Consider the following 116,710-nt stretch of genomic DNA (forward strand, 5'->3'; position numbering starts at 1 on the left):
CTACTTGGAAGGTGGTTTATGTAATTTTTTATTTTTTTGGTTATATTGATTTTCTAAAAAATTAGTTTAACTTGAGTGACTTTATAAAATGAAATTCAAAAGTTGAGTGACTTTATTGATACAAAACTAAGTTGAGTAACTTTTTCAAATAATTTACTTTAAACCAAAAAGTTCTCTCTGTTTTTCTCTTTCATAAACATACTTGAACATAAACTCAGTATAAATTAGTGGAAGAACTTTCAAAAGGAACCACAGATGAGATGAGAGAATTTTTTATTGGATCACTCTTAACCGCTCGAGATGTAGGGACCGTAAGGACGGAAAGTTCTCTGTCAACCAGAGTATACTCTTGAACCCACAAACTACGTAGCCATAAAATCACGATCAGATGATTATTGGGAATCATACCTTTCATTTGAAGAAGGTGGTGGCTTGGGCATGGGTGTTTTCAACTTAGCTGATGGCACCATCCTCCCGTTCCCACACTACACTACAAGGGTGTCTCTTTAAGTCCTGTTTGTCCTCCAACTTGGGTCACGCCAACTCTATATTGATTCTTTTCATTTAATTTTCTACTAGTATTATTTGTTATTGTTGTTTTCCTTTCAATCTTACATAATTAGAATTATGTTGCGAATTGCTTTTAAATTTATATATTTGGAGAATTAATGTTTCACAATCGTTTTTCTGCACTATATCCCTTTTCTCTCTGAGCTCTGTCTACTTGAATTTACAGAAAGTATTGATTTAGATTCGATCTCTAAGAGTGTTTTACTCCACCACCTTTTCCGTGTTGATTTAGATTTGATCTGTCGTGATTTGAGTTCTCTAATATCAGAATTGGAAAATCTGGAAAGGTGAGTCCAACTGACCTGACTGATAACAAGAACAATTGTCCAAACATTATATATGTTTCAGATAGTGTAGGCAAGCTCATCTACAAAGTCTACTTTAAGGTGCAACGTCTTCTTCTTGAGTTGGATTGTACAACCATCAGTTTATTGGGACTTAACGCTGTAAGTTCGCATAACAGAAAGGAATATAAAACAATATCATTATACATAAGTGTTTTCCCAAAATGCAGGAGGTGGAATCAGTTTTAACCTGGCATGCACTTCAAAGGAGCCGTAGTGATGCAGGAGTATTTTCACAAATATCATGATTCCCGTAGTTGGTATACCTGCAGAAACAAGAATGTCACTAGTTGTAGTTTTCATATCAGTACTTTCACAAAGACTTACTGTTTTCCCTTTCTAGATGTAGTTTTCATATCCCCACATTTGTGTGCCATAAGAATCTCATATCCATTTGGATCCCCAGATATATAGTATGTCTTGAACTTATCATAGCTAGACTCCCAGAATTTCTGAGGGAAGCTAAGAGTGCAAGTAGCGACAGACTGTGTTGGCCATAACCCAGTATTAAGGAGCTGCACTGTGAGACTATCTGCAATCTCAGCAACATGAAACCCATAATTGTGTCTTGTGAGGTAATCATGCCTGGTTTTGAGGTGAGTTCCTCAGTTTGTCATCCACAAACAAAGAAATGAACTCACTCAAATGGGGAAATCATGCCATTATGGAATATTTTGTCATTATAAGACATACTAGATATAAACACGATCAATTTGTATAAATGAATTTATAGAAAACTGAACAATTTGTATAAAATTGAAAGTTTCTAGCGAATGATACAAATCAAAAGCTCCATAGCAAACATAAAATTTGCTATGGAGCGCAATTATGCAAAGTATAGCTATAACATATAAATATAATTTTTATGTTTGCTATATGTGAAAGTTGTTCTAGAAAAAACTTTAATACATAACTTGTGTGATACATAACCAACTAATACTAAAAAATTAAATCTCTTGATTAATTTTAATTTTTAAAATAATAAAATTCATTAATTGTACAATCAAAACATGTGTATCTTAATCATGTAATTTTTTTGATTAATTTCAGCTTATTACTCTTTTAAAATAATAAATTCACTAATTTAATATATCTACACTTAGAAACATATGTGCATAGCTGCACATATATACATTTATATCATTATATGTATCATGAGCACTTATATCTTAGATACATAAAAGATTTTGATCAGATGGACACAAACATATTTATACGTTCCATGAACACATACTAACATCTTATATATAGGGGGGGGAGAGAAATTGAACTATGAAACATGCGCAGACAGCTACATTGGTGTGTATAAAAAAAGATGTATGGAGTCTTTGGGATGGTTTATTAAGAGGAGGGTGAAATCAATCCCTTTTCAGGTGTTGAGATCGAATTGCCCCATCAAAATACAACTAACACGGAACTGGTAGAAAATGGATCTTTATTCATAAGGCTGTACGTTTTATCAGCTAGGCCTTCTGATTACGTTCTCATGGTCATAGAAGGGAATATCAATTTCGTCGAGGCCAGGAGACTTGAGATGGACCAGAATTGAATCATCTCCCTCTGTACATCACAGATGATTACTGTAGATTGGACATGGGTGTTTTCAACTTAGGAGATGGCACCATCCAACCTCACTATGACCGTGTTTCTCTTAGTCCACCAACACTTTATTGATTTAGATTCTTCATTTTATTATTCCTCTTCTAATTCATTATCATAGTTTAAACATGATTGCTTTGTTTTAAGATTATGCATCAGTAGAATCTTCATGAAACATTGTCCCTAATATCGCAGACCCTTACCAGAAGTGTAAAAAGGAAAGACATCTACTACTGTTCATGTCCATTTAATGTTGCTTGAAGCTGATGCTATTTCGTAATGTTCAATATAGTATGTCAAATGGGCGGATTTGAGAATGCCAAGATTGAATGATCCAGGAAGTATCCAAGGTGATTATCAATCATGAAATTTCAAGTTCAATTTTTTTTCTCATCTATTCAAGTAGAGGCCCAAACACCACAGATATTCAAAAAGATTGAAAATAAATGGTGTCCACGTTGGTATACCATTTAAGTTCAATCAATGGAATATGATAGTAATAGAAAATGTACCACATGAAGAAGATATCCTGACCCAACCAGGATTCTGGATAACAACATCACATGAGTAGACAGACATTAATGGTCCTACCACTCGCTTATTGTCAGTACAAACAATGAATGAGGAACAAGCCCAATCCACATTCATTAACCAACACAAAACATTGATGGATTCTGCTTTTTAATGGAAAACCACAACATTGTTACACATTCAATAAGTAATGGACACCACTATACTCTGTCCATTGATATTTTACTCAACTAGCAACAAGGAAGAAGCAGAAAGTCCATTGATAATTTTTATCTCCAACTACAATACAAATAAACAAGACACTAACATAATATTTGTAAAGGCAGGCATAAAACAGGTACAGTAAGCCACATATTTCTGGTCTGTACAAAACAAAAGGACCATACATATTACTACTCCACTAATAATACAACTCCCATTTGCCTTTTCTATGCTTTAGCTACTACTGTTATTTTAATTTAATAATAGAGATTCTGGTATGTCACGCCACACTGATGATGCTCTCTCCATTATTAAAACTAGACATCACTTGGAATCCTGAGTGCCTAGTAGAAGATGATGATGGTGATGACAAGGACAATGTCAACGATAACGAAGATGTCTCCATTGCTGAGCTTTGATTCAAGTTAAAGTCTGCTATTCTTGATGAATTAGAGATTGGAACAACAACAGGAGCCGGCCGGAGGAATATCGATGATGATCCATTATAATAACTTTCACTTCCTTGCCTAAGGATTGGCTTCTCAATTTGTGCTGGCCCAAAATTTACTGGCATAGATGTCACCTGAAATGCATTGATTTTGGATGATTCTACACGAGGCAATGATGGAATGGAGTGTTGTTGCCGGTTTTGAGTTTCTTCTGTCGGTAGTACAGATACCTGTTTGTCATTTAGAAGAAAATTTTAGTAACTAAAAGGCGAGCAGATTAATCAAGATGAAATTTAGGATTGAGTGAAATACCGAGTCGGTAGTAATATCGAAGAGGCTAGAACGGCGGCGCCGGCGATTGAGGTTAGTTCGCCGGAGGAAGTATTTCTGAGCATGACTTGCAACCTGTGTCGGTGTGCGAGTTTTGACGAAGTTTCTAGAGATTCCTCTCCAGTCTCCTTTTCCCACTTTCTGCAATCCCAAAAGGAATAGCTTGTGCTCTTCCTCCGTCCATGGAACTCCTAAAATTCAGAACGCAAAAATCATTACTAATTGAAATCCAGAGACTAAAGAAAACAAAATGAGATGATAGATGATCGATTAACACGTTGACTTGTAAAACAATGAAAAGACAGTAGAAATTCGAATACAATTAACAAGCAGAGATGACCGGAAAACAAGAGCAAACTTTCAATGATTCAGGGCAAAGACAAAAAAAAAAAAAAAAAAACAGAGATCTAACCTCGCTTACGCTCACGGCCACTGCCGGAGTGGTGAGGAGCAGCGTCGTCGGCAGAGGCATAACCCTCGTCGGCGGCAACTTTAGAAGAGTCATTGTTATTTCCGCTGTTGCTATTATTATTATCATTAGAATTAGGCTGCTCATACTGAGACAGATTATTCAAACTCACGCTCTTCCTAATAGGGTCTACCTTCATCCTCACGCCAAACAGCATGATCTCTCCTCCTCCTACGTCGCCGCCGACAGATACGGCGGCCGGCGCTGACTCGCCGGCGCACGTGAAAGAGTTGTGGCCGTCGTTTCCCGACTGTGAACAGCAACTCGACAACATCATCATTCTCGCAGAATCAGGAATTTATTCGAGCTAAATATAGAGATAATATATGTATATATATAGAAGACAAGATGGCTTAGGGAGGGGAGCTAAGAGAGGCGTGTGGTGAATGGAGATCAGAAAATATATAGAGAGTGGGAGACAGGTGTGATGGGTAAATAAAGGAAAATGCATGTGCTTAACTGTAACTTTATCATCTCAGATAACAACGTGGACACCATATGACGGACGGTTTATCCGATTCTTCTATTGTTTTTGTACGGTTCGGTTCTATGTTTGTATTTATCTCGAAATTAAATTAATTTATATTTATGCTATAGCAAGTTTATTCATAATAATACATCTAATAAAGATTTTTCATACACTAAAACATGATCGACTTATTCAAAATTTCAAAGATATTTTTATATTTAAAATTTAAAATTAAAATGGCTGATAAAAAATAGTCTCATCTCATCTTTTTATATTTTTTTGTCTGTTTTTATTGCAAATCTCACGTATCTCAGGTTTCGAGCGAGGGCGGCTCAACCTTAGAGCCACTAAAGCGGTGACTTTAGCCCCCCAAAAAAACAAAACCTTCCAAATTCAGTTAGCTCAAATACGAAAACATAACAAAGATGCACAAAAAAAACAAATTCGACCAGGAGGCAAGATTAAGCGAAGAACCAAAAGCACTGAGCATACAAAAGGAGGAGGAGATTACATACATACATACATATAAAAATACATTATTAATTGTGAGAAGTACGTATTAACAAAAAAAATACCCTTTACACCTTGTTTGGATGTTGCTATCGTTGTATTGTATTGTTAGAACTTGTTTGGCATTGCTGTTGTAAGGTCAAAATCACTTATTTTGAAGAAAAAAAATATTTATTTTATACAAAAAAAAAATGTTTGACTAATCACTAAAATGCTTTTAAATAGAAGCGGAAACAATTTTTCTCTTGTTGGGAGAAAACTAAAAGTTCTGATATATTAGAAAAAAAAGAAGACGTAGAAGCAGAAGGAGAAAATTATTTATTTCAAGACAAAAGTATCCCTGTCATACATACATATTTATCAATATATTCCTTATATTTATATATTACTATAATGAGTTATGCAGTAATTTAATTTGTGAAATGGTTTTTATATTTATTTTACTTGATATTTTTAATTATATAATCATCACGTTAATGTTTAATCAATATTTAATTAATCTTTTTAATCGTCTATGTATAATATTGATTGAAAATTTGAATATGTATATTTTAGTTTAATAAAATAAAAATTTAATTATAAATTTTATAATATATATTTTAAATAATTTTTAATATTAGAAGTGCATTAAAAGTATTACATAATATTATATAAGGAAAAAAAATGATACTTTAATTGGAGTATCCAATGAAGTGAAGTCTAAACACTTTTATAACAATTATGATAGTTTATTTAACAATTGATTGTATTGAAAACTATTGAAAAAAATTTCAAAAACAAGAAATTTAAACATTTGTGTTGTTATATAACATAAAATAATTTATATATGTTTATTCTTTTTTTACAAAATATTACAAAAAATGTTATACTATAAATTGAATTTTTTTTTTATTAAATTATAATCAATTACAATATTTTTTTAAAATTTTACGAGAGTAAAATATATATATAAAAAATTAAATAAATGTACTCTCTTTTATAAATTTTGGTTTTATGTCATCCATTCTATTGAGCTGCCTATAAATATAAGACAGTTTGTTGATTAATAGTTGTGGATAAAGTGCGTTCAATTTTATACTCTTGCAAGAAAGTTTTTCGGAAATAGAAAAAAATTCTTAGTCTTCTGTGCTAATTTTGGCTTTAGGCCACCCATTCTATTGAGCCGCCTCTGATTATGGGTTCAACTATATGGATTCGAGTTTTATGACTCATCCTTTTCGATATATTTTTGTTCCACGTTGTTTTAAATTTTGGAAACCTACCACTTTGTACCCTCGACATTTCGTGAATTTCAAACTTGATTGTTTTGAAATATGATTTAGTCTTTAATTTATAAAAATATTTTTTTGACCCCTTTTAAGTGAAAAATGTTTCTTATTTAGAATTATATTACTCTCAAATACATTATACACAGTAACCATAAGAATTTAACATAATACATATATAATTATATTATGTAAAAGTGTAACGACCTGATCCCGTTGTTATAGAAAAGTCAATTGGGGAAGAATTGGGGCCAGAAAACTTTTGAGTAGTAACTTTGGATTTCCTAGCCTAATCCAGATTTGGACGAAATCGAAGTCAGTGAGGTCTAGGGAAATCCGGTAACAAATGAGAGATTTAATTATGATTTTGATCACATGACTAGATAGCTAAGACATTAAGGAATCCGTGCGACTTTACGAAATTGAATTCGGGTGAGTAGAACTCCCGAAACTGATCTTGGCATGAATGAGTAGTTTCTAAGTGTCGTTGGTTGAAGGCGTGTTTGTGAAATGGGGGTATTGGAATTCTTAATATTGCTCATTGTTTCCGTGCAAGCCGCTATTGCGGGATTTCTGCCCTAGGGCGGGGACGCTGTAGTAGAGGGGAGACTGTAGTGGTGGGACAGACGCGACTTAAAGTCGGAAATAAACCCCAAACATGTTTTATTATGCAATTTTTGAACTTTAGAGCTAAGGAACAACCCCAGAGGTTTTCTTGACAGTTTTCCACCATTCTTGAGGCTAAAGGTAAGGTTTTCACTCCCCGAATCTATTTTTCGATCCGTAGAACTTGGTTTCTTGGGTGATTATTGTTAGGGAAGGGTTTTGGAACTGTTTGAATGGTAGGAAAAAACATAATCTGGGTATGGGGATCAAAAGTTTGGTCTAGGGTTGATAATGTTGATTATAATCCTGGTAATTAGGCCTCGTCTATTGATCCTTGCATTAATTGTATGTTTTTAGACCACGAACAAGCGAGAAGAATCCAGAAAGGGAAGATTCAAGTGCCTTCGGGGATTCAAGCTTGGTTTCGAGGTAGGTGATAGTTGTGATTTCATGTTGGTGTGATATATGTTTGTAATTGCTCATTATAATGCATGTATGTATGCGAATGATTGCATTATTGATCACCCTAATCATAAATGAGGATAATTGAATAATTGTATGCCATGAATCACCTCTTGTTGTATGATTGTGAGAATATACGTTGTGATTGATATTGTGGTTTGTTTAATGGATCGGGTGTTACGTTCCGACACACTAACTTGGATTGATTACCACGTTTCGACATAAATATGAAATCGGTTGCCACATTCCGGCATAAATATAGGATCGATTGCCACGTTCCGACATAAATATTGGATCGGGTACCACGAACCAGTACACTAACAATTTGGGTTTGGGTTCCATGAGAGGACCATTGAATTGTATTGTGTATCTACTTGTGTTGATTACGTTTATATCTAACCGTGATTGAGGTTGAAAGACTGTTTGTTGCTCTAAAATGGTAACCAATGGGTACTATTGAGAACGTGGAATTCTACATTGATCCTGAAAAGACTAATAATGTATATGTTTGGTATATGCCTGTTTTATAATGTTGTGGTTACTTGCATGTGTTTTACTTATTGGGATAGCCGTGCGATCCTACCAGTACACTATGGTTGTGTACTAATACTGCACTTGCTTGTTCTTTGTTGAGTACATGGCATCTTCAGGCGGCTATTGATAAACCTCAGCTAGGTGACTATTAACGTGATCAGATTCAAGGGCTGTCATGGATCTTTCTTGTTTAAGTCCACTCTTTTCAGACTCAGACTAATTGTTTAGTTTCGGGGTTATATCCCTTATTCTTAGACTTGTCGTTAGTAGAGTTTCGGTACATTGACTTTCAAATTCTAGGGGTTGTTCTTCCGCATTAGTTTGGCTAGTTTGTTTAAACCTTTGGAGTTTATGGGAACTTCGTATTTCTTTTGGTCATTTAAACTTGTTTCCGTATCTTTAAATGCATAGTTTTTGGTTAAGTTGTTTAGTCTGGGTTGTAGTAATGGTTCTCCCACCGGAGGGTTAGTGTGGGTGCCAATCACGACGGTCTGGGTCGTGACAAAAAGTTAATAATTCAATAACTTTTTAAATTTCATAAACAAAGATATAAAATTGTACATTCTAGTTAATGGAAGATTAAATATATTAAATTAAAAATTTCAAAGGCCAAAAATTAGAATTTATTGATAATTGAGGAATGAATGAGGCAAATTTCCCTTTATTTTTTAAATACGGATAGTATTACTAGAATTTGTGAAATTGGACAGTTTCTCTTCGATTGAAATATGTTAAATTATTTTCACATTTTTGCTTTTAACTTTTTTGTAATACTTTTTGGAGAGCCAATACATAACTATAATATTGGCCAGAATTTGGCTAGAAGATTAAAAAAACTATGATATTTTTTTAATTTTAAAATAAACTAATCTTTTTTTCCATTTTTTAATTAAAAGATATTAAAGTTAAAAGGATAAAAATGTTTTAAAAGGTAAATAACATAAATAAAAAATCATTCGCCAAATTCTGGCCAAATTTTTGGCCAAAAAGATTTTTCCATTCTTAAATATGTTTGTTATTACTATTGGTGTAATTTCTAGATACTTTAGGTTTATTTTTAAAAAAAAATAAAAAATGAAGATTTTGATAACTAAATGCATCATTATCATTATCAGTGCGATGACCATTAAACATCAGGAAGGAACTGGTTTGACTATTACCAAGCAAGGTAAAGTGTCCCTTTTTTCTAGGCTTTTTAGTTGAAATATCTATTATCTTTTCTTACGTTATGTTAAAACTAGGTAATGTTGTCCGTGCTATGCACGGGTACGGGCTCAATAATATAAATGGTATGTTTTGGGGCTAATAACGGAGATTTTGAAGCGATTGTTTGCGTGGATAAAGGAATAAGTTTTTTTATCACAAACTTGTACTTTATTTGATGCTATTCAAGGCACAATAAGACTATCCACATACAACATTTTTGAAATATTTTATGTTGTCAATTATCATGATTTATAGTATTTTTACGATAGATTCACTTAAAGAATGAGTGGAATTTTTGGTATTTTTTTTCAAAACATATTTTATGTTGTCAATTATCATGATTTATAATATTTTTACGCATTTTTTAAATATAAAAAACCCAAAAAAAATAAGACAAATAAATTAAAATGGACCCAATATATGTTATTTTTGTTGTCTCAATTTATGTCACACAATAAAATTTGGAGAGTCATCCAAATTTTAATTTTTTTTTTAAAAATGTTTTAAGTTATTAATTATTGTGATTTATAATATTTTGATGTAACTTTCAAATAACAACATTACTGGTCACTTTGTCCTAATTTATGTGATATGGATAAAAATACAAAATTAACCCTTTTAAAATGTCTTTCAGATATTTTAAGTTGTTAATTATTATTATTTATAATACTTTTTTGGTAATTTTAAAATGATATGTTTTATTTTTTCTGTCCTAATATATGTGAGCCTGAAAGAATTCTGAGAGTGAACCTATTTTATTATATAGCTTTTAAATATTTTAAATTGGTAATTATTCTAATTTTTAATGTTTAAATGATATATGTTGCTTCCTTTGTCCCATTTTATATAGTATAAATAAAATTCCCCAAACCAACTAAATTTTTAATATATTTTTAAAAATATTTTAAATTATTAATTATTGCGATTTATAATATTAAAAAAAAAGTACAAAACTTGTATCAGCCTAAAAAATGACCACGATAATTCGAAGCCTACAGAAAGCAATATGGTTGTACGTAATTTTTAAATACTTAATATATATTACTCCACTTGTCTCAATGTATGTAGCATTGATAAAATTTCAAGATTCAATCAAATGTTGTTAATTGTTAACATTTATAATACATTTTACGTAATTTTCAATAATTTCACATTAAACAATACATATTACTACTTTTGTCTCATTTTATGTGACATTGATAGATTAATTTTAAGAATCAGTCAATTTATTTTTTCTGTTTTTTTAATAAATATTTTAAGTGGTCAAAATCACGATTTATTGTATTTTATACATAATTTTTAACGATAGATTAATTTCAAGAATTAATCAAATTTTTTAAATGTATTTATTTTTGAAATATTTTATGTTGTCAATTATCATGATTTATAGTATTTTTACGCAATTTTTAAATATAAAAAAAAATTAAGACAAATAAATTAAAATGGGCGCAATATATGTTATTTTTGTTGTCTCAATTTATGTGACACAAATGAAATTTGAAGAGTCATCCAAATTTGCATTTAAAAAAAAATGTTCTAAGTTATTAATTATTGTGATTTATAATATTTTTATGTAACTTTCAAATAACTTACATTGCTGGTCACTTTGTCCTAATTTATGTGATATGGATAAACTTACAAAATTAACCCTTTTAAAATGTCTTTCAGATATTTTAAGTTGTTAATTATTATTATTGATAATACTTTTTTGGTAATTTTGAAATGATATATGTTATTTTTTCTGTCCCAATATATGTGACCCGGATAGAATTTTGAGAGTCAACCTATTTTATTATATATCTTTTAAATATTAAATATTTTAAGTCATTTGTAAATGATTTATTATATTATATTATTATATATTATATTATATTTATTTCTACTATATAATAAAAGGGGTTTTATTATGATATTATATAATAGTAGAATATATATTATATAAACTCCTTTTATTATATAGTAGAAATTACAATTACAAAATTAACCCTTTTAAAATGTCTTTAAGATATTTTAAGTTGTTAATTATTATTATTTATAATACTTTTTTGGTAATTTTAAAATGATATATGTTATTTTTTCTGTCCCAATATATGTGACCCGGATAGAATTTTGAGAGTGAACCTATTTTATTATATATCCTTTAAATATGAAATATTTTAAGTCATTTGTAAATGATTTATTATATTATATTATTATATATTATATAAACTCCCTTATAGTAGAAAAATAAATATATAGGAGTATTATATAGTAGAAAAAATGATTTATTATATTATATATTATATATTATATAGGGAGTTTATGATTGGACATCACAATGTCCCATCATAAACTCCCTCTTATATAATAAGAGAATTAAGGGAAATACTTATCGTTCCTATATTATTATCTAATCTCGATTTTAATTCTTGTAATATTCGCTAAAGTATTTCTAATTTTCAATTAAACAAAATGAGTGATGAATGATTACGTATAACTGTCTTAATACAATGACAGCCGTCAAATTTGTTGGTAAATTTAACTTTGATATTTAAGTTATGATTTATATTTTAACTGAGCATCTGAATATATAATAAAGTGTTTTTATTTGACTTTTTTCATTCAAATTTTGTAAAAAAATAAATTTGTGTTTGTTCTTAAGTGTCAATTACGTGGATATATTGATCATATAAAATATGATATTTTCTTTAATTATACACATTATCCTCAATTGAAACAAGTATGAGGGTCTATGACTTATTGTGACTAATACATATAAACTATAATTAAAGAATGTGACATATTTCAATTGATTAACTTATATGTATAATATATTTGAAAACACACTCAAAATTTAAATAAAAAATACTCCATCTAATAGAATAGAAATATTTTATTATGTCGAGTGCTTAAATATAACAAACAATAGTTTAAATATATAAATGAAATTTATCGACAAGTTTGTGAGACTGTCAATATATTAAACATATGTCTCTTTATTTTTCCTCATCCAATGTTCAATATTCGCACTAAAGCATAATTGATTCAAACTCATGCCACATTAGCTATAAAGTTAACACAACTCTAGAAGAACATATATGTTCATACTACAGTCTAGTAATATTAATAAAAGTTTGTTGCACAAATAAAAATAAATTGTTTTTTTTTTCACAAGTATTTTTTTCTTTTTGGTAATGGTTTATGATTAGTCATGAATGATTTTGTTTTTAAAATGTCAAAGATTCAATTAAACAGGTCCACCTACCAAATTATAACATTATCTTTATTTTTGTAATAAAAAAAGGTCGTTCCAACTTAAGATAATATGTAGTGTACTAAACGTAGATCAATAATTCAATATTAACATGATTAAGTTTCCTTCACAACATTCAAAATTGTACGGTTAACTTATAATTATCAAAATTATAGGCACAAGTTGATGGGAAAAACAATAAAGGATCACGTGAAAAAGAAATGGTTAGCCTATTGATTAACTGACAAACTTGTCTACTAATCATATTTAATTAAGTACGATATTAGTAAGATGCCTTATTATTGTAAATAACAGATCTCGAAATTAGCTTTAGTACTAGAATACAACTAATGGATGGGTATGTCCTTTAATTTCACAATTATTTGAATTAAAAAAATAAATAATTATTCAAGATAATGTACTTGATTTTAAGATAACTATTTTTATCTGAAAGTGCCATTAATCTTTATTAGCAACCACAATATACCCCCTACCTAATTATCATCTTACCCCATTTGAGATTTATTTACTCATTATCAATCAACTAATTCTTTAACAAAAGACCATTTTGTTTCTACTATTTGACGTACAATGATTTGGAGCAACAATAAAATTATCTCTATATGATTTATATCACATGTTCGAGCCGTGAAAATAACCACCAATACACTTGGATAAATTGTGTTCATCACACTCCTTGAGGTGTAAGTTGTAACTACGAGCATTCCCTGAACTTTACTAACATGAAATATTTTGTGCATCAAATTGTCCTATTTTATATACGAGTAACTCCCTCGATTTTTTATTTGATATATATGACAATAATATTTCCTAGCATGACATGGTTTACGTCGCCATTATAATATCATCTAACAAATTCATTAAACTTTATTCATAGATATATTGAATATAAAAATTGACATGTGTAAAAATAGAAGTTTCCTTTTTTTAATTTTTTTATTAAATCATGAGGGGACTGGGATTAAAGATTGATGCAGACCACAAAATGATGAAAGATTAATAAGTACAATGGCCTACCAACAAGATAATCCACTTAATTACCCTTAATTATATGAGTTTTTGTAGTGACAGATGATTTCTCAAACAAAAGAAATGGACAATAGCATAGCACAATTTACAAACGTTTATTTTCACGTGAACATATACTACTGTATGTGTTTTTATATGCATACAACTAAGCACTATATAGGTACAATATGATAATTTTATCAAAATCACCCTTATTTAATATAAGTTGTCTAAATATTAAAAAATGAATACTATTTAATAGCAAGGGTAAAATAGGTACAATAAATTATTCATTAATTTTATAAACTGAATAAATATTGTTGGACATCTCAAAATAGTATAGTAGACAAGTAAAAATTGATAGAAAAAGTAATATGTTATGATTTTATCAATTAATATGATTTAGTGTAAACATAGAACGTGAGTAAAAAAATTTAATCGCAGTTGAATGTCATGGGTTTAATAATTAATGGCTCCACAACTTTAACAACTTCCAAACCTAACTCTACATTTAACTACAAAGATTTTTTTGTCGTTGTAATCTCTTCCTTATCTTTATTTTTAAACCTTTAACTTACACAATGTAATTTACAAAACTTCATTTTTATTTGATATGACAATGTGAAAGTGATTATTAACTATTTGATAGTGAGACATAATTATTTTCCTATCTAATACAATAAATAATATGATCCTTCAACCATTATAATATTGAGCAACCTTTTGTTCAACCAAGAAGAAAATACAAAACCAAAAATCAAATTGAAGAATTTTATATATCTTCTTTTTAGTAACATATTTTCGTGAAATTATATTTAAGCTGTCGGTTTTATTAGAAATATATCTTAGAGTGATTGTATATTATTTATTTTCCTTATTTACAGATTTAGTTTCCATAGTCTTAGCTTATTCATAACAGTAAAGATCCTCACTTATATCTTAGATTGATTGTATTGATTTCCTTCCTGATCCTTATGGATCCACCCTCATGTATAAATACAGTAAATTACTTTATGGTATTAGAGCTATTCCGCTTAACAACCAAAACATTTTTTGGGCATTAATTTTTTTTTCAACAGTCATGGCTCCTTCGAACAACACCTCTGATTCCCTTCCAAACCCAACAAATGAAACCACTTCAAATGTTTTGGCACCCTCCAACAACATCATCTCTTTGAACAATAATGACCAACTTATCTCCATCAACGCCGCTGCCCAAGCCCCATTGAAACTCACCACCACCAACTACCAATCTTGGCAATATCAATGGAAAACACTACTTGCTGCCTATGATTTTCTTCAGTTCATAAATGAACCACCATCCACCACAGCTATCTCGATTTATAGACGACAAGGCCATCTCATTAGAAGTGCCATGGTTACATCCCTTTCACCAGAAATTATACCATTTGTTACTGATGACAAAACTTCCTATGCACTTTGGCAAAACCTTGCCACGACTTATGCGAAGCCGTCACGTTTTCGCATAATGAGTTTGAGAGAAGACTTGAATACTATTCAAAAGGGAAATCTCTCTATTACTGTGTATTTGCAGAAAATCAAAGAGATTTGCACCAAGCTTGCTTCAGTTGGTGTTCACATCTCTGCTGATGAAGTTTTTCTTCATGTCGTACATGGCCTTCCTTCCGAGTATGATAACATTGTCTCTGCACTTTGTGCTCGTGAAACAGTCATAACCTTTTAAGAGCTTCATGACAAGTTGACTGACTTCGAAGCTCATTTGACTCGTCGGTTATCCCAAACTGTGGCGCCAATCATGGTGAACTTTGCTGCTAAACCTCCCGCTTCTACCAACTGAAATTTCAATCGAGGTACCAATAACTCACGCTCCAATCAAAGGAATTTCCCTCATTCCAATCGGAATGGAAATGGAGGTTATCAAGGAGGTCATTCTGGCGGTCAAAATAATCGACCCAAGGTCACTTGTCAACTGTGCGACAAACCTGGCCATCATGTGAAGCAATGCAGTAAATTACTCTCCATTTTATCCGTAGTCACAAGTATTAGACCCAATGGTTCTTCAAGCAACTTCAACCGATCCAACGATTAGCAGCCCAAAGCTAACTTTGCTGCACAATCCACCAATGCAGATCCAAATTGGCTTGTCGATTCCGGTGCCTTTCACCATGTTACCCAAGACTTACAAAACCTTTCTTTTCACTCTGAATATGATGGCAGTGAAGATGTCATGCTTGGTGACGGTAAATCTCACAAGATTATCCATACATGATCTACTTTTCTACCTTCTTCCTCTACCCCTCTTAATTTAAGTAATGTTTTATGTGTGCCTCATATGAAAAAGAATCTTATCTTTGTTTATAAATTGTGTAGCGATAATCATGTTTTGATTGACTTCTCACCTTACTTGTTTGTTGTGAAGGATTATTGTACGGGGGTACCACTGGTAGCAGGGAAGCCTAAGGGCGGTGTGTATCCATGGCTTTCCAATTCCACTCTCCAAGCTATATCTAATGCTCAAGTCAACACCACTTCCACCACCACCGCTCCCAACTAACATTGACGTCTCGGCCATCCCTCCACTCCATTTCTTCGACATATTTTAAAGCTTTTGAATATTTCTTCATCTTTAGAGAAGAATTTTTTTTGCAATTCTTGTAAATGCAATAAAATGCACAAGACTCCATTTTATAACTCCTCAATACAAAGTTTTGCTCCTTTAGAATATATTTATTCAGATGTTTGGGGTGCTGCACCAGAAATATCTATTGATGGTTTTCAATATTATTTAATATTTGTGGATCACTATACGAAATATATCTGGTTATTTCCTCTAAAGAGAAAATCTGATGTTTCAATTGTGTTTCCAAAATTCAAACGAATTGTGGAGAAATTATTTCAAAAGCCCATCATATGTTTTTATTCTGACAATGGCGGAGAGTTCCTTCATCTCCGTTCATTCTTTGAAGAACACGGGATATCCCATTTTCTCACTCCTCCCTACACACATGAACACAATTCTACTGTCGAGCGTTGTCATCACCATGTTGTGGAGACAGGTATCACATTATTACACAATGTCAATCTTCCTCTAAAGTTTTGGTCTTATGCCTTTGTGATTGTTGCCTACTTAATTAATAGGTTGCCTACCCAAACTTTAGATGGAGATTCACCTTATTTCAGATTATATGGTACTCTAGCAAACTACAACAAACTTTGTTGTCTTTGGTTTTTTATGTTATCCATGGTTGCGTCCTTACAATCAGAATAGATTACAGCCTCGCTCTACTCCTTGCATATTCCTAGGCTATTCACAAAATCAGAGTGCTTATAAGTGTTATGATCCTGTAAATTCTCGTCTTTATTTATCTCGTCATGTTGATTTTGTGGAACACTTTCTCCCTTATATGTCTCTTGAACCAACAGAAAGCAGACCCCAAAATGACACTGTTGACTCTTGGGTTCCCAACCACTTTGTTATTCCTCTTACTCGTGACTAACCTTCATCTATCACCTCTCATATGGCCTCTACTACACCGCATCTTGGTCCCACATCTTCCAGCGGAGCACCTGACAATGCTTCTTCATCAAACGGAAATGGGAATTCATCCAGTCAATACTTAGGTATGTTTCTTTCTCATTCATCATCGTCTATGAGTTCTACCTTTTTTGAACCCTCCTTACTTGATAACATAAACGAGTCAATCAAAATTCAACCATTCAACCCTCTCATCCCATGACTACACGGTCAAAGAATAACATCCGTTCAGAAGTTATGTCTAAGTGATACTGTTCATAATTCTGCCAATCTCACTATATCACATGTCTCACTATTAACCAAACCATCTCAATTATCTCCAACAACCAAAACCTCCACCAAGCCAAAACAACATTCTTCCCTACCCAAGCCAATAGAACCTCGCATTGTTTGTCAAGCTTTAAAAGATCCAAATTTGGCGTGTTGCTATGAATGCAGAGATTCCAACATTGCAAAGTCAAGGCACTTGGTCTCTTGTGCCATCTGTCCCTCATGCCAAATAGGTATTTCGTGTTAAATATAATTCAGATGGTAGCATTGGACATTATAAAGCTCGGTTGGTTGCTAAAGGTTAACTTCAATGACTTGGTGTGGATTATTTTGAGACCTACTCACCTGTTGCTAAACATACTACAGTGAGAGTTGTTTTTTCTCTCGCGGTCTCTAAAGATTGGTCGCTTAGGCAATTAGACATTTCTACATGGGCATTTATCAGAAGAATTTACATGTCTCAGCCACCTGGATTTGTCAATGAGAAGTTTCCTAATCATAATTGTCAATTACACAAGGCTATCTATGGCTTGAAGCAGGCTCCACGCGCCTGGTATGATGAACTAAAAGCCTATATTCTGTCTCTTGGTTTTCAACACTCTCAATGTGATCATTGTCTTTTCATTTATGCAAAATCTGGTGTTATCATCTATCTAGTTGTTATGTTGACGATCTCATAATTACTGGAAATCAGTCTCACTATGTTGAAGAATTTATCAAACAACTTGGCACTCGGTTCTCCATAAAAGATTTTGGTGATCTGAATTTCTTTTTGGGAGTTGAAGTCATTCGTTCACCTCTTGGTCTATTTCTTAGCCAACAGAAATATCTATGTGATATACTTGACAGAACCAGCATGGCAGATGCAAAACCAGTGAGGACACCTATCGTTTGTGGTTCATGTCCAGGTTCCAATGCAGTACAGAAATGTAGTTGGAAGCTTGCAGTATTTAATGTTTACTCGTCCAAATGTTATTTTTATAGTCAACAAGTTGTCTCGGTTTACAAGTTGTCCCACGACAACCCACTGGACCATGGCAAAACGTGTTTTGCGCTATCTAGCTGGGACATCAGACCGTGGTCTATTTCTTCGAAAAGAATCTCCTCTTTTACTTCATGCCTACTCTGACTCTGATTAGGCTGGTGATCACGATGATCGCTCTTCTACTATAGCCTATGTTATGTTTTTTGGCTGTCATCCAATCTCATGGAGTTCTAAGAAACAACGAGTTGTGGCTCGTTCCTTGACGGAGGCAGAATATAGGGTAATCGCCTCTACCACTGTTGAACTTTGTTGGGTGCGTAATCTTCTCAATGAGTTGTCTGTTACTCTCGCTAAGCCACCGGTCATCTACTGCGATAATCTTGGTGCTATATACGTTTGTGCTAACCCTGTATTCCACTCTCGCATGAAGCACATTGAACTTGATTATCATTTTGTCCGCAAATTAGTCTAGCAAGGTATTCTTCAGGTTTCTCATGTTTCCTCAAAGGACCAACTAGCTGATATGCTCACAAAACCTCTTTCAAGTGGATCTTTCGAGGTGTTACGTTCCAAAATTGGCATCTCTGATCAACCTACCATCTTGCGGGGCATATTAGAGATATATCTTAGAGTGATTGTATATTATTTATATTTCTTATTTACAGATTTAGTTTTCATAATCTTAGCTTATTCATAACAGTAAAGATCCTCACTTATATCTTAGATTGATTGTATTGATTTCCTTTCTGATCCTTATGGATTCACCCTCATGTATAAATACCCTATTCATTATTAATAAATCAGCTTTTACCTCTTCAGTAAACTACTTTAGGTTTAAGCATATTCACATAAAAATATTGGGAGGCAGCTATGGAGATTCTATATTTTCTTTTTCATTTTTTGGGGTCAAATCATAAGATGTGTCCGTACACATAAAAATAAGGAGCAATTAAAAGTGGGATCTTTTTTGAAAATAAAATGTAAGGGTAAGGGTAAGTGGTGGGTGTCCAAATTCACTTTATGACTTTAACACTCTACCATTTGAAAAAACCTATCTATATAATTAGGAGCAGAATCAAAATTTAATTTAATTTGAAAAAACATATCAATATAATTAGGAGCGGAATTAAAATTTTAATTTTATGAGTTTTAAATTTTATAAGAAAATTTCAAGTGCTAGTAATTGAATTCCAAACTTAATATATTTATACATATTAAGTAACTTAAATTTCTGATTACAAATATATTGTCTATGCAAAAGTTATTGAATTAGATTGAATTTATATCTGGACTTTTAGTTCTGCCCGTTCATATAATAAGAAGGTTTTTTCAATGTCGTAGGATTTTATTTTCCTATCAATTATTATAAGACTCTTTAGTCTTTTATGACACGCTATCTAAGTGATTACATGAATTTTTATTTTTATTTTTTAAAATGATCACATCAATTTCTTCTTTTTTAAAAAAAATAAAATAAAAATAATACTCGTATGTGAATTTTGTTTTGGATATGATTCACTTTTCCTAACATAAAACTTACTTTTATGACAAGAACATATTACTATATATTAGAAGAGTCTAGGATTTACTACCATTGTTCCAATTAAATCATTACAAATGTCCAATACTTACTATATAAAATCTATAAGTGGGCCCCACCTCCTTCCACTTAAATAATATTTTTCAACCTTATCATGGTAAAAGTTGAATTTATTATCCTTTCATTTAATTTTATATGATATTATTTTTTCTATAAAATCATTATATATGTTTTGATAATTTAAATTTCAAAAACATTATAATTTAACTTTAAACATTTTATTTTACTATATATTAGAAGAGTCTAGGATTTACTACCATTGTTCCAATTAAATCATTACAAATGTCCAATACTTACTATATAAAATCTATAAGTGGGCCCCACCTCCTTCCACTTAAATAATATTTTTCAACCTTATCATGGTAAAAGTTGAATTTATTATCCTTTCATTTAATTTTATATGATATTATTTTTTCTATAAAATCATTATCTATGTTTTGATAATTTAAATTTCAAAAACATTATAATTTAACTTTAAACATTTTATTTTATCAAAATCTTGTACATTGAAATATATAGTTATGAATTTAAAATATTTTTAAAATCATATAAAAATTTCAATAACTTCTCAAATTCCATAATATAACACTTAAATACTACATATTATATATTAATTACTATACTATAAATGACTTAAATACTCCATATTATCTATTACAATAATTAACAATTATTTGACACTTTAAATTCTATCAATGCCATATAAATTAGGATAAAAAACCTAACATATAATATTTAAATATATTTAAAAATAATATAAGTAATACTATACATTACAATAATTAACAGCTTAATTATTTAAAACTTATATAAAAAATTTAATTGACTCTCTAAATTCTATTGGTACCACATAAAATAGATTATATAATAAACATATATTGTTTAAAATTGACGGAAAAAATAAATAAATTACAATAATTAATAAAAAAAATAGTCCACTCCAAAAAATCTATCAATTAACAACATATATTGTTTGAAATTGACGAAAAAGAAACTATAAATTACAATAATTAACAAAATAAATCTCTCGACTCCAACAAATCTATCAATTAATGCCACATAAATTGGGACATGGCAAATAACATATAGTATTAAAAAAATAGGTTCAAAATGTACTAAAAAATACAATAATTAACAACTTAATATATTAAAGAGACATAAAAAAGGGTTAATATTTAAAATTCTGCATGTGCCACATAAATTAGAACAAATAGAGTAATAAATATTACTTTCAAAATTATGTTAAAAAAAGTACTACAATTCACAATAGCTAACAATTTAAAATATTTTTAAAATCATATAAAAATTTCAATAACTTCTCAAATTCCATAATATGACATAAATTTTAAAAAAAGTGTTATAAATCATAATAAATAGTACAATATTTAAACTACTTTAAAAGCATTATAAATTGTAATAAATAATACAACAACTTAAATTACTTAAAATTTAACGACTTAAAAATATATTTTTAAATGTATTAAAATTTTGGTTAATTGTCAAAACTTTACATGTGCCACATAAATTGGGACATGGACAGTCACACATATTTTTTTTTTAAAAAATTACATTAAAAGTATTCTATCAATTAACAACATATATTGTTTGGAATTGACGAAAAAGAAACTATAAATTACAATAATTAACAAAATAAATCTCTCGACTCCAACAAATCTATCAATTAATGCCACATAAATTGGGACATGGCAAATAACAGATATTATTAAAAAATTAGGTTCAAAATGTACTATAAAATACAATGATTAACAACTTAATATATTAAAGAGACATATAAAAATGGTTAATATTTGAAATTCTGCATGTGACACATAAATTAGAACAAATAGAGTAATAAATATTATTTTCAAAATTATGTAAAAAAAAAGTACTACAAATCACAATAGCTAACAATTTAAAATATTTTTAAAATCATATAAAAATTTCAATAACTTCTCAAATTCCATAATATAACACTTAAATACTACATATTATATATTAATTACTATACTATAAATGACTTAAATACTCCATATTATCTATTACAATAATTAACAATTATTTGACACTTTAAATTCTATCAGTGCCATATAAATTAGGATAAAAAACCTAACATATAATATTTAAATATATTTAAAAATACTATAAGTAATACTATACATTACAATAATTAACAGCTTAATTATTTAAAACTTATATACAAAATTTAATTGACTCTCTAAATTCTATTGGTACCACAAAAAATGGATTATATGATAAACATATATTGTTTGAAATTGACGAAAAAGAAACAATAAATTACAATAATTAATAAAAAAAATAGTCGATGAAATTGACGAAAAACAAATTATAAATTACAATAATTAACAAAATAAATCTCTCGACTCCAAGAAATCTATCAATTAATGCCACATAAATTGGGACATGGCAAATAACAGATATTATTTAAAAATTAGGTTCAAAATGTACTATACAATACAATAATTAACAACTTAATATATTAAAGAGACATATAAAAAAGGGTTAATATTTGAAATTCTGCATGTGCCACATAAATTAGAACAAATAGATTAATAAATATTATTTTCAAAATTATGTTAAAAAAAGTACTACAAATCACAATAGCTAACAATTTAAAATATTTTTAAAATCATATAAAAATTTCAATAACTTCTCAAATTCCATAATATGACATAATTTTTTTAAAAAAAGTGTTATACATCATAATAAATAGTACAATATCTTAACTACTTTAAAAGTATTATAAATTGTAATAAATAATACAACAATTTAAATTACTTATTACTTAAAATTTAACGACTTAAAAATATTTTTTAAAATGTATTAAAATTTTGGTTAATTGTCAAAACTTTACATGTGCCATATAAATTGGGACATGGAGAGTCACACATATTTTTTTTTAAAAATTACATTAAAACTATTCTATCAATTAACAACATATATTGTTTGAAATTGACGGAAAAAAAAACTATAAATTACAATAATTAACAAAATAAATCTCTCGACTCCAACAAATCTATCAATTAATGCCACATAAATTGGGACATGGCAAATAACATATATTATTAAAAAATTAGGTTCAAAATGTACAATAAAATACAATAATTAACAACTTAATATATTAAAGAGACATATAAAAAATGCTTAATATTTGAAATTCTGTGTGTGCCACATAAATTAGAACAAACAGAGTAATAAATATTTTTTTCAAAATTATGTTAAAAAAAAGTACTACAAATCACAATAGCTAAAAATTTAAAATATTTTTAAAATCATATAAAAATTTCAATAACTTCTCAAATTCCATAATATGACATAAATTAAAATAAAAATATATATATATATTGGGCCCCGTGCTGACACGGGGTCCTATATCTAGTATATACTATAGGTCTTTACAGAAATCTCACTAGGTTAGGAGCTAAATTTAATATGGATTAAAGATTTAAGTATCATTTTTTACTTTTAGCAGAAAATAACTTTGTTAATTGTGCAATGATCATTCGAGTTGAAGTTCTTGGTTTTCAATCTCGAAAACACTGAACATATTCCAATTAAACAATTAGTACTGTGTTATTTGATCTTTTGGAAGCTATTAAGGTCATTAATCTTAGTTTATCCCACAAAATTAGGCTCTATAAGTGAAGCAACTATAATTAATTAACGAGAATCAAGATTAAAGAATACGAGGTTTGATTTCCTCTTCGTAGGTTTGATTAATTAAGGAGGTAAGTAAATCCTTAAATATAACCAAGTTGTCAATTATAAACTCATTGATCCGCTCATTATGTTTTTTGTCTTCCTTAAACAGACACTAGTTTCAGCGTATAATCTTAATTAGTGATAACTATTAATCACTTTAATAAGTCTATAATTTGTACTTTGACCTATCGGGGTTATCGATGGTCATCCTAATCTTCTTGTATGAATGGGTATTTTTTTTGAAAAAAAAAATCCATGTGTATAACATTAGAGGAGACCTCATAGGCTAAGTTTGAATTTTCAATTTTATGAATTCTAAAATTTAGAACGATAATTTTAAATGTTAATAGTTGCGTTCGATCTTCAAATATATAGGTAATAATTATTTTTTTATATAAATATAAAATTTGAACAAAAACTATTAAGTTCAGCTGAATATGTAAGAAGACAACGGCGCGTGATTTGCTGGATTATTTTCGCGTATTTTTGTGAATGGGATTATCCTATTATAATTAATTTAAGACAAAGTTTTCATGTGAACTGTGTGGTCAAAGTAACTTTTTTGTCGCTTTGCTTTTGGGAGTTGATATTATCATTGAAGCTACTAATTACTATTACTATATACTTTTCTTCTCCCTCTTTGACCTAATTTCCTTCTTTTATACTAATTTATAATAATGCATTTTAGACTAATCATTCTAGACTTCCCACTAACTTTTCAAAACAAGATTGATGGATTTATGTAAAACTTTTGCAAAACGAGATGCACTATAGTCTATACAACAATATTTTAATATTAATCAGAGTGACTGAGAATAGTTATTTTTATATTAATTTTAATTTCATGATTTTTTTTATAACGAGGTTAGCTGAAAACTGTTATTTCTTGCATTCAGAGGTGGATTCAAATTATACTTTTTTTAGTTTATGAAATTTGAATTATAAATATTAGTAATAATTTTTTGACAACATTGGTTTGAGGAGTATTTCAGATTAAATATTCATAATTTTTTTCCTATAAGTTCATTGGTTTTAATTAAAATGACAAGAATTAGTCTTAGTAACTTTTGTAGAAACTCGTATTAAGTTGGATGATTTTATCGAGTTTCGCGGGAAAACTTGTAAGTTGAATAATTTTTAAAGTGACAAAAATTTGTACAATAGCTTTTGTAGAAAAATGGTATTTCTTTCGTTTCTTTTTAGTTGTCATGTTGCGTTTTTTAAAAGTCAATTTGACTAAGATTTCAAAACTAAATTACATTACATTCATTCGATATTTTAAAATAAAATTTTAGATACTCAAAAACTATACAAAAAATATTATAAATTGCAACTTATTTCATATCAATATGATAGAATAATGTATCTTAAAATGTTAGTCAAAATCCATATATTTAACTCTAAAAAAAAAACTATAACAATCTACTAAAAAGGAACGGTGGGAGTAATTAATTGGATTACCTACCATTTGAAAATTAACGCTTATCGTTTTTTGAGGATTGATGTTGACTATGATAGTTTTTCCATATTTTAAAAGATAGATCAATAATTCAATGTAAACATGATTTGATTCCATCACAACCACCCATATTTGTTTCGTGTATAATAATCATAATCCCTATAAATTAATTCGATGTGAAATAAATAAGCAAAACCTCGATTTTTAATAGTGAACATATAAAGAGAGAATGAGAAATTACTAATAATTAAAATAAAAAAATAACTGAACTCATAATTTCAAAAATTACAAGTCATAAGAAACATAAAAGTTCAATCTTTAAAATTTAAATTCTAAATCCTTGAATAATGTGAGTGGCACACTTGTCAAGTAAACATGGCTATTTAGGTCACTATCTTAGAATATGATAATAAAACAAAGCTTTACAACAAGTAATGGTATGGATATGTCTCCTCTCAATTATTTGATTCAAGATAATGTTCACTTATTTTCTAGCTACCTATTCAATCTAGAAAGTACCTTCAATCTTTATCAAAATACCTTTTATCCCCTAACAAAATATTACATGTTGACAATTTGGCATGTTAATAATTTGTCAATATTTTATTCTTTTCGTTTTGGCGTGTACCTTTATTTATTTAGCTTAATAATAAAATGGAACAGAAGTGGCTTCTTCAGTTATAGGTCTCCAATTTGACATGTATAAAGTAGAAGTTTAATTTATCCTTCTCTCTATCAATAATATAATAATTAAAGATCGTCTTTTAATAAAGATGGGATAGTGAAATCACTTAATTATGATAAGAGATTTATAATTGAAATCAAGGCCCTGCCAACACAAAATAATTAATAAGACGATCCCCGACATATATATCTTTTGCATTTCTGTCGCTACTAAAAATTATTTGAGTAGCTATAGATATTTTGATTAAATTAGTGAAAAAGATAAAAAAAAATAATACTGCTTCTGAAATCTGATTTATGTTGAGTGAATTATAAAGATTTTTTTTTGTAGTTTAAAATAAGTAAATTGCAAAACTCAAAAAGAAAATTATTGGAACCTTTTTTCCCCATATTTATCCTTATTTTTAATGAGGTTCTTAGCTACTTAAAATTTTCTTGAATAATAGTTTTAGGAATAATCAAAAGGATAATAGTGGAAAGTAATCTTTGATTTTTGTCCTTAAATGTTATTTTTTTAAAGTATTGTGTCGTACCCAACAATTCACTTAATATAAACTAGAGAAGGTAGCATTTTTACACGAAAAAACATAAAGTTTTTCAGTGAAAATTTGATCCCCACCATACGTTTTTCATGTGAGCTTGTTTAGTGAAAAATGTGAGGAAAAATCATGCTTTATAACATACATTTTTCATTATTTTTGCGATTAAAAAATCTAAATTTCTAGTAATGTATTCACAAAAGAAAGGGATATTTAACAATTTTTTTCTTTGATGATTTAAAAACTTCACTCTATAATATTGAGATGATTAAACTATTGAAGTTGGACTATTTAACTTTTGATTTAAATTAGAGCAAGCTCCAAGTAGCTTGGCCACTAATTAATAATTTCCAACCAAACTCCAAATTAAATAACTTCGATTTGGTTATCCCATTAATCTCTTTTTAGTCCAAAGCTACACGAAGATTTCCTCCTAATCTTTGTTTTTGTCGTTGATCTGGTTTTGACACAACGACATTTTCCAAATAGAAACATTAAAATTTAAGTAAAATATACCAGTAGTGTAAGAAAATATTTATCGGTTGACAATAATAAAATAAAACAAGTGGACTCAATAGATACTAAACTTTTCTTAAATTGACGATCCATATAATTTAAATTTAAAATATTTAATCTTTACGGCCAATTATATTATTTTCCCCTTGTTTTATTTTCCTGGACCACCATATATAATGAATATTTATCATTAAGAAAATCTGATTTTTTTTTGTTTAACGTGCGAAGAGCTCCTCGAATTGATTTTCACAGTCGACATAAAAGTAACATGTTATTTTTTATTTAATTCAATGAAAGGGACCAGATAAATCTTTAAAGGTCACAAAGTTAAATGATCATCAAACAGAAAATATATATAGGTTCTTCAATCAAGCAAACAAGAATCAATAATACGAGGTTTAAATTATCAGTAACGAGGTAACTGCTTAGTTATAATCAAGTTGTCATATTTTTGTTCTTGTCTAAATTGTTTTAAAATATTTGTCGTGATTTTTAAAAAATAATTATTTCAAATATTTATATTTTAAAAATTCAAAATAAAATTAATCAACTTTTTTTTTTTTCATTTACCCTTAGTAAGTAGCTTATAAAGAACATATAAAAGAGAAGATAAACAATTAATATGAAAGGAAGAAAGTATAAGATAATTAAATATTTAAAAAACACAACATATAATTTGAGACCGAACAACTATAAACTCTGGATCCGCCCATGGTGCTTGTGTGACTTTGTCTTCGTTAGGCAAATTCTAAGAGTAGCTTCAGCCAAATAATCTTAAAAAAGATACGCACTACAATTATGGACCACTTTAATAACTAAAAGTAATTAATTATCATCCACTAATTATTTCATCTTAAAATCCGTACTTTAGACTTTTGGGATCTCGATGTTAACTGCTAAATCCTATTATTAATTACTCCCTTTTGAAGTGACACACTTATTAAGAAAACAATTATTGATACGGTGAGTTTATCAATTTACCCCTATTAATTATGAAGTAGATGAATTAAAAATTTAAAATTTTCAAAAAGTTCTACCTTTTTCCAAAGTAATTAATTGAGGGTATAATAGGTAAAAATATTTTATTCTTCCTAATTTGTCAAAATTGACAAGTAATTAGGAATAACTAAAAAGGAAAAATTGACAAGTAATTAGGAATAGAGGGAGTACGTGTCAACAACATTGGACTAAGAGAATAGGGGTACTGCCTTATTAATTCCTTTTATAAGATCGTGAATTAACATTTTATTAATATATATATATATATTTAATTTTTTCATGTTTAATTCGTCGAAATTTTTGGAAAAATATTTTTATAAGTACACAAGTTCCTTAAAAATAATAATAAAAATATTTTCCTAATAGAAATAATTTTTTTAAAAAAAATCCACAAACAAGGTTCCACATAATTATCATCATTCCATCGAAAATTTTGCTTTCTATAAAAATTCTTATGAAATATTTTCGAAGAGGTAAATTTGAGGACTTTTGATCGTTTAATAGTATTTCAGTTCTCTCATTTATAATTTTCTCAAAAGAAAATAAAAAAGTAGAAGCACGGAGTATATATACTTCCACCGTTTTATATTACTTGACTCTTTATTTAAAATAATTATTTTAATTTATTTATCTAATTTACAAAATTAAGAAAAATTAATTATATTTTTTCTTTTCTACCCTAAGTATTAATAAAATAGTAATAATAGTTAAATTTAAAGTTCTAAGATGTTAATTAATACAATTAATACTAAAAAACACCTTTAATTATAATTTTCTTAAAGATTGTATTGAATCAACCGGAGCAAGTAATATAAAAGAGTGTATTTTAGTCAATGGGACTATTCTCTAAACCGAATGATAAACTTTAGAATTTCAATTTTCAAAGGCTTATTCTATAAGTTGAAAAAAGTAATACACTCTCTACGAAAATTCACGATTTTTTTATGGCATAATGCATAAATATCCACTTTAATTAGACTTTAGCTAACATTCATGCCCTCTAACGTTAGATGGTATAAATATGCACTTAAATTTGTAATAAATTGAATAAGTAGACACACACGTCCTATGTGGCATAATACATGTAGGATACCACATAGGACACAAAATTGACATATAAGACACCATGTGGGACAACTGTATTTATTTGTTCAAATATAAGTGCTTAATTGTGCATACTTAAAGTTGAAGGGTGTTAATATCAGCTGAAGCTAAGTTAAAGAGTATACTTATGTATTACGTCTTTTCTTTTCTTTACCTAAAGTCCTCCTTTTTCAATGTATATGATACATTTTAGGCGTGTGATTTTAGAATTCCAACTAACTATTTCATAATAATAAAATGAAATAAGATAAAATCAGTTTTTAGAAAATTCTGGGTTATTTTCGACTATTGAACAATAGAATTTTTCTTCATAGTGAAGAAACCAGCTAAGCCATCACAAAGTATAAAATGAGGAGGAACTTTCCAACTGTTTTCTCTTTTAAATGCGTACGTGTGTAATTTCACACAATATATATTTTAGTACAGTATATTTACGATGATAAATAAACTTTTTGGGTCAGATTTTCATGTAAAATAAATATTTACTCGCATCTAGTGTTCACACCAAATCAAGTTATTTAACTATTATAAAATTAAAGTGCCAAACTGCCAATACATATTATCTAACCATAGTTAATGATAAATGTTCATTAATATGATGTAAAATCAGAGAAATAATCTATTTCAAGGCTGCAGATGGGCATTACTATTTATCGTGTCAAGACGGAATTTCAATTTGTTTTTGAAAGTGATCAAAAAGATTCAACGAAAACCGTATATACATTCGAAAAAGAAGAATTAGTTCGTGTATACAAATATCTTTTTTGCACTCTTAAAACATAAGCAACCTCAAACTAATCAATAACAACTCTAGTACAGAACCAATGAATATGAATCAATCCAACATGAATGTTACACAATTTTCGTTTCCTCTATTTTTTGGTTATTGTTAAATGATAGTATTGTACAGTTACACCTCTTTATAACAATAACTATAATAGTAAGACTTTTTTTTAACCTAGTCTTCGTTTGATGTTATCTGATATGCTTTTTGTAATAATATTTCACTAAAAAAACATGAAAACAAACAATGTCATTATAAAAAGGTTTTGACCGTAGTTCGTACGTAATAGTGATTAAAGATGCAAATGTGGAAGGACGTGCATGATCTTTATTGTACCAATAAATATGATAAGTGTTCTTTTGCGGAACTCACTATATGAAAGCAAGCAAAAGAGATCAGAGAGTTGTCACTCTTCCATATTAGGCATCAAAAAGTGCTGTCTAGTGGAACCTCCAATGCCTTTTTTCATCCTCTCTAAATTAGGTCAAACAAATGAGAGTTAGTGAAGTCATAATTTCTTTTCTTTTGCTTTTATAGCAAGTTTGGCTTGATGCAACAAGTGGTACAAAGTGACTTTTGTTTCACCCTCCAACACCAATCTCTGTTGATTTCGGTCCCACCTTGCCTGATGCCTCGGCAAATACAACTCTTCCCTCCCTCCCTCCCTCAATGGAGGATAAATCTTTTTGAGTGATCTGATAGTGTAAAAATTCTTTATATATATCTTTGGTGTACATAAGTTAGACTACTCAAACAAAAAGGGCTGCATTCCACTAAGTGGCTTTTCCTATGTACGTTTATTTATGAGCACCATACTATTCTATATGGAATTGGACCATTTTGGTGGATATGACACTATTGAACAAACCTACATATTACAAATCTTATTAAGTCACGCAACTTGTGCAAAACATGTCAAAAGGAGAGCCTTCTTTGATAGAAACTCAGTTTAATCAAATGGTTGAGAACTCAAAAGTAGTAACTTTAGTGCTTTGCTATAATCAACTTTTAGCTTTCTTTTCATTTCTTTTTGTGTAAATTAATGAACTTGGCTTTTAACCAAGTTGAAGAACAAAGCCAACCTAATCTCAACCTCTTTGTAAATTGGATGAAAAGTTAACCTTTTCAAAAGTCAATAGCCCAAAAGTGAAAAGTCCGCCATTCCATACTATGGGTAGGAAAAGCTAGAGTCCAGAACCTAAAGTGGGCAAAGCTCATATCCTAAAGCAATAATCGTATCTGAATAAGATACTATTCAACTTCGAGATAACAACCTCTCTATTTCTACGAGATAATGATAAGGTCTGCGTACACTCTACCTTCCCTAAACCCTACTTTGTGGGATTTCACTGGATATGTTGTTGTAAAATTGGAAAGAAGTATGCTAATGACTATATTGATATTGTTCCATCGTGTCAATACAGCAAATTTAAAGGACACAAAAATGCCATATCTACTACTATTAGCAGCATGAAGTAGATCCAACCTATAATTCTCAGAAGAATCATTTTGATTTTAGCATTGGAATACACTCAATATACATGTGTACATAAGCCACCTGTGTAAGCTAATGCTTTCCATCTCTTCCATTCCCCGTTTCCCGTCCCCCTAGATGAGTGCCAGAATATCGAAAACAACATGAATTTTTAGCACTCACTCTGCTGCTTCTTAAGGGGATTGCATCTGTTTTGACATTTTTCTGCAGTTGAGATCAAAGGAGGTGATGCCAAACCATAGATAGATCAAAATTAGAGTATGGGCCAGGTAACTTTGTGTTCTCGTTCAGTAGGTCAAAACCCAATGCAAACTCGTCAAGCAGAACACGTTAAAATATCTCATTTATCTGTTCAAACACTGCTCGCCATGAGTTCTGGATCTGGTCTGGTGCTTCTCTCGCTGTCAGCGTTCGCACTTTCTGATCTTTTTGCATCACTCATAGATGTTTGTGTTCCCAAAAGAGAAATGGGAGAGTTACTTAAAGGAATTAGTCTGTCACCTTTTGAAGCTTCTGCGGATGGTTCGGCACTAGAAAAAGTACGTTTGAGCTGAGTCCTTTGACAGACTATCCGCCCCTTATTCCACCCAGGAAAACTAAATGATGATGAAACAGTGTCCTTTAAAAAAGAATATGCAGCCTTAGCAACTGGCAAATCCCTAGTTACTGAACTCTTCTCCGTCTGACCTCGTCTGATTCACAAAAGGCAATCATGTAAATTTTATTGAAGGGAAGGAGGGAAATAAAAAGACAACCAAATACATTAAAAATACAGTTAATTACTACCTCCATTAAGTATTTGCTTAGCTATGTAGACACCACTACTAGGTGAGAAACAGGTTAGACAAGAAGACTCAAACACTCAGAAAATAATAGCTACATGAGATATTAGGAGATTTTTATTTTTACTCCTTCCATTCCACTGGAACTAAGACTTGTGGGATTACACTAGGTAAGTCGTTGTTGTACTCCCTCCATTCCAAAAAGAATGACTGAATCGGTATTACACGGATCTTGCACAAATCCAAAACTACTAAATTATCTCTAAAAAAAATTTAAAAAATCCTAAACTACTAACTGGGTCAAATTTCCTTCCCTTACCCGTGGTGAAACTAAAATTACATAAATGGACAGTGGAAATATTTCCTAGATTATCAATATGACATTTGACGCTTCTAAATGTTGGAACATATGAAAACAGATGAACAATAATGGACTTGTTTAGCAATAAGCATGTGTTTGCTCTGCTAGGTGATAGCTATTGCTCTTCTTTCCCAAAATTTTCAGAAAGACGCAAATAACTGGCATGGGACTAAAAGGACCTATCTTAATCCACGCCCAAAAAGAAGGTTCCAGCATTTACGTTGCTTGATCAATCTACCCCCACTCCCTCCAGACACACAGAAAGTAAATAGGTAGATGGCATCACAAAAAAGAGATGATCACTGAAAAAGCAATGAGGCAAAAACACTTACACGACTACAATAGAAGCCAGTTGGGGAAGCTCCTCGCCTTTATGAAACAACTCTTCCATATCGTTGAGCCAAACAGATATTGCAGTGCATGCACCACCAGGCCACATCCTAAAACAACAGAGAATGATTAGAAAATACCAGATAACTATTGTAATATACACCCATTTTAAATATCTCCTGCCAGGAAATAGTTATGCCATTATTTGGTACTATAGGCAGTTGGGCAGGTTGTGTGTATAGTTGGGGAGTTTTGTGGGGGGGGGGGGGACAGTCAATTGTAGGATTACCTATGAACATCCACAGACCACACAAGTTTGTTTCTTCGAAACAGTTCAGGGAATAGCCCCCTTTTTGTTGCTTCATTCAGCACTCTTGCAGCCCTTTCTTTCTGGCCTAACCACCAAAGTGCTTCTATAAGAGTGTTGTAGAACCTCATGCTCAAACCACATCCTTCTGACTTGAGTTTGTCAAAGACATATTCAACCATCTGCCAATTATTTTCATCATCAAAATCTCCATGAATCATTCGGCCAATAATTTGGTGCATATCGGAAGTCTTGTTTGTCATCACGTCATTCAATAATTCACGGGCCATATCCCACCTAATAGAAGAATTTTAAGACAGCATACAGCATATAAGAACATTGGAAGAAAAAGGAAAGAAAGAAAGATCTTCTTTGTTACACCAGTCATGCACAAATTCACAAGAATGCATCCACCAACTTTAAGAGCATCCAAACATCAACTACCAAATTAGACTAGAACCTGCTCAATTACATGGCATAATGTATGGTAGAAGCCAACAAATAAAGTTTCTCCAAATATTGAGCAATGCAAGGAAGTATAAAATGCACAAATCCTGAGGCAGTATAAAAAAACAGTTAAAAGAAGAAACACTATGAAATTTATGGAAAAGAAGTTGGATTCCTCAATCAGGTGATAGACTAGTTCGGTCAGTGCACACAACTAATAAATCAGTTCAACTCCTGTGCATTTGCAAATTGTAGAAATTGAGTATTTCCACCTAATACCTTAAGAAGTACAGTCATACAAGAGGCTATAGCACATGTTACCATTCTCAAAAAAAAAAAAAAAGAGGCTATATCCCAGAAAATTGAAAGACAGCATAAAAATGAGTTTTTCCAATTATCTACACCATTTCTAGGCACCAATGTGATTAATAGAATAATATCAAGTTTTAAAATGTGAAGAATCAGCTGATAGGAAATTAAAGTCCAACCTCTCACTTTTTGCGTAAATTGCCAGCATCATACAGCAGCAAATGATGCTAGGCTGAATGCCCAGTGATTTAATTTCCTGAAACTGCTCCTCACTTTCGTCAACTAGGCCTGCAAAGCAATAAACACTCAAAACTGCCTCAAGCGTTCGCTCATCTGGATCACATCTTGCCTTTTCCATCTCAACATAAGCTTTTATAGCCTCTTCGAACTGACCTCCCTGTCTATAACCTTCAATCAAACCATTAAAAGAGTCCCTATTCCGGGGAACTCCAACCTCACCCATTCTAAACCATATTGCTTCAGATTCTTTGTAAAGTCCCCCTTTAGCAAATGTATGGATCAGAGAATTGAAAGTCTCCACCATTGGCCTGCTTCCTACCTCATTCATCGTATTAAAGGCGACAACTGCTTCCTCATACAGCGCCGCCTGTCCATAAGCTTCAATTACAGCAGTATACACTTTAGAGCTAGGCACCAGGCCTTGTCCATTCATATGTAGCAGAATCCTCTTTGCATCTTCGTGAAGCCCTCCCTTTCCACAGGCATATATCAACCCTTCATAAGTCTCCATATTTGGTTCTACCTTCTCTTCAACCATATCATGGAACAATGTTACCACCTCCTTAAAGTAACCACCTTCACCAAAGACCTGAATGAGAATATTGTATGTATCCGCATCTGGCTCTGTATTACTCGTTTTCATCTCAAGGAAAAGCTCCCTAACCTGATCATATCTCCCATTTTTCCCATATAAATTCAACAGAATACTATAAGTCTCTGCATTAGCCACACATCCAGCTGCCTGCATTTGCCTAAATACATCCATAGCCTCTTTCATAGACCCCAAATGTGCATAAGCCTCCAATAAGACATTATACGAGGTAACCTCGGGCGATGTACCTCCAGCCTCCATTTCCATGAGCAATTCTGAGACCTTTTCCAATTTCCCCAGTTTCCCAAAAGTCTCCACCAAATAACTGTATGTAGTTACATCAGGCAAAACCCCAGCCTCGTTCATCGTCCTAAAAACCATCTCTGCCTCATCTTCTAATTCTCTACTTGAACAAGCACTAAGCAAAGTATTGTACGTAACTAAATCCGGTTGAATACCCTCATGTCGCATTTCAGCAAATAGACCTAATAAACCCTCCCATTCATACCCACCTCGAGCACAAGAGTTAATAACTGTATTATAAGTCAAAATACTAGGAACTATATTTTCTTGTTTCATTTTTTCAAGGAGTTGAAGAGAAGTTTCGTATTGCCCATTGCGGCCATAAGCATTAATAATAGCAGTGTAAGAGAATACCGTTCGTGCCACACTATGAGTAGACATTTCATCGAATATCTCAAAGGCTTTATCAAGAAGGCCTTCACGGCCTAAAATTCCAATCATTAGTGTGTAAATATGCTCATTAGGCTTACACCATATCTGGCGCTGCATATACTTGAAGAGGCGAAGGGAACGCTGCCAGTCCCCACGGGCAGCAAATTCCTTGAACACTAGGGAGAAGTCAGAGAGAGAAAGCTTGTTTTTGAAAGTATCCAAGCACCGGGCAATACTACCACGTGGCGGAAGGCTTGAAAGCTTGTTGATTAGGGTTTCAACGTCATAGCTGTACTTTCCTTTCTCAACTGTAACCGTTGGGTTACCTAAGATAAGATCTTTCGGCTTGGCTCTAACGGCAACCGTTAGCAGAAGGCGTCGGTGAAATCCGGGGAGCTTGTAGTAGTTTGGGATTTTGGCCGGAAATAGGAAACGATGAGAGGGAGGTACTGGGGTAAGGACTTGGGAAAAAGTATTGTATGAAAGGGACATATTTGGTCAATCTCACATGTGTCGCCCCTATATCACTGAACAAATAAACCGGCGCCGGAATGGAGAGCGGTGAAGTGGCGGAGCACGGTGGAGCTCAGAGAAATGGCAGAAAAAGGAGCTCAGGTTTAAGCTTTAAGCTGGGGTTATACAAGGAGAAGAAGAAGAAGTTGGAGAAGGACACGTGGATAATGGACGCTATGGATAATAATGAAAAAAAATACGTAAAATAAAATTACTGTAATATTTATTATTTTCCTTTTTTTCTTCTTTTTAATTTAACTCGCATTTTGGGTGGGCTAAATATTTTACCCGGGAAAAACAAGAAGAAAAAAAAGGTTCTAAAATTTAGTTTCTTCATAATAAATTGAAATCTCTAATAAATTATTCAAATATTTCTTCATAAAAATCACATAGTTTCTTTAAACACTTGTACAATTATATATCTATTTTCTTATAATCATGTGTCGAATGTCTTTCTTTTGAGCCGAGAGTCTATCAACGAAAATAACTTCTACATTAACCCGAGGGATTAGACTGGACGTGTTGTTGTGTGTGTGTTTGCAACTCCCCCCATAAGTACTCTACTTTCTCCTCTCTTTTTTTTCTTTTGCTGTGAATGAAAAAACTGGAAAATGTAACTTGACTTTGACAACATGAGTTCCCCATAAGAATATAATTTGATAATATTAAAAACAACTTGTCTAACTCGCTACAATTGGTTTTTGTTAGACCTGATGATTCTATTACTGCACAACATATTGATGCTAGGAATTCCAAGTCCAAAAATATTGTGATCGCCACTAAACGTAGATTAGTCGTTAAGCTTTCCTGCATTTGCTACCATTGTAACTGTGCTATAGAGTTATATAACTGAGCAGCTTCACCAAAATCACCTTGCAGCTAATGACTTACCACAGCATTCCATATTCATGGTTATGAGTGTGTCGAGGCCCTCGACATCCTAGAGCCATAACCATTTTTTGAGGTTCAGGTTACATGGTAGGCAGGCTCCAGGAGATGGGAGTTCAGTTGTGATGAAATTGACCAGCCCACAAGTCATGTAAACAACTCAGGAAATGACCACATTACGAACTTCGCAAAAGTGTCAGACTCCAAGAACTCGATATGAGCAGCCCTTCCAATGATCGTATTCAAGTTCCTTCCTTGCAATGTTGTGTCAAAGTTGACATCACACCTCATGAATACTCGATGCTCGGATGACTGAGCACGTATCTGGTCCAAGCAGTCATTCAGCATCTCCAGAAATACTTTGCCCTTTTTTGAGCTGTCCCTGAAGATGCTTGACACATCTCAATTCTTGCAGAATGATATGGAACATAACCATCCTGAAAAGACAGAATCAGCCATCATGCAATGAGATTGGGAAAAAAAAAAAGGGCAGGGATGATAAGAAACACAATAATCTCAAAGAACTGCATTCCCATTTGAGACAGTTCGTTCAAGCAGTGCAATGGTAACACCAGTTCTATTGACCAAACAGATACACCTTAGAATCACTAAATATGCTTCATTTACAATGTTTTTCTCGATTAGTTTTTCACGAGCAAAGTACACTTAACGGTGGCATGGACGACAACTACACATTAAAATATTCACTTTTCAGGACGAATGAGAAGGTACAAGTCTCAGTGAAAAGAGACTATGCAACATAACCTAATTAAAACAAGGTGTACAGTTGAGACTAGCAACATGCAAAACATGCTCCGAATAATGTACCACATAAGAAGCTCAGGGAGATGGTAACAAAAATGTGGAATTACAAGATTGGTGATTAAAATTGCAACTAGAAAAGTGGTTAGCATTAACGAGTTAACGACTTATGGCATAGAAATGCGCTTCTCTTTCTTTTTCAGTTAAAAGGTTTAACCAGACTGGAAGACATTAACACTAATACCCTGCATGCAAGATATTCCTTCCTATAGAACTAAGGGTTCTCAATACCAATGAGGGTTGTGAACTAAAATATTCAATGAACTATCTTATACTGCACATAAGGGGTCATGATACCACATTTTATGGTAAATACAGCGCATAAGATGACCTCACCAATAATACAAGAAATAGAACATAATGCCAAGCATTCATACAGCAGTGAGTTCACACAAAAATTATCTTTAGGGAAGTTACAAACTCTTCTCGGAATGAGAGGCAGTGAAGCCATATCGACGTATTGGGTGTTTCAAAGATTTCATTTTCATGTCTTGGTCCACCTAGAACCATATGAAGAAATGAAATAAAAGATAAAGCAATTCTGGAAGTTATTCAAGTACGTACAAATCCAGGTCTTTAATAGTTTTATGCCATTCCAGGTCTCTTTTGTGTTCCAATCAATAGATCTTGTGATGTGTGTTTAAAGTTGCAGGTTTCCCTATATTATAGAAAGAATGAATGCACTTCATGACATTTCAGAAATCTATTCTCTGCACAAGATCTGCCATAAGAGCACCATACTCTTGGTTCAAGTCTAGAATGCCATACGAATGTAAGGGCCATGGATCATTTGAGCTTTCTATCTTAGTAACCAATAGATAATATTTTTCACAGAAAATTATGTTTCACTTAGAAATTCCTAGTGCAATCCGAACACTATGTATGTTGCTTAAAAGACTCAACAAATGACTTTTACCGATCACAGCTGAAAAGAAACTCAACTTCTCTTCCCCTTTTAAAAAAAATCTTTCTTTTGAGCCTGAAAATTATTGTTCAACATTACCCGACTAAAAAATTTCTTAGCACAATTCCTTTCCTTTTGCGGATGCCTAATACATTTACATTTTTCAAAATTAACCAAGAAATTTTCGAGCCTAATGGTGCACGTTTCAAAACTCGGTAGATAGCCTAATCACATCACGCGTTGCAGTCGTACCACTAAGCCAAATAGATTGAATATAATGCAAATTCCATACATTATAATTCTTTGATTGAAGAACATCAATTCCCATACAGAGATCACTTCTCAAACCAAATTGTCTCGTGATAATACACTCAATTTCAGTTCTATTATATTCTGGACGACACGTATAAATTACTGAAGAGAAAAAAGATCCAATGAGTTTGTATTCTATAATCAGAAGGAACCATCGCGAGAAAGTAAAAAAAAAAAAAAAAGGAAGCCAGCAAAAGAATATGAATAATACCTGAGGTGAAGATAACAAAATAATATTCTTGAAATTCTCCAAGGACCTTTGCTGGAAAAGACGCAATTAGGAGTGTTAGTACTCTTGCTAATAATCACAGCTCCTGTTACATTATTTTTTTTAGTTTGATAAGAGCCTAGTACTGAATATTTGAAATATCTTTTCAAGCTACCAAATTTAAAAGAACCGATAACAAAAATAATTTTGGGATGGAGGTGTAGTTTTTTTTTGCTTTTGATAGAGGCATAGTTAATTGATTGAATAAGAAGATAACCACAAGCACGTCATAATAACGGAAAGTAGATATTCCATCTGGAATTCATGACTAAGACTGATCAATCTTCTTCCCACCCTTAACTAGCCATGAATTCCAACAAAAAAAAATTTGAAAAGAAATGAATTGGTGAAGCAGCATTTAGGCCGCAGCACCAATACCTCCACAAAAATTAATACTACTATACCATGTAGTACCTTGCAAAGTTTGTACAAGAATGTGTTCCGGAGATCGGGGTCATCTGTAAATGTAAGCTGATGTATGCATGGTGTGCCCTTGAGCTTCTTCAAGAGCCACAACCCAGAATTGAACAAAGAATTTGAACTGTACAGGTAACCTAGATGTGGACCAGATACAGAAACATACGTGTGAAGGAATCTGAGATATGGTTCCATGATGCTCTCTGCAAAGGAAGCACAAAGTCTAAGAAACTTTGAAAAGTTATTTGAAGAAAACAGATGAGATTACAGAGTACAAACCTGTTAAAGCTGTTCTTAATATGATGTTCCCAATGGAATGTCCAACAAAGCTTAGCTTAATAGTCTTCAAATTTCCAGATCTCGAGGCTTTGTCCATCTTCTTTTTTATGAAAGAAGTTACTTCTTGTGCCAGCCTTAAGCCCATTTCTCTAAAGTCTCCCGCTGTTTTTTCTTCATTAACTTCTGACATAAGAAACTCCATCTTGGGATCTATTAAAAGCCACTGGTTTCGAACAAGGCGCAAGTCTAAATGATGTCCCTGCAATAAATGCTCTCATCTTAGAGTTAGAAAGGATTATAAGCAAAATAATCAATAAAAATAGTTCATCACACCACAGGTGCAGTACAAACATAATGAAGTGCATTCTGTGATCCTAGCAAACCCTGAAGTCCATCATCCGTGTATCATGATAAAGACTGCATAGTAAAGATTTAGTATCAGAATGCCCTGTATATCTGGCACAGTTTATTCAGCATGTCAACCCTTCCTCTTGCATTGCCATTCATGAGGGCAGAGTCTAGTTACAAGAAGACTTCAAGAACAACAAGCGTCATGCTCAAATACAGGCATTTGGTTCGAGCATAAACATCCAGAAGATAACTTAGCAGGGTATGTTGTTGTTGTTGTACTTTGATCAAATTGTAACATAGAGTTGAATGAAAAAAACAATATTGAATAGACAAGTATGTTGGGTTTTAAGATGAGGAACTAGAGGTGCTTTCTGACAGAGGAAGACAATTACAAGGACGTATGCAGGAAACAAATAACAGGATTATTAATCTATTTGATGCTGAGGAATGAGGATGATAAACTTGCCTGGAATCCATGGACAAAAACCACAATCTTCAAAACACGGCCATTTTGACAAGGGGTTGTGCCATGAATCTTTTTTGTGCCTTTAGAATGTGTCTCAACTAGCAGGCTATTTGCATCTTTTGGCTCCCGGTGGTTGAAGTATGAATTTCCACTTGTTGACCGCAAAGGTGCATTAACAACACGCTCTACAATTACAATTGGGATGCGTGATGGATCTCCAAATATATGCATGTCTTGGATAGATCGACTGTTGATCTGCAATGCACCAATTTTAATTCATCAATCCATCACAGTAAAGATAACTACACCGAGAATAATATGTTAGATTGTACTAACCCTCATTTGCGCAATACTTCTTCTGTGAAGATCAGCTCTCATAGCTGCAGTCTGTGCAGGCTGCACAGAGAAGAATGACAACTCAAGTTCAATACTACACTAAAATATATAGAATGATTCTCATCTTTAACAACTCAGACTTTGTCACACTACAGAGATAAAGTTCAAAAAGAAACAACAATGATTATAGCAAATCAGAAGTGTAGATATGCTTACATCCTCCGATATCTTCCGCAGGACAGGTGCTCTCCCACGGGAACCATGGTAAGAAGAGCTATCAATGTCACTACTTATGTATTGGTGAGGCATTTCAACTTTAGAATGAACCATCCATATTGACCATTCAGCTCTTCGATCAATAGCCCATTGCTCACGCAGAAAATCCATAATTGATGTCTTATGAGTCCTAAAGGAAAATCAAGAACCAGTTTAAGATCCCAAGAAACAGCAGTACAGCACTAACCATAGATGACGAACCCTAGATACAAATTATATTTATGCGTGATCTTGTGCATGGATAGACTAATTGAGGTGCATAATGCATTGACTGGTACCTAAAGCATAAAATGAGGTAGTCGTCTTTCTTTTTCGGTGTACTAAATACATGTTATTTACTCAGATGATGTACTAATCAGTAAAGTCTGAGGGGCAAAATAACATAAGCTCACTGACTACAAATAGTGCAAATGTAAAGGTAAACAAACCTGTGAAACCTCATAAACATACTCCATAAGTAAAAGACTTGGTCACCAAGGGAATGATACAACTGGAGTAATTCATCCTTGGATTGAGACTGGAGAACTCCATCTTCTAGTTTCTGATTAAGAATATAAAGAGTGAGAATTAATAAGGTATAGAAGGTGGTCCTTTGTCAGTCCCAACTCCAAAGTTAATATCTAACTTATTACATAGGAACATCCAAAAAGGATGGCACTTTGTGAAAAGGGAAGTTATAAATACAAACATACAACTAAATTTGAAGCAACGCACAGTCAAAGTGGGATATACAACTAAATTCGAAGCAACGCACAGTCAAAGTGGGATATTAAGTCTTACTTTTAGACAGCAAAGTTGGATATTAAATTTTAAGATGCACCAAGATCAATATTAATGTAATGAAGATCAGAAAAAGTTTCTGCAGTAAAAGAGGAAATACAAAAATACAACTGAATTCATAGCGCACAGTCAAAGTGGAATATTGAATCTATTTTTTTGGAAAGCAAACTTGGATATTAGATTTTGAGAGGCACCAAGATCAACATTAATGTAAAGAAAATCAGAAAAAGTTTCAGCAGTATGAGGATAAGACCTTGGTGTCATTCAGTATCTTGCTTGGCACTTCTCTTGCAACCTTATCATTCATCAAGTCTGTGGCTGCACTTGCAGAAAATTGGGACGCTTGTTTATCACCAAACTTGGAAGTAAAATTAGTAAAATCGATAGACTGATTTATAGCCTTGCTAATTTTTTCTAGCTCCTCGAGAAGTATGTCCCGTGCACTTGAAAGGGCTTTAATAAGCATTTCCTGATACAAGATATGATATGAAAATACTGGAGAAACACATAATAAGAATGACAAGGCAAATGAATCTAAGATGTCACACATGCTTGAGAAAAGATATTCCCTCCATTTATGTGGCAAGGTTTGCATTGGTACAGAGTTTAAGAAAGAAAGGAAGACTTTTGAAACATGTGGTTATAACATGCTATAACTTTTTTTTACTTGATAAAAAAAAACATGTCATAACATTTGTGTAGCCAGAAAACTTTTAAACTTGTGATCTTAACATTCCATAATAATTGTGTGAAAGATGGAAAATTCAAGTTCGATTGTTTCCATAATATATAGAAAGTTGTCATTCTTTTTAGAAAGGATTAAAATGGAAATGTTGTCACATAAACTGGAACGGAGAGAGTGCATGATTCTATCACGAATTTTTCCTCTTTGTATTAGGAAAACAAGCATATCAAACCATTTTATCTTTTAAAACAAATCGTTCTTTTTCATAATCAAAGAAATCCTATAAATCCCCGAGGGCCGGTGGCCACAGTTCAAAACTCAATGGGTAATGGGTCCACTAAAGAATCTTAGTGTTGTTATTGAGTTCTTTAGTGATGCACCGCTGAAACATAAAGTCATTTAACTTTCAGTCCTTCAAATTTGATATGATACTAGACTTAATTCATATGTGAAAATCCTAGACTGATTTCTTTTCCTACAAACTTGTACTGCATCACCACATTTCTATACTTCTTCTTCTTTTTTTTTACAGTGGTGGCCGGGTCAGTTTACGTGCACCACGACATCGGGTATCTTCTACCTCCCTACCTCCTATCAGCATAGGTACCGCAGGTACCAAATAACTCTTTCCATCAAGACTTAAATAGATGGAAGCAAATCACCTAGTATTTTATTTTTTTGCATCGTCAAGATCTGAACATGAGACCTCATGGTTCTAACTTTCTTCATTGACCACTAGGACACACCCTAGGGTGCCCTTTATTTCTATTTTATCTTGAAATTATACCCATTGCCAGATGTGCCATCACTACTGTTGTGTATACTTGCTGAAATTCATTGAAAAGCAAGAAGCATAAACAGCAGAATATTCAAGGAACCCATGAATATTTTCTGTTTGGATACCATGATTTCTTAATACAGTTCAAATGGAAAGCAGAATAATTGAAGAGTAAGCAAGAGACGGTCATACACTTGGAGAAAACTAATAAATCATGATCCTTGACTCTTAAAATGATCCATGATCACAAAATCAATGAAGCAAATTACAAGATGATCCTCCTTACATTTCACCAACACACTGGTTTATCTACCTTACTTAAAAAGTTAAACCGAATAAATTGTGAAAGACAGGTGAAGGAGTCAGAAATCTAAAATCAGGAAGAGCACATACTTGTTTTCCCTGATTGTAATCTTCATTATCATTATCTTCATCCACACGAGGGTCACTGAAAAGCTCCATTGTAAATGTAGTTATTATCATCTTATAATAATAAAATTAAGCAGCAGCCACATGAAACAGATACAACTCTGGTATGATCTCAATATATACTCAATTTAACAGTAAAGGATTGGAATCTTTGACAAACCTTGGTACCTTCTTTGAGGAAGTGTAGACACCACTTTTCAAAAGGCTGATGTGCACACTCACATCGACCAGTACTGCATGAAAAACATCAAAATGTACAGGACAATAAGAGTGCAACCCTAGAAGAGCTTTGGATGGAAGACGAAATTCATGGACTGCAGCAGGAGAAGCATCCAAGGAATCCTGTAGACTAGTCCTGCATTATACAGTTATTTATCAGGAATGCAAAGTATATTTGCATTTTTATGTTTATTAGAAATAACATTATTGTTTTGTGAATTATTTCTTGATGCAACTGCAGAAAAGCACAGTTCAAAAAATCAACTAACCCATTCTCCAATATAGGTGCATAGAAAAGCTCAAATTTCAGAATGACACCAGATGTCGATGGGCCCTGATAATTTTTACATATTAGTAGGTGAGATTAAGATATGGAAAGATATAACGGTTCCAGATAACCTATATGCCTGAAATGTTTGAACAATGTGGACTTATACTTCAATTGAACCAACCGACCTTGTTGCTTCATTGTTATAACAAGAACAAAGCCCACATAGATACACCTTTGATGGGTGAATGTGGGGGGAGAAGGTGGGAGGGAAGAAATTTACAGATGGGGGCTAAGTTCAAGAGAGATCACCTCATGTTCGTTCAGAGATAAGTTGAAGGAGACCATCATGGAGAGAAGAATATCCTGCCTTGCATATTTGATTCGGAAAGGCTGTGTGGAGAAACTATGATCTGTATCATCAATTCTCCATACACCATATACATCTTCGGAACCCAAATCAGGAGCTGCAACCCAAACAAAGGTATTACTCACCAGACAACAGTTCTCCCATGACTGCAAAAGCTATATCATATTATCAATGGTATGCTTTCTATGTGTGTGTTCATGAAAGGGCATATGCAAACATGTATTTCTGTTGCTTTTCTCTCTTCATCTAAGAATTAAGTAATTAACTATAATTGAGGACAAAAGGCCCTACCCATTCAAAACACAGGTCGTTTACCCATCAAAAAAAAGGAGAAAGAACGAAATGGATAAAATAACCTGGTTTATTCTAACTCATTTTCCTCCCTTCTCAAATTAAGATCTCTTTTCAGAGAGCTCATCTGATCATTTCTCTTCTTCTTAAGAGAGTTGAAGACAAGATTACGACCATTAAGTGTTTACTTTACAAATGTCTAGTGAAAACAGCAAGAAGAAACAGATTAAAAAGATAAGTGCAAAAAATGTTAGTTAAGTTTTTCAAAACAGCAATCAATCATGAGTATATACATGAAATGCCAAAAAAAGTCACATTTAGTCCACTAACCTGATCAAATCTAAGAAATCTGTACTTATCCAGACAGCTCACAATAGGAACTCATTTAGCAGCACAGTGATTGACTTAAGGTTGGGCATATTCTAGGATGCTTAAATGCAGAATTATTTTGAAAATAATAATGACCATCAACTTTCAGAAAGAATGTCAATGTCACGAGAACGAAGAAACATATATAAGAGTCCAAGTATGAGAACAAGATCTAGGAGTGTCATCGAACAGGTTCATTAATTAGTGTCTCTAGAACCTTGTAAAGGACTATAGAGGTTAGACTAACAATTAAACGAACTTTCTTGACGGTAGAGAAAGTTAATTATTCATGCCTTTGCTACCTTAGGTACATGCTTAAAAAGGATGTATCAATTTTTGTGAAGTTAAAAAGGATAGATAAATCATAACCATGACAGCCATCAATTATATTCATTACTGAAAGCGAACAGAGAGTTCTGATTTCTCCAAAAGGAGAATGGGCTTGCGCGTATTATCTTGGTGGATTGAAATATTCATTTTTTGAGAATCATATTCAATTATGATAGACTAGTGCACTATACAACCTATGACCTCTATCTTCCTTTTAATTAGTTTTTGCAGTATTTTTTTTTGTTTGATTAGGTAAGTGGTATTAATAACAGCGTCAAGAAGATGCAAGAATTACAAGATATGGCATTTGAGCTTACAAAAAAAATCCCTGGCAAACTATACAAACTATCTAAGCCAGAACTAGTGAGTCAGTAAAATCCTGAAGTTGTTCTGCATTAACAGCATACAAGTTGGACCAACTAAACAAATTTGCAATGCACCTAGCCTTCAAAATGCCTAAAGCAGTTGACTCTCCATCAAAACATCTCTTGTTCCTCTACGATTATATCCTCTGAAACAATGTGCAATGACCAAAACTGCTTTCTACGATTGTAAAATTTGTTCTCAGCAATGAAGCAATAAAATAAAAATCAAATGCACATAACATCAGAAAGATATCATAGCGCATAAAACTACCACATCAGTTTCTCATCTTGCATAGCTTATTCATAGTAATGGGACTTTAAGAATTTCAGAATATTGACTCGTCCACTTTTTCCTCAAAGATGATATTTTTCTCACTTCTACATCCCACTATACTTGACTGCAATATTCGAAGGTACCCTTCTTTTAGAAGCCAGCTGTATTCTTTGACCGTTTCGCCATATTCTAGAAATTTACCTTCATATTGGATGACTCTGGATGGAGTTCCTAATACCCCATTATCACCATTTTCCCATCTCATTGTAATCTTAATCTGGTACCATCTACATATTTGGCAAAAATTGTAAGGAAACAGAAGTACAATAGTCAAATTACCAAAGGAGTAAGATAAAGAACTATGAAACATGATGCCCACATACCCTTGCTGGAACAAATCAAGATTGTGAAACCGGTGAATGTAGATGGAAATCTCATGCACAGCCTCCAACATTGGTTGTTTAGGCTTTCTATGCTCAGACTTTGACTCGTAATAGGACTTGAGTAGTTGCAATTGTTGCTGCTTTGACAGTGGCGAAAGAGGCACAGGCCGCACATCAGCACTGTGCAGCCTCTTAGGGGTTACTGGTGTTCCTTTATTTAGACCAGCTATCATCCATCGAAGGCGGCGTAATATAACAGACATCTATTGAAATATCTAAAAATGTGCATCCCTCTAACTCCCTTCACCCAAGCATTAGCCCACTATATTTCCAATCAGAAACAAGATTATAACAAATGAAGATCTCAAAAAGCGACTCGTAAATTTGCTTGTGGAAAAGCTAACCTTGCTCCAGTATTGTCTAGCAACAAATATCTTCACAGCGGATCCCTGTGTATAGAAACATTATTTGTAAAAACTTAAAAACTCCTTCATCAAACCTAAAAACCTCCTGGGTGAAAGTTTTGATAAGCAAACAGCAGGCTTTGATAAGAAAAATTAGCAGCAAGTTCGTACTATCCGACATCAGCGAATATAGAGTTTGCCATCTTAAAAACTTCAAAGTATTATAGGTCAGAGATCACAAAAGGTTAAAGCAAAGACATTTATTATGAGGCACATAGAAAAGTTAAAAAGCTATCCACATCTACATCCCCAAGATAATAAAAGCAAATTGAAGTGTACAACTACCATACATCAAATATTTACTGACAGGCACAGGCGCACAGCTGTTATGCTGAAAAAAAAAATACAAAAATTGGACCTTGAACCTCACTAATGCAGAATACAAAATTTCTGAAAACCCCACTAAAACCCCTTGAAACTCATCTTATTCTGATGCAAAGTCCCTATCTTTGTACAAGAAACAAGAATGAGATTAGAAAGTAAGATAACAAGTTAACTAAAATCACTTTGATCAATCACCCAAGAAAAAAAAACAAGATTTCAACAACATAAGCCAAATCCAAAATACCCCTCCATTCAACTCAAAAAAAAAAAACTACAACTTCACAGGTTTTATTAGCAAAATCGAAAATACCGCAAAAAATCATTCGATGCAGAAGTTCGAATTAACTTAACAATGCGAATACAAAAAACAATAAAGAAGAAAAACCCACCTACAAGCACTGATCCAATTAACGTTTTGATAAACAAAGAAGAAACACCTAAAATGTAGTTTCTTGTTTCTTGTTTTCCTCTTTTTCTTTTCAGCAAACAAACGTGGAATAACTAAGTCAACGGTGCTCGAGCTGTAAAAAAGCTTGCAGCTTGTAATAAAACTAGTGACGGTGGGGCGCGGAGGTGGTTGTTTACGGCGGCGATGGGTGTCCCCGGAGTCAGAAAGCGTGGAAAAAAGGAACAACAGATGTGAAGGAGAAACGTGTTTGGGGGACAAGAACTTCGTTTTTTCCTAAATATTGAACCTGAAAAACAGCTAATTCCCAATGACACCTGTAGATTTTATGAAATGACAGTTTTACCTCTATTAAATGAGCTTAATTAGAGGTTATTTTGTTCCCGAATGAGTAATTTCACATATTTTTTCAATAATGCGTTTTAAGCAAAAGTTAAATATCTTAGCGGCGGAAAATCTGAACCCTCGAAATAGGAGCATTAAAGATTCACCATTAAACCACTTCATTAAAAACAGTAATTTTGTTTCTCGTGTTTTGTCTAGAGAATAACTTCATTAATGCTTATTAAATTTCAACACAAAATATATTCCTATAATGATGATATTGTAATGAATATATACCTCGCTCATATAAATTGTATATATATATTAATATGTTTAGAAACATGTATAAATAAATAAATTCATTTTTAGTGTTTAAAATGAATTAGAAGTGTAATCTTAATGCACAAGGGAAAAAAAAATCATGATTATCATATTATATAAAAATGGAATTAGGCTACTTCAATTTTTATTAATTTTATTGTTTATAAATATGATGACTTTAAAATGTGGTTAGTAAAGATTCAGAATTGCATAAAACTTGTTTAAGTTAATAGCTTTAAAGCTTGTGTAAATTAATAGAGTAACTAAAATGAGCATTTATCACTAAAGTTTTATATGTACACTTTTTATATATTCCTCTTCTTCGCACTTGTCTATCAACTTTAAGTTTTAGAGTTGAATGATTCTAGTGAAAAGAAAAGAAGTTGAATCATTCTATTTAAAAAAAGAAAAGGAATTGAATCACGAGTGTATATATATATTATGATTTTTTTGATAATTTTAATTATAAGTTGCTCTGATTATTCTTTATATATAATATAGTAACAATGATTTTTCATTTCAAATCAACTTGGACATATAACAAAATTATTTAGCTTTTCAGAATTTGCAAGTGAAAGTGATCAAATATTACTTTTAGCAAAGCATTTTCGAAGTATTTCAAATCTGTAGGTTTTTGGACAAGTTCTTGAAAGGTCAAAAGGTATTTTTTTTTCTTTTCAAAAAATATTATTTTAAAAAAAAGTGAGATATTTAATTAAATTTTTGAGAACAAATAATTTCGGAGTTGCAAAAGCTATTTTCACAAGCTAAAAGAAAGTAATTTCAAAAACATTTTAAAAAACATTTTAGAGAACATATATTTAGAAACACTTTTTGAATGTTTGATCAAATATTAATCGATATTCAAAAGTTTTTTTTCCAATTCATTAGTTAAACACAAAATACTTCTCACAAAAAGTACTTATTTAAGAAAACAATAATGACATAATCAGTGAAATCATAAAAAGACTTTATTGGCACTTTTTAAAGAAAATACTCCTCACGATAAATGATAAACTAAACTCTTAATCTTTATGTTTTATTTTTTTCATATAATTTCTAATAAAAAGATGGTTATGATAGGTGGGTCAGGGAAAGAAAATGTTATTGTAAGAACTATGAGGGGTTGCTTGGTACAAAAATAAATAATGTACGGATTAGTAACGCACGTATTAGTAGTGCAACGTATTTTTATCAAGTGTTTGGTTCATTACTTTCCACCTCATCTTGTGTTTGGATTAAATTTACAAAAAAAAAATAATTAATTATACCCTTGAATTATTATAAGATTTGTTTATTTCATATAATCGGGTTAAGGTAGATAACTTTCGAATACTATGATTTTTTTATGGTCTTCTAACTAGTTGGGAGAAGAACAATTTTGTTGTCATGTTTGCTATTTTCTCACTTTAATTACTTGAGAGTAAATAGTGATCATCTTAATTAATTAATCACTCGCAAAACGTCAATTTTCAAATTAAAAAAGATAGACCAATTACTTTTAAAACCCAAAAGATGGTAAACAATAATCAAATCAATAAATCATCTATATTTACACATAAAAATTGTAAGTTGTAGTTTTAATATGTATGCAAATTTATAAATTGTTCAAAATACAAATAATTAGAAACCACATATATATATCAACAAATAAGACGAGAGGGAGTTGTTCGGATGATAAGCACCCCTCACTTCCAACCTTAAGGTTGCGAGTTCGATTCACCAAGGGAGCAAAAGGGGTAGGAGCTCCTAGGGAGGATTAAAAATATATATATATCAACAAATAATACATTCAATTAAGATCACGTGGCAACGTGTTTGCCATTTCAATTAGTAAATGTTAAACAACTCACATTTCAGTACTGTATTGATTTGTATTGCATTTATTTAGCAACAAACAACTCTCTCTAAATAATAATATTTGTAAGCTAATTTATTTAAATAAATCTAATAGTACAAATATAAAACATAAAACATAAAATCAAGGAAATAAACAAATAATTTGAGAGATATTTTTGTCTTTACATAGATTAATTCCATAGTATTAAATCTTATCTACTAGTTACTAATACCACCGGATGGAATGTATTAGTAATACATCCTACAATACCATATAAAGTGTATAACTAATCAATAATCCATTGATTAGTTATAGATAGACTCAAAATTTCTATCAAACATAATACGTACTAAAAATTCCTCTGTCTCTAATTACTTGTCCACTTTTCATTTTTTAGTTGCCTCTAATTACTCGTCCATTTTGACAAATCAAGAAAGGACAATGTTTTTTTCTTATTATACCCTCTTTTTAAAATCTTAAGTTTTTAATTCATCAAATTCATAATTAATAAGGTAAAATGGTAAACTCACTATGTCAATCATTGTTTTCTTAATAGGTGTGTCAATTCAAAAGTGGACAGGTAATTAGGGACAAAGGGAATAATACCATACATAGACTATTTCACGTAATACTTCCTACGACCAGGGGCGGAGCTACATGGAGCGAAGGAGGTTCATTTGAACCCCTTCTTTGGAAAATTACATTGTATATATATGATCGATTTACCGATTTATGTGTATATATTTAAGGGGAAAAGGACAAATATACCCCCGAACTATCGTAAATGGTATGCAAATACCCTCTGTCATACTTTTGAGATATTGGTGTCATGTCGTCAAAAAACTAGAGCATATATACCCTTTATACTAACGGACATACACATGTCATAATCTTATCCACCAATTCGATATTTATTTACGGATAAGATTGCGCCACGTGTCATAATCTTATCACCCGATCCGATATTTATTGACGGATAAGATTGCACCACGTGTCCCTATTTAGTCTTCCGTTAGAGTAAAGGGCATATATGCTCTAGTTTTTGGACGGCAGAGGCACCAATATCCCAAAAATATGACGGAGGATATTTGCATACCATATGATAGTTCGGGGGTATATGTATCCTTTTTCCCTATATTTAATAATGAACCCCATCAGCATAAGCTAAAGACTTGGTTTAGTGATAAAGTAGGTTCAAGATTCAACCAACTCTTCTTGGCTTCGCTAGTTCGAGTTCAGATAGCCTCCTTTTTTATCATATTTTAGCTTACTCCGTGCTTACTTATTTTTGAACCCCTCAATGAAAAATTCTACATCCGGCACTATCTACGACCCCTCAATGGATATGTGTGTGTTCGTGGACGATTGTGTGGAAACCATATCGTCTCTTGCACTATATATGAGTTAGTGTCAATTTTATTTAGTATTTAAACTTACATTCATTAATAGTGCAATAAAAGATTTACATTAAAAATCTTATTTAGGATGTTATTGAAGGTAATTTTTCATATTCTCATATATGATAACTGAAAATAGAAAAAAAAAATCCTATAAAATAATTTTTTTAATCACTTCTAAACATTTAATAAATAAATAAAAAATATTATCCAAACATAATTTTAGGAGACATTATTGAGTGTGGGGGTGGTGGTGGTAGAGGAGATTGGGGCTGTAGGGTGGCCTGAGCTTTAAAATTTGTTTTTTTTTTAAAAAAAATTTAGTTGTATTTATATATATGCTTCATTTATTATTTATTTGATTGACTTTTGTATTTGACAGGCGTTTTTAACAAAATTGAAAGGCTATCAAATTTTATTTTATTTATCCTACATAAGTTAAAAATAAAACTTATATATATCGCAGTCTCTTTAAATTCAATTTGGGAGTCCACATACTGATATGTTATTGTTGTTGTTATTATTTGATTGATTTAAATTTCAAACTCTTTCCTCATTTTTCAACCAAAGACTCTTGTCTTCTTGAAGTTTGACGAGAAATATAAAAAAGTTTCGATAAGTTTATAATCTTTTCGTTTTTCTTTACTAGTTTTTCATATATATTTTTAACTTACTTGTCCATTTTATCAAACTCTTTTTTTTAATATTATCCTAATCACTGAACAATTATATAAAATATTAATAGTCAAATTATAAAATATCATTTAATAAATTTCCTATTATAAATTCTTAATAAATAATTTTTAAGAAAAGTACCAAAGTGAATAGAGGATAAAAGAAAAAGAAAAAGAAAAAATAAATGGAGTAGCAAGTCAATTACTTTTATCCAAGTCATGTTATTAATGATCGAACCAACCAATCATCAATATATATTGCTTTTTTGTTTCAATTTATTTGTTTATATTTTTTTAGTCAATGTCTCTTTCCTTCTTTATTTTTTTAACAATTTTTTAATTATAAACGTCTACATAATATGTTCAATACTATAAGATTAAAAATATTTTAATACATTTCACTTATTTTTAATTTAAAATCATAAGATTTATTTATTTAAAGTCAACATCAAATTGAAATTAAATAAACAAATTAAAGTACAAAGGTCAACTAATTGTTGATAGGACCTAAACACTCCATCTGGAAACAAGTCACACTGCTGCATAGTAAATCCGTAACTAACTTTCGCAAGTGAAAACAATATTCAGTGTGTGTTTGAACTTTGAAGTGTTTGAGAACAGTTTTTTGAAGGATAAAATAATACAAATTTTACTAGTTTAGAGTTTGATTATATATATTTTTCGTGAGTTTTTAAAAATTTTATTTGTGTCAAATTTTGATCTCTAAATACATATCAGACGCATTTAGATACATATATTTCAGATTGATGGGGGTAAAAAACAAATGTAATTTATTCCATATACAACGTATATAAGTGAATTTACATGTATCTGACTCTCTTGCTCGTCTCTTTCTTCTCTCTCGCCTCTCTCCTATGTATTTATACTTCAGAATGTATATCATATCACAAATACATGTATATATTGTGATTCACATGTATTTGAGATACACAAACTTTCTCGTTCGCTCGCCTCTCTCCGCTCTCACTCGCATCTCTCCCTATGTATTTATATTTCAGAATGTATTAAGAATACATGTATCTATGCGTATCTAACTTGAAATTTTATATAAATTTATTAATTAATGAGATAATATATAATTATTTCAAACTATAAGAATAATTCTTAAATATGATATAAATATTTGTGTAATTGGATAATTTTTTCCTTTTTTTTTAAAGTATGACATAAGATGGAGCATTTAACTTACCACGGGATATGAGATATAAGTCTTGAGGCATAAGTCCCACGAATATTACCAACAAAGGTTGTGACTTGTGGTGAAGCGATATGTACTCTATAATCATTGTATAGAGACTCGGGCTCAAGTCCTCTCGAATACAAAGTCGCCTTTGTTAGAAAATATTTTATCCCTCGGGTAGAGTTTTCCGGACACCGAATGAATATTCGTTTTAATATTTTAAAAATTAATAAAACTAACGTATAAAAAAACTAAAAATACAAATTAAGGAATGAAAGTGGGGCCATTTTGAGATCTACTTTCCCTCCAAACTTCAACCTCGTGTCTCTAAGCCACCACAGATGAACAACCCAATACTGCCACGTCATCCAAAACCATCGGACAGTGGGACCCATCCTTTTCCGACGCGCGCACATAGGCAACCAAATTCTACAAGCCGAAAAGACAAAAGCTGCCCCCAGTCACATAACGGTGGCGGTCTCGTAGTTCGACCCGTTTCTCAGGGGTATAAACGTACATTCACAGAACCACACAACAGAACATTCAGTTCATAACAGACAGCTGCTGAGAAAAAAAAGAAAGAAAAAAAACCACCTTCCCCTCTTTCTCTTTTATAATACTTCGGTCTGAAAAACCTTAAAACCGCAACCCCGTCGATGCTTTAACGGAAAACCGAAATGGACACCGATGAGGTAAGCCCGGCGCCGACATTCCGACAATCTGGTCGGATTCTCACGGCAGCGCTACCAACTCAACCACTACTTACAACTTTCTAACTACCTGTTTTTTTTTTTAAAAAAAACTATTTTTAAATTTGAGTACTTTTGTGATAATGGAAATCGATATTGATCGTATTTTAAGTTTTGTTTGATGGTTGTAACGGTTAATTTAGTTTCATTGATGTTTTTTTTTGGGTGGGTTTGATTTTTTTTTTGAATTTTGATTTATTGGGTTGCAGAGACTGACGGCTTTGAAAAGGGCTTATGCGGATATAATTTTGAATACGGCGAAGGAAGCGGCGGCGAGGATTATGTCGTCCGAACAGAAGGCTGTTCGTTATAAGCATGAACTTCAAGTGGCGAAAGAGGAGGGGCTTGGGATGCTTTTGCGTCTCAAACAGATGATGGATTCAAAGGTGATTTTTTTTTGTGTTTCTTGACTAGTGTGTTGTTTTGAAGTATTGAGTTTTCTTGATTGTTGTGCTCTTCAATGTGTGTTCATTTGGGTTTTTTGGGTTGGTTGATTGAACTTGATTTTTGTGGTAAAATTGATTCTTTGACTTGTCTAGTAGTGATGTAAATGTTCTTTTTTCCCCTTGTCATTGATTGATAGCTAGATAACTTGTTAATGAGTTGATTGATTGATAGGTAGATAACTTGTTAATGAGTTGATTGATGTTGTGCTGAGTACTTTGTTGATGAGTTGGTCAGTCTGCTCAAGGGATTGTTCTAGTTTTAGTAATGTGTAAAGAATTTTGAGTAAAAGAAAGTATGATCATCTCTCTTGCTGATTTTCTTTCGCCCTTTTCAGGCTCCCTTGGCGGAGACAGGAAATTTCAAAAATTATGTGCTGTGACCTAGTAACTCAATTAGGTTTTTGTGTAGCTCTTGTACTCTTAGTAATGTTTATTTTTCTGATGCTAACACTAATGTTGTTACCCCTGTTTTCTGCTCCTAAGATTTCAATTTGTTTTAAAGGCGATTCAGACTAGAGAAAATGCTGTGTCTTGTTCAGTAAGGCGATGTTGTTTCGTTGTGGTTGAAATATTTGCTTATACTCTGCTTCTTTGAGTATGTGTCTTGTTCATAAAAGTTGAGTCTGTGCTATATGTCATGTACCGCGGCAGATGGAATTTTGACTTATTCAATTTCAAAACGAACTTTTTTGTTTCAGAAGGTATGTAATTTTTACTAGATGTCCGCTTGCAATAGGTCTGGTTATTCTCATCTTTTTCTTTGAAACCTGAATATGTTTGCAAATGCTGAAAGTGTTTAGGTACTCAAAGGGTAGACATTTAAGACTTCCAAAATTCTCTATTCGAGATACTATACATTTTGAAGTTTCACCACATATTTTCAAAAGGCAAGTATCAATTTGATCAAGGAGTATTACTGAGTAGGACCTCTCGTCGATTGTTCCGTGTTGTTCAAACATCTGTCTTTCTTCCTTCCCATTCCTTTTCTTGTTTTCTGGCCTGGAGTGGTGGTTAGGATGGAAACATTAGCTTTACATTTATTGGCTGAGAGTGAAATAAATTGCTTGAGGTAATGGTACTTCAGTATTCTATCGTCTCAAATGTCTAACTATTGTCATACCACATATTCAGGTCTGGTAACAATCTTTAATGCTTTTTCTCCCAGATTATGTGGCAATGTTCTTCTTGATTCTGTTCTTCCCTTCCTCTCACTCTCTCTCTCTCTGGGATTGGTTTTGGTAGAAGTGGGGAAGGAGGTGATGTTATAGGCTCCAACGCTATTGTAATAAACTTTATTAGGATAACTGGTCTATTTTGTTTTAAATTAGAATCAACGAAATGTAGAAAAATATTGTACCTTTGTTTTGTCAATCAAATTCATAACTTGTTCAGTAATGGATTAAGTCATTTCTATCTTTTTCAATTGTGATCATGCTTCATGGTCTTTCATGTTGATATTCAGTTGAGAGTGTCAATGGCTTTCGGAATGTTATTTCTTCTTCCCCCCTCTATCTGAGCAATAACATTTTAATTTTTCAAAAATGATTTCTCTTGGGATTACACCGGGTATGTTGTTGTTGTTCATTTCTCCTTTTGTGATTCCATATTTTTGAACTTTAGTTTTCTCTTTCATTCCAAATCGTCTGTCACTAGGGCAGGGCATCACCATCTAAACGTTTTATTCACTTTTTTCTTCCTGTTTCATGACAGAGAAAAAAGGTTTATCATTTAAGTGAAAAGGTCAAAGTAATTGTCTTATTTTGTCTTTTGTGTTCTTGTAAGGTTTTGTACATGTATTTTCCAATAAGTCAAAAGAACTTGAGCCAGATATTTTCCGAGATCAACAGGTACATACTTCCAAAAAAATAAGAGAGGGTGATGATAGGGTATCACAAGCAAAGGCATCACTGGAGTTTTCAATTTATGTTCTTGATGATGGGGCTAGGAAAATAAATTTCTACGATGAATTTAGAGCTTAAGATCTATTTGATTCATGAAGGTAGTCAAAGGCTACAACTTGGTTTTGCACCCAAGTGTGCGGCTTAAGGGGAGAACCATGAGGCTTTAAGTTCAAATCCTAGTAGAGGCAAAAAAACTAAGTGATTTCTTTCCATTCACTCAACCCTTGGTGCAAAGTTACTTGGTACCTGTGCCGGTGGGAGGTAGCAGGTACCTGGTGGAATTGTCGAGGTCCGTGCAAGCTGTCCCAAAGACCACCTTGAGAAAACGGCTACAGCTTGGTTTCCAGCTGGTATAGCTTGTCTGCCTACTTGTTTATGTGTGCCTTTTCTCCTCATGGGCAGTCTTGCGCTTTCTAAAGGAATGCCATCTGTGATGGGTTCTAGAAATTACAATGCCACAAACTGAACTTGGAAGAGGATTTCCAAACATCTCACTCAACAATGTTCACATATTTATCAGTTGGTTATGAAATATGTGCAAGTTGATGAAACTTTGAGTCAAGTTTTACATGTTAGTAAATAGAGTTACACCTGTCCTACTAAACATGATATTTCTTTTCTATTATAAGTTACCATTAGACTTAATAAACTCATACTAACCTCAATTTTATAGATGTTTGGACAGTTTACTTTTGAGGAGAATAATGCTATTTGTGAACAATTCACTTGTGTTAATTGGCATTGTTTTCACCTGTTCTTTATGTATCTAATAAGATTCCAAGGAGAAATTTAACATGCTCTACCGATTTAATTTTAGTTGAAGAGGTCAAAAGTAAAGGTCAGTAGGTAACAAGGGAGGCTCTGGATCCCGGACCTAAATTTATCTGAGCATTTGATCATCATTTAATTCTGTTTTCCATCAGATTTGAGGGTGGGTTAAATTGTTATCTCTACTCAATGAGTGGAGAGGGACTGAGGAGAATTCTCTTCCTTGATACAAATTTCTGTTTCTTCCTAAAAATATAACATGGTGGATAATTGACTTCTCAATGGGGTTGAATTGTTCTCTCTACTCAAATGGGTGGTGGGGTACTGAGGGAAATCCTCTTCCTTGATATAAAGTCCTGTCTCTTCCTAAAAATATAACAAGGTGGATAATTGACTTATCAAAAGAATGACAATAAAAGAAAGACGATGAATTGCTGATTGTGAACTTTGAGCTATATTGGGTTGTAATAAGATGCACAATGGGAATCAAGTACGGGCAAGATTTATTCACCTGCACACCCTTTTTCCTTTCAAGGGTTGAGTTATCAAAATGTTGGTTGTCAACTGTTGGTTACACAGAGTGTCAGGACTCTTCCTGTTATGCAGCTTCTTTGTATTTAGGATGATGACATGCAGGTAATTAGTGTCTTAATGGTAAAACGGTTGAACATTGAGACAAATTACGGTTTTTGTGTGGCACCTGCCATGGACGCCCAGAGGAAATAGATCCCTTGCTGGATGTAGTGGAATGTGAGGTTGTTGGACCTAGGATAAAAAGGTCCACTGACTAAGTGCTTGAGAACTTGTTTGACCCTAATGTTTTGGGCTTTATATTGGAATGACTCTGTGTAATTCATTAACTTGGGAAAATTTCCTTTCGTTTCGAATGTGTTGCGATATTTGTAGGATATGTTTGGCTCTTTTTTAAATCTTTTGGGACCTCTTACCTCCTCTGCCAGAGTTCATCTTAAACGAAGTGTTGTCTTTCTTTTCAGTTCCTTTTGTTTACCCAGTAATTTTGTATATCAGCATTGTCGTTTGGTTGTAACCTAGGCTTCTAAGCTTCTATGATATCCATTGAGAGGCATCGGCACTTAGGAGTCCAAACTTCACAAATGCACATAGAGGTGACGTGCTTCCTCCTTGTGTGCTCACGGTCTTACCCTTTTGGCTGTTTGGCTTGCTTTTAGATAGAAGTTCATAGTCACTTAAAATTATAGGATAGAAGCTAGTGTCAGTCCACTGGATTAGTTTCTTAAGGTTATAATCTTGTTACTAGTGCTATCTATACAATTCTCTTTGTTTTCTTGTTTGATATGATCATTTTGATATGCACCTCAAAAATCCTTGTGACATGTGCTTTCCTTCTTCAAGAAATTTTTTCTTGACTGGTAGCTAGGGTAGCATAATCACTGGTCATGCCAATGGATTTATTAATCTCGTTTTATATGTATGTTTGCATGGACACAGTCTTGGGCAACTTTGACTTGGCACCAGATAAACTTGTTAGCCTGGTAATTTGATTCCATTTGCTACTGGGGTTCCAAACCTTCATTGAGCTCTAGAATTGACAGATGCATTTTAAAGAAATGATTAAAATGAATTTGGAACTTTCTGGAGTGAAGAGAGACATTTAGGCTCGGAGGATATGTGTTGATCAGTGATGTTGAACTATCTGTCTCAGTGTCAGTATACTCCTCACTTGGACCGTCTGTGTGTAGGTTTTAGCTTACTTTTTGTTTGTCTACGAACTGAGTTCAGTTTTAAAAGCCTTCTAAGGTAATTGACCACATAACAAGCAGAACTATTTCTGTCTTGTTATTTGGCTTCCAAAAATTGTCTTGTCAATCTGAAATAAGGTGTTTGGGTTAAATTATTGAGACCATAAAGTTTCAGTTATCAAGTATGATGCTTTCAGTAATCATCAGAAAGCTGTTCAACAGCATCTACATGTTTGGCATATATAAGTTTGACACAAAACTGAAAACCACCTTTTGCATTGCTATAAAGGAACAAGAGAGGTTCAGAGTAGTAGAAAATTCCTTTGTACAAATTAGATTAACATTTCGTTTTTTGGTGCATTTTTAGAGATAGCACCAGTAATTGGATACTCTTTGTAACTCTTGCTTAATACTTTTCCCCCCCTTTTTCCCCATGAGTTAACATGCTCTTTACTGGTGCTTCGCGTATTCATAAGTTTTTACTTATTCTTTTGCAACAGATTAGTGAAGCAGAGTTGACGTCCTTGAGTCAACAGAGAAAGATTGAAGAACTTGAAGCTCAACTTCAGGAAGCGGAAGATATTGTGAGTGATCTCAGAGTAGAGCTGAGGGAAGTTCAGGCTAATCTTGAGAGGGTGACAAGCTGCAAAGAGAGAGGAGTACGTAACTTAGAGGATATTGACACTGCTCCTCCTGGAGAACTACACGAAGAGAACAGAGTTGTGTTGCCTCATGAGTCACAGGGGGAGTCTATGACAATTTCTAACGTAGAAGTTACGAATATGAAGCAGAAAAATTGGGGCCATCAGTCATGTAGCAAAATGGTTCAACTTGGAAAACCTAGCATTTCAGGTCCAGATTTACCCTCTATAATTTTGAGAAGTAAAGTGCCAGAGCTATACAGAAATGGGTGTACACAGAGAATTCGTGCTTGTGAAGGAAACCTTTTAGATGGAGATTTATCTGTTTCTAAAGGAGTTGAAAAAACTAAAAATGAAAATGGTAATGCAGTAGATGAAGGTGAAGGGATCTATTCAGCACCTATTAATAAGATCGATGATGTGGTTAATCCACAGGAAAATATTCAACAAGCAGATGACTTGCTTAGCAGCTGGCACCTGCTAACATCTTTTCGCCGAAAAAGAAGAAGAGCTATGAGAAATAGAAAAGCTGGTTATCCTTCACCAGGAAGCAGTCCTGACCATTTCCTGAATATTGATAAAACGTCGAACACTGGTAGCTTGACTGCTCACTCCAGCCCTGCTAGCGATGGTGCTCCTGATCAAGATCCTTCTCATATGGGCTATGGTTTGTCAATAGGAAAAGATGAACCAGATATGAAGCTGGGATTCACTGAAATGCACGGAAATGAATCACAGATTTCAAAATCTTTTCGCCGAAAAAGAAGAAGAGCTGTGAGAAATAGGAAAGCCGATTATCCTTCTCCAAGAAGCAGTCCTGATCATTTCCTTAATATTGATAAAACATCAAATGCTGGTGTCTTGATAGCTCACTCCAGCCCTGATAGAGATTGTGCTCCTGGTGAAGATCCTTCTCAGATGAGCGACACCTTGCTGATAGAAAAAACTGAACCAGGCATGAAGCTGGGGTTCACTGAAATTTCCGCAAATGAACTGCAGTCTGCTGAAACTTCTAGTGTTCTAAATTCAACAGTCAGTGATGAGTTAGTGATGGCAAAAATGGACTCCCCCAGACAAGAAAGTAGATCCTTGGAGAACTTAGTGGTTCATATCGACAGACCTGATTTTGTAACTGTTAGCAGTCAGCCAGGGAACTCATTGTCAAAGATAGCTGATGTATATGGTGAAGTTCCTAGCCAAACTCCGAAAGATAGAGTCATCAAATACACTTTTCAAAGAAAGAGGAAGAGAGAGCAGTTGAGTGTATCAGAAGAGAATGCTCCAATTGAGAAGAGCTCTCCAAAGGAATTAAATGGAGAAAAACTAAATGGTCATGTAGAGCCAAAAATGTCAAATTCGGCGACAGAATCATCACGGGACAGTCGCCGAATGGCACAGGTTGCACGACAGGTTGGTTATTCTTCTATTTATTTATTCTCGTAGATGTTTCTGCTGCATGTCCATGTTTGTATATGCATAGAAGTTTACATTTATTTTCATATATAAGGTTAATAACGTGGAATGTGACAACTCAGGTATCTGTTGTCATTTACTTCCCACCCATCCAAAAGAAACAAATAAGTGTCAACTTTTGATGTAATTTTAACTGCTTAAATATTTATGACAGAAAAGAGAACTTAAATGTCTGTGCAGTTTGGAGTCAGATGTGGAGTGTTCTTCTGAATGGATTTCACATGGGAATTATACTGACACTCGTATAAATAAGCTGCAAATGGAGGAATAATTTTGGACCTGCTAATTCTACTTCTTCACAAAAATTATCAGTTTCTAGGATTCTAAAATACCATGCCGTGGAGGCCTAGCTCAAGTGACAAAGGAATAAAAAAAGTCACATGTTTACCCCGTGTCATTTCCTACTTTTTTTACCAGTAGTATTAGCAATATTCTCGTAATTTCTTGTTCTTCAAATTCAGTTATCACCTGTGTTTGTTTGTGCTTTGGTTATCACATTAGTTTGCTGTTGTTAGTGTTCTTTCTTTTGTATGTTGTGTACTGTTTTCCATTTCGCATTATTTCGTTGTTACTGCTTTCCCTTCTGTATTCCCCTTTTTAAACTGCTTTGAATTTTTTTTCTTTTTTAAATCCGAGGGTCCATCCAAAACAGCCTCTCAATCTCTACGAAGTAGGGGTAAGGTTTGCGTAACTTTACCCTCTCCAAACCACACTTGTGGGATTACATTGGGTATGTTGGTGTTGTTTACCTCCTGTCATTGTTGTGGGGTTTTTCACTGTAGAGCACGTAATTTGTTCTATTAGCTTTCAGTTTGTATGAATATGTCCCCATTCATGTTTCTCTATTGGAAGATAAAGAACTGACGGCATCATTGATGAGTAATTTCTTGTTCTCGACTCTCGGTTTGAACCCCTGATCACTTGGTTTGCTCATCTTCTCTATTTATATTTTGGCAGCTAATTTCTTTGTCTGAGAAGAAGTGGTGGAAGTGAATAAAGAGTTCACGCCAACACGAGTACTGGCAGCAGAAATCCATGATGTTCTTTCCACCCTTGGAGATCATTTCCAGAAGGTCGTGAAGGATAAGGACTGAGAGTTGATTGAATTGATAAAATATTTAATAGGTTGACGATGTTCTTTTTGTTTCAATACTGTCCTGCTATGATATATATAATATATGAACTTGGCATTGTTTACAGTTAATGTTTTAATTATTTTCAATATATAAGAATCTCAATTGTCTGATTTAAACATGTGTTGATTTCTAAGATGACTATTATGGCGGAGTTTTGGCCTCTCCATTGCTCATTTAAACTGTTTGGCTTACAACTCCTCAAACAAATGGACAATGCAGCCTTATATTTCACTAATCTATCTACTCTTAACAAACAAGAATCCTCCCTCCCTTTTTTGAAAACCTTATAAAACCGAAGATAGCTTATACTAGTCAACAAGAATAACAAAATACGTCTTGAGGACGATAAAGCATATTTTTCACTTATTTGAATTTATGAAATAAAGTTGTGTTTGATTACACGGAAGAAATTCGAAAAATGATAAACCCAATGGGTTGACGCTACAAATTCCACCCAAAAATCATATTTTGACTGAGCTTCCACCATATCAACTGCTTTATTTGAAATTTATCAAGATGAAGTTGGAAAACAAATGTAAAACACTTTCTCAAATTTATAATCCAACTTCGATTTTAATTTAAAATTTTATCTATGGCACTTAGATATGATTATAATTTCAATTTATTTATCTTATTTTTTCTTTTACTTTACTTTAATTTTTTTTTATCACTTTTTATATTTATTTTACACTCAGCCTTTTTATTTTCTTAAAAAGAGTGTGAGTGAAAAATAAGAAAAACGAGGTGAAGAGTTTGTGTGCTATGGGAGTGGTGAGTAAAGCAGGAGATTGGGCATTTAAAGCCTTCTCGGCGGGGCTGGGTGTTGCCACCATTTTCTTCGCCGCCACTTTCTCCGCCAACGTCTACCGTGGTCTCTCTTGGCATAACCGACAATCGGTAATCCCAATAATCCTCATCTCTCTGTGATTTCTTAGTTCGATAAACCCTAAAACCTCTTTTCCTCATTAAATTTAAACGAATACCAAAAGATTATTCTTTTTCTTCATTTTTTATTAAAGGAAGATCGCCCTTTTTATACCAATTGTGTTCTTGTACTCTGATTGACATAAGAGTTTGTGATTATATGACCTGAATAGTATGTTTATCTGTCTTTTATTTGTGTGATGGTTGATAGGATATGTAGTATAAGTATATAACATCAACATGTAAAACGAATAAATGTTTGCCTTTTATTTGTCATTGAACTGTTGGGTGTAAACTGGAAGAGTTTCTACAAACCATTAGCTTTCCGTATGAACTGGAAAAGGATGCGATAAATGGATAATAACTCAAAACAGCTATTAAAAGAGATTGGTTAAACTCATTATCAATATATATATTCTGAAGCTCATATAAGTTTCTAGGTTATGGTTGTTCACAGCTCAGTCTTTCCGTGGAATGTAATTAAGGATAGTTTCTGATGCCAGATTACCAATTATTGGAGCACGAAAGCAGTGGCTCGTATGGTGCCTTGGGGTTGTACTTCTTGCTTCAATAGTATGTTGGGTTTGGGTGCCACTGCACTGTGTGATTTCAAACATGAACTACTTACCTGCACTCCGTTTAGCCTAAATAAATGTCGTAAATCTATCCCATAATTGTTCTATTCTAGTATAGTTGGATAGTTGCTTGTTCTGTTCTTTTCCTATCTACTACAACTACTGATGTCTGACAAGTGACCAAAATTCTGTGTAAAAATTGAACTATGAATAGAAGTTCTACAAGAGTTCTTTTCCTATCTACTTTAAGTACTAATTTCTGATAGGTGACCAAAATTCTGTGTAAATATTGAACGATAAATCAAAGTTCTAGAAGATTTGTTGATGTATGATGTCATTTCCTTTCATTTATGGTGATAAGTGTGGTTGCTTCAAAGGTGAATCTGCTCAAGTAAACTGGACCATCTTACTACCGTGTTGTCAATGGTTCTAATGAAAGTTGAATTATAATCCCTCCGGCTTATGGCTATAAGTCCCTGTGCTCTTTGCTTTTCTGTTCTGCATTCTGCTTGCTGACTCTTTTTTATGTCTTTGGTATTCCGTACTGATGTGCTAATTTTGACGTCTGACTATTAATTAAGCATTGTTCCAGCGTTACACGTCATTTATTGAACTTTTAGCTCAACTAGTCAGCTAGCTGATATGTGAGCATTTCCTTCATGTAGAGGGTTGAGAAGGATGGATCTAAAGTCCTGCAGCAGCAAGAATGATGGTTTGAGAAGTCCTGCACTTCCACATCGCGTTGCTAGCTGAGGTCATGCTATAAGTTCTGAATCTTTTTAAAGTGATGCAATAACTTCTACACGAGTATGGTTTACATTTCGTCTTTTCTGTTCCCGGCCACATAATTGTGGAGATATAATTCTGAGATACCTATTTAGTTATAGCAACTGATGACCGTTTTAAAAATGTAGTTGGAATGATGTTTGAAATTCTTATGTGTGAATTGAAATTATAGAATACACAGTATTACTTTTCCTGGAAACTAAAGAAAGCAAGAGAAATGAAGTAAACCTCTAAATTTTCCCCTTCTATTGATTGGTTTGAGTAAAATATGTGGAAAGAAAATAAAGGAGGGAATCAATTTTCCTCTTGGACCCAAAATTATTAATTCTTGCAAGAAACGTCAAATGTTATTCCTTTCTTTTCTTGTTTTCTACCCAAATTACAAGACAAGAAATGTATCTCCATTTAAGTTCTTGTTTCCATAATTTGCCGTCATCTTCTTTATTTTCTTTTTACGGCATCATTGTGCACCACCAAGTCTTCAATAACTCTATGAACTGCCTGATGTTTATGAGACGCATAAATAAAATTGCATAACATTTGACCAGTACACAACTAGAACTTATAGCATTATAAGAAAAAAGGTATACAAGCATGGCTAGCCAATTGATTGGCCGCGTGGTCAGTTGAATTATGACTGTCCTCACCAATTAAGACTAATTATAATTGGTACTTACGATTATTAAGCTGTCTGGGTAGTTGGGTTGCAGTTGTGGTTAATTAGGTGGGAAAGGTCATCTCTCTCAGGCCCTCACCAAAGTCTTGAAGGCCCACGGGACTCCAAAAAACATTTTTGTTTTCGTAAATACAAAAACAATTGAATTTATTTGACGTAAGGTACTGTACTTAAACAAATTATTCATATCGCAGGTTGAAATTTTTTGAATTCCCTTCTCACAATTCATGGTTCCACCATGGGGCATCGTCAATATAGACACACTGGCAACAATCATTTACATATTCTGATATCATTTCAAACCCTATTCAATGCATCAAAAAGAAAGAAAACTAGTTCTTAGCAAATTATGAAATAAACGAAATATTCTTCTATACAAGGCCAATGTTCATACCAAACCCGCCATACAGTGGTCTGGCTTTCCTTTTCGTACTTTGAAATATCAAAAAGTAGAACATCAAAAGGCAACACTAATTCTGAAGAAAGTTTGCTTGAATGATGTGGGATGGTTTATAGTGCACTTGGCAAAGCTTACTGAGTGAATAACCAAGGCCGAATATGCACAAAATAGTAGTTGTTCTAGTAAGAAACTGCTTCCTGCTTCATTCTTGACAATCCTCTACTACAATGCTCAAGAGTCCATGCAGTCTCCAAACCTGGAAACAAAAGCAACGGTGGAAAACTGTTTCAGTGTACGTTCCTCCACTCAAAAAAATATATTTGTGAAGCACACAAGATCCAGGGCCAAGGTGCCAAGTAATAAACTTCCTAATGAAAATGTGTTAGCTATAAAATTTTAACAACTGCACATTTTCTTTGGGGTTATCAACTTATCCCCAGTGTGCACTGATTACTAACAACAATTATTGCAATCCTCCCAACAACCCCCTCACATGAAAAATCATGGGAATGGATTAAAGGAGGACTCTACAGTTGGTTGTTACAAAAGTAATGACGAATAAGAAGTGTCCTGTGTGGTCATTCACTTCCTGAAAGCACGTCATGCTCGGGAGAGGGTAGCCCCAATATAGGCAACAGAAACTGCTTATGCACCCAAATCACAATTACAGACTTTTATCAATATATGTGACCATTGTATTCCAAGCACAAAAATCCATGTTCTCTACTATACATATAAATTAATGGAAAAATATGAAATATTACTGAAGTACCTGACATAAACTATCATACACCATTTCGCAAACTTTTTGAAACTCCACCAACTGAAGGTTCAGAAATTCTCTGTGGATCACCATGAATTTCAGCTAATGGGTTCACAATAAACCCACGACTACTATGGAGTCGGTATGTCCTATTCTCCAACTTAAGTCTTTCACCATTTCCATTCTGACCAGCTACGTTGCTTATTAAACCTGCTGATGATGAGGTTCCACCAGAAGCAGAGAAGTGTGAAGTTGCACCACGACCTTCTGTTTTCTTCCAAAGTTTTGAAGTCAAGAATTCTGCACCTGGTAGCTTGCAACACATGGATGCAGAGTTGGTATTTGACATCCTTCCGGTTGACATAGCCAAGTCAAATGAAATTTCATCTAATGCCAGTTCCAGACCATGTACACGTGTCTCCAGAGAATGCATGCCACTTTGTGAGCTCCCCATAAATTTCTATATATACAAAGAGAAGAAGTTTGAGAAAAATACTCAAGGAAGCATCTATGGACTAATCAGGAGAACTAAGATTTATGAAATAATGACTAAGAGCATTTCTATGCTCAATATATTATAAAAAAATCCAATGCACACTGAGCTGAAATTGATAATTAGGCTGGAATATCTTACAAAGTAAACACGAGAGCTGCATATAGCAGCATTTTGATCCAATGGGAACTGATATATGTTTTTTAATCAAGATCCAAAGGAACTAGCATAAGACCAGAGAAAGTTAAAATTTTGGGCTCTTTGCAGGATTCAATCATTGAAGTAAAAGCATATGTCGCAGCATAAAAAATTGGTACTATACAAGGACTAATTTCCTTCTATATTTCCTGTTTTCAGTGTATATCTTGGGAAGCAAGGAAAAGAACTTTGGTATTAAACATGAAACAAGTGCAGGCAAGTTAATGCATCTTACTCATATTTGTTGTACTTCTTTTTCTCCGATTGATACTTTCATTCACACACCACTTCCCTTATGAATAGGAATCATAGAAGCAGAATTTCGTCAAATATTAGAAAATTACCTGGAGAAGATCTAACAAATTGGACTGCTGAGATTCAATTTGAGCAAGTTGTTTCCGGATCAGCGAGAGATCTTCACAATCTTTTGGGTTCCTACAGAGATCTTCAGTTTCATTGCTCACAACTACAGTAGATTCTGATATCTCATCTTGATATGGAACCACACGACATCCAGCCTTCACCACACTATTCCTGGTTTCATTAGTGATCTTACTAAAAAGAGTACGTTTGACTCCAGGTTGTGTATGTGTTTCCAACTCCTCATCTTTGCGCAACTGTATCCCATCTTTGTTTTGGTGATAATCCGCAGAAGAACCGTGAGGAGCAGAAACTTCAACTTTCCATGGCTTCTTGCGATCAAGTTTGCGAAAGATTGCTGGACCTTTGTGGGCAGCAGGAGCAGTGGAATTATCTGCTACAGATGACTTGTTAGATGGCCTTTTTACACTAGGAGCACTAGAGCTCACAGCCCTGGAAGTCTTCAGACCAGGAGGATAACGTCCATCACTTGCATTTTCTATTTCAAGGACACAACATGGAAAACATACAAATTGATTCAAATTCACAAGCAATGAATATTAAAAGATGAAAAGTTTTTAAGAAGAAATTAAACTACCCCAAGGAAAAAACTAAAAAAAGAAGCAACTAAACTAAACTAAACTAGACAAAACAACATCAGCATACTAAAATATAGAAAGCAGTAGCAAAAGATCTTATGAACAAAAAGGAACTGATGAAATGTGGAACAAAGTAACTAACAGCCAACCACTTGCATAGATGATCCGTAATTTAGCACAAGAGTGACCAAATCAGAAAATTCAGTGATTAACATCCTCCCAGAACAAAAAAAAATAAAAACTACGAAAAAAAGTAAATAAAAAACATATACAACAATATTCTTGCCTGACGGATGATTAAGAAAAGAGTAAAAAACCAACAAGTTTATCAAAAGGACACAAAATAAGGAACTAGGACGCATACAAAGTACATCAACTACAGTCTAACCTGGGGGAAAGTATGATCTTGAACTTGACAAAAATGCATCAAAGGTAATTAATGTGAAATAATACACTAAACCTAACTACATTAGAGCGAAGATAGGGTGAAAATACCTTTGGAAGAGGAATTTGACAAAGGAAGAGGGGAACCATCATCAGACAAATCAGGGATTCCCTTCCAGGCTTCCAACATTTGATTCATTGTTTCTCTCACTGCCTTTACCTGTACAATTTAATCAATCATCTTTAAGTATCTGGCGAAATATAGTACCAAATAGATAACAATCAATGGTAAATCGAACTGGATTCGGATCAGCCAACAATGAAAAGAGAAGAGATAAATTGAATGTAATTTACAAACCTTATCAAATCGTTTCGCCTCGAATGTCTTCAAACACGGTGCTTTAAACTCAGATAAAGCGTCTCCCTCAACTGCCGCGAGCCTCAGCAAAGCCTCTGCACTGGCTTTCCGAGCCGCCCAATCATCACTACTCACGAATTCCACCAAATACGGCACCAAATTCCTCACAATTTGCTGACTAGAAGCTCCTCCAACTGCGATCACACTGCCAATCATTGTAAGCAATGCTGCCTTCGCTTTGAAGCTATCACTCTTAAGCAACTTCTCAAATCTCGGCAACGACTTCCTCAAGCAGGCAATATCCGGATCTGGCGACGCCTCGATAGCTGCCGATAAACACAAAGCAGCACCGATCTGCGAGTTCATCTCCTGTTCCGTGAAAAGCGCTTCCAGGAACGGCTTGATAATTGAGGAGAATGGAGGTTTAGTCAGATGTGACGAAATGGACGCACAAGCAGTGACGCAAGCAGTGCGTACGGCGGAATCCGCGTCGCGGAGTCGGCGGACGACGGCGGTTAGAAGTTTAGAAAGATGAGGAGAGAGAGAATCTCCATGATGCTCGGAAAGAAGGGAGATCAGTCGGAGACATTGTTTACGGACTGGTGACTTATCCGAAGAATCAGTGACGGAAATGGAGGAAACAAAAGGAGGAATTGCTTCAGGGGAAAGAGTTTTAGCAATAGACTCGAGTTCAGAAGCCGCCGCCGAATGTGTATCCCGGTCGGAAAGCTTGTGTAGGCATGTGAGTACCCGGTGCTTCATATCACGTGTTTGGTTCTGGTTTTGCTTACTGTGGACCGACATTTTCACCGACAATTCACCGGGAAACTGATTTCTAGAATGGAGTTAGAAATTGGCGTGAGAAAATCTAACAGAGTTACTGTAAAGGTGGTGGTGGTGGTGCTGGAGGTGTCTCCGGCTGCATCACAGCGGTGCCGGCGGTGGGCGGTATCTTTTGTGTTGCAATGCTTTATGGATTTGGTTTCTCTCTCTTTCAGCCTTTTATAGAGGTGGGGAAAACTGTAGCGAGGAAGTTACACTTAAAGAAAATCCGTTAATTGAGTTTTGACTGTTTATTAGCCTAACAAAACGACATCGTGGTGCTAATGACGTTAAGCGTCGCGCCATTTCGCTACTTCCCTCCTTTTATTTGTTTGATAATTATTGTCATATTGTATTTTACTTGATTAAATGAAATAGCAAAACAATACTTTCTCGTTCATTTTTATATGTTATTTTAAACTTCACATAATAAACAAATAAAAATAAAGAGCAAAGTAATTTGTTTGTCTAATGGGTATGGGTTGGACATTCTCAGTGGAGGTTCGGTTTCCATTAGTGATTAAAAAAAAATCAACTGCACAAAAACAATGACCAAAAACCGATGAACAAGGATTTTTTTCGATGAAATCATGTTCAACCATGTGCATTTTGTTGCGTGATAATCTTTTAGCACAAGTTTGGTTTACCTACCATTCACAAAACCCAAGAATTTGTCCGCCTTTACGGTAAAAACGAACTTATATTATGTATCGCTATAATGAATAACATTGTTATTATAGGTAAAATATAAAATGAAAAATCAGGCCCTTATAATAAAAATGTTATTATAGCCAATGGATATTATAACTAAGTTTGATTGTATTTGTTATTATTAAATGTGTTAAAAGTTAAACTTTTACACCAATTTAATTCGATCAGTTCATTCAAAATTAACACCATTTATATCTTTTGCAACTTTAATAAATTTCAAACTCCTACTTGAATAATCATGTTCAAACAAATTCAATACCTAGAATATTTTACCAGATACAAAATTGTAATTTATATTTGTGCTTCAAAAAAGATATAATAATTGATAAATTACCCAAAAAGTAGTTGAGACTAGAGAGTATGTCAAGAAATTATAACCAGTACTAGGTTCTTAATTAAGTTGCACGCACCTATGTATCTATAGGTTTAATGCAATAATAATTGCAAATTAAATGCCATAATCCACTCAACCGATTCTCATTGTGGTCGTTAATACGGTCAGCATTACTCTAGGAAAGGTAAACCGTGACTTTTGAGTAAATTATAAAAGATAATTGAGTGTTTTTTGGACTATAAATCAAAGTTGAGTAATTATCTAAATAAATTATCATAATTGAGTGACTATTTGAGATATTAGCTCCAACATTAATAGGTAGAATGATCAAATTTTCAAAATCTGCTTATCCAAAAAGGTGTTTTTAGTTGGAACTTCAAAGTGATTTTGAAAAATTATTTGATGGAATTAATGGAGAGTGATTAATTAATATAGTTTTTTTAATCGATATTAGAGCAACAATTTATGATTGATCAAGGATCTCAAAATACTTCTATATTTTTTTTTTCTTTTTTTTCGTCTATGCTACGGATAAAAAATAATTAAGTACAGGTATTTTCTATCTTAAAAACTTGATCAAATATATCGACTCTAAAAGTTAAATATTATATTTCCAAAAAGAAAAAGATTCTATTAGCTTCCGATCAGAAGCTTGGCCAAACGAATTATACATTCGTTTAAAAACTTAATAGTAATAAATTACTCTAATTATAAGTTGCTAAAAGCTATAAATATAACAAAGTAATGATGTGAGCATGTAAAAAAAAAAGAGTAGTATGATACAAGTTAGTGTTCTCACATCATTACCTCTTCATGATTAAGTCTTGTTCTCTAATCAGTGGACAAACCTTCCAATTTCTTCTCTTCATTTTCTGTGCTTTCTTGATTTGATTAAATATCACTGTTAATTTTTGTTTAAATGTCATTAAAAAAAATCAGTCTTTTTCCTTAATCAAGTTTTTAATCAAAAAGCATAAAAAGTAGGGAACCAAACCACCTACTCAAATAGGAAAGGCCAAGCAACCCGGCCCCAAAATTGTTTACTATTTTTATACTCACTCTCAATTCTCATTCTAACCTTGAAAAAGAAAGATTCTTATCAATCAAATTTAACATTTTCAGTAATTAATTTCCTAAGGAATAGTAATAGTGGGGCTTACTATTTCTTAAGGAATAATCGAGACATGAGTGGTTAGGTATTTGCCTGACTTTCTTATCTTATTAGAATTATCTTGTATCTAGAATGAAGGGCGATAACACAATTATTTTTTGAATAAAATGGTTTTACACTGAATTATTCATATGTATATCAATTGATCAAATTATGTTAAATTATTATGTCTTTTTTAATATACTTTTTTTGTATATGATTTATTGTCATCCAAAGTTTATTTTATTAACTTCCGTATAATATTTGATTATTCCAATCCAACATAACTTTTATGTAATTTCAAAAACTATGCATTTAAACTAAAAATATATTTGTTTTATTTTCACTACAATATACTCACAAAACTTTGTAGTAGATATGCTCATTGACAAGAGTAGGAGAACAAAATTTTCAGAGCTGCTAATAATACTTGATTGTTAGGAATCTAGTGATTGTTAGGCCAAAATAATAATAATAAACTATGGCAAAGGACAAGAAAAAGAAACTTAATAGGTAGTTTAATTTCTAAATAGTACTACTATTATAGAATAATTAACACCTTTTTTGTAAGTAAAATATGGTGTGATAGTTGTGTTTTTTTGGTGAACCAAATTCAATATTGAGTTCACCTACCAAAACACTCTTTAACAGAGATTTATGAGTCATCAATTTCAAGTTAAGATCTCTTTATCTATGAAAGAAAAAGAAGAAGATAAGACCACCTTTTCAAGAAAAGAGCTCTCAGAATTTTAAGGAATTAGCAATGATAAGTAGGACTAAGAGAAAATACTTAAACTAATTATCGATATTTCTTACTATTTTTTCCGTCTTATATTAGCTGATCACTATCTTTTTGTACTACATTTTTAAAAAAAATCATAAATAAGATTGTCAATTTTTACTAATTTACCCTTTATTCATATTGATGGATTCAAGATAATTATTAAAATTATGTTTAATAGCATAGGATATATGAATAGATATCACTGAATATACAAAGTAATTAATGAATTTTTTTAAAAAGAAATTTTTATAACTTCTAAACTTGTTCAAGGCCTTCAAAGATTGTTAATTGTACGGATAAGATGAATTTTTAAATTTTTATTTTATCTTCATTTAGAAGTTGGTTAAATAATTTGGGGCATATATTTTTAATAAAACGATCAATTAATATGAATCAAATAGAGTAATATTTTTTAAACATCTTCCAATACCATTTGAAAAATAATTACTCTACTTGTAATAATAATTGTCGGCTGATACAGAACAAAGAAGCTAAGAATTTTAAGTCAGCAAAAGAAGCCGTAGAAAATAAAGGAATTCTTGTAGGTGTAATATATTAAATATTCTTTTAGCTATATAGACTATAGAGTAATTCCCTTGTATCCCTTTATCTGTAATCCAAAGAAATTGGAAAATTCAAAGTTTCCAAATAACCCCACACTCTTACTTTCTTTTTCTTTTTCTTTTTTATTGTTGAGATTTTTCATTTGGCAGCTGGTATTTATGTTGAAGGTCGATTAAATTTAAATTTGTATCGGAAAGCTTCTCATTAAGAAATAAATCACTCCTTTGCTCAATATTATATATATATATAAAAAAAAAATTCTCTCTATGTCTTTTAAGTAAAATAGTGTAACTTTATACTTATTTTAAAAAACAACGAAGAAATGAAGGATAGAAAATGATTTTCTTAACAATACAAAATCAAGTGCATTCGATCGATTCAAGTCAAGAAGATCGATATAATCCATTCGAAATGAAGGTGTAAATTTGTGTATATTCACTTCATTAGTTGAACAACCAAGATTATGATGGTCTTGTGAACTTTAAACGTATGTTATTATTGTGCTAGAATCATAATATATAAGAATAGAGAAGCGTGAAATTTTGCTATAAAGAGACAGGCAAAATGGCTACAATTGCGCTTATAGATTGTGAGAGCCAAATGCAATTTTTTACTGTTGATCTCATTTTTCATTTGGTGTTCGATATCTGTATTGAAGCTTGACTAATGAAGATTTGTGTCACGTAGGGACTATTCGAGGGTGCTTCCTATCAAGGACTTTTTCATATTCAGAAGTCAAACCTGAGACTTCTGATTAAAAGAAAATCTCATCCGCTGCAACGCATTCTTTGAAGGTCCAAATGCAATCCTTGTCTTCACTTTTTCTTGCTAAGGTTTCTTTACGACATTTTACCTCACAATTTCCGAAAGGTCAACTACTTTCGACCAAACTGAAAACTTTCTTTTTTATTGTTTAATAATGGTACTTGTTGAGGGAATTTTAATAAGAAAATTAAATGGAGCTAGCTTCTATAAATGTATAGTGTAAATATATGTTTTGTTTTGGGTGTGTACAAAGGAAATTGATTTTCTAAAAAAAATAAAAATATTACATATAAGGAGTAATTTTTAACGGTGAGAGACTTTTTAAGAATAATCGCATAGATTTATCCCAAAGTAAAGATTTTTTGATTGACTTGGTCGAAGAACTAATATAAGAGTCAGTTGTCCCGAGAAAAGTAAACTTGAAAATGGTAAAGTGATAGTGTGGAACCTAATTTATAAAGCCTTTATCCATTTGCTGGCCATATTACATATAATTATCTTTACTCGTAGCTTGAAACGTATCCATCGATTAAAAAGGTTTGCGGTCCTTAACAATAATCATAAATATTCAAATAATTGGATAACACACAATAATTCTCCAAATTAGCCCATAAAATTTGGTGTTGAGCATGTGGAACTGAATTTGACCAATGGTTGAAAGATGTTTGATTATATATGTGAACGAATATCATACATATTAAAAATATCTTTGATTGATTTAATCAAACAATTTGCCACTATCATATCATATTAAAGGTAACAATAATAAGTGAAATTAGTTACTTAAAAAAATACACAAGTAACAAGCTACAAACATGGTTATTATTAAAAGGGGAAATGGTACGAAAAAACAAACTATTAATTCAAATTAAATGTTATAGCCATAATTTCTTTTATTTGTAATTCACAGCAAACATTCCATGTTTTTTGTCATTCCATTTGTATATCGAAATATACAAATAAACCGAAATATACAAATGCAGGACCCATTTATATACCGAAATATACGAATAGATCGAAATATACAAATACAGGACCTATTCATATACCGAAATATACAAATGCAGGACCCATTTGTATACCGAAATATACAAATACAGGACCCATTTGTATACCGAAATATACAAATAGACCGAAATATTCAAATGCAAGACCTTATTTGTATACTGACATATACAAATGCAGGACACATTTGTATACCGAAATATACAAATAGACCCAAATACAATTTTTTTATTTATATGTTTACCAAAATATACAAATTAATAGTCATATAAAGTTTGCTATGAAACGCAATTATACAAATTATAATTTTATCGTACAAATATAATTTTTATGTTTGTTATATATGAAAGTTGCTCTTATTAAAATACATTGTTCAATATATATAATTAAGTTAAATCTATATGAGTTATTTCTTAATTTGAAAAGTAAATAAAATAACATATATAGTACTCATTATACCTAGGTGAAATAGTTATTCCACTTTATGTATGGAATAAAAATTATTCCGGTGGGTTGACTGTCCAGAAATATATGTATTTTTTTTCCAATCGATCATTATATTATATGGTCAATTAATACAGGGTTGGTGCTGGCACATGGCTAATATGTCCATCTCATTAATTAATTGGTTTATCATGTGCTGCCCTCCAATAGATCAACTTCAAACTTTTAATTTGTCTTTCTAGGAAAAAAAACTTACGTAAAGTAAAATTTGAAAAGGGGAAAAGCATGACTTATGTGTATAAATATTTATTCAGTATTGTTGTTACTGAAAAGTAATTACATATAACTTTATTTTTATTATTATAAGCATTGCTTGATAATAAATTACAATGTTACCGCCACAACACCGGAGTGTAAAGAAAGGCGAGCAAACTCAGTAACTAGTAACTCAGTTGGTTGGCTATCTGAATTTTTAATTTATTAGTGAGAATGGATTGATTTTCCACTTTGTAAATTGTAATCCCCTCCCAATGGTGTTAACTCACCATACAAAAAATTGAAGAAGAAAAAAATTAAAATTTTATAGTCTAAAATAAGTCATAAATATTTATGTGTAATCTAATTATTTTATTTTAAAAAAATGAAAGTTTACCATAGAAGTAAATTATTTTTTAAAGGTCCTATATCTTTTTTTCAAAAAAATAAAAAATAAAATAACACGTAACATAAAATTGAGAAAATATGTTTTAGTGCATTCATCTTCTTGGTCGTTGGTAGTTGGTTCTACTGCCTTCAACTTTTTACTCCAATCGTTTAAATTTTACTCATTCACTTCAGTTTTGCAATTCTCTTAAGTAACACTGATTTATATAAAATTATTGTATTCTAATATTTATATTAATTAAAATGTATAATTATACTTTAAAAAATAATTTAGTAAATAAATACTAATTGATATTGAGGAAAAAACATGAAAAAAAATATTTCATTTGTTTCAAAAAGAATCATCTACTTTCCTTATTTAATCTGTTTAAAAAAGAATGACTTATTTCCTTTTTGACAATATTTTTATTTCAATTTTCCACATAATATATTTAAGGATACTAGATTAAACGATATTTAATATATTTAACATAACTTTAATTTAGAATTACAAAATTAAAAAGTCTTTTTTATTTTTTAAATTTCACACCAAATCAAACTAAATCTTTTTTTTTTTAAAGAAAGAAAATACTCCCTCTGTCCCTAATTACTTGTCCACTTTTCCTTTTATAGTTGTCCCTAATTACTTGTCCATTTTGACAAATCAAGAAAGGACAAATTTTTTTACCTATTAAACTCTCAATTAAATGACTAAGTACTTCGAAAAATGGAGAGTTTTTTATCCATTTCATAATTAATAGGGATAAAATGGTAAACTTACTATATCATTAATTGATTTCTTAATAGGTGTGTCAATGCAAAAATGAACAAGTAATTAGGGACAGAGGAAAGAGTATTGTTTAACAAAACAATAAATATAGTAGCAGTGGCAAGAAGTGAAAAAACGTGAGATGCTTCGGTTCAGATGCACAATTTAATTAGTGTGCATGTATCAAGACGTGAATGAATTAGACACATAACATGGTAGAAGACTATACATAGGATAGGATAATGGTCCATAAAAAGACAAAGAACATTTACAAGCATATATTTCTCTACAGACCGACATTCTTTCAACCCATTTCCTTTCACTAATTGCTGTCATATGACAGATTGCATTATTGAAGGAAAAAAAATAAATCAAAATGGAGAGTTCATGTTGAAATTAGATTATTTTGTTTTTTGTCATAGTATAGACTATAGATATATCGATTTGGCAATTATAGTTAATAATACATATGAATCTGTTAGCTAGCCTCTCGTTCCTTCTCCTAATCTACTAACTATATATTATTTCGTTTCTTTCGTTTTATTTGACCTTTATTGACTTGATATATTATATTTTACTACTTTTTACTTTTTTAGTTTTATATTAGTTGATTATTTTATTTTTTACATGAAAATCATTAATAAGAAAATAATTTTACTAATTCATCTTTTTAAAAAATTATTGAGAATTTTACATAAAAATGTGAATATTTTCAAAAAAAATTAATTGTAAGAGTTGTATAAATCTCACGTCTAGGATTAGAGAAATCAAGGATTGTATTGATGAAAATAATGTTGAGTTACAAGCTCCTTATATAGGAAAGAATTGTAGAGTCCTAAGTTAATTATACTTAGAGTCCTACTACAATACATCAACTAGTACAATAAGTAGCAGCCTAGTCGATATAATAGTCTAATCCTACTGTGACTCTAATTCTACAACAGTGTTGTAAACTCGTCAGTCAGCTTCGTTGGACCTGTTCCTTTGACATGTTCCAATCGTCAGCTTCCTTCTTAATCAACACTTGTTGTAGATACGTCAGTTAGCTTCGTTGGACATGTTCCAATCGCCAACTTCAACAAGAGTAATATAGGAAAAAATTATCTCATGTTTTCTTGATTTAGTAAGATGGACAACTATAATGTGACAACTATTTTTTGATAAGATGATCGATCAACTATTATAGGACGGAAATAAGTTAACACAAATTGTTGCACTATTTTCACGCTTTCAAATTGATGATCAATGTCATACACATCTCAACACCAATATTTTTGTTAAACCATTTCAACTTTTTTATTGAAGTATTAATTAATTTCTTCTTATTTCTCAAATTACTTACAATAGTTGATAACATGTGCCTACACTAGATCAGTTGTAGAGGCCACTTTTCCAACACTACACATTAAATTGATATTCATAAAAAAAAGTACAATTAATGTTAATATAATTGAGGTAAGTATGTTATATTTTCAAAAATTGAAATTCTTGCTTGATCAAGGATGAAATAATATCACCAGTTATTTTCCACGATTATAAACGTCATACTTAATCTTTTATAATCTCAAAAGGCAAACAAAATACACTTAAGAAAAAAAATTCTACCTAGTAAAAAAATTCTACCTAGTATTTGAACTGAAACCTAATTAAATCCAAATTCATGTCGGTAAGTAATATGACTGCAGGCCAATTATGCTAACATACTCCTTCACAATACAATTGTGTGATTACATTTAATTTGGTGTTATATATACTAGCCCTTGTCACTTTGAATACTAACATGCTAGGAGTCTTTAGCGTCAACTAAATACGATCTAAGTCTAATAGAAAGTCTTGGAGGTAAAGCACTTTCTAATAAAAATGACTTTATAATCGAGACGGAGAATAAAAGAGTATAAGGTATTGTCATTGAAAAAAGGTGTATGTATGTTGAATAATTAGCTTTTTGAAGCTTAAAAACTGTAAGATTGACAAATAAAAGAAAGATATTTATACAACTTACTATGAGCCCAGTTGACCCGCATTTTTATATTGATGTTTTCCCACTTTTACATGACTCCCAAATTAAGTAAAGATCTTCTTTTTTCCCAGGAAGTTATTTATCTTTTAAAGAATTCGTTAATATCCATTATAAGCATCAACAAAAGACACTTTTTTTTAACCCTCTTCCAGAAGTCTCACCTTTATGACTCGAACTCACATCCTTAAAATTGAAAGTGAAAGGTGTTTCATCTGAGTGACTCCCTCTTGTCGCATCAAGAAAACTTAAGTTCCTTTTTTATTCCCTTTACACGATTATTTTTGGGTGGGATAACTTAGAATTAAAGAGAAAAAAAGTGAAAAATCATTTAACCTATTTATTAATTACTACTAGGAACAAGTAAGGTGGACCAAAATTTAGAGACAAGGCTCGTGCTCATATAAGGGGAACAAAGCTTGTTTGTTTCTGTTCTCATACATATTTTTTTATTTTTTTTTGTTTTTCTTTGTCCTCATCATTGTAACTAATAATGTTAGTTGTGACACTGGTTAATACGTATAATAATTTATCAAAAACTTTCAACCTAATTTCACATGCAAGCAAGTGATGATCATTTCTTGTTTTTTGGCATCATATTCTTTTCTTTTGGATTTGATTCCCTATTATGTTTTGGCTATTTTGCTAATTAATAACTGCCATGATCTTAATTAATTGTTATATATAGGTCTACTCTCTCTAACTATTATAGCCACATGGATTGAGCTAAATGCTAATCAAGAGGGAAAATCTTCTGTAAATTTTCTTCACAAATTCGATTGCAAAAACAATAGTATAGTCTTTTCTGGGAATTTCATTTCTTCAAAAGAAAAAGAATTGTGAAAATTAGACAAGTCTAAATAAATGATTATCTAACTAGTATATATTTCGATCTCTACATGAATCGCTAGTAGAGGAAATTTTAGAGTGTCACAAAATTTTTGTAATATGAGTTTAAGTAATATATACTGTCACTGTCTCTAAATAATTTTACATCATCAGACCATCTTTACTTGTTATATATATAGAAAATAATAGAGAGGAGTGTTGAAAACAACCCTTAAACTTGACACAAATTATTAGTTTCATCCTTAAACTATTTACAACCTTAAAAACACCCCTCTACTTGACTAACTAAACTTAGATGCCCCCGATTTGCCACAAGACATAGCAAGTGGTCTCAAACTCTTGTATGACATGTAACTCTTAATAAAAAGCCGAGAGAAGTGTTGAAATACCCCCAAAACTTGACAATAATTTAGGGGTGTATTTCACTCATGTTGTAAGATCGGAGGTGTGTTTAAGTTTAGTTAATCAGGCAAAAAAGTGTTTTTAAAGCTGTCAATAGTTTAGAGATGAAAATAATAATTCACACCTAGTTTAGGAGTGTTTTCAATACTTCTCTCAAAATAATATATAAATCTTATTTTTTCAAATTTATATTTTAAGGATACTTACATATAGATTTTTTTTGGTGAATGACAGTGACACTATATAAATTTAAAACTCTTGTTAACATGTCTATCGACCTCAACATTTACGTCGGCAGTGTATTATACTTTAGAAATGTAACATCCACTAATCAAGTATCTCTCTCTCAATGACTATAAAAATAATCTAAGCCAATGCTGGTAGTATCTCACTAATAGTTACAACAATAACAATATATTTAATTTTACGGATGGAATTTTAAAATACATAGAGTGTATACAGATTTTATCCTTATCTTATGAAGGTAAATCAAGATTGTTTCCGAAAGACTGTCAACTCAAATAACACAATTCAAGATACAAAAATAAAACAAACATTACAAATAATAGAGAAATCATTACCAATTAGCATTCATAATGTGATACCCAGATCAAAGAATCAACATGCACTAACAGTGTAACACAAATCGAATGACAAGAAAAAACGAGCTAGACTAATATTAATACTACTGGTATGAACAACACTCAACTATCTATTAACCTTTCACTCTAATCATCGGCCTCTGTATCCTCCGTGTCAATGAACATTTGAAGGGTAAATTTCACAAATCATCACACAATTATAATTTTTTAACATCAAAATCACACAACTTCATTTTGTCACTTAAATTTCACCAATAACTTTCTCTTCTTAATTCCTTTTCCCTCCCATAGAAAAAATCAAAATAAAGAACTAATTAATGTCAATATTGGCCAAATAATTTAACGCGTAACAAAATATGAAAATAAAGCATCACCTAATTAAACAGATCTGATAATGTGCTATTAAAGCAAACAAAATAACAGTTATGAATTTTGGAAGGACTTTGGTTCTTAAATTGTATTATTTTGTTAAATAGTGATAGTGATGAAAATTGAGCACAAAAATTTGTTGGGACTAAAAGGGACATATGGTTTGCTTGAAACTTCATTATCAAAACAAATGGACAAAACATAGAAAAATCAAGAAGAAATTAATGGGTAAAAGTTGTATATGGGGCTTACTAAATAGACTTGCTGTCGGGGTCAAAAAGAGCACCCTACTATAATTGGTTTGAACCTTTTAAAGTTTTTTTCTCCCTTCACTAAATTCTATTTGTGGTTTTGGGCAACATACCTCGTGTGATGTTTAGAATAATTTACGCTCGCTTCGATTAATTTTATAATGTAATTCCTACTTTTCATAACATAAATATTGGATAACTTTGTCATTAAGATTTAAATAAAAAATTAGCTATTATTTTTTAATTCCTCCAATATAAGTTAAACTCGAGAATTCATTTTTTTCAATCTATTTCGTTAACTATTAATTAGTCCACACTTTTGAGTATTTATATTTTATGAGTGTTTAATTGAATGCATAATTTTGAAAAGGAAGAACGATTTTTTGAAGCTTATAATCTTAAACATGTTGCATAATCTGTATTACTAAAATTTATGTTTAAGGAAAACATAGAGTATTTAAGTTAAATTATTTCAAATATAAAAAAAAATGTCATTTTATCTTAACAAACTAAAAATGATATAGATAGATTACTTGAGTAGCGTTTGTGTGGCCATATACTATCTACACATACTTTATAAACTAAATAGCCAAAGACATTGGGTTATAATTTTCGGTAAACAAACTATTTGATGTTTGTTGGGTCAACGTGGGTTGAGTTATGGGTTATAATCCAGACCAATCGAAGTTTAGAAGGAATTACACTTTCATAGGCTAAAGTGACACTCATCGATCATATGTTATGAAATGGCCCAAAGACATTGGTATATGTTAAATTTAGTTAATGAACCATGAATTAACAAGGCCATGTTGTTGGATTAATAAAATTGGGTCATGTCATATACCAACTTGTTGGACTCAAGTTTCATATCGAGTCGAAACGAATCGAAATTGATATATACTCCTTACATGATTTATGACTAGAGTGACGTGACATGAAGCATCAACGTCTTCAAATCCTAACTCCGACTCTATTGGCACCTTAATTATGATTATAGGTATGATGAAAGATATAAAGACAGAAGAAAATAAGAAGAGTGGAACTACAGATACACAGACTAAAAATAAGCCCAATCCAATGAACATGATAATGGTGGCAGTGACAATAAGTTAAGCCCAATGAAACAAAAATAGACTATTGATATATCTGGACCTATAGTTGTATTGGAAATAATTGGCATTAGACAGCCTATACTCGTAAATGATTTTGATATATTTGAGCATATAGAAATCAAATCAATGACATGTTGGTCTATAATTTATAAGTAGCAAAACAATTTTGTTTATGCCAGAGGACCCAACATAATTGCACATCTGTAATACTAAAAAATCCGAGTGATGTTCCTGACGATCGTTTTATTGTAAGTAGCACTTTACTAGCATGACAACTTTTTATAAATACTCTAATCAGTTTCTCTTTTTTAAAACAGATTAAATAACAGCATTTCCCGGCGTCCTATGTGATAGATGGATGACAAATGGCTAACAAGTTCTTTTTTATTAACAAGAAAATTTGCAGTCGCTATTCTTTAGATGCGTACAAGGTACAACCTATAAACCACACAGGATAGAGAAATCCCACTAGGCAACTCCTGTGGACTAGCTTGAATGAGAAAATATGCAGAGTTTCAAACTTGAAACTCTCATTTGAGAGATCACCTGCTCAACCGACTTGGTCACCCTTTCAGATATGGCTAACAAGTGTATACATCACCATAATTTGATAATTTTGAGTATCGTCTACTCATATGTGTATGTAGTCTCACCATAATTTGATAATTTTGAGTATCGTCTACTCATATATGTGTATGTAGTCTCTTAATTTTTTTAAAAAAAACTGGTGGGATAATTATAAGATATAGTAACAAATGTTGGTCAAAATATGTAGATGGCCAAACACTGCCAATATTACATTACATATTTTCACCAGCATTTAGGAAAACATAAACAACAATCAACCAAGTTTGTTCAACTTCCTTTTCCCAAAATCCAAACTAAATATTTGTACACTTAATTCTCTCATCTCCATAACCTTGTTTAATTTTCTGCTTCACCAATTCTCTAACTCCAAAAAAAAAATGGCTTCTCCATGTACAACTTACCATCCAAGTCCTGGTAGCCCTGAAAATGACTCAATGATACTCTTCTCAACTTCAACTTCATGTTCACCAGCCAAAGAATCCACAATAACTCACTCTAATTCTTCTTCCTTCAATTCTTCATCACCACCACCACGAGAATCGTCTCCAGATAAAACTTATGAACTAAGAATTCGAAATCTTTCATATACTATTTCCCCAAATGGCTCAATATTTTCTTCATTATTAATGAAGAAGAGTACTAAGCCAAAAACCACCATACTCAAATCAGTTTCTTTTGTGGCTGGATGTTCGGAGATTCTAGCGATTGTTGGACCAAGTGGAACGGGCAAGTCAACGTTGTTACGTGTGATATCAGGCAGGGTGAGTGACAAAGAGTGTTTATCTCAATGATCATGCAATTACTACCCCTGTACAATTGAGGAACATATGTGGTTATGTAGCTCAAGAGGACAATTTACTTCCTTTGTTAACAGTGAAGGAAACTTTGATGTTTAGCGCGAAGTTTAGGCTAAGAGGGATGAGTTCAAAGGAGCGCGAAGAAAGAGTTGAAAGCTTGATGCAAGAACTTGGCCTTGATCATGTAGCAAACAACTTCGTTGGAGACGAAGAGAACAGAGGAATTTCAGGTGGCGAAAGAAAAAGGGTGTCGATTGGAGTTGACATGATACATGATCCACCAATATTACTGTTAGATGAGCCAACTTCAGGACTAGACAGCAGTTCAGCACTTCAAGTTATTGAATTGCTTTCGTCTATGGCGAAAACAAAACACAGAACCATAGTTTTATCTATCCATCAGCCTAGTTATAGAATTCTTCAGTACATTTCTAATCTTTTGATCCTTTCTCATGGATCAGTTGTTCACTATGGTTCTCTTCAATCGCTTGAGGAAAATATAAGTAGAATGGGATATGAAATACCTATTCAGCTCAACCCTCTTGAATTTGCCATGGAAATTATATCCGTATTGGAAAATCAAGAACCACATTTTAAGTATCAGTCATGTTCCTATTTGAGATGGGAAGAGGCCATAATTCAAGACACCGCGAATAAAGAAGTAATCGATCAGGGAAAAATTGGTGCTGTTTCGAATAAACACTGCTCAAGTTTATTCGAAATAGCAGTGTTATGTTCAAGATTCTGGAAGATTATTTACAGGACAAAGCAACTGTTCTTGGCGAGAACGATGCAAGCTCTTGTGGGAGGATTTGGACTTGGAAGTGTGTATATAAAAATGAGGAATGATGAAGGTGCAGTTGCAGAAAGATTAGGCCTTTTTGCATTTAGCCTTAGTTTTCTTCTTTCATCCACTGTTGAAGCTTTACCAATTTATCTTCAAGAAAGGCGCGTGATCATGAAGGAAGCGTCTAGAGGAGCTTATAAAATCTCTTCTTACATGATCGCAAACACTATAATCTTTCTCCCATTTCTCTTCGCAGTGGCCATTCTTTTTGCTGTCCCAGTGTACTGGATCGTAGGGCTGAACCCCTCGATTACAGCTTTCGTGTTCTTCACTTTCGTGGTTTGGGTGATAGTGTTGATGGCAAGCTCATTGGTTCTGTTTCTGAGTGCAATTTCCCCTGATTTCATTTCAGGGAATTCACTGATTTGCACTGTTCTTGGGGCTTTTTTTCTATTCTCAGGCTACTTCATTCCAAAAGAATGCATACCAAAATATTGGCTTTTCATGTACTATGTTTCATTATATAGGTACCCATTGGACGCTTTGTTGACAAATGAATACTGGAGTTTGAGACACAAATGTTTTACTTGGAATGATGAAAATCATTCAGAATGTTTGCTTACAGGAAATGATGTATTGAAGAATAGGGGACTTGACAAGGATACCAGGTGGATGAATGTTGGAATTATGCTTGCTTTCTTTGTCTTTTATAGGGTGATTTGTTGGCTTGTTCTTGCAAGAAAAGCGTCAAAGACTACAATTTGAAACGATTACAACATGCTGGAGATCAGAAGAACACAACATTGTTGAAGATTGAATATCGAGTATCTCATGTTTATAATAGATCTATGTTGCTCATACTATTCAAAAAGGCCACCGCGTGTATGCCGGTTTTGAAGAGTCCGAGTCGCATAGCAATAGATTAGTTTATTGGAGTGGAATTGGAGAAATCTTTTTTTTTATGTGTGATTCTTTTGTAGTTCACTTGTGTTAATCTAGTTATCATGTAATATTAGCCTAAAATCTCTATATGGACCTTATTTTTGTTTTACACTCCTTTTGTTTTTGTTCTAATATATATCTGTTTTATCATTTTGAGACGTTCCAAAATGTTTGATACCATTCTATTTTCATATTTACGAGAATTTAAATTATTTACACAATCATATAAAATAGAACGGATGAATCATAATGTCATTTTTTTCTAGATCTTACACGACGGATAAACAACTATAAATGGGTTGGACAAAGCAGCCCAATCCATACATAATTGGGCCCAACCTAACTATTTCTCACCAGGAGAAATGGCCCAATAAACAACTTTCGGACCCCAATTAATTAGGACAAATTACTTAAATACACAACACTTCTTTACCTATTATCAATATTTCCCTACTATTTTAATAAAATTCAAAAATCCCTTATTTCCTCCCAATTCAACTAAACCGATACTTTATTTGTTTGAAGCAAAATCAAATCTTTCCCATTCCCTAAATTTCGCCCCCAATCTCTCCCATTACAATTTCAGTTATCAATTTCAAAAAATTTTGAATTTGAAAAGAATCCTATCACTGTTAAATCGGATCAGAGTTCTAACTAGGGTTTTTCATCTTCTTCATTGTAATTTCCGCCATTTTTTTTTCTTTTATTTTGTATCAATCGTTTTATCTTCCATTATGCATCTAACATCTAAATAATCTCTAATGTTTTCTTCAGAAGATCTGAACAATAACGATTTTAGTTCTAAAATGTTGGCTATTCCGATAACCATGACAAGTTCAAGTTCTAGCAAGAAAAAATTGAAGAAGAAAGTACATGCAACTACTTCAAAAGATCCGAAAACCCTCCAAAAAAGGGGTAGAAAGGTTGCCCCACCCATTGTTCGACCAACATTACCAAATGTAAGCATACATTTTTCCTAATTTTTATCATATATCTTACCCCTGTTTTTCCTAAAAATCTGATGATAAATAATTTTTTTATTTTTTTATTAAGTATCATCTGTGAATCGTGATTTTATTTGGTAATTGCTGAATGTATAAAAAGTTAAGAGAACTGTATTTAAGTTAAGTACTTAAATCACATTTTTTTTGTAGGTCAGATTTTGGTCACTGTATATAAGGAACAATTCAATTTGTGTACATTTATGTTTTTTTATGAAGTAGTTGTTATTTAGTATCAAATGAAATGAATATTATTGTATATAAGAAAATTGCTTAATTCAACAATTTTTCATGTAGTTTGATTTTTGTAATGTGAATCATAGTTAATGATAAGTCTCCATTGAAGTATACAATATGATTGATTTTGTGTACATATTATGTCTTCTTGTTTTTTAGTATCATATACTTTTTTATGATTGATAAAAATCATTTATGTAATTGCAGAATGTCAGTTATGTAATTAAACATATTCCAATGAACTGCTTAAAGTTTGGTCCTACCTACAACTCCAATTTTATTGAAGATTTAGTACTGTCAATAAAGGACCAAGGTATTGAGTTATTCAAGGATACCATATTTGCCCCATACCTTAATATCCCTAAATGCAACTATCAAGGTCAGATTACCAAGTGTTTATATCTGTTAGAGATTGAGCAGGGCAATCTAGCTAGTGAAATTCACATTCGTCATGCCAAAGGGAATGTCTTGATATTTAGTATCACAGATTTTGCAATTATTACTGGTTTGAGATGTAAAGGAAATGTCAAAGATTTTAATTATTCAGCTTCAAAAACCAGTAGGCTTGTGCAAAGATATTTTCCTAGTCCAAATTATAATGTGAATAAAGGTCGCCTGGTAGATCGTTTTATGCAAAAGAGATAAAGAAGTTGTCTGTAATGCTTCCAAACTATCTTCATGATAGTGGGTTCTTTGATAAAACGGGAAGAACTGATTGGGCATCAATGGAGGCGTACAAAGACAAGGAAACTGGTGAACTGTTGGGTCCACAACATTCGTTTGAGGTGGAATATGTTCAAGACATTATGCAACAACAAAGTGATAGCCTGTTAGTATTGTAAAATAATTTGTTTACTTACATATTTAATTCACTTTTTTAATGTATCTACTTTTTGTTTGCAGTGATTGTGGAATGTATGTAGCTGCTTTTGCTGAATATTTGAGCGATGAAATAAGCATTCCATCTATAAGTTTTCGGAGTGACTATCTTCGCAATAGATATGCTACACTCTTATGGAAGTATGGTATGGACAAGTTCAAGGCGGGATATGTTAGCGATAACGATGATCCTACAAGGCCGAAGAGTTTCTACACTATACCAGCAGAATGTGGACTGATTAATATAGAATAGTTATGTTTTAGTATTGTGTTGAAGATACAATTAATTAGTATTTTGTAATATTCCTTCCCTTTCCAACACTGTTTTTCTAAGTATTTATTAATTTGAAGACTATTTTTGTCAAAAATTGTATTCCAATTTTAATTATTTTTCCAATTTATGTATCTTATACACCAATACTGCCGCTACAATATAACTATCATATACATAATACATGATACTATATATTCCATAATTGGGTCCACAACTAATTTTCAATTTATTTAGTATCTATTAAAACATGTGGTAGCCTTGATGCAAATCACAAATTATGATAACATATTATTTTCAGATACACAATATCCATTCAATTATTATGTATATGATACACAATTACTGTCAAATATATGTTACAATTGGTACAAAAACAATTAAGTTTCAATATATTTAGTATCAATTAACATGTTGAATCTTGTAACATTGCTTTAAATAAAAAAAAATCAACAAATTTTTATATAAAGTTATAAAGGTAATATCCTATTCTGTATCAGATACAAAATATCCAAAATAATTATTACTTATATGATACACAATTTATCCAAAATATATTTTGAACTAGAACGTATATGATACTAAATAAAACATCACATAACTTAGTTGTTAGATACAATCTGTTATGCACTAGGTATAAAACAGCTTATCGCAATATATTTTAGTATCAAACAACAGTTTGTCTCTTGTAACATTTAGCTTTTTCCACCCTCAACACACACGATTGCACCTGTTGTTGCATCAAAATTTTGTATCTCTTCATCACTTTTATCAGAGGTATCAATGCATAGAGGATACATACCGAATCCCACCTCATGTTTCTTAATTTCTATGTACAATTTCACCCCCATATCATTCCGAATACACAATGGAGATGAATTTCCTTCAACAACGTATCTGACCTCAATGTTTTTTTTTGAATTCATCAATACCCAATTCAGCTGTAATTGCTGAAATAAGATTCACAAACGAAATATTTTCACAAACCACTATACCATCACTTATGTATCGTTCGTATTTAACATCGCTTTCCCATGATCCAGAATGCCTTAACAAGATCGAAATATTCAAGTCGAATCTTCACAAAATAGCGTTCCAAATTTGAGAGAGATAAAACTTTTATTGTTTTTTCGAAAAACAGGGAGAACGTTAGAGGATTAAAAAAAGTAAAAAATAAGCGTGATTTGAAATTAAAAAAAAAAAATTCAGTTAGACGATTATGAACTATTGATTGGTTGAAGGCAGAAACGTAACCGTGATTTGTGGGAGTCAATTATAATTTCAGTTTTTAATCCCTTATTTAACGCATTAAACTAATAACAACTTATTAATTTAAGTATCAGCGCGTTATAAATTAAAGTATCAACGCTCCTATATAATGTATCCGGAAAACACTAAATAAGGGATTTTTGGTAATTAATGAAAGAGTAGGGAAAGGAAGTAATTTCTTTCCTATACTATGTCATTTGCCTAATTTTTACAATTAATTATGACTGCTTCAAAATTAATAAGGACAAATTACTTAACTACACTCCTTTACTTACCTTATTATCCATTTATCCCTACTTATTTCAAAAATTTCAAAAATTCCTTATTTACCTATGTGTCCCGCATGTATCCCGTGCACAACGCTATGTATCCCGCTATGTGGAATGTATCAAACGCTATGTATCCCGTGCACAACACTATGTATCCCGCTATGTGGAATGTATCAAACCTAATCCCGTGCACAACGCTATGTATTCCACTATGTGGAATGTATCAAACCTAATGTATCCCGCGCACAACGCTATGTATCCCGCAAACATCATTTTTAAGGGATTTTTGGTAAATAGAAAGCTAGAAGGGATAGGATGTTATTTAGTACTTATAATATGTGGTTCCTATAATTTATACAATTAATAATCGTTTAGTCTCTTTCCATGCAAATATAAAATTTGAACAAAAAAACCTAGCCAAAAAACAAGGAAAAGAGCAGGCTGCTTACAACATTGCAGTTAGCTAAATCCCAAATAATACCTAGATTCTCCATTTGGCTAGATGAAAGATGTGTCAACTAAATATGGACACATAAAATGGACGGAGGAATTAGAAACCAATCAGAACATGTGAGAAGATGAAAACTTAATTATTCGATGTATTTAAAAATGATGGTGAAAACAGAGAATTAAGGAGTTGCCTGCACTATTTGTTGTCTAACCTGTTATAGACATACTTATCGTAATTGCACTGCTCAATAAATTTTAAATATAACATTAAAAATTGTATAACTCCCATATTAATATTATAGAAATCAATTGATTAAATAAATAAATACTTTTACATCTTTACTCGACTTATTTCATCTTTCGTAAAAAGGTATTAATATTCTCTAAAACAAGCTCTATCATTTAATTATTATTAGTATGCAACAAAATATTTGTTGTCATAGCCCAATTTTGTTAGGCATGTTGACACATGGAGAATCTATCGATTAAGCAATATTCATAATATAATAATTGTATCTAAATTAAGAGTACAAATATATCCCATGAATTAGAGAATCTATTTTATATAGTTAGTGTAAAAATACTTATCACTATTTGACCCCATTCAATATATTCATAAGGTAACAGTACATGAAATTGGAATGAGATCATTTTTATAATCAAAATATAAATTACATTAAATTTATGCTACAATCATATTAATAACGTGTCCAATACCTCTATCTTAAATATTGAATTTAAATTTTATAACTTATTGAAGCTGATGATATAACCTTGTGTATATAAGCTAAACAATTTTATAAATCAAATCATGATTTGCTTTATATGTAAAAAGGCGCACACATACAAGCCAAAGGTCTAATCGTTTTTGGTTAATAGTACACATACTACAATAATTGTTTCATGGCTTAGAGAAAAAATGACGGGATCCCTTATTTGTAATAAGATGTATTGGAGGAGGTATGTTGAAAATAAAATTACGATATTCCTACCATCAATCTGAGGTTTCATTGAGAGTGAAAAATTATGAATATAAGACACTTTATTTTCTTAGTGAGTCTGTTCAACGTGTTTTCAAACTAATTAAGTTGGCTAACGAGTCTACTTATTCTCATTCAATAATTATAGGTCGTTGTCGATCAATTATTCATAAATCAAATCACCTTTTCAACATGAGATATTGTACGCTAATGTCGTGGGGCAAACAAAGCTTAACAATATTTGTTTACGTTCAATAGGTAGTTGGGAGAATATGTACTTATTTCATTTTGCACGTTACCCTTTATTATTAATGTCAAATGTTTACAAATAAATATGATTTAAATTGTCTAACCAATACATTAATTCATTTTCCAAGTTTTTGGATGATAAGACTGTTGGGATATATATTATTAAAATCATATGATATTTATTATAAAATAATTATTAATTCAGTTTTAATTAAAGATTTAATAGATCATATATTTGTTTATAGTGTTTGCTTACTTATATAGTAAATGTTTTAGAGAGTGTTTAGATTGACTTGAAAATTGGTCAATTCTATTTTTTAAGTTAGTTTTTGACTTCTCGAAGTGTTTGATAAATATAAAAACAATTTAAAATAAATCATAAATGACTTAAAATAAGTTCGGAAGTATTTGACAAGTTTAAAAATAACTTAAAATAAGTTTTAAATGACTTAAAATAGGCTAAAAACCAAAAGTAGGTCTCTCCCTACTTTTTATTTTTTGACTTAAAAGTTATTAAATTTGACTTTTAATAATTGACTTAAAAGCTACTTTTGAAGTCAATCCAAGCAAGCTCTTAGAGTATAGAGTTTTAGTTTATATGCAGAGGATTATATCCTCGGTTCTTATAAGTATAAAGTTTTTTGTTAACAATCTAAGATGAAAATTGAACATGTCATCGGTACGATTGTAACACAAGATTTTATATAATTTATCTTGATTATGCAGGGAACGTTATAGTTCCAATACTCTTGTGCTAGTGCATTTTGCATGTATTGAACGAGACCGAGTAGAGATAGTTGCTTTAGAATGACTAACAAAAGCGATCTAAACTATTAAATGTACTTATATTCTTAATCCTGATATAATATTATGATATGTATATATTAGTTATCGTTTTGATTTATTAAAATGTGGGATTCTGAGATGAGTCAATATGCTTAGCTTGATAGATCGGATGACCATAATAATATATATTGGTGAAATAATAAGTTAGTTAATGAAATTCATGTCTTGATGTAGAGATAGATAATATGTCATTTGAGAAGCTTATAAGCTTTCATTGTATCAAACATTGCAAGTGGATTTTGAATCCGAAACAAAAAATAAGCTAAGGAGTGTTATAAAAGAAATTAATCATTGAATTAAATTCGTGAGATGATTTAATTTATTGATTTGTATATGTAACCTTAACATGGGAATTACATAAGTGTTTAATGGGAAATTTTGAAATATAATTGAAGGAGTGCAATTACGTATTTATAATTTTTTATGGTAATTAAGAATAATTCAAATTAATTATTTGAAATTATTTCCATAATAAGTTCCATTAATTAATTTTGTGTCCATGTAGTGCCCATATTTAACATAAAATCGAAATTCTATTTCTAGGGGAAAAGGAAAAAAATAGCGTATATTTTCAAATAACGTGTTTTTTCGCTTATTCTTTTCGTACTGGGAAGAAATTTCAATAAATAGGGGTGTTGGGCTATGACCCATGTTCCAACCAAGGCCATTGCCTAATCCTATTTGGAATTATTTTTTCCAATTCTTTTGGGAAAAGGATTGAAGTTGTAGTTCTATTTGGAGTTGGTTTTGACTTTATAAGGAAAAACACAACTCTATAAATATGATGATTTTGAGAGAATTATTCAATTGTTCATTGGTATTGTCTTTGAAAGACACTAGAACATAAGAGGTTTTCTGAGAGAATTTTCAACGAGAAAGAAGAAAGAAGAAAATCATATTTTTTTTGCTGCAGTCTTTTTTTCCAATCAACAACCTTCAGATCTTGGTGTTTGATTTGAACGGTGGAGATCGAATTCAAAGGTCAGTAGTATCCTGTTTTAGGTCCCGAACAACAGCTGAGTTTGAGTGATTTTTCTTTCTATTTATCTTTTGTTGGTGTAGCTATTGTTTGCTCTCTTTCGGCAATTGTTGTTGAGTAGCCATTAGGAGAATATTAATAATACTCATATTGTTATAGTGAAGCAATTCGGATCTTGATGATGCCACGGATGTTACCTTCGATTTGAAGAATTTTTTCACGTTAAATTTGGTGTTCTTTATTTTTAGGTTTCCATTTTTATCTTTTTGTCACAACAAGAGGTTCTTCTAATCTAGAAAGAGAATAAGTTTTATATTTGATACTTGTCCACCCAAGTATTAAGAGAGTTCAAATATGAACTTGGGATCATCGTAGAAGATCATAGAACCGTTGTCTAATTTGTGTATGGAATTGTTGTCTAACTCGTGGATTTGTTTGATGGTCTGTCTAACTTGTGGATTCGCTTAGAGATATCTACTCACGCTTCAAAAGGTAATTTTTGAATTAAATTTCAAAAAAATTACAATATGTGTTCTAGGATGATTGTATGTGTTCTAGCATAAACGTAAAAGTTATCTATTATTCTATGTAAGCAGTATAATTCTGATATGCCGTTGTGCATATAGTTTTCCAACAAAGACAGGTTGACTTAGAGAATATCTTATATATTACCCAAATGTTTTTATCTATATTTATTTTATTTTTATATTGATAATAAAAGAAAAGTCCACCCATCTATATATATATAATAAAGGAGAAACATAGGCAAGGTGCTGTGACACCTCTCTATGACCTATTTATCTTTTTTCTCCCTTTTTTGACATTTTTTCTGATTTAAATTAATTATTATATTGTTAAAGTAAATTACTTAATTTATTACAAATAAATATATTATTGATGGAGGAACATTTACAATAAAAACTTTTCACATTCTTTTTTAATTTGTTTGCCTCACTTCTAACCATAAAATGAAAATATTATTTTATATCTTAAGTATTTTTCTTTTTATTATTTAATTTATTCATTAGAATTTATTATCCATGTCTTATACACCTCTTTAATTTATACTTTTAATAATATTCATAACTCCCATAATTTTTATGTCTATAACCTCCAAACTTAAATTTGCAAGTTTATAATGTCTTATGGTATTCCTTTATTTTTGCTTATAAATTCATATTTAATTTCATGAAGATTCACATTCAAGATTATCCTTTCTCTTCTTTATCACATTGGTTTGTGAATGAATTAATATGTAACAAAAAGGAAGCACATGAAGGTCAGAAATATTTTATTTCATTCTCAAGTATTTATGTTTTCATTTCCTCTATTTTGTCTATATAAATTCAGATTTTGTTTCATTCACATTCAAGATTATCATTTCTCTTCTTCGTCATATTTTATTTTATTGTAAATTAACTAACATGTAACAAAAAAGAAGTACATTTCGTATGATATATTTCATTCTCAAGTCTTTCTTTTTATTTTTATTTACTTGGACATGCTTTCTTAATATTTTATTTATGTAAGTATTATCATTCACTAACCAAGTATGATAAAAAAAAAAAAAAACCTTAATAATAATGAATGGTAGTATGCAATTGTTCTTTCTAATAGTCATTTTTGGGATATAATATAATTTGATTATAATATTTGTTAGACAAGAGATGAATATTATTTAGTATTGTTAGTACTATTGAAAAAATAATATATAGATATATTACATATAGTTTAAATTTCTTCTTTCTTTTAATATAATTATTTTTTAATTGGTATATGATATTTTAGTTATTCATATAACTTTTTTTATTCAATTGATAGTATATGATGAAGAATTTGACATGTGGAGCAAAATATGATGACGAATCTACTTACAAAGGAAGATGGTAGAAGAGGGGAAAAACACATATTTAGAGATTATTTTTGCTATTTTTTTTATTACTTTGACTTGTATTAGTTACTTAGTTACTTTTGCAAAAAAGAATTAAAATTACATTTGTATAAATAATTTAGCTACATGTATTGTCAATGCTTATCATTTGGTCCTTTAGTATTCTACTTTTTTTTTATGAAGCACAATTAATATAATTATCCCATTTCAACAACAATTTTTTTTTATGATGATTAGGAGTTTCATTTTTATTATACTTGCAAAAAGTAATTGATAAAATATTAATTTCATGATGCCATTTTTTTCGTATGTAACAATCTATTTTCGTCGCTATTCTTTTTCGTTTGAAATGTATTTATAATATTTATGCAGTCACCGATTATTATATTTTTTTGTATTTTCATTTATTTATTTTACAAAATAAAATCAATGCATAATTACTAATGCATTTAATGTCTAATAAAATTGTACATTTAAATTATTTATAACTCATGTCTCTTCATCTTACTTGTAACTTCTAATCTTAAATATTATTAATAACTTTTGTATGTTTCATTTTTCAAAATTCTTATAAATATTTAATTGTGTTTACAAAATTATAATAAACAAATGTAATAATAAAGACACAAAAAGAAATCAATTTATTTTTTACAAAATTAGAATTTGTATAGAAAATTAGTACTCCTACAAAAGATAGAGGAAATTAAAACATACAAAATATTTTCAACATAATAAAATATATTGTTATTTTAAAATATTGCCTCTTATTCCATTTACTTCACCACGATGAATATTTTGTTCTACTATGTACATATGAATAGTTTGCACTTAAAAAGATGAAAAAAGAAATTATATTTTATATGTTTAAAAAATGATGAAAAAACGCATCATATAGCAGATGAAGAGAAATATCAATATTATCTTAAATATCCGACACAAATATAAATATAAATTTTACATATTGTTATCTTATAAATATTCCATATAGCCGCGCTTTCACTAGTACAAGATAAGACGGAACCAAAGGAAAGCAAGAGTAAGATTATTAATAAGAAGTAATCTATTTACTCAAAAAATGAAGTTTTACTTGAACCATGTTACTCTTGGTAAATCGAAAAAAATATGAAGTTTCTTGGTTTAGTAATATATATACTGTCTTAATTACGATTATCTTGAATAATTGTGTTTTTGCATATGCTATATCTTTATTTATTTATTTTTTTACCAAATAGTTAGTGAATAGCTTCACTCTAATTTAAGTATGTTTCTATGCTTTTTGACAAACGAAAACATATAAAAAAAATTTGAACATAATTTAATCTTATCCTAGATCGATATCGATCATGTGATTTAACTTTTCTCTATTAGCATTTAGATGTACACTATATGTGTAACAACTAAAAAATTAATCAACATCATACTTTCTCAGTATCTGATTTTGATATAAGTAGAAGATAAGCATAACCGCATTAACGAAAAATAAAAGATAAGTAAACAAGAAACTAATGAATTAGTAATCTTTTGGGTTTACCTTTTATCATTTTTGTTAGTACTAATTTTCATTCCTATGTTATATCAGCGAAAAAAATAATTTAAAAATCTCAAATATCTTAATAATTCACCCCTAAATAAAATTAACTATGATGTTTCGTCGTTTAATTATAAATTTTATTCGTCGCTTATTTCTGTTTTTTAATAACTAATTACATTTACGCCTATTATATTTTCTGTAGTCTTTTAAATAACCTGCTAAAATACCACTTACCAAAAAATGTAAAAATTAATTTTTAATGCTTGGGACTCGAGTTATTTTACCTTAGCTAAAGAATAAGATACCAAAATAATCTCACCCACAAATTATGGAACTACCAATTCTAGAAGACTAGAACTTAGCCAAACGGCGTCGTGGCTTTTTTCCTGCCTTAGGTAATGATTATCCTCGTAAATTTTTCATCCATAACTTCTAATCTTTCGTTTCATTTTATGTGATATATTTTACTTTTTAATTTATATCAAAAATATATATTTTATTATAATTTAAAATAATTTAATTTTAAAACAAACGATGTCACGTAAAAAGAAATAGTATATTAATTTTTCGTTTTATAATACTCAAGAGATAGAGTGTATGCGAAAATTTGGGTTGAATTGAGGGGCAATTACGGAACAAAAAATAGTATATATATAGGCATTGAGTGCAAAACGTTTGGTTTCTCAGTCGAAAAAAGATCCGAGCGAAGCAGAGCAGAAGTTTCCGTTATCCGTTTCTCTTTCACTCACCATTGGTTTTCTCTCTCCATATCTAAATCACCCAATTGCTTTCTCTCTCTAAATTCTTGAGATATTCATCTCATCAATTTTAGGGTTTTTGATCCAATTTCACTCAGCAACAATGGTTTCCGATTCAATCCCCAAAGTTTCGATCTCTATTGCTTCCTCTAACCCCAAAGATTTTGCCAAGAAAAAAAGGGTAAATTTTGTCGCATATTAGTTTGTGTTTTCAATTGCTTTTTTTGATACTGTATTGGTAGTTTTCTTTACGATTGAGTTGTATTTCTGAGATTTGTTCTACGAATTCAGGCTAATCGGTCGGCGAAGTTGAAGCAGTCCAAGCTTGATGCTCGACGCGAGCAGTACCTTTCACAAGGTAGCATAAGATCTCCTTCTTCTTCTTTTTTTCAGTTTCTCAATGATTTTGCATGTATATGTAATCTGCCTTTTCGTGAAATTTCTTCCCCTTTTCAATTTTGTTCTTGCTTTAATTGCATGATTGCATCTCTGAGTATATGTGATTATTAAATTGAATTTCTTATGTCTATATTTCTTAAATCTTGGCGATTGGGGTTTTGTATAGTGAAGAACAAAGGTTTGAAGGAGGAACCAAACACTGGAGGAACTCATGGTTCAGCGAAGAATGTTGCGAATGAGAGGGAACGATTGATTGAGAAGTTGCAGATAAAGCCAATAGGTGAAGAGGACAATGAAGGGTCCTTAAACCACTACAGTGATTTTGATTCACCTACAAGCCACACCAGTAGTGTTTTGGGAGGAAATGATTCAGGGACTAATTTCACAGGAAGCAGTAGGGGCAGTAGTAGCAGCAGTAGCAGTGGTGGATGTTGTTCAGGGAGTGTGAGCGAGGAAGATGAAGAAGCAGAGGATGATTGCTTGGATGATTGGGAGGCTGTTGCCGATGCTCTGGCTGCCACTGATAAAAAACAGGAGCAGCAAAATCCCAGCTTGGATTCACATTTTGAGAGGAATGAGAATATGGCACATATGAGTTCTAGGCAAGAGGTTTCTGAAAGGCAGGGTTCAGGGATTGATAGATCAAAGGAGGAGTGTAATGACAGAGGATTGACACCTAGACCTCCTCTCAGTTGCCGGGCATGGAGGCCCGATGATACATTCCGTCCGTCGGGTCTGCCAAATTTGTCGAAGCAGCATAGTTTCCCAATGAATTCTGAGCGGCATTGTAGGAGGGACTCTGTATGGGGATGTAAAACTTTAGCCACACCCACGTTGTGTCCTATATGCTGTGAAGATTTGGATTATACAGACACGAGTTTTCTCCCTTGTTCGTGCGGATTCAGGCTTTGCCTCTTTTGTCACAAGAAGATTCTCGAGGAAGATGGGCGTTGTCCAGGGTGCAGGAAACAGTATAACCAGGAGGCAGTTGAGCGAGAGGCAACCATTGATGGAGGCAGACTGACGATTCGATTGGCTCGTTCCTGTAGCATGATATCAAGGTCCTAGGAAGATTCTGTTTCCATGGATGTGTATGTTGGGTCCTTTTCTGTCTCTGCATGACATTGTGAGTGTTTTAATTCTTAGCAGACTGTGAGTCAAGATAACCAACCCATAGCTATAGATGTTGGTATAGAATGTGATTTTGGAAGCTCAGGGGAATGTTCTGGTTTCTTTATGATCTTTTGCATTATAGATGTGGGCTTGTGCTGATGTAGAACACTCATTATGTGAATAAATAAGGTGGTATTGAAGTTAAATATATTGTGCTTGTAATTCTATCACCCTTCTATTTGATTATTATTAATATGTGTAAATAATGAAGTAGCAATTTGAAATTACCAAGGTTCTTAAGAAATGCTTAAACTTTTGGCAGATAAAGAATGAGAAAGTATTCTGCTACTAGTATTCCAAGCCTTCCCTTTCCCTGTGCTCTAGTATAAATGCTTGAACTTTTGAGAATAACAAATATATATAATTGTTTACCATCAATTAAATAACAAAAGTGGATAGATATATTTACCATTTCATAAGGAATCATTCTTAGCAAAAATCCGATGTGTTGCATTTATAAATAATTAAGAAAAGCATAGTAAATAAATTGGGAGAAATACTGAGAGAGGTTATAGGCTTCTTTGGATGGTTATTTGTCATGACAACTATCTATTAAAACGCCAATCTTGAACTAAGGGTTGTTGGGAGAAAAGTATTTTCAGTTTTTGTTCTTTTCTTTTCGTTTTTGCTCTCTTTATTTCGGAACTTGCTTTCTCTAAAGCAGTTGAAACCCTTAGTTTCAGACTTTTATGTCACGTCCTTAGTCTTTTACTAAGCACACGTGCGACACTTGATAATTTGCTCATGTTCTTGCTAATCAGCCTAAGAGTCTAGGAATCGCTAAGAGAATAGAAGAAACTATGCCAAATCAGCCTAAGATTCTAGGAATCGCTAAGAGAATAGAAGAAAGAACACAAGAAGATTGTTAGGAAGAATTGTGTAGAGAATTTTGATTGATTTTTGCTTGATGATTTTACAAATGGATGCCCCTCTATGTATACTACTAACTTGGGAGCTAATATATAAATAATAATTATTAAATGAGTCCTTACATATATAAAAATAACTCCCTTTTCTGGCTTTCTAGAATCTACACAACTAGAATATTCCAAGGACCTTCCATGTAAATCCATGGGATTCTCAAGTCTTTCAAGGGATTTCTCCACATATCTCTTGAACCTTCCCCTAAGAACTAACCTTCTTCCCGTGTAAGCCCTCCACATGGGCAACTTTTTGTCATGTGGCACTTACAACTTATGTGGCATGATGACGTGACGGGTCGTCACATTTAACTGTATACCTCTCTTCTTTTATTCCTTTATCAAATATTTTTAGTACTTTCTGAATATTGTTAACATTTGTATTATTTTTTTTGATGAAATTAAGATTTGTAATTGTATCCCAGTATGGTACACATTTCAATGGAGAGGAAATGACTTTTTTTATTTTTTATATCTTGAGTGTTGGTGATACATTGTACAGTTAAGGAGAATGTTGTTGGGATTTACTGAAATATTGCAAATCCTTCTCTTTAGATTTATTTAAGCAACATAGTTAATTTTTTGGGTCAATGGAGCAGTCCTGGATGGATGTGAAACTTTCTGGAGTCAACAGCGATAATTAGGCTTTCAAATGTGTATCTGTAGATTTCTGACGTAGACTGTCTGTATCTCTATATTGCTTCTCATTTTTATTTGTCTATGAACTTTGAATCAGGTCTAAATGCCCTTTAATGTAATTAACCACATAACAAGCAGCATGTCTTATATCTCTTATTATTTTGCTTCCAAAAATTGCCTATGATGCTAGTATGAAGCTATTAGTAATCATCAGAGTGGCGTTCAACATCATCTAATGAGATGTTTGAAATGCTTGGCATCTATACATGTGCCAAAAAAACTAAAACCACCTTTCCCACTGCTATAAAGGAACAGGAGAGCGTTTTGAAGCAGCAGAAAACTCCTAGTACAAATTAGAGGAATGTTGTGTGTATTTTGGAGCTATATTGTATTAGAAATTCTTTTCACCCCTCCTATCCAGTGAATATGAATAAATGATGAGAAACAAACTGGCATTTGCTAACAAGGCTCTTGAGCAGGTCTGTTGCCTTCAGTAGTCTTCTTTTCACCTAATTTATAGTGACATCCAAATTTATCCTTGGCATATTTTGGGGCTTTTTGTTTAGTAACTATAGGTTGATAATCTTTTGTCTGAATCGTGTTAGTTTAGGTTCTCTTGGGAAATCCTAGACTTCTTTTGTGCTTTTGGGAGAAATCTTGTAAGTTGAGGTTCATTAAGTGGAGTGGTCTTACTTATTCATAGATTATTTTAAATGTGTTCAGTTCTAATGTTGCTAACCTCTTCATCTTCCTCATCTGGTGTCCATTTGGCTGTCTGACGGCTCTATAATGATATTGCACATTCAATTTTTACAAGGGTTGTGGGCTTCCAGAGCATTATGTTTCTTTCCCATCTGCTTCTAAACATAGCCATTACAAGTCAAGTAGAGGGGTTCTAATGATTGTTTCAATGGGTGCTGTTCTCGCCATAAGATCATGTAAGGATTGGGTAAAGCTAAATGACACCTTCTGATGACGTATTTTTGGTCAAATTTGGCTTTCTTGTTATGTGAGATTGTAGGAAAGAAGATTCAAAGTAATAAAGTCAATCTTGTCAAGTCAACCTTTCTATATATTAACAAAGATTCATTTGACATCTTCGTCTGGAAAACGAAGATTCATTTAATAAGTCAAGCCTATAGCTAAACTTTATTTAGTTTCCTTGGATAGACATAGGATGAAAAGATTAATGCTACTTCAAACATCTTTCCAAGGATTTCAAAATGCTTAATGCGGCTGGATTTCATTGAACTTTCTTGATCTGCACCGATTTGTATTTTCTGAGTCACAATCTAATTTATTTGACTTTGTGCTCATTGGTTGCTTGTGAGGAGTGTTTTGAGTGTGTAGTTATTGTGTCCATTGGCAGCACGTCCTTAAGGCTGGAGTCATTCTCAGAGGTAGTCAGAGGTATGAGTTATAACTAAAGTTGCATCAAATATTCTGTCTTGTAAACTGGAGGATCTTCTTTCTGGTATTAACAGTGTATTCTCTCCTAGAAGGCAGTCTAACCTCCCGTCCAACTTTTTGTTTATCCATGTCTTAGATGAAAAATTATCAAAGAAATATATGTTTGATCTTATCCTCATTTAGGACTACTTTTTCCAAAATTTTTTTTACTCATTCATGAGAGGAAAATGGAGATGTAACAACTACTACCTATTTAGCTTAGAGTGGTGTTTTTTTACAAGGAGAACGACAGGAAGCTTATCAATAATGGATCTCATCAATCAATCAACTGCATCTTAATACCAAAATAATTGGGTCGGTTATATGAATTACTCTATCCATTCCTCTGTTGGGCTTATTTCATTTCATACTAAAATAATGTCTCTCAAGACGAACTAGAGGTATTAAATCTTGAGTTTCTCTACTCTTATACTTATCCTTAAATATACAGCTTATGGCAAGTCTCCATCAGCACCAGATTTGATGCAAGTATGACAACATCACAACTAGTCTTATTTCAACTAGTTGATTTTGCTTATATATGGCATTTGCTTTCTTTGTGTTCTGCTGTTAGTTAAGTTTGCATAGTTTTATTACTTATAAGAGATTGGAGATACCTTGAGACTTCCCTTTGAGTAAGTTTTGTTCTACCTCATTTCCTTTTATTACATTCATTTCTAATGCGTGTGGAGGTTTACAAGGGCTCAGTCAAACCACGTTACCCTCTGCCATTCATCTTAGCATTCACATTTTTACCTATAGTTGTTTACTCCCATAGTTGGTCTCACAACTGTTCAGCCTGTCATTTATCTCATATTGTATTTTCTTATTGCTTAGCATCTTTTTAACACTTCCGATTTAGCCATGCTATTTTTATTCAATGTGTTACATCTTTATTTATCATTACATTTTATGCAAAATTGTGTCTAGATGTCTGAATACATCTCATAGGTTTAAAGATTCTTTAAGTGTAACAGATCCAAGTAATTGCCAAATCTAGCCCCAAAAGAATAAATTTCCAGTTGATTTCTTAATATTTGCCTTTAGACTTGCTATAACAAGCTTCTTGTGTTTTTCATCTTCCATAAACCATTTTCTCTCCATCTATGAAATTTTTTAAAGTTTTTTAACTTCTTTTTTTTTGTGTAAGTGATATTGGTTTGGGAGAACCTTAAATGGAACAACATGGTCCGTGAGGATTTATATTGCCGAACCCAACTTGATTGGAATTGAGGCATAGTAGTTGTTTTTATGAACAACTTTCTGCCAGATATAAGTCATTCTAGTTTACCTTTTTTGGACATGCTATCAGAAACTTTTTATATTTTTTCTTTGGAAAAAATAATCACTCTATAAATCAGTTTCTCCGTGTCATTCTTGATCTGGTAACTTGCAGTGGAGATTCATTCTGAACATCGTAGAAGTTATTGTGATTAAAAGGATCATCCATGGATCTGCCCTAAAGGAAAACTGTGTTTCTTTTTTGAATCTGTACTCTTTTCCTCTATGCCGTATCACATCTCTGGTTGCGTTATAAGTCTGTTAACTGCCTCACCATGTGGATATTCCTTGAGAACTGTCTACTTATTCTGCCAGTGCAGACTTGTGGAGCTATACTTGTAAATAATGATTGATATTTTATGGATTACGAATTTACGATTGCTACTTCTATCCTTCTGCCAGGATAACTGTCATCTGTACCTACATTTTTCAACCGGAACAAAGATTTAAGAGAGTGCAGTACATAGTATTCAAGGTCTAACAGTACAAATCAGATTCATTTTCTTTGAAATTTTTTGTGTTAATAGAGTAGTTGATGGACTAAGCATTCTTCTGCCATTTCTAGAGATCCAAAAGTCGGCTGGACTATTTATGTCCCCAACCCCCAAACTTTGTTAGCTAGACTGCTTTTTGTTGTTAACCTAATGGACTGTAATTTCTTGATAACTGGCAGGTGAGTTTATTTTAGATGCGTCTTCTCATCACATGCTGTGTTGTTATTCTGCTTATATCTTTCTCTCAACTTCAGAGAAGAAAAACAGACCAGAGAAAGGTCTTCTATTGAGTTGTGAAATGTTCAAAGGCTGCAACTAATTGCAGACTCACTATGGGAGTCAACAAATTTGTCTTAACTTCGTTCTTGTGCAGCACTGAACACTGCATCTTTTTAACTCCCTCCCTCCTGTTTGAGCTCAATCAACTGGCCCAAATAAAGAGACTTGTTGTCAATTTGGTGTTTCTCGTTGAGCTCAGAAACTGGAAGTAGCAGTCATCAGTTGAGTAGCCCCTTACCTTTCCGGTCAAGGTTTGATGAATTTGATCACTTTGTATTCCCGATTTCACTCCGAGTGTGAGGTTGATTCGGTTATCATATTGTCACGACTGTATAACTGATTTCACTGCAAGTATGAGGGTATAATTTTCATCATATTACTGTCTTTGTTCTTGAAACGATATACTCTCAGGGGTTGTTTTATTCACAGACTAGTTATTCAAATACCGGAATGTTGTGTGATGAATGATACAAGGAATGCTGTGAAGAGATTGCAGTAGCAAAATCAAGAATTAACTTGTGGTAGTATTGTGAATACATGTATTTTTATTCTATGTTGTGTTCTTGTATAGAATGTCTACAAGTTATCCGTAGATATGTATAAACTATTAATGCCAAGGGCAATGTGATCTCAAAGCATCTAGAAAATCTGTGAACCTTTCTTCCTTCGTACCTCATCATCCTAGTTGGCAATTTCTGTTTTCTAGTTCGTGAACAGAGTTTCTAGTTGAGAGCTGACTCTTGACCTTTAAGCTGTAGCATAAGTTATGTTTCTTTTAAGGTTTTCCATAGTTCACCAAATATCTAAACAATTTTTATTCGAAGCTTTTCATCTACTCTCGACTAACTTGTATGTTGCTGCGATCTTATGCTAGTTTATCTTCAGTTTCTAGTGTTACATTCCAGGGATTGAATGGGAGATTATTATTGCAACATTTAGATGTCTGTTCTCTTGCTGTTGCTATTTGAAAGAGGACATGTTTTGTGTGACTTTTTTTACTGCTTTTGGTTTGTTCAGGAATTTATGCAAATCCTCTGGCAGATGTGTAAAGCTTGGAAGGACAGAAATCTGTGTAATATACTCATTATTCTGAATTCTTGATTTCCTGATTGAATGGTTGCATATGCAGAGACCCCTTACTCCATCCGTTTCAATTTATTGTATTTGTCTTCTTTTTTTTTAGGCCGTTTTAAAAAAGAATGCCTCTTTCCTGTTTTGGTAACTCTTTTATTTTGAACTTTCCCTTTGAGGCCATGACATGTTGAAGACCACAAGATTATAGGATATTTAGGTGCATTCTACACTTACTTTAGTTTAAGATCACAAGATTTAAAATTTTCGTTTCTTAAACTCCATGTTAAGTCAAAACCAAGCAAACAAATTGAAACGGAAGGAGTATATACTAGCATCTGTATGTATTTTATGGTGAGTGTTTTCGTTGACATCTATATCTTTGTTGGCATTCTGGTTTTTTGGATGATTTCATATTTTTGTTTTCCTGTTCTGTATCTGAAGTATATACATAGTGTTAGAATAGAATAGGTAAACACAATCCTACACAAAATAGGAATAGTTTATAGTCTCCTATTTGGTAAGGAATTGTATTATATAGTTTCTATAAAATAGGGTTCTCTATGTAATAATTAGAACAACAATTCAATAATATTTTTTTCCATATATTTCTCACACATAGTATTGGCAAAGCGCCATAATTTGTATTAAAATTCCTAATGTCAAGGGGTATTTGTGAAAGGTCGGGGAGTAATACCAGAAATGTGAACTTGCAAAACTTATTACTAGCGTCTTTACCATCAAGATGTTAGTCTCATGAGACTTTAAACAATTAATAATCATTTCTGGGTGTCATTCTCATATGATATTTTGACCATGTCTAATCATTTCGGAATATTAGGGGTCTGTCTCAACGAAAGGCAAGTGCAGAATTCCAATAAAATATTTGATATGATAAACAAAAAGTGACATGTAAATTGAAATATGTGGAAGTATGTTTTCCCTTCTTTAAAATGGCATTTGTTTTGAAAATTAGGCTAAACTCCTTTTTTTTGTAATTTTAGTAAAAGAAATTGAAAAAAATCCCTAATGATGTTTGGTTGAAGAAAATCATTGCAAAAAGCACTTTTAAACAAGCTGGGATTGGTCGTCAGCCACCAGCTTCGAGTGTGCTGGACGATATGTAGGATATGCATACTTTGATGTTTTTGTCTCGTATTCCTATTTTTAAGTTTTATTTGTTTTTTCTAGATTTTGCTGGAGATCCGGTTGTGCCTGGGATGGGTTAGTTAACAAGTAAGAAGGGATAGAAGGAACTAAAAAGTTACTGGAAGTGACTAATGAGATTACAGTAATTGAAGGATCTGCAGTATGCCTCCTTCAGTTTGAGTATCCATAGGGACCTTTAAGAAACATTCACTCTTCATACGACTTCTGGGGTGTGTTTGGTATGGAGGAAAATGTATTCTGGAAAATAAGTGGGTTATTTACCTTCATTAGGGAAGTTATTTTTGAGAAATTATTTGACCAACCAAACATGGGAAAATTGGAAAAACTTCTCTAGATAATGTTTTCCTTCATACCAAACACACCCTTGATGAAGTCTGAAATTCTAGTCTTCTTCAGTGTCCCTGAAGCTCTAGAGTCACTCCTCAAGTTGAGAAGAATCATTGTAGAGAACATTGCTCTTTACCTGATCCTAGTGCCTGAACAACATATGGTATAAAGTGCCTCTACCTGCCTGAAGTAAGATGGGAAGGAGCAGGTAGACCGGTATATTAATGTGATATTCCAAATATGAATAAATGGCAAGTTTAGCAGTAATAAATTTGGACAAACTACTATTCTAAAAGTGAAGTAATATGAGTAATGAAGTTCCATCAGAAATCATTCTCAGATTCACTACTTACTATTTCTGGTGTAAAGTATGTTCTCAAGTTATGGAACCTCACAGGAGTTATTGGTCTTGGTGATCGGGGTGGTGATGACTCTACAGTTGCTGCACTCTTCTTCTGTACTTTCTTTGTGATATCAACACACACCTTGTCAACCATGTCGAGAAAGTCTTTCACAAATGCAAACAACTGAAGTGACTCTGTGCCTTTTTCCTTCGAAGTTCCTGCTTGGTAATACTCTGTCGTTCTCTTGACAAGTTCCATGACTCTTGTTTGTTCTTCTCTGATCACCTTGAGTTCCTCTTCACATTCCTCTAGAAAACCTTTAGTCTCTTTTACAAATTGATCCTTTTCAGCAATTCCACAACACGTTATGAGCTGCTGAACGTCATTTACCCGTGTTGTAAGAGTGGAACATGTATTGATGAAACTATCGCAGTCTATGGTAGCTGCTTTCTTTACATTAGAGAATTCGGAACTTAACCCTTGCAATACTGGTAAACCTAGTGTTAGGTGCTCAGTATCTTTCTCTACTTTTTCCGTTTTTCTATCGGAATCATCCTTGTGACCTTTATTGATAAGGCAACGTTTACCTTCAGAACAGATGACTTGTTCGACTACAAAATGAAGCAGAGTAGTCTTTCCATCATTGCTTTTCACATATGATAGTTTTTGTAAAGCACTAAGGTTGAATCCCTGAGCATTTCCTCTAGCCGTTCCTGCATTCATCCGATTGCCAGCCTTAAGAATCGCTTCCAGAAGTCTTATGAAAATTCTACTTGTTCTCAATTCCTTACAACCCAGCTCAATTGTTTGCAGATTCTCCTTGAGGTTAAGAATTTCTGGATCATAGTTTGATCTGAAAAGCATCGCGTTGAAACGTTTAAATGCAGAAGGAACAGCTTTCAGCATTTGGTAGAGGAAAGACTCCGCGTCAGCAAGTTTTCTTGTGTTACCATCAAATTGAAGGATTTTTGACGTTTCTTCTTCAGTTGGGCGAATCTTGGTTAGTTTTTCTAGAGTGTCAACACTGAGTCCTTGGCCCTCCGTCAGGGCATCAAGAATTTCTTTGCGAGAGACAGAAAGAGACTTTAGCACAATTGCTGTGTTCTGTGACTTCCTAGGATCGAGGATAAACATTTGAGTTGGTCGAGCCAACTTAGAAGTGCCTGAACTTGTTGTCGCCCTATTTCCTTCAGGGGTTCTATTGGAAGTGACATTGTATCCAAAAAGAACTTCCATCAGGTCATCTTCAAATCTGAAATGTGCATTCAAATGCAATTTATTAGTTGGACTCAAAATAGGCACTAACTGCACTAAAGGGACACAATTTTACATGCCAAGGTGCACTTACCGGAAAGATCCATTGTTAATTTCATCCCAGACCATAGAATGATCAGCATTAGCAACGACTTTATCCCAGTGCAGTGGCCTCAATTTGACTTGAGTTTCACCGTTTTCGTTTGACTTCTCTTCGTTTTGAGCTTCTGCTTTATCTTTCCTGCTCCCTTTCCCTCTTGGTGCAATAGGTGGTTTTATCAATGAACTTAAACCACCACCCTTTGGTGGGGGTGGTGGAGACGATTTTATCTTTCCTGCATTAGGTGGTGTTGGTGCTTTGGCAATCCTCTTCATTGGAAGGGGAGGCGGAGGAGGTGGTGGTGCTGGTGGAGGTATTGGTGGCTGAGGCGGAGGAGGTGGTGGAGCTGGTGGAGGTATCGGTGGCTGAGGCGGATTTTGACTCGAGACAAGTGCTAGTTGAGACGGTGTTTCTGGCTGAGGCGGAATGATTTCCTTTTGTTGAAACTGTAATGAGGTTGATGGCTGTTTTGAAGATCTGCTTGCTGCAAAGAGTGAGTTAGTTGTTTGCTGTGATGCAGTAACTGCCTCTTTATTCTCATAGCTACCTACATTGCTACAATTTTGCAGTAAAGGCATTTCTTGAATGTGATCACTTGAAACTGATTGCTCTTGTCCGCTATCAATTCTCTTCTCTTCCTCCTCATCCTCATCCTCATCCATACGATTCACCCAAATCTTAGAAAAACAACTTCCTAGTTGGCTACCATCGAATCTTCTCAAATATATAACATCAAGCCCGTTTTCATCAACTATCAACCCTTTTAAAGCCCCAGTTTGCTGGAATTCTTGATGAGGCACTTCTCTATGAAAACTTGAACTCAACTTGTTTTTCTTCCATCGACGAATTACATAATATCTGTAGAAGAAATAAAATAGTATGCCAGCAACCACCAAAGTAGATAGAACTGCAGCTATAACAGCCTTCAGAACTACCTGATTCTGAGATGAATTTGTTGGAGGTGGCCCCGGTGTATTCATTACAGCCAAAAAGTGAGTAGATAAAACTAATCAGTGAAAGAACTGGTATACATATGATCAATCAAGCTGCTGTTGACAGAGGAAAGAAGTAGACCATTGTCTGATCAAAGTGAAGGAAAGAGTTTCTTCTTGTTTATATTTTACAATGACATATTCATTTTGTTATCATCTTTGGCTGCTTGACAGTTTCAAAGTAGGTTGTTGCTGTTAGTTGGCTGTCTTTAAACCTTGCAAGTCCTTTGGTAGAAATGACTTTATTGTTTTTGTCTAGCTGCAGAGGTGTTAAATGGGAGATCAAAATGGGACGAATAATTGACATGCTCAAAGGTTACTAGGGCTGCTGAAATGATATGGGTCAAAATGGGCGAGTAATTGATTCATCCAAAGCTGAAATGGGTTGAGTTATATATCAACCTAACTTTTATATGAATTGAATTTGTTATAAATGAGCGAGTCATTAACCCTCCAACGCCAAATTCAGGCGGATTGAACAAGTCTAAAAATCAAGAAAGCTAGCCTTGGGGGTTTAGTGGAACTGAGTAAGTTTTGGCAACTTTGAAATTTTTGTATTTTGTGTGTTGTAGTCAGACGGTTGGTATAAGAAAAGTTTTACCTAGTCATATACTCTTTTATTGTAAAAGAGGACATCTGTGTCAATGTGATACTACATTTTCAACAAACAAATAGAAGATTATGATGTTATTCCCTTTTTATAAGGAAAATGTCGTTTTCTTCTTTATTTTATCCAATTAGTTGTCATCATTGTATAATTTTGACATTAATCGGATTTCAAATTGAGATATATTTCGAGAGGGAAAACCAACTTAAAGGTAATTAATTGTCAGCAGGCAAGTGACAACAATGTTTCGAACCCTCTCTTTTTTTTTTGAACTTGTGCCGTTGTAAAGTATTTCTAGAGTTATTTTTGGGCAGTTTAAGTTGTTTTTTTTACATTTTTCTAACTACTCTATGTAGGCGTTTATTAATTTGACATAAAAGTTGGCATGAGGAGGCCATATTTGTAGACACTAATCAATTTCAAAATTTTGGACCACTACCAAAATGACCTAAATATTCCTCCACCATCGTAGATGAAAGAGGAAAGGTACGTTACACTTCATTAAATACTCAATTTATTAGTTTCAAACAGAATACTCTAGTAATCTTCCTGTTCTAATTTTTATGACTTGGGTTTTTTTTTAGTTTAAAAAAATGACATATTTTTATATTCAGTGATAATTAACTTTTAAATACCAATTTTATTCTTAATAAAATGATTTTTTAGCTACATAAATATCTATAACTTAATTTAGACGATAAGTTTTAAATGTTTTTTTAATCTTCTTAAATTTCGTGTCAATTCAAAATGTATCATATATATTTGGACAGAGGAAGTTCCCCATTTTAATTTGTTTGTCCTATTTTCTTTTTAGTCCATTTTTTTTATCGACTATTTATAAATTAGCATGTTTAAGACTACTGAATTAAATGACGTTTTGGTACATTTGACATAAACGATAGACTATATTTTGAAAAAAATTCAAATCAATTTCAAGGATCCATAGTAAACAGACTAAGATTTTCTATTAGAGTTTACAACTTAGCTGTTATAGTTCCAATCTTTTAATGGAAAAGATTTTTAAAAAATGTTTAATATATTGATGATGACTTGCATGTATACTTCTTTTACTTACCTATTAGATTCAAATTGCTCTTAACGTGAATTTTCAGGTTAAAAATACCTTTTTTCATCTATTATATCCCAATTGTTCTTTACGTTTAAAATAATGTTGCTCCACTTAATGAAATTATGAGATGGTTTATGTGGAATTTTAATTAAATATGTGGTGCTGATTTATTGGCTCCTACGGACAGAGAAAAATAATTCTATTGTTTTAGGGGGACTAAACGTAATAATAATTATAGTGTATTATCGAGCAATGTAAGAGTTAATAGTCCATAGGACCACATTTTTCCTTTTTCAAAATTTTAATTAATGTTATTTAAAGCAGTAGGTGTGCAGCTCCGTTGTCCGAACACCACTAAATTTTTAGGGTCGTTTGGTTTGAATACAAGTTATGCTGGGATTAGTTATGTTGGGATAAGTTATACTGTGATAAGTTATGCTGAGATTAATTTTTGTTGCTTGTTTGGTTTGTCATATTCAAACTTATATTCATGGCATAATTTCTAAGAATAAGTTGTTTGTTTACAAAAATACCCTTCATCTTATTTAGTTTTTTACATTTTCTTTGTAAGTTTTAGTTATTCATTCTTAAAAATAAATTTTTCCATCTTATTTAGCTTAAATATTTTTGGGTGTGCATTTACATGATTGTGCCGTGTATTTTTAAAATTAAACTTTCATCTTATTTAACTTTAAAATGAAACTTTCATCTTGTTTAGCTTAAATATAAAATTTCAATCTTATTTAGCTTAAAAATAAATTTCCATCTTAATTAATTTAAAAATAAAACATTCATCTTATTTAGCTTAAAAATAAAACTTCCATTTTAAGTTTATTCAAAGTAAAAGAAATTCTATTATTAAAGTTATCTATATTTTAATTGATATATAAATATAATTTTTAAGTGAGTAATAAACTATCTAATTAAAAATACACAATTTAATAGTGGAGTGAACATTTTGAGAGAAATCAAAATATAAATAGCATTAAGAATTAGGCAAATAATTTCAACTTATATTATATTCATAAATAAAAATTATATTTATAAAATATAATTTTTTAATAGAAAAATATATTATCAAAAGAATAAGAAATAATTAAGGTTGTGAATCTTATTATAAATGTTGTTAAAAACTATGTTAATAAACATGAATATAAAGTGGTGTATAAAAGTGGGGTTTAAGGAGGATATTTTTGTTATTTTACCTACTTAATCCCAGTATAAGTTATCCTGGGATTACTATCCCACCCCCAGGAAGGGATAACTTATCCCAGGACTAATTATTAATCCTGGGATAAGTTATCTCACCCTTGACAACCAAACAATAGATTAATGACCACTTAAAAATTATCTCTGGATTAAATCCTTTTGTCCATCGCACCAAACGACCCCTTATATTCTAATTATTAATTTTCTTCTTCTTTTATTCCCCTATAGGCTATAGCCTATAGTTCATTAATTGTTACCTAAACGACTACAGTTTCCATAGTTAAATATTTGCAAATTTAGCATCGCACTTAAGTAATACAACACAATACTTCCTCGGCAATATAAATATGAATTAATTACATTACGTCAATATAATACTCTCTCTGTCCCTAATTACTTATTCACTTTTTCTTTTATAGTTATCCCTAATTACTAGTCCATTTTGACAAATCAAGAAAGGACAATTTTTTTTTACCTATTATACCCTTAATTAAATGACTAATTATTTTGAAAAATGTAGAACTTTTCATCTACTTCATAATTAATAGGGGTAAAATGGTAAACTCACTACGTCATTAATTATTTTCTTTATAGATGTGTCAATTCAAAAGTGAACAAGTAATTAGGGACAGAGGGAATTTGAGTCAACTTATCAGTTACTCCTTAATAACAACGATGTAACCATGCTAAATTCAACTTAAAATTGTGTTTAAGTTTTCATGTTTAAAACTTCACCTACCAAGAAGTTTCTATCCGACCTTTTTGCCTATTTAAAAAAAAGGCAGTCTTTGAAAATACTTTTTATGAACATATTTTATACATTGGAGAAATCAGGAAAAGAGACTATAACAGTAAGAATTCAATTTGAACTTAATTATGTGAAAAATACCAACACTATACTTTAGGGGTCGTTTGGTAGTGTATTAGCAAAACTATTACATGCATTAATTATATGTATTAGTAATCCCTTTTTTGGTGCATATTTTCGTGATATGTATTAACTTATTGTGTATTAAAGTTGTGTATTACTAATACCATAGATTTTTTGGTATTAGTAATGCAAATGATTTAATACATGTATTTATATGATTAAAGACACAATTACCCTTCAAAAGTACTTTAATATCTTTTCCACCATAATTGTGAAGAATATTTTTATACAATGTATACTACTATTAATACACCAAACCAAACAATGCATAAGAAATAATCTATACATAACTAATACACATACAATAATACTTGCATTACTAATATACTCTATTGGATATTATTTTTATATACTACCAAACGACCCCTTAAGTGGCAAAAATTGAATTTAGTAGACGCCTCAAACGTAACAAAACAACCAAAATGCATACATAAAAGTGGACAACGAACAAGATTTGGTTGCTAAGAAAGCAGAGCCATTGAGCTAAGCTAAAATGTCAATATCCTCGTTGAATACAAAAAAAAACAAGAAATCATTTGGACTAAAAAATCTATTTCTACAGAGCTCATAAAAGGGTCCAAAATGGAGAGCTAAACATGTACAAGTATACTCACAAAAGAAGGTACACACAAGATGTCAAAAGATGACGCTAGCAAAATGGTAACAACAGCAACAACTACTAGCTCAATTAGACAGCAAAAAATTATGTATCTGGGTCATATCTTCTATATCCTGCGCTATCCAATCTTGGATTGCTTTGACAAAGGCTGTTGAGATTCTGATGATGCTGAAGATTCTGGTGATGACGACTCAATGTCATGGACTGTAACTACAGCAGATAGCATTGATTGTGTGGTTGAATCGTCTAGAAATTTTCTTTTTCTAGAACATACTTGTTTGATATTCTTCTCTGTTTCTTTGTTGTCATCCCCTTCGCCTCTCAGGATGAAGTCTCGTAGACGTTTAACATCAGACAGCTTAACAGGCTTCAGGAGAAATTCTTCAGCACCTTCCTCCAAACATCTATTTAATTAGATGACCAACTTTAAATTCAGTAACTGTGAGATATATACCATAACCAACAGTTTCTTCAACTAACAGGCAATTACATACTACTTATGAAGCAACATATGGTTACTTGAACTGTTACAGATGTAAGCTCCGCAAGAACTTTTTTCGACTTCAATTCAATAGTCCTCAATTCTAGAGAGTTTATTTAGACAAAGAGTATAATATGGCCAAATACTTTAAGAGGCAGATACAGATTAAGGAATTATAGTAAATAGGATTAGTACCAGTCTTGCACAAAAATACAAATGCAAAATGTTCTTCATATGTACGTATCGATCGAGTTTAGTTGAATTTGCCTTAAATCTGCCCTATGGCGAAATGATTCTACAATGTATTGAAGTGTAACATTTTGTTTGTCTATTCGATGCAGGATCATATGTATTAAACAAAACCAGAGCAAATGAAGAAAACAATTGATGGTCAAAAGAGGATATACCTATCAATGCGAGGTAAAATCTTTTCAGATGACATAATAACAACGGGGATCTTGCTCAACACCGATGATTCCTGTTCAACAAGAATGAAAGCGTCATTCACAGTTAATGATAACTAGTTACAACAAAAAATATAGACCGAAAGAGACATGAATTGAAACAAAACAAATCCCATCCTCAACTAACCTTGATTTTTTTGAGAAGTTCATAGCCAGTCATCCCAGGCATAGAATAGTCCGTCAGTATCAGATTTACCTTCAAACCCTGAAACCAAAAAAATTCCCAAATTCCTTTACAACATACTCTCACAAAAGTAAAACCATCAAATCAAGAAAAGGAATTTCTAGCTAATCAAGATTTGATGAACACATTTTCAACTCATGCAATATAAATAGAAAACACAATCTGTCTATTTCCATAAAAACTTTAACATGCAACCAAAAGGTCTCATTTTTAACAAGTTAAACAGAAAAGTGCTTATACTGACATCGATCCCCATAGAACTCTTCTCTCCATCCAACCCCAAATACTGCAAAGCCCTCGTTCCACTTTCCACTGCCGTAACTGCAAAAGCAAAAAACAACCCCATTAACAGACATTTCAACAAATATCTAGTAAACAGAAAAAACAGAGTCTATTTCAACTGACAGAAAACAAGAAAAAAGAAGCAACCTTTACAGCAAGAAATCTTCAACAATCGCTCAATAACTTTCCGATCAACATGACTATCATCAACAGCCAGAACATGCAACTCTTGTGCCATTTCCATCACTTGTATTACCAAAAATGGGTCTTTTATATCTCTGTTTCCAAATGGTGCTCTGTATTTCTGTTTCAAATAAATAGTATAGAAGTAAAGCGGAATATATATAAAAGGGAATAAAGGAGATTTCAACTAGTTGTGTTGGGTCATGTGGGGGAGATAGATAGTAAAGGAAGAAATCTACTTTAGAGACTGAAGAAGAGATACTGAAAGATCTTAGAAAATCTACACCGCATTATCCCACTTGTCCCCTATGTATCTGACGCTATTATTATTATTAACTTCGATCGATAGGTGGGGCTGTTTTGCTTTTTACTCCAAACAAAACATACTGTTTACTGTTCACCTTCTCTCTAAAGTGCTCTTCGTTAGTTCGTGTGATACATTTTTCTTTTTAATTTTTTTCGACCAAACTTTATCTGTGACAATGCAAGTAAATGTTGTTAATATGTATTAAATAATATTCCTAAAACCAATAAAGAAAATATTATCTACTATTCCCTCCGTTCCTTTTTACTTGTCCATATTTCCTTTTTTAGATGTCCCTATTTACTTGTCCATTTTGACAAATCAAGAAAGGACAACAAATTTTTTCCTATTATACCCTTATTTACACTTCTTGAAAATTGTAAAAGTGTATGTTGTTTCCCTCCAATTTATTTTACTTTAATTCAAATAAGTGGTTGTAATTTTGAAGTGAAAAGTTGTCATAAGGGTAAAATTGTAACTTCATTGTGCTAATCATTGTTGCCTTAATCTGTGTGTCATTTCTAAAGTGGACAACTAAAAAGGGACGGAGGGAGTATAAAATAGTATTGAAAAGAAGAAAATCGAGCCTATTGAATACAATGTGTCTTTAATAAAATTATTCTCCTCATGTATTCAATATTAATAAAATATATCCTTTTAGAATAAAATGATCTTACTCACCATTTCAAAATATAATAATTATGGCAAGTTAAAATATCACATAAATTAAAACGAAAACAATATATGATTATAGAAATATTCCTAATAGCCAATGTGGGTAGTGTCGTGCTTGTTAGTGGGGCCAGGTGCCATGAACACTGTTTGTGGTCACTAACTTTGACCCCTGTGTTGTCACTTCCTTTGACCCTCTGTATATTTTCTTCTCAATAAAAGTAATACAGTAAATTTTAAGCCAGGGTAATATTTTTTTTATCTTTTACTTTGATTAATCTAAATTTCTGATCTACTGCTT

General features: G+C 32.1%; 9 protein-coding genes and 1 long non-coding RNA gene across 10 annotated transcripts; 4 read left to right on the forward strand and 6 right to left on the reverse strand.

Moving 5' to 3' along the window:
• Positions 1-3,289: 3,289 nt before the first annotated feature.
• LOC125831406 (transcription factor MYB1R1-like) lies at positions 3,290-4,876 on the reverse strand. Its single transcript, XM_049510610.1, has 3 exons — positions 4,437-4,876; positions 4,007-4,215; positions 3,290-3,924 (listed from the first exon to the last, which is right to left on the reverse strand). Exons 1-3 carry the CDS (start codon positions 4,771-4,773, stop codon positions 3,526-3,528), a joined length of 945 nt encoding a protein of 314 aa, XP_049366567.1. The 5' UTR covers positions 4,774-4,876; the 3' UTR covers positions 3,290-3,525.
• A 26,468-nt stretch (positions 4,877-31,344) lies between these two features.
• LOC125831341 (pentatricopeptide repeat-containing protein At1g74850, chloroplastic) lies at positions 31,345-36,028 on the reverse strand. The gene is made up of 4 exons (XM_049510540.1): positions 34,194-36,028; positions 33,241-33,555; positions 32,954-33,061; positions 31,345-32,170 (listed from the first exon to the last, which is right to left on the reverse strand). The coding sequence occupies exons 1-4, from the start codon at positions 36,011-36,013 to the stop codon at positions 31,831-31,833; spliced, it is 2,583 nt and encodes an 860-aa protein (XP_049366497.1). The 5' UTR covers positions 36,014-36,028; the 3' UTR covers positions 31,345-31,830.
• A 990-nt stretch (positions 36,029-37,018) lies between these two features.
• Positions 37,019-48,347, reverse strand: LOC125831342 (uncharacterized). Its single transcript, XM_049510541.1, is given in 17 exon segments — positions 37,019-37,305; positions 37,308-37,359; positions 39,172-39,222; positions 39,643-39,848; positions 39,925-40,183; positions 40,742-40,996; positions 41,078-41,137; positions 41,294-41,483; positions 41,782-41,894; positions 42,387-42,602; positions 43,990-44,044; positions 44,186-44,380; positions 44,514-44,578; positions 44,825-44,979; positions 46,713-46,798; positions 46,895-47,343; positions 48,072-48,347. Coding segments are annotated over 16 exon segments (2,457 nt in total). The 5' UTR covers positions 47,158-47,343; positions 48,072-48,347; the 3' UTR covers positions 37,019-37,069.
• Positions 48,348-54,403: 6,056 nt separating this feature from the next.
• Positions 54,404-62,796, forward strand: LOC125831346 (uncharacterized). Its single transcript, XM_049510545.1, has 4 exons — positions 54,404-54,537; positions 54,804-54,980; positions 59,931-61,481; positions 62,502-62,796. Exons 1-4 carry the CDS (start codon positions 54,523-54,525, stop codon positions 62,535-62,537), a joined length of 1,779 nt encoding a protein of 592 aa, XP_049366502.1. The 5' UTR covers positions 54,404-54,522; the 3' UTR covers positions 62,538-62,796.
• A 609-nt stretch (positions 62,797-63,405) lies between these two features.
• On the forward strand, positions 63,406-65,139 carry LOC125831359 (uncharacterized). The gene is made up of 2 exons (XR_007443184.1): positions 63,406-63,577; positions 64,845-65,139. It is a non-coding gene; the product is annotated as an uncharacterized LOC125831359 (long non-coding RNA).
• A 1,454-nt stretch (positions 65,140-66,593) lies between these two features.
• LOC125831345 (TORTIFOLIA1-like protein 3) lies at positions 66,594-70,200 on the reverse strand. Its single transcript, XM_049510544.1, has 4 exons — positions 69,197-70,200; positions 68,950-69,058; positions 67,840-68,354; positions 66,594-67,264 (listed from the first exon to the last, which is right to left on the reverse strand). Exons 1-4 carry the CDS (start codon positions 69,998-70,000, stop codon positions 66,827-66,829), a joined length of 1,866 nt encoding a protein of 621 aa, XP_049366501.1. The 5' UTR covers positions 70,001-70,200; the 3' UTR covers positions 66,594-66,826.
• A 13,439-nt stretch (positions 70,201-83,639) lies between these two features.
• Positions 83,640-85,797, forward strand: LOC125831344 (ABC transporter G family member 23). The gene is given in 2 exon segments (XM_049510543.1): positions 83,640-84,148; positions 84,150-85,797. Coding segments are annotated over 2 exon segments (1,971 nt in total). The 5' UTR covers positions 83,640-83,753; the 3' UTR covers positions 85,726-85,797.
• Positions 85,798-97,434: 11,637 nt separating this feature from the next.
• On the forward strand, positions 97,435-99,213 carry LOC125831354 (uncharacterized). The gene is made up of 3 exons (XM_049510552.1): positions 97,435-97,693; positions 97,804-97,870; positions 98,078-99,213. Exons 1-3 carry the CDS (start codon positions 97,616-97,618, stop codon positions 98,977-98,979), a joined length of 1,047 nt encoding a protein of 348 aa, XP_049366509.1. The 5' UTR covers positions 97,435-97,615; the 3' UTR covers positions 98,980-99,213.
• A 7,798-nt stretch (positions 99,214-107,011) lies between these two features.
• On the reverse strand, positions 107,012-109,392 carry LOC125831343 (formin-like protein 8). Its single transcript, XM_049510542.1, has 2 exons — positions 108,407-109,392; positions 107,012-108,310 (listed from the first exon to the last, which is right to left on the reverse strand). The coding sequence occupies exons 1-2, from the start codon at positions 109,390-109,392 to the stop codon at positions 107,038-107,040; spliced, it is 2,259 nt and encodes a 752-aa protein (XP_049366499.1). The 3' UTR covers positions 107,012-107,037.
• Positions 109,393-113,913: 4,521 nt separating this feature from the next.
• Positions 113,914-115,579, reverse strand: LOC125831356 (two-component response regulator ARR5-like). The gene is made up of 5 exons (XM_049510553.1): positions 115,398-115,579; positions 115,213-115,289; positions 114,912-114,989; positions 114,728-114,798; positions 113,914-114,243 (listed from the first exon to the last, which is right to left on the reverse strand). Exons 1-5 carry the CDS (start codon positions 115,492-115,494, stop codon positions 113,958-113,960), a joined length of 609 nt encoding a protein of 202 aa, XP_049366510.1. The 5' UTR covers positions 115,495-115,579; the 3' UTR covers positions 113,914-113,957.
• Between the last annotated feature and the right edge of the window lie 1,131 nt (positions 115,580-116,710).

Source organism: Solanum verrucosum, unplaced genomic scaffold (assembly GCF_900185275.1).
Source record: "Solanum verrucosum unplaced genomic scaffold, falcon-dt-bn FXZP01000049.1, whole genome shotgun sequence".
Lineage (NCBI taxonomy): Eukaryota > Viridiplantae > Streptophyta > Magnoliopsida > Solanales > Solanaceae > Solanum > Solanum verrucosum.

Bases quoted from the DNA above. Each gene is read 5' to 3' on its own strand.
- LOC125831341 (XM_049510540.1), bottom strand. From the start codon at position 36,013: ATGTCCCTTTCATACAATACTTTTTCCCAAGTCCTTACCCCAGTACCT. The intron at 33,062-33,240 runs GTAATCCTACAA...CTGTTGTTTTAG, and splicing joins TGGTCTGTGGATGTTCATAG to GATGTGGCCTGGTGGTGCAT. The intron at 32,171-32,953 runs GTAAGTGTTTTT...TTTGTGAATCAG, and splicing joins CTGGCTTCTATTGTAGTCGT to ACGAGGTCAGACGGAGAAGA.
- LOC125831406 (XM_049510610.1), bottom strand. From the start codon at position 4,773: ATGATGATGTTGTCGAGTTGCTGTTCACAGTCGGGAAACGACGGCCAC. The intron at 4,216-4,436 runs GTTAGATCTCTG...TCTGAATTTTAG, and splicing joins TGGCCGTGAGCGTAAGCGAG to GAGTTCCATGGACGGAGGAA. The intron at 3,925-4,006 runs GTATTTCACTCA...AATGACAAACAG, and splicing joins TCGATATTACTACCGACTCG to GTATCTGTACTACCGACAGA.
- LOC125831354 (XM_049510552.1), top strand. From the start codon at position 97,616: ATGGTTTCCGATTCAATCCCCAAAGTTTCGATCTCTATTGCTTCCTCT. The intron at 97,694-97,803 runs GTAAATTTTGTC...CTACGAATTCAG, and splicing joins ATTTTGCCAAGAAAAAAAGG to GCTAATCGGTCGGCGAAGTT. The intron at 97,871-98,077 runs GTAGCATAAGAT...GGTTTTGTATAG, and splicing joins CGAGCAGTACCTTTCACAAG to TGAAGAACAAAGGTTTGAAG.
- LOC125831346 (XM_049510545.1), top strand. The intron at 54,981-59,930 runs GTGATTTTTTTT...CTTTTGCAACAG, and splicing joins AACAGATGATGGATTCAAAG to ATTAGTGAAGCAGAGTTGAC. The intron at 61,482-62,501 runs GTTGGTTATTCT...ATATTTTGGCAG, and splicing joins TGGCACAGGTTGCACGACAG to CTAATTTCTTTGTCTGAGAA.
- LOC125831345 (XM_049510544.1), bottom strand. From the start codon at position 70,000: ATGTCGGTCCACAGTAAGCAAAACCAGAACCAAACACGTGATATGAAG. The intron at 69,059-69,196 runs GTTTGTAAATTA...TAAATTGTACAG, and splicing joins AGGCGAAACGATTTGATAAG to GTAAAGGCAGTGAGAGAAAC. The intron at 67,265-67,839 runs GTAATTTTCTAA...TTGTATATATAG, and splicing joins ATTTGTTAGATCTTCTCCAG to AAATTTATGGGGAGCTCACA.
- LOC125831343 (XM_049510542.1), bottom strand. From the start codon at position 109,392: ATGAATACACCGGGGCCACCTCCAACAAATTCATCTCAGAATCAGGTA. The intron at 108,311-108,406 runs GTAAGTGCACCT...TGCACATTTCAG, and splicing joins ATTAACAATGGATCTTTCCG to ATTTGAAGATGACCTGATGG.
- LOC125831356 (XM_049510553.1), bottom strand. From the start codon at position 115,494: ATGGAAATGGCACAAGAGTTGCATGTTCTGGCTGTTGATGATAGTCAT. The intron at 114,990-115,212 runs GTCAGTATAAGC...TTTTGGTTTCAG, and splicing joins AGAGTTCTATGGGGATCGAT to GGTTTGAAGGTAAATCTGAT. The intron at 114,799-114,911 runs GTTAGTTGAGGA...CTTGTTGAACAG, and splicing joins AACTTCTCAAAAAAATCAAG to GAATCATCGGTGTTGAGCAA.